The sequence below is a fragment of the Diadema setosum genome, chromosome 8 (assembly GCF_964275005.1).
Source record: "Diadema setosum chromosome 8, eeDiaSeto1, whole genome shotgun sequence".
Taxonomy (NCBI): Eukaryota; Metazoa; Echinodermata; class Echinoidea; order Diadematoida; family Diadematidae; genus Diadema; species Diadema setosum.
The window spans coordinates 28,126,747-28,244,199 of NC_092692.1; the positions used below are offsets into that span (position 1 = coordinate 28,126,747).

Consider the following 117,453-nt stretch of genomic DNA (forward strand, 5'->3'; position numbering starts at 1 on the left):
GTACTGTAACATCTACACCCGCATGGTGATTCATTAATTAAACATGTACGCAAGTCTTTTTCATCTGAGCAAATGCATTTAATTCTTTTGCAGTGAACAAACTTGTACCATGTTTTCTTGACTTGTGAGGCTACTAAATGTCGCAATGTGTTTTTTGTTGCTCTGACAACAAAATGGGGGGGGGGGGATATTTAAATGGTGTGATCATTTGGTTTCTGGCAAGTGTGAATGCAGCAGCATGTATTTTGATGATTTCATTTTTTTTTTAAAGTGAAAGTGCAAACACACCCCAGAGTTTCATCACAATGTTAGTTCGGAGTACACTTTGTTTTGTAGATACAAGGAAATATGGACATTAACATCCTTTTCTTGAAGGTTTACTGAGAGTTTTATGCCAATGGAGGAAGATATTGAACAAATATCGAAGAAATTTGTTTCCCATTGTCGTCTTTTCTTGAAATAACTTGGATATGTAATTGTGGTGAGGATGTGTAAAAAGTTTACACCAGTGAGTATCTAAGTATCTTCGATGTGAAATAATATGCTTCATATTTGGTCATACTAAGACTGATGATTTACACAGAGCCCTAAATTACAGCCAAGTGAGGTGATTAGTATTGAGTGTGTGAAGTCTTAGTTGACTGTTATGCAATGAAATTCAGATGTGATGTGTCTGTTTACACATCGATTGAAAGTCTGGAATAAAAGACTGTTGATGGCATGAAATTGAAACGTGTGCATGAATTATTTTGTTGACATTACTAGTGGTGATGTACGGATGTGGCATGTGTTACAGGGTATTATTTCTTAAAGAGAATATCCACTTTGTGTTCACTGTAACTATGAAAGTGTGAAATTCAACAAGCCCACAGCAAAAGTCATGTTTAAACTGACACAGGCTTTAAAAGGGGGAATGAAGAATGAGAATGTTTTGAGGTATTTTTAAGTTACACAAGTTTTCACAAAATATTGTGAAAATATTGTGCACTGTAGTCATTACTACAGTGCACTCCTGTTATAACGAACATGGTCATAATGAAATTCTTGTTTCAGCAAAGTAAAAAATTAGGTCCTAAAATGATCATCTATATAATTTGTATGTATTTTACTGTTCGGCTGTAATGAAATTTTGATACTTTTATAACGAAAGAAAACTGCTGGTCCTGAGGACTTTGTTACAACGGGATTGCACTGTATTGTCAACCCCTCACAAGTCCAAAAAAAAAAAAAAATCATCACTAAGCTTCTTTTCACACACAAAAAAAACATATATATATATATATATATATATATATATATATATATATATATATATATATATATATATATATATATCATATTTGTAGTGCATATTACATTTTTATCATCCTAGATTTTTGAGGATTTAGCCACAAGTTTTTAAAGGGTTGATTTTGTCAAATTATTGTGAAACAAAACTTTTTTTAGACCTATGTGTATTTCTGTTCTGGAGTATCAAGCCAAACATGAAAGACTTGAGACAGTGATGCACCAGCACAGTTCAACATTTCAAACCCCAACAAAATTACCTTGAAACATACAACCAAGCACGCAAGTCATTAGGCCTTGAAACATACAACCAAGCACGCAAGTCATTAGGAATAGTTACGGTGATAGTATAAATAATAATGCAAGGACTGCGGCAACAGCTAGATAATACACTTTGCTTTATTTTAATGAGAAGAATGTCCAGAATGCTGATTTTGAAAGGAATGATTTCTGTTCTGCTTCCGCAGTGCTACACTATCAAAACTTGTCTGAAAGAGAAATATCTTCCAAGATTTTATGTAATGATGCCAGTTGCACAGTGAAAACCAATCTGTGACTAAAAATGTTGAATTGCTGATCAGAATAAGTTTCACATTGAAATGGATTTTAAGCAGAAATTGCCAGGAAATCTCCCTCGAGTAGAGCTATGTATATCACTTTGCAGGTGACAGAGCTGATATTTTGTGTGAAATATAATCTTCACAAATGTTAATGACATAGGGCCAATGACTTTTTTAATCGTATTTAGTTATTATGCCATGAAGCCAATCGCTACACTGCTCTTGCATTTTCAAGGTTATACATGTTATGTTGACATTTGAAAGCATACCAGTATAATCTTTTTTGTTTTTCCTTCATAAAACTTTATTACCTGTCAATATACCACAATATCGTAAATCATGTTGAAATTGCGCTCTTGATATCTTATGAGTGTGTGTGTGTGTGTGTGTGTGTGTCTGTCTCACTAGGAAGGTGAAACTCTCCCTGTTGTTGCGGCGTGAACTGCGCAAATTTAATGACAAGAGAGGTAGACGTGTTTCCACCTTTATGGTAAAACATGGCGAAGTTCACCCAAGAACTGTTCCATCTACGAGGTGTCAACCTTGGTCTCATGCGCATTTCTGTGAAATTTATATCTGAGTAAACAAAGAGATTTGCTTTGTTATCACGATGGCTTCCAACAAAAATAAACTGTCCGCTCTCTAACTGTCAGGGATTCTGACTCAAAGCTCACTTGAATTGGCAAAAAAAAAAGAAAAACAATGTGAAGAAAAAGAGCAAATCTGGTTGTTTATATGCGGTGTTTACACTGGCAGAGAACAGGTAAACAAAATGGGGAAAATACTCTTGGTTCGTTTTCACACCCCCCCCCCTCCCTCTCTCTCTCCCCCTCCCGTCCCGCCCCTCCCCCTCTCCCTCTATGCCGTTTCACTCGCTTTTCGTTGTTTCTGTGTGTCTTTCTCTCGTCAAGTCATGCACATCAGTGGTTCATGAAGCGCAGACTGCCATGTGCAGCCCGATTAAAAAGCGAATTCCGGACCAGTTATAAGTTAGTCTGATGAGAACAGTCAACATTTTGCGAGCACAACAGTGAAATTTGATCAAAGTCGGTTTAAGTTGGGTCAGCTATGAAATTATGAAGTTTCGCTCATATTCACCAAACAGTTTTTAAACAAGCAACATGAATACGCAAAAAGTATAGTGAATTGATTGTCATCGCCGATAACTTGCCATATAGGCTACTTTGTACATCAAAGTTTAAAACTTCGGTAGTTTTGTTCAAACGCGGTCAAGTCCCTGCCTCAAATCATTTACATGAATGATCTTCGTGATCAATATTTTGAAGTTATTCAGTCAGGAAAAACATTAGGGCCGAATTCACAAAGGTGGTAAAAATGAAACCATGATTTAAACCATGGACAAAAACCATGGAGCGCCAAGTGTCGCACGGAATATTGCGTTACGAAATTGGTCATTTCGTCGGCAAAATGACCATTTCGTTAACAAAATTATCATTTCGTGGACGAAATGTTCATTTAGTTACAAAATGTTGTCATTTCGTTACAAAATAATCATTTCATCGACGAAATGACTGATTTCGTAACGAAATATTCAGTGCGGCACTTGGCGCTCCATGGTTTTTGTCCATGGTTTAAAACATGGTTTCATTTGTACCACCTTCGTGAATTCGGGCCTAAGTCTTTACACTTTTATGGCGGAAGAATTAAATTTTCGTAACCCTTTTGTATGTGTGTGCGCGCGCCCAATAAAAGAAAAATCATGAGGTGATGACATCATCAGATCACTCATTTGCATATTCATATCCACTGTTCGCGAGCTGATACTTAAAATTTAGCGAATCCAGATAATTTCATGACTTCCTTACTTTTAATCTGATTTTGATCAATTAATTTACACTTAATAGGGCTTGTAAAACCATACTCTTTCTTTTCAGTCTCACTCTTAGCTGATCCAGAATTTCCCTCTAATGGACAAAACAAACTGATAGTGATGGTGTGTCATGACATAAGAACAATATGGCATCATTTTCATCGCGAGGTAAGATAACTTCTTCAGCGTAGGACCCCTTAGTGTTCTAAATAAAGGTTGTGCCAATAGCATCACCTTTGTATTGCCACGGAAAGCCATCCACACACGAGGTCATCCCACGAGACCGACACCCTCGAGTCATACGGCCCACGAGTTCAATATCCAAAAAAAAAAAAAAAAAAAAGGTTATTAAGTCATACAGGCCACGAGTCAATACAACCCATGAGTTCGACATTAAGCAAACACAAGGTCCACAAGTTCGACACATAGCAAAAAAGGTCCACGAGTTTGACATTTATTTTAGTGAAAAACGGTCCACGAGACCGACCCTACAGTGGGTCTTTTTGCTTAGTGTCGAACATGGGCCATGTTTGCCTATTGTCAAACTCGTGGGCTTTGCCTAGTGTCAGACTCATGGGCCTTACTTGCATAGTGTCGAACTCGTGGGCTGTATGACTCGTGGACTGTGTAATTCGTGGGATGTATGACTCACGGGCTGTGTGGCTCGTGGACTGTGTGATTCGTGGGCGTCGAACTCGTGACGTGAACCCCCACACACTTTAGCCAAGACGGACGTGATGGGTAAAACGTCTCGTCCAGGGATGTACAGTATGGTGACCAGGATTCGAACCCTAGATCTTATTACAGTCCAGGAAGAGCCTTGTCTTCTATGTCTTAAGTACTCGCGATGATGGTGATGAGAGTGATGATGATGACGATAATGGTAGTAATAGTAATAACAGCATGATCATAAAAATAGCGTAATATTCAAACGGTGTTTAATGCTGATAACTGATAATATAATAACAGTTCCTTTTAATTTGATAATTATTCAGAAAGTGCAGTCTTGATTCCACTACCTTTGAAATGAGTTTTTAATAAAGTCATGACTAAGGAGACAAAAACACCCTTTGATAGGCCTAATGCATGTTTTGAAAATATCATTGCAATCGGTAACGCTTGAAATAGATTCGTTAATCTGAAAGTGAAAAAAGGGTTCGTTATTCCAAAGACTCGTTAATACGAATACGAAATGACGTGTTTTTTTTTCTTTGTGTGTGCGTGTGCTGTTTGTTTGTTTGTATGTTTGTTTGTCGTTTATATTTGGATTAATGACTCTTAGGCCCCTATTTCATTTTCGGGATGGCAAACCTTCGGAGTAACAAACCTTATTAAATTTTCGGATCAACTATCGAACCTTCGGAACAGCGAACCTTATTCAATTTTCGGATCAACGAACCTTCGGAATAACGAACATACCGGAAATGCAATGGGAGGATCGAGGGGACAGAGAGGAGGATAATTTTGTAACGTACAGCTACCGAAAGAGGGGTAGAAAATGAAAGAACATTAATTGGTGACACTGTAAACTTGGACGAGGAAACGTGGAAAGTTTAAGCCTACATTGCAGGAAATGGAGGTCTATTGACAATCGTTCGCGAACGTTTATGTATCTTCAAATTTCTAAAAGGCCGGAAGGAACTATACGCGGTAAAAGCAGAATTAATGTGTTTGTAAAGAGCTTTTCTTTTTTTTTTATTACAGGCGATGAGCCACAAAAGTTATTGTCAGATACCACTTAATAAGGAAGTGATTTATGATGTAAACAAATCTGTCGCACGTATCGGCTTTCAGGTGGCTTTAAGAAAAAAGAAAGAAAGGAAAGTCGCAAATGAAGGCAATTCTCACATTTCTCAGCTACTCTCGCTTTCTCTCTCTCTCTCTCTTTCCCACTCTCAGAGTGAACGATAGTATTGCTGAATTTACATAAAAGATGTTCAGGGGAAGATTAATCCAATTGTAATTCTGGGATTAAAAATCATTGATTCTACAAGACATTATAGCATCAGCATGGACATGTTTTTACTGTATAGTATACAATGAATGTTTGTGAGTGCAATGGACAATATTTCATGAAGATATTTCATGGAAGATGAAATGATCCATTCAACTCGGCTGCGCCTCGTTGAATGGATCAAACATTTCATCTTTCACCGAATGAAATATTCTGTCCATTGCACTCATAAACATTCATTATTTGTATACCATTTGTATTATACGGTTGAATTTGTAGCCATCATGGCACATACCGGTACGTACAAAATTCGATTTATTTTCAGTATTCACAGAGAATAATATTAGATTTTGTTTTCTTCCTGTAATTTTCTAATCTCGTTTTCCAAATCATGAATCCATATGACACATACAAGGTGTTAAATGGAACGTGTCACATTGAACGCCAACAGCAGATTCGTGCACAAAAACTCTTGTCGCCATTATTGGCAAATATGCAAGGAGTTTAAATGTAAAAACAGGTAAACGCCATTTTCAAGGTTTATTGTCATTATAAAAAAAAAAGGACAGAAATCAAACCTGTCAATGACATTGCATACGTTACATACAAGGAAATATTATTTTTGAAGAGTTTATCAAAATAATCACACATATCCTGATCACTTTCTTTGTTATTGCGCAGCTTCAATCTCATATCTTGAAGCTGAAAAATAAACGATATATCGGATTTTGCATTTGAAACTATTCAATTTATTACTCTTTCATTACTAGTGCATTTTGGCCTCTAACTGTTACTACTATACGGTTGGAAGGAAAGGTGAATGGAAAAACGCCATCATGCGTCGAATGTGACACAATCCCACGAGTTTCCCTGCCCAGTATACACACAGTAACGTGAACGGAGAAGCCACACATGTTCTCAACGGTCACTTTTATCGCTTCACCCAACTCAACCGTGCAAGCTCGGCGCGCCGTCTTACCAACCGAGGGGATCGGGAGGCGATCTCCAAGGGGAGGGACCGCACGTTCACCTCTAAAGCGATTTCAGTGTACTGTACTGTTGTTGTTCTGGAAGACGGTGTTACACACGGTAATGGATTGCGGATACGCGAAAATTGTTGAACGAGTTTGATCATGGCTGTTGTCGTCGGAACCAGCCTTCAGTTATTATAGCAAGATGCGATGTCGGCTCAGGAAAACGTTTCAATATCTGTTCCTCGCCTCTGTCACGTTGCTAGTCTGGCGCGAGCTGAAATGGATCGACGGAAACCGCGATTCGAACTCGAAGCGCGGAGCCGGCGCCGCCGCCGGCGAGCACCCACTTGTTGCTGGAGTGAATCCCCTTGAGCAGCGGGTGGAGAAGCGTTCGGCTGCCGGTGCCGCCGATGGGGCAGGTGGTGGTGGTGGTGGTGGCGGCGGCATGCGCGGAGGACGGGAACCGCTGTGGCAGAGCAAGCAGGTAGACGGTGCCCTGATCCAGAAGAAACAGCGTGAAGCTGTCCCCGAACTCGACGTTAAACCTGACCCAGTACTGGACGATACACCCGCGAAAAATGCATCACTGATTATCAGGACAAAGTTTGTGGTTTCGCAACGTGGTGAAGGACCCAACAACCCTGTTCTGCATCCTATTCAATCCAACGAAAGTATCAGAGCAGGAAAGCCTCAACATTTACCACCAAATACAGACCACTCAAAAGGGGCCAACCCCATACCTTTGGATCTGCGTTTAAACGATTTATCTAACATCGCAGCAAACAGACCGCAACAAAATGTGGCAAACTTTACAATCGTTGTCCATAACCCTGGCGATGTGCAGTCGAATCCGCAGATCCACAAACAGATGGAACTCTCAGATATATTCATCGGTGTGAAAACGACAGGAAAATACCACAAGGAACGCCTGCAGATCATCCTGGATACATGGTACTCCCTTGCTCCAGAGCAGGTGGGTGACAGTATACAAAAGTCACTACTCAATCACAGAATGCACATATATCTTATGCTGCCATGCTGTGGGTGTTGAAATGGTAGAGAGAAGTGAATGAAAACTTTTTCTTCACTTTGAACACTTTTGAACAGTAAAGGATGTTCATCAAAATCAGACCTAAAATAAAGATCATGGAAGTGTAAAATCTCCCATATATTTGCAAATCAGGGTTGGTAAGTTTATACCAACAGCCGCATAGTCAGAATGGCAGAGGTGGTGACATCGTTATCACAAGTTTTCCACTGAGCTTCATGCAAACCTTCACTAAATTTCCTTTGTTTAATGTCACATTCTAAAATTGCCTGTCATCAAAGTATAAATATTCCCAAGAATTGTCATATTTCTTCCTGATACATCATAACAAATGAATCCACATATCTAGCATCTGACAGAAATGTATAGTTTATTTAAAATGTCTTGCATTTCCATCATTCCATGAATATTCACATGAATCTTGTACCAGTATTATGAGATAATGTTAACTCTGTACATGCCAGATAAATTGCTGCTCTGTGGGATTTGTGTGTATTAATGGTACAAAATGTGACTTTAGTTTTAGGTAAGAGTTAAGTGAGAGACCAAGGCCAGGGCTGAGTTTGAAAACAATTTACAGCATTTTCTGTCAATTGCCTTTGCTGGTCTGGAACCCCAGCTGACACCATTATTTGACATACGCCCCCTCCCCCTTTTTCCCTCAACCTTGGGTGGAGTTCAGCTCGATCATACTTCCAGGATCGTACCTCCTCGGTGTTTTTTATTGCGTGTTCTGTTATGAATAGCCCCCCATCATCTGATCCCCATTCTTCTGCTTGTTAACTGCCTGAACTTGGCTGGTTGGGGTTTATGTGAAACAATGCGTGGTGTCGAGAACGACACACTCCGACTCCTATTGTTGTCACTGGTGATGGTAACACGCTGTCGGCGTATAATGGAGCTACCCCAGAAGAGAGAGAGAGAGAGAGGGCTGGAGGCAGCTGGAATACAATTTTTTATTTTCATTTTTAGTATCTAAGAGGTGACAGAAAAGTCCATGTTGCTGCACCCGATTTGTGGGAAAATACATTCTATGGGACGAGAGTAGAATTTGAAATACGAGCGATGCAATTAGATCGAGAACGATGCCGACACTTTTGACAAATTGATGCAAATTGCATCCCACGTGAAAGGAGTGAAAGGAACCAGGCATTTGCATTCATCATTGCCAGGGATTGAATGCAAACAGGGATTGCTGAGAAAGGATGGAATAATTGATGGTTTTTTGTTTGTAGCAAATTTGCTGATTGCAAATTTCCCCATGAGAGAAAGAGAGTCAATCAGTGTAGGCCTACATATCTGAAATTTTGTGGTTTATGGAATATGATATAGCAAGAAGAAAACCAAGTGCTTTATGTGTGATTTCTTCATTCTGTGATTATCACCTCTGTGGATTATCAAAATTTTACCCATTTAGTTGATGCTGTTTTAGTCAGGAGAGAAAAATGGAAGTTTAGTATCCAGTGTACATGAGGGTACAGGAATGTACATATACATCTGTTGTATTATGTTGACTTGTTATGTTCACATGATACTGGTGATGTATTTGGCATTCTCTGTACCATAGAGTATATGATGTTTATGTGGAGAAAATGACAGTCTGAAATGAAAAGAACAAAGAAAAAAATCTATATGTATGCGTATCTGAAGATAGCAAACATTTTTTTAACGTACATTTTGAGGTTTACTAAACATTTGATGAATTATGATTAACAGTTCTGAGGAAATGGTCATGTATACCAAAAAAGGGAGAAAAATAAGAGATAATTATACTTGTATATGTCATATATCATTCAGCAAGTCTAATTATTCATGAGTGGTTAAATTTGTGATCTTTAGTGCAGTAATGAGTGTTGGCATATCGATGCATGCCCATCACTTTTGTGTCAGATCAGAGTTAATATGTTTTGTGCATTTTTAAATTCACAAATATCACCTGGACTTGCAAAATTTGCAAACTATATAGTGTGTATATACAGTAGGTTCTGCCATGGATAAGTATGGATTGTTATGAAATGAATCAAATGCTTTCTACCAGTGCAGAGAGGTTTCGTATGGCAACCAAAAAAGCCTGTCCTAGTTTTCCCCAGTGAAACCTGGCTCATCTATTGATAGCTGAGTGCTACTGGATTCTATTCAAATGCAGATCTATAATTGTTTGTATTACTGGTTCATATGTGATTGCTTTTTGCAATTCAAAGAAGAAAATGAAATCAAGCAGCATTATAAGCAAGGGCTACTGTATTATTACTCCATCTAGGATTAATGAAGATGAACATAAGATGGGAAGTTAATGTTCAGATATTAAAATATACCAGTTTACATCAGTGAAATGCTCAGTATTTCTCATCACTGTTATCATATTATGAACATTATTCTACTATAAGCACTATCATATGAGGGTTGTCTGCTCATCCATATATACACTTGTAGTTGTATGGCCTCACGGTATTGAATACATCATTACTTGTTGCCATTAGCAACTGCCTGGCAATTGATTTTCAATCAGGCAGTACACAAGTGGGGAATGTACTGTGAGTGTGCGTACATTTGTTCGGAAGACACATGTTTTTCAGTCGTGTTCTTTGCCAGGGCATTTGACACATTATGTACAGTATTTACTGTATGTTGTCCGACTGATGAAGTTGTTCTTTCAAGCTTCGAAAATTGGATTAATAGACTGAAAAAATTATGTGTGCAGTAGAATAACAAAGACCTAATGTGATCGATGCACTCATAGCTCACGCCTATCACTGGTTAATTATATAAGTCACTTGCAGAATTGCCTCTGTAATTCCAGGTGCACTCACAGGGATGTTGTTTGGCTTGAGAGCGTTAGGCAACAGAGCTTGTTATCAGTACTCATACTGTATGATTCCAATGGAGATATAATTGTGAACGTGATTGTATGTTACGCACACTGAGAAACACGCTGACCTGCCCTCATACAAACCCACCACCTACACAGTTCCAGGGGGCTGTCATATCGAATGATCTTGGAGCGTTTTTGAAGAGATAAAACAGGCTTTGGACATAAGGGTGATTGATAGGTTGATTAGTGGCAGCGATATTAGCCAGCCATCTTTTTTATGTGTGTGAACAGTGCCTGGGTCATACTCATACAGGCTAGTGTTTTGATTTCAGTTCATCAGAGCAGTGTTCACACCCACAAATTGTTTATAGCCACAGATTTTGGTGTTGATGGCAGTTCTGTGACGCATCATCATATAATTGTGAATGTGTAAAGACCATGACCTTTGGGAGTGAACTTTGCTGTTTGTTCATTATGACTGTGGCCTTCTGGCTGGCCTTGATGTGTTGCTGGTAGTCCTATGGCACACATCACTAGCTGCATTCCTACATAAATAAATGATAGCTAACTGACTATTTTACTTAAGAGTAAAAAAAAAAAAAAAAAAAAAAAAAGGAAGAAACATTTGTTGTGTGTACAGATACCCAAAGCTCACTCTGTCTCTTTTGTGTAGTTTGACTTTCTTTCATAGATATGATTATGAGTCAGTGTCGTCTGTACAAGAGTGTGAACACACACCACCCTTTCCGATGCCCCCACCCCCATCCCACCCCCCCCCCCCTTGATTCTCTCCGCGACTGATAACCCATCACCCGATACAAGCAATCAGCCAGCAGTAAATTGGGAGGCCGGCATCCATTCCCTGGCCCCACTCCCACAGGGAGTGATAGCGACGAAGTTGTCGTCTGCTGGTGTGAGTGTGAATAAAACATGGTGCTCCGGTGTCACACATTTTTTTTTTGTTTAATGTTTCGCTCCTTTACTGGCTTAGCTCTAGTCGAATTCACACTGTAGTCGGAAATAGTACTTCAGCACGAGACCATCCATGGCTAATGTGAGTGCAGTAGGATTGTGAAATGTGACCAATTAACAGCTCTTGAAAACCAGTACACACTATTAAACACAGAAACCTACCCAACTATTACGGTGTTGAAATGTAAAAGAATGCTGGTACCATGAAGTTGCGTCCATGCTGAGCACTTTTCTTCATATTTATGTAGTGTATGTAATAATTAAGGACTTTGTCAAATGCTGCATCTTATTTCTGTATGTGCATCACAATAGTTGATCTCTGCCGAAATTTGTTATGAATGTATTCTACTTCAAATCCGGTGCTTACAAAATTGGTGTCATTAATTTTTTACGAGTACTCTACGTAGTTTGATTGGTCAGTGTAGTTGATATTTTTTTTATGCCACTCAACAGGGGAACTTAATGAGCTTCATTAAAGGTGGGGGGGGGGGAAATAAATGATAATACATGCTGACAGGAAAGTGTGCTCCGATCTATGTTTTAAATGCATTTTGCTCCTTTGCTTGAAAGACGCTGCAAAAGGTCATAGTTATGATCCTAGAGGCAAATTCAAGAACTGCTTTGTATTATAAGCCAAGCAAAGGTCAATATACTTTTATGGCAGAGTACTTCAATAAGGAAGCGTGGATTCATTGTTTGAAGTATGTGCTGGTTTCAGTGCATCAAATAGATACAATCCGGAAATTTTGATAGGCAAATGAATCAGCGCTGTTTTGGAAACACTCAAAAGCTATTGTAAAACTTACTTTCTTTCAAAATTATTAAATGATAGAAGATAATTAAATGACATGTGAGAAAGGGAAATCATAACAGACAATGCTATTTTGGTGAAAATTTGTCATACTGCTCAAATATAATTTTCATTCTTTATTATAATGTTCTAGTTCTACTGCTGCATATCTATGGTAGTATCTCAAAACCATGAAAGCATTCAGTCTATAGATCATGAAACACAATGATGGCAATTATACGTATTAACCGAGATTAGTCCAGTTTACCTTTGGGAGCTGTGATTTCAAATTTTTTCAAGATATCACATTTGATGCATATGTGTACGTCTGTTGTATCACATAACATCCTACCATGTAAAATTTTTGCAACAAAGACTAAAATATAAGGAGATATCAGTATTTTTCTTAATAAGCCATAACTGTAGATGGTCTAGCCTGGAAACATTTTCATTATAACTATTGTTCACATTTTGTGTATTTAACAATATTTGACATCGATAATACGGATTCAATTTTTTTTACAGTGGTTGTTTCTATCCCTAACTTCTTTAGCATATTTGAATCTGTGTCGAGGGCAAACTAACTATACCCTCAGTTTGCAAATATCGCACCAGTTGAAGCAAGATTTTGTTGTTGTTGTTGGAGCAAGAGTTATGTCAGTTTGTAGTCTCTTCTTAGACTGGTGCCTTCAATTTTCAAGTTTCTGAAATCCTCATATAGGCTCTGTCTGCCTTGGACCAGCTGCGTTACTGTACGGCCAAATTGTATGTCAGTATTGTCACACAGGTGAGAGAAAAATGGGCCCAGTGCCTTGAATCAAGGCTACATAAGATATATGACTGGTGGTAACATACAGGTGCGATGCTCTCAAAGTTAACATGGGTCATCCCCTGTCAAGATGACAAGCAGCCGTTGGTGATAAAAAAGAACCGCTCGAAATCCTTCCCTGACAGTCTGTATACATTTGGTGCAAACAGCGTTCACGGATGGTTGTGAAAACCATCCATAAAAAGCGGGAATGCTTATTTTTCTGTTGGGCTAATGCACATATACAGAAAGAGACAGAGACATACTGGATATGAGAACACGCAAATGGATATAAATTTTTTTCCTACAAGATGTATCACCTGGCATTATTGATAAAGATGGTTACCGTGGTTACTGGAGACAGGGGGATTTAACGGTTGGGTCTGATGGATTTTGAGGAGCACAGTTGCACAGAGATATTAATATGAGCATACAGTATGCTCCTTTCGATAAACATATTAAATGTTCTTGTGTGTTTGCAGTTATGGAAATGGAGCAATGGTATACACAACATAGGCCAATGCCTACATCAATGATTAAGTGTCAGTATGCTAGACTGGTAGTTAGCGACATTTCATATACTGATGATTTCTCATTAATAGTTAGGCAAACTGGCCTATCATTTATCAAGTTAGAGCATCAGATTTGCCAGTTTGTGAAGTCATTTGTGTCAAGGGCAGTGAATGAGGGGATAATAGATCAGACTCCATCATCATCACCACCAAAAAAGAAAAAAGAAAGAGAAAAGTGTTGGACAGGGAAGATAAGGGGAAAAAAAATAAAAAAAGCCTGACAGAGACTTACAACGATCTAACAATTCAGATATCCTGAGTACCACAAACAAACCATGATATAAACTTGACCATATTCAAGGGGGGGGGGGGGGGAGGGGAACTCTTGATGTTTTGTTAAATCACCTCTTTGATATCCAAGGTAAATATGCTGGATGTGGTGAGGAATTTGTCCAAATCTCTACAAACCCGCTTGGCAAGATAGTCCTGCTTGGTTTGTCTAGGGGAAAAAAAAAAGTGTAGATTCGAATGAGGGCAGATCCAAGAGGAAAAACATGCCACTGGTCGTTAGAAGGCATCTTCCCAGGATGACGGGATATCGTGTTTGTTGCTGGAAGCTAGTTTTGTTGGGCCGTAACATAAATTTTACGATTTGCTGTTTTTTTGGTGAGATGAACCACACGTGCCATTTCACATTTGTCAAGATTTGCAGGACTTTGTGAGAAATTCTTATTTAAATGGTAGTTTAGTTTAGATCTGTTTAGCAGACTCATATATATTATACATGTACATAGAATACAAATAAGTAGTAAAAAGTTAATAAAACAGAATGTAAATAATTAGTGCACAGATGACAAGTAGAAAATGGTTGAAAGTGATATTACCATGATCTAGCTGTTTTACTGCACTAAAGATAAGTAGTGTACAGACTGTCCATCTGCCAGGATGTAGAAAAAGTATGAAATCAGACCACTCTTTCTATAGTATACTATAAGAGGCAGTCTTGGAATAAAAGCAAAAGGCAAGAATAGGCTTGATTAAGTAAGTATTACATGCATGACTACTAAACCAAATTGTACACCTTTTTTTATTATTACATTATCTGAAACACATGTATTCAATGTCCATTAGGTTTGGCATCTTTTGCAAGCTTTATCATACATCACTTGTGCTATGTCTTTCGTCTGATCTGACAAGTTTTGTTGAAAAGACACTGTTATGTATAATCAGTATGATGGCACACGTGAATCTCTTATGTAAGAACTTCTTTCACTGTAGCCAGCAAAACAAGTCCATCCGTAATTTAGATAAGATAAATTGCAAGTTGTGAAAGTGGTTTCGAAAGTAGCAAGTGGATATGAAGGGGGAGAAGGTTGTTGACTTTTCCTGTAGATAGAGGGCAAATCTTTGAATTCACTTTTCTCTAGTTATATTTTTATCCCCGGCTCTACTCCCCCACCCCCCTCCCAGCCCCGCCCACTGTCCCCGGCCAGACATATGGACCTCAAACCCACAGACTTTACACAGGCTTATTTTCTCTGCACGCTGTGGTGTCACGCGAGATGCCTATTACATCATGTGTCAGTGGTGGACCGAATGAATGTTGGCATTTCTCCCCGCTGGTCGTCTACGAGGGGGTCCCCCCTTCGACGTCTGGGACAGGGGATGAACTTGTCTCTCCCCGCCTCTCTCCCCTCTTCGCAGCCAGCCTACAGGTTGGCATGCCGCTCATTCAGTGTCTTAGTCTCTGAGTTCATGCTCAGTTCCAGCACTTATTTTCAGCAGGGTGTAGGGCTACATTGCTTTGCATCATGCCTAAATGATAGGCCTACAGTATAGACCAGTAAATGTGTGACATATTTGAGATGTTCTTTTTCAACTTTTTCCCCGTGAGTTCATGTCCCTCGGGGCAGGCGGCAAAATGTGAGACAAAATCATCCTTTAAAGGGCTTGTACTTGTACCTTGTTTTCAGACCAAATCCAGCCACAAACCACAAACAAATCACACATTATTCATCATCTGTTCAACTCGCACCCGCTCAACCATGAAAAATGTGGTAAACACCGATTCATGACCCGCAAGCGCCATTCAGATGGGGGTTTGTGAGAAGGCCCTACTGAACAAAAGCCATTCAAGTGTACTTAAATTCCATGCTCTCTTGATCATTTAAAGCAGGAATATCAACACTACAGAGATACCTAACCCGGAAGTTCGTCATAACAACTATAATCAAAGTATCATAACAGGTCGGCCAGCAATTGCAATGCACATACTTGAGAGCATGAGTAGGAATAGTACTTAGTTGCCATGCCTGGTGTGGAATAAATGTCGACTGAGAAACTGAAGTTTGGTAAATGCTGCTGATACAAATGAAAAACACAGATTTTTGGAAGAATTAGAAGTTATGAAAATCAATTCATTTTACTATACTTACTGGCTACCTACAATACATGTACATCGTAGGCCCTACCTATCACAGCTGTTGATACTCTTACTAAAGGTTTTACTTTGACCTTTGTGTGATAATTACCTGTAGTCATTCCATATATGGCAGTCTACCAAACTAGTGTATCATTGTAACTCAGGCGAACTATTCAACTTGCCTTGAGATATTAGGCCCTATGTGTAGAAGACCATACCCATACATTTATACACACTGACATGTACATATTCATGCATCACATACTTTTCCAAAAGTCTAACATTGCTCTCCTTTGTAAGGCCTACTTGTTTCTAGATTGCCCAAAGGAATCCAACTCAGTCTAAAGAACAATTTAGTTTTATCCTGAGGATACAAAATGCAGCCTTCAGTTCTTGCTATGTCAGGCAAATAGACAACTGTCTTCTGCAGCAGAATGTTACATGCTCTGAAAAAAAAATGCTCGAATGGAATTTTCTTGTCCCTTCAGGACAGACTCAACAAGTAAAAGGGTCTGAGTGATCAGACTACCGAGACAAGTGTTATTTGGTTGCTTTCAGACATGAACTTGTAATAAGATCCCCCCATTTGCAGTATGCATTACAAAAAGTAGTGGTAATCTCAGTCTGTAATCAATTTATAAACCAATTTCCTCCAAGGAACACGTTCTAAAGAAAAGAAAAAAGAAATCTGGCGATCATTTGCCTTAGCAATGATGTCTGTCGGATGCCACATTTTGCATTTCTGAAAAATACACCATCATGTACTAGTACGTCGATGGATGCAGCATAAGATAATGATGAGCAGAATATCCCAGGATGTTTCAGGGCAAGTCGGGACAAGATTTGCAGATACATGACGTCGCGGTTGCTATGATACAGATCAATGTAGTGTTTTATGTGTTCTTTTTTTTTTTGCCAGTCGTGTTGTGGTCAAAAAAAATCCTCTCAAATAGGCCTCCTCATTTGAAATTCAAGCTCCTGTCTGCTGTATGCGTAAAAGGGAATATGTGGAAATGTCTGTGTATCTCCCGCTAGATACAACTGCATGCAGATATTTGTCTTAAAATGTCAAATGTTCATGCAGAGAGAGAAATGAGAAAAGAAAATCTTATGGAGGAATCATCGTAGTAACCAAACTTTGTAGAGAGAACCAAAAAATCTCTCCTTACCATGTGTGTTCAGTTTGTCAGTTTCACACATGGTAAGGAGAGATGTTTGTAGGTTTGATGTTTTTAATATGTCTTTGTGATCAGACGTGCATGCATGTATATCACCCACTTGGAGATTCACAGCTGTTTCACTGCTTTACAGTAACAATGAATATTAAACTGATTGCATAGTAATACATCTTTGTCCCTGTAATTCACTTTGATAATTGGTGTCATCACCATTTGTCTCCATGGTACATATTTCAATTTCACATTAATTGCTGTAGGTGCAAGGTATGATGTGTTGAATAACAATTATGGAAAAAAATGTAGGTAGTCATATGGTGTACAATGTATGTTCCTTTACCCTTACCATTTTAACTGCTGTATATAGGATATGGCAATATATGTAATCTATACTTGCAGCTAAAGAGACATATAAAGGGTTGATAATGAAATATAGCTTAGGAAAGGGAATTAATCTAGAAACCAGTCTGCTAAGAGCACGTCGTCCACCCAACACTTTATCTTGAGGTTCTGAGCACTTTTAGAGTTCACTGCGGTCTTTAATTCATTTGCTCATATTATGGGAAGCATCTCACAACCTCACTTAATTTTTTGGCAAATACAACCCATTAGCTACCAATTTAGCCATGGGTAGTCGACGTGACTAGAGAAAGCTTGGCAATATTCTTTGCAATGACTCGTGCCAATATGCAAGAGAAAAGGAACAAGAACAACAGAGATGAAAGGATTTACATGATAAGTCATCAGCTGCATTGTGAGTTTTATTGTGTCATGCTGACCCAGCCCTGCCCACCTAAAACACCAACAGTTATGTCAGCTGATTGTGTAAATTAAACACATACACACACACAAAAACAAACAAACAAACAATTACAAAGCCGTAAATGTTCTTTCCTCAAGCAAAGCTCCGTTATTTTAATCAAATTCAGAGAAAATTTATTGTGTCTATACAGGTAGGAGATATTATAGTATTGTCCTGACTGCTAGGTTGGGGGGGGGGGGGGTCCTGTACAAGTGGGATGAGATCATTGATTATTTATAAAGACATGATTCGAACTGAGTCAGGTCAAGTCTAGAATTGATGATACTGGTACCTCCCCTTGCTCCGTGGCTTCCTCCGACCCCAGTAAATGGTAACCCGTTTGACTGTCCTTTAGGGCTTTGGTGACTGAAGGAGAAAAAAAAAAGCAGAGAACTTGCAGCAAGGGATGAAAAGGTCAAGCTCATCCTATTTTGGAATCTGTGTCATTAACCGACAATGCTGTAGTCTGCACCGTCAGGCTTCGCTGTGTGTGCCAAGCCATACAAATCCGTGTCCAAAAATGGATGATGTGTTTAGACAGTATCAATGCTCAAATTCTGTGCATCCCTTTATGGCTGAGGCCATTCCCAATGACCAGAAATCTTGCCCCAGTTTTTGCGTGGCATACCAGCCGCTAATGAATGCGAACTGGATTCCAAGAATTGATAAATTTGTTTAACCCCAGACAAATTAATATGAAATATTGTTCTTCCTTGAGTGAGTAGAGATTAACATTGCCACAGAAACCTGTAAGTCCTGAAGGGTTAAAGAGTTGATAAGTTCAAATCATTACCAAAATCAAATTTTCGCATAACCACAGCACCATATAGAGCCCACTGTCTGCCGCAGTGCTCGAGACATAGGCTTATTGGGTGTCGAAGCAGTCAAAGCAGGAAATGAGGGAGTCGAACGAGCGAAATTGAGTGAGTAACTGTGTATGGCAATAGCAGTGGCAGTAGGGCTTTGAGCGATATTTGAGCAGCGCAGCATTTCAAGGAAATCCCTTCCCTTGGCCAGCTCTTCGGACCCTTGCAAATATGCTGCTGCCCTTTATGCCTAAGCTAATTAATTCAAACTTGCGACGTGAGGATTAGTTCCCGCATGAAATGAAAAGGATATACACTTGTAAGGCCGAACGTTAGTTGCCGCGGAGAGGATGTAGAAACAGGAACACGCATATCCGGATGCCTAGAGCTATTGTTTGCTTGTACTTCATGTGAAGGTCTCGGTATTTAAATGATTTGACACTGAGGTGATTTGTGTAGAGATGATGTTTGTACTGTCTTGTCAAGATGGCTGCTATTTCTTTCAAGGAATGCTGTTAATTAGAATACTCACTAGAAAAGAAATTATTCCAGAGTGTAAAGGAGTTTGAATAAAGGCAGTGATATCAAAGCAATAGAAAAGGGCAATGTAGATTGAAATTTGACAAAACGATTGGACAGCTATAACTACTGGTATTTTATACCTGCCAATAGACACGATATCAGACTATCTACTGACCTACCCTTAATGTTTATGATTTTGTATGATGTATGATTTTGCTTGATTATTGACTGATCTGATTCTTTGATAAAAAGGATTCCAGTTCAAGGAATGACCAAATAATCAGCTGAAAATGTTGTTCTTTTCTGAAAAGTAGTTCAAGTTTACTTCCTTTTGTAGCAGTTATTAAAATTACTATCACATAATTTGAGATTTGGTCACTTAAGGAGCAACTATATGTAATGCAATGAAAAAAATGACGAAACAAAAACTAAATGAACATGCCATAGACTTTAATTGTATATTTAGAATCAAATTATGATTCATGTTTCATTGCATGCTGCTTCTTCATTTTCAACTGATTTTGACTCAATACGGATTAACTACCGGTTACGCTCAACTGACAATCACATTCAGGGCTAATTCTTGGCAAAACTTGTATCATTTTCATACAAAAAAGTGTTGTGTGCCAATTCAAAATGCGTTGCAATGATGCATAATAAAACCAAATCACCACCCCCCCCCCCAAAAAAAAGGGAATAAAAGCATTAAGCAAGGCAATACTTTAAAACCAGAGTTTAGATATTACGTTAGAGTGACAATGATGGGCATGTCATCTGGAATCGATGAAAACCAGCTGTCAACCAAAGTTTTCTTGGCTCGAGGCTCCGGGATTTTAATTAAGAATTGATGACCTGTATTGAGTGCATATTTACACAATTGTGGAGTAGCATCCTATCCATTTGATCACTATGGGTCTTTTTATGCCTCCACCACTAAGTGTAACTGGAGGCATTATTCTAATAATATTTCAGTGACACTTCCACAGATATTAAACAATGGAATTAACTTCTTGACCAATGCCCCGTAGAACCTGTACATTGAAACAAAATCTGTACTTGTAATGTGGTAAAGATGATATTCAAAAAGTGTTCTGTTTTATCTGTTTTGCATTACTCATTATGTATCAAAATGAAGAAATCAAGAGTTTGATTAGTGCTGTCATGAAGTGCATTTCTATGATTATGCAGTCAGAGATTAAATGAGAATATCTTAATATCCAAAGAATATATATATATATATATATATATATATATATATATATATATATATATATATATAATATATTAAGTTATATATATACAAATAATGATTACACTTGCAAGTACAAGACATACTTCAGTATTCTAAATCAGTCCCACAAATGCTGTGGGTGCTGCATTAAAATCTGATAAGAAAGAGCATGCAGCCTCCTGCATGATTTGTCAACATTTCTCTCTCATTATGAAAAGAATTGAGACAAATATCAAAGTACAATATTCTAAACTCATATCCTATGATCTGATATGATTTTTTTTTTATGTGCTTAAATGTACACACATAGGCCTATACGCACATGTGTGATCATATGTAGATTGTAGATAAGTCAACTGATGGATGGGAAAAGAGGGAAAGGGCAGAAAGAAACATAATTGGTATATGTGCCACCTTTTTAAGAAGGCAGATGGAGCACTGACCTTATATAAAATGAATAAACCAATGTATCAATAATTACATATCAATATTTGATAGTATTTTAGGATATGTACTTATGCTAGTAGGCCTACATTTTGTGCAGACATGTGCATGATCTGATACATTTTAAGACAAGAGCCCCCCCCCCAAAAAAAAAAAAAAAAAAGTAACATGGAAGAGTACCTACACTGAATTTTGCCAGAGAAGCAGGTACAACTTGTAGACACTCAGTGACTGGCAATTACCAAGAAAAAAATAAAAATGGGTTCAAAATGAGGGTAAAGATCCAAAAAAGACAAAACCCTCCAGAAATTTCACTGATGATAATGATGATGATGATGGAGAATGACATCTCTCAGTCCAACTTATTTGTGAGTAATAGGCTGGCAATGTAAGCCAGATGTCGATATTGACTTAGCCTGGCCTCCAGGCTGTGAGATTTATCTGTTACCATGTTGATACACTCATAATCATATCATTGGTAGAAGGATCTAAGTAGGAAACATAATTGTTCGGGCCTTATTAGAATATGGTACCAACATCATAGAGGTGGGAAATAAAAACACACGTTGAAGTAGTCCCTCATAAAAATGAACAGATAAAATTGCAATCCATACTATCGTGGCATGGAGTAGGTCTGCTACAGACTTGACAGCAGGCTATGCTAAGGCATCTGGAGGTTGTTGCTCCTTTGAACCACTTTCTGGAGGTACATTTTGAGGGGTTTCACACAAGAAAAAGATTTGGTTTGTAGTCACATTTCATAAACACATAAGTATTCATGAGTGTGTACTGTTCAGAGTTTATGGGTCATTCACAACCTAAAACAAGTCTTCTTGTAAACCATGTCACTCTGCAAATGGCATTTGGAACAACATCAGTGTCACAAAGTCGTGTCACAAACTTTGTGTCGCCTCACTCAAACTTGCAAATTTGCTTATACTCATGCATGCGTGCAAGAACCATGTAGTTGCAGCACCTCCGTGGAGTGATTAAAATGTAGAGCTAAGCTGTTCTTCCTTGTGTTACAGAAGTCCAGCCATTCAGATTCCATACAGAATTGTGTAAACTTGTTAGAGAAATTCCTTCGATGACGATCAAAAAATCTTTACTTGGGAAACACATTTCGGAAAAACATGATTTTGACCTGCTTTCAAGACTTTGAACAATGGGGGAAAGAAATAAGTTGATCATAAAACAAGTTTGTTTAGAAAGTCTGAAACCGTTATTTAACAACCTGTGGGCATGCCCTCAGCTGCCTCCGGCCACCCCTCCCCCCCCCCCCACACACACACACACACACATGTGGAAGTAGTGGAAGTTGCATGCGGACCAGACGATGGGACAGGACGCGTCGTATGTGGAAGGAAATGTGCGGGCTGGGCTCGGCAACAGATGTTGTACAGCGTGGCATTTAAAAATGGCGATCGTTAATGAGAGGATCAGCTGACGAGACAGCCTTGAAATGTGCCTTGTGGAAGATAGTTTACGCTCAAATGTCATCGTTGTTGTCTGATGTACCGGGTGGCACTTTGATGTGACAGATATATCTTGATGTTGCCCTCGCACAGGCCGCCATTAATTTTAAAAGCTCCTTGTTGATTAAATGATGGGGTTGAGGGAAGGGTGAAGCCAAGACATGAACATTCAACAAGCAGCTTGTGTGGCTTTGATGACATCGAAATCAATATGAAAACATCCTTGTCAATCAAACAGAAAATGATTATGTAAACAAGAGGTGCATTGAATGATACTGTTGTCCTTGTTGTAGATTATGATTTCTGAAAGGCATGGGTTTTGAACCCATGACCTGACAGATCAAGGCTGACTGTTAAATTCTGTGAACACTGACCTAAAAAATGATTAGAAAAATATCAATTACGTTGTGATCTACTTTCATCTGCCATCTTCTTTGCACCCTTTATTTTGCCTCCCAAAACATACATTGAATTTTAACAAGCTTTCTAACATGGAGTTGATACTGCATGGAAAAGTGTGGAATAAAATATGTAGGCCTATACCACAATGACAGCTAGAAGATAGAGTCCAAAGTATGCCAGCATGTCTGCACCAGTAGGAGGAAGTTGTTTTGGTTGGACAGTTGATGCGATTGGCACGACGAACTGCTCATGCCCAATTGTGTTTTGGGCAGCTTGATATTTTCCTCGCAAGTTCACACAATCAATATCTTTACAGTCAATTACCAACCAGTATGCTGATTTCACCAGATACACTGTCTTGTCAAAGAGAGCTTCAAACGGTATACTTCAGGCTCTGTCATGTATTATGACCTATGGAATCACCATACCTTTACGGTCAATTACACACAGGTGTGCTGGTCCACCAAGATATGGTATGAATGATTAAAATGCTTCAAATCATATGATGCCTGTGTATACCATACCTCCATCATGTCCACATATTCACGCTGACTGTTGCCACATTTCTGCTCAAGGCGAATTATTCATAAAATTTAATTGTGTCCTTGGTATCTACAGTATATACTCTTCATGTGATGGAGGCTATGTCATGTGGATGATAAATGATTCCCATATTTATCGACATTCAAAATGGGAGCGCCCTCACAGCAAGTGCTGAGGTGGAGATTACATCAAGGGTTATTGCAATGTCCTTCGTCCCACTGCAAACTGCCCCACTCAACACAGTTAACAAAGCTCCATAGTCGATGCCTCTAAAATGATTCACCATCTTACTGAGATGACGGGGTTGGAGTAGAAGGAGAAGCAGAGGATAAGAACTGGAGGAGAGAGAGAGAGCCGACATAGAATAGACGCCTTGGATGATTTCAAGGAGGCTGTTATCAAAATAGAGGGTTTTTTGTTTGCTTGTTTGTTTGTTTGTCTGTTTGTTTGTATGTTTGTTTGTCTGTTTGTTTGTTTGTATGTTTGTTTGTTTGTTTTGAGAACACAGTCCAAATAAAACAAGCAAACTGGCAACAATTTTAGCATGGTTGAACATGTACATCAGAAAAGATGTGATTCTTGGGATGTTGATCAAGAAGGCTGGTTCAAGGTTTCCAAAAGATGCAATTTTAAATGATGTATTGATGTGGTGACTCGACTGTTTTGCCTTTTCTACTACTTGTATGATTTTGCTTTTAAGCATGATTGATCCCAAGTTGCTTTCAATACATTTTTCAGTTCACAAAATTTTTGACTCGGAGATACAATCATCAATGCTGTCTGCTTGGCTAGTGGCAAGCCAGACAGAAAAAAAAAAATGGACCAACAGTATGATAATCTCTGTCTTTTGAATCATGACTGCATGCTTATTGCATTGCAACTGTGGCCTTCCATGAATTCACATCATCCTTGCCTTGACCTGGTTGTAGGTTGCATAAACTGTTTAGGGCCATTGTCTCAAAATTATGTTGCAGTTGTACATAATGGCCTTGCCTCTGGCTATGACAGGGTTAATTTAGCAGACTGCCTGATGGGATGGGGGGGGGGGGGTAGGGTTGAGGGAATGGATGAGACAGGTATCTGCGTGACACAATTGTTTTAATGAGCCTGAACTTTTGACTCCCGTGCGCATGATGATGTCGTCGTATAGCGAGCCCTGATCGTCCGTCCGTTGACTGCCTCGGGGGAAATGTGCCAATATCTTCTCATTTATACTGGGGCAATTTCCTGGCCATGGGGGTGTGAATTCCTTTTGGGAAACTGGGAGTTATATTTGCTGTTGGGAGCGCTATTTGGGCAGATGGAATCTGGATTTGATGCTGCTTTATTCGTAGTCTCCTTGCCCAGTCTTTCCTTGTGTGATATGAAGCTAGGATAGAAGTCATACAAATGCGATAACATCTCTCTGTGTGTGTATGTTATATGTGTTTGTGTGTGAGAGAAAAATATATCTGACATTTAGTAATAGTAGGTATGATGCAGAGTGCCGTATCTCCAGGAATTGTTGAATGTTACAGCAGACTAGTTTCCTTTTGTGCTGTAAATTTGTCATTTCATTCACTTGTTCCTCTTAAAATAGCATAATGCGTTTTCTCTTGTATAAAGGAGGTCAATGTCTTCCTACTACTCACCACTGTCATCTACTGTAGATGCTTTTAGTTATGCTAGAAAAATACACATGTGATCTCACTGCATGCTTGAATTCACTATGCATTTGATACAGAATCTGTCCCAAACTTCGTGAAGAGGAAGATTTTTCAGCATCGGATTATAGTTCTTATCTCACATTCAGATCATCTGTCATTTTGACATTGAAGAGCTAGAGCTTCTGTTGAATATGAAACATACCAGTGTATATCTCCGTTTTCATGTGATTAATTGTACCAATCTGCTTGTTAAATCTGGTTGGACTAGCATGATAGATGGGGTATTATGTCCACTGTAGTGTAATTGTCAAGTAATTTGCAGTAAATCCCCCGTGATCCAGGTACGAGCACACAGACTCGGGTTATAATTGATGCACAATGGAGAACGCATCCATTCCGAAGCATACACCTAATTAACTGCAATGGCATTGCACTCACTGCTGTACCAATATCATGTAATGCTATGGGATGAAGATATGAGACATGTATATTAAAAATATCAACATACAGATTGTACATGTTGTTGCTCATATGATGTAAACAGGAATTGGTTCTGAACAGTATTTTTTATTTATTTTTCAATGAATTTTAAGGTCATGATGACTGCTTACTGTAAAATACAATATTTTTGCAGCATAAAATGTTCGCAACTTGGAGCCGACAGCCTTTTTCGCAGTATGAAATTTTGCAAGTTGCTGCAAACATTAAATTCATGCAGTGTAGACAAGAACTTTTGCATGCATTTTAATTTCACGAATGTTGACTCTCGCGAAATTCGTGAAATTGAGATGCACGCAAAAATTCCTAATTTTACAGTACCCGTATCTTTATACATAGTTGTGTATTGCCTTTATTTGCATTTGTAAGAAATATTACACACACACACACGCACACATACACACACATGTATACATACAACAGTTGAGATCATTGCTATTGCTGTATCAATAGAGAATCTATCTCAGATGTCATATTTTTAGAGAATATGGATGAAGTGTTTGGAGATTTTTGCAAGAAGAAGATTGCAATCTTGATTAAAAATGGAAGACTGACTGTGATGTTATCAAGCTGGCTGAAATCTGTGAGTACACATTTAATGCCATAAAGTATAGGTTGACCTGTGAAATATTAAGTTATCTGTGCTCATGTAGACAGGTCTGTTGATACTTCTGAATTATCTAACAAATGTGGACGGATTTTCATTGGTGGTGTGGAGTAATGAAATTAATGCCTGACTGTTTATGTCTTGTAATTTTATGAAAACAGACACAGATTATATTTGTCTGTCTGTGTGTATCTGTCTTTCTACCTGTGTGTCTCTGTTTCAATTTGCCTGTCTATCTATCATGTTTCAATTGCGAAGAATTTGACGAATTCACAATTGAGGTCTGGAATGTAAAGGTTGAGCATTTTGACATTTGCCTGAATTGTGAAGTTTTCTTAAGGGGTCTGGTTTTTAGGGAAGGAAAGTGTATTATTAGGTGCTCCTCTATTGATGTTGCCCGCTGCAATGTTTACTCAGTGCATGTTTTATTTGCCTTTAAGAAAGGAATTTTGGGCCAGGGGCATGATTTTGCTTACGTCTCCTGGCCTCATTGCGGAATTGGTTTGCCTGAAAAATGGCTGCAAGAATGGAAAAAAAAATATGAGCCAACTGACGTTTACCTATACATGTAGATTGGATGGCAGAGACACTATTCAATTCCTACTACACCTTTGGAAGAATATACTTGTATTGACAACTTCCTTCGTATTGATTAAAGGTAAATGGTTCCTTTAAAGTTAGGCCTACATGTTTTGAACTGGAACTAAGATACATTTGGAAAATAAAAGAATATTGAAATGCATTCTATTTCTGTTCCTTCTTAACTCGGTTTTGAAAAAGTAAATGTGAAAAGGAAGTGATGATGTGATGATGTGATGATGTGATGACCTTTGAACTTTGACCCGGCTTCCAATGTGCAAACCATGTATGGAAATCTCAAAGTACAAGGTATTGATGGAGAATTTCATGATTCTGTCTTATTATTCTTTTTTTTTTTTGAGTGGTAATGAAGACATGCTCATATTAAAAAAAAAAGAAACATCATTGACAACAAATATGATGAAGGAGTGGGTCACAAGAAAGTGTTGAATTTTGAAGATACAGGTTGGCAAATTAGGCACAATACCATGGAAATCAAGTGAATTTGGATTCAGCCTAGTGCGCTACTTTGATGCGGTTTTTGTTCGTCTTCACCACTCTGCATTCCTTTCTACACGCTGCCTCGAGGAAGCTTAGGGCCAGGGCACTGCCATTGTCTGCTTAATTGTTTCATGTCATCAATCAATGGTTTTATTACTGCCCCATATTTCTCCTCCATGCACTGCTAGTATATGATACCACCCCCTTCTCCCCCCCCCCCCCCATATTAACTGGGACAGATGGCTGGTAAGTTGACCTACGCTCCCTAAAGTCTTGATATCACTCCTGAGCTCAGCCAAAGTACTTCTGAATGGACAGAAAGTAATGACATGATCCTTCTCATATCAGGGAAACGAGGTTAATTGTGACCTTGTTTAAAAAAGAAAAGAAAAAAAGAAGAAGTATGGCTGGGGTGATGAAAAAATTGTATCGAGGTGCTTTATCATTGACCTCAAGGAGGTTCCTACATGTACATGCCTGGACTGTAAACTGCTGCCAGCCTTTAGCCCTATCCCCCTATTCAGACACAAGCCACTTTATACCAAAACTCGAAGAAACAACGTATAAAGAATCATCGTATAGCCGACAGACCATTCAAACGCTATTCTCAACTGTTCTGGAAAACATTGTATACATGTACAGTTTCTCAATGCACATGCTGTTATGGTCATGAGTGACAGGTACAGGGTCACCATATGTTCAGATGCACGCGGAATGCTGATTTGTTATCGAGTTCTAGTTCGAAACGATGGTCTGACTGGTATTGCGCTATATGCCATATCGTTATGCGTCATTTCGTTAGTCAGTGTTCAGACATATAAATTCATCATATAGCTATACCATTTTGGTATAGCTATACCATTCTGGTATACTTTTTTTTTGAACACCCTGTATATGTGGTTATGAGTAAATATCTTTGATTTTTGAAAACATATAGGGCCTAAGCATGCTAAACTGCCACAACTTTTTTTATTTTATGCCTGATTAAATGGAACCTCTCCCATTCTGTTTTGTAAATGCTCTGATTATGAAAGCCAACAAGAACATTGTGTAGAATTGCACATTATTAAAGAGTTCTGATTTGGTAAAAGCCATCAGAAATGGCTGAATAAAGAGTGAGGAAGGAGGCAGATTGATTTGCAAAGTTAAAACCCTAAATAATAACTTACAACAACTACTCTTCCCCTCATTTTCGGCCAAAATCTACAGAACTTCATGGAATAACTCCCTTCTGCTGGGAATAGCCCTTCCATTGTGTATAAAAAAATCTTACACACTTGTTTTTTGGACTGTGAAGTATATCATTGATAGTTACAGGGTTGGAGGAACGGACGTGGGAACAGGGTCAAGTTGAAGCTAAATCTTACTTCTTACAAATCCAGTGATAGTCTGTATATTCTCGCAGGAGGTGCCCCTTTAATAGAGAAAGCAAGTATAGTAGCATTTTATTCAGAGTCTTACAAGAATGCCATGTTTCTGTGCTGATCACATCTTTGGGATTCATTTATTTATTTATTTATTTGCATTGTTGAATGGGTAAGAGTTGATAGAAAATAATATTTTGGCATAAATTCAAGGTATTGTTGTGTATTCAGTGCTTGGCCATGTTTATTCTTTGGCATTTCAAGGTTGTTGCTTTTTCCACAATCCAAAGGGGAATGTTTAATTAAAATTTGTTGTATTGCAGTATGCAATCAAGCCATGCGATAATTACAACACAGCTTACACCTGAGTTTGCTGTAAATAATGAAATAGAAAAACCATAGTTCATGATCTGTCAACCAGCGTAAGAGGTGTGGAAACGTCAGACTACGTTCTGGATGTGAAGGTAAACATGGAAAAATGAGGGCTTCCCCTTATTTCTGGGTTGAGGTGAGGGGGTGAAGGGGTGGGGGGGGGGGAGGGATTTTTTTTACCCCTCTAGCTGGAGTCAATTTACGTTCATGGGAAATCCCGGAATGAAAGGAGGTTCGCGATAATGCGGGCTAGCTCTCGAAGAAAGACCCTTGCATGACTGGAACCAGGAAGACTCAAATTAAAACGTGGTCCGGTGAGGAGTAACTCAAACTCTGTATTTCCGTCTCCCGTTAATGTCACACTCTGTGTTTCATTACAGTCTGAATATTTTTCAGAGACTTGAAATTAGGTCTTTCATCCACATGCAGATAGAACCAAGTGTCTGCTGATAACAAGACTATTCCAGAATCATTTCTCTCAGAAGATTTTTACTTTTGTGAAATTTCATCTCTGGTTTCGTGCTTACATTTATTTGTAAGGGTTCCCTATTCTGACAAGTATCTAGTGTTTTGGATGAATACAGAATTGATAGTAAATTACAACAAAAGGAATAAATTCAACAAATGTATAGAAATGAAATGCATGTTACAACCTACAAGAAGTCATACGACATCCACAAAGCTTCGTCAGGGTTCTGTTTTAGGTCCATAGATAATTCATATTTTTGTTTTATTTCATGACCTGTATATCATTTTATATATAAATGCAATACAATTGAAGCAATATTTAGATATTAAAAAAAGAGGATTTTTGTTTGAAAAAACCTTCATCCTGGAAAGGGAGAGGGGAACAATAGAATGGAAATCAATATGAATATCTGACTGACATAAACTTGTGTGTTATATAAGACATCAGTAAAATGATATACCATCTTGCTGTATCTATGGTAGCTGTAAATCTGCAGTGGTGAGGCAAATATTTTTCAAGTGGGAATGATCAAATGATGTGAACCTTATTTCAGCCAGGGGACAAATAATACAGGGGAACTCTTTGCTCAAGGATCTGACACAGATTTGATGGTGGCGAGGGTGGTGGTGGGGGCGGGAGTTGGAAGAGACCCTCTCGGTCACGCATCTTAAAGGAACAATGGAGTGCGCTGGCTCTTCAAAAGAAAATCGCCCAAGAAATTAGTGACTGAAAAGGCCCATGTAGCCATAGCTTCCTTGCATTTGTGTATCTCCGCTATCCGGTTTGGGATGTTGGTCTCGGCTTACATTGGCCGGGCACAGAGGCATGAATGGGGGTGGAGTGCGAGGGGTGCATGGGGGGGGGGGGCTTGCTCAGAGGGGCATTTAAAGATGGCCAGAATACTTTGGGTAGAGAGAGAGACAGAGAGTAGGGGCATTTAAATAGTCAAAGGGGCACATACGAGAGAAGTCCTTTCCCACGTGTTGGGTGTGTGCTTGTGCGTGTAATTGAATGGTGAGAAAATTGAGGGGGGAATCTGGAGTACGGGATAAATGGGTAATCCTAATCTGCACCCCTCTCTCTCCCTCTACTCCTCACTGTAAAGACTCCAGCTTCAGAATACACCCTTAGAACACCTTAACCCTTTCAGCACCTTCTAGCCTAAAATCCTATTGAGTTTCGATATGTGCGTAATCCTGGCGGGACTGGAAGAGTTAACCAGCCACACCTATGGCAAGCCTTGGGAAGTTTTTTAGGCAAAGAAAAACTACCAGTCCTTTGGATGGTATTCATTTCTCTCCTTGGAATATCCACGATGAAGGTTCCATATGTAGCATTTACAGTAGGACTATGCAAAACAATGTTGGCTTCACCCACTATGCCAGAATGGAAATCTGCACAATGACCCCTTACTTAAAATATGGAGGCAAGTGCTCATTCACTAACACCTGCCCACCACTACGTTTTAGTTGGCGTGGGCTATTGAGCAACCCGTTTAGACAGGGAACTTTTTTTTTTTTTTTTTTTAAGAGGACCATTAAAGCTTTGTCTTGTTTATTGCACATTGGGAGGTTTTGTCTTGGTTTATTGTACACTTGGGAGGAGTCAGTTATTCTGACATGAGATAAAGATTACAATTTCTCAAGAAAATTGTAGAAATAAGCTTGTGATTTGAAAAAAAAAAATTAAGCATATGGCTGGCTGCCATGATTACAAGCTATCAGTATGTTCCTTCCAGTGATATTCAAATCCTATTGCCCTGTGGGAGAAAAAAGATGTTTTTTTTAATAAAATGCAACTACATGAATAATACCTACCCATTCTGTTCGTATACAATGTTTGAAATACAGCTCTGAGATGTGCTCTAGAAATCTGCAAATAAACATCCAAAGAGAGCATGGACATGTTTTGCTTGCATAGAAGAGGCTTGGGTGCAGGGTCTTTGCTGCCGAGATTCCCACGATGATTACCCCAGTACTGCAGAACCCCGGCATGCATGCTCACGCTCCACGCTCACACTTTGTGAAAAAAACAAAACAAAAAAAATCCCTGGTCATTGTTCAGAGCAACCCTCGGTGGAGTGATAGCACGTGAGCGGACTAATTTGCAGGGTAATTGGGACATAATGAGAAAGAGACCCTACGCTGGGTCGCCCATTATGTCTTGCCCGAGTGCTCAGAAGATTTACTCACGCTTCATTTCATATTTTTCATCAATGGACCTTTCGTTAAGCCCTTAGATGCTGTTTTACGGTGTACGATTAAAATTGTAAAACCTTCCTACCTCTATTTTTATGCCTCCGCCACGAAGTGGTGCCGGAGGCATTATGTTTTCGGGTTGTCCGTCCGTCCGTCCGTCCGTCCTTCCGTCCGTCCGTCCGTCCGTCCTTCCGTCCGTCCGTCCGTCCGTCCTTCCGTCCGTCCGTAATGAATTTTGTGGACAAGGTAACTATCGAAACCTTTTGAGGTATCCTAATGAAACTTGGCATGTATGTGTATTAGGGGGTGAAGTTGTGCCTATCAACTTTTGGGTGCACATGCTCAAGGTCAAAGGTCAAAAGGTCAAGGTCAAATACATAAAATTTCACTATTCCCACCATATCTATTGAATGCCTGAAGATATTTTCTTGAAACTTAGTGTATACATGTATTACCCAATTAAGATTCTCTGGTGAAAGTTTGGGTCATGAGGTCAAAGGTCAAAGGTCAAAAGGTCAGGGTCAAATACATAATATTTCACTATTTCCACCATATCTATTGGATGCCTGAAGATATTTTCTTCAAACTTAGTGTATACATGTATTACCCAATTAAGATGCTCTGGTGAAAGTTTGGGTCATGAGGTCAAAGGTCAAAAGGTCAGGGTCAAATACATAAAATTTCACTATTTCCATATCTATTGAATGCCTGAAGATATTTTCTTGGAACTTAGTGTATACATGTATTACCCAATTAAGATTCTCTGGTGAAAGTTTGGGTCATGAGGTCAAAGGTCAAAGGTCAAAAGGTCAAGTAGAAATATTAAAACTTCTTTTTTTTCTCTGTACCTTGGAAAATTGTTCAAGGTATCTTCATGGAACGTATAGTATATACATGTACTGACTGACTATCTAGAGAAGGTAGGGTTCATGGGGTCAAAGGTCAGGGGTCAAAGGTCAAGTGCATGACTTTAAAATTTTACTATTACCCTCATATTTATACAATGCCAGCAGGGTTATTTTTTTACACTTGGTGTATGCGTGTGTAACCTAATAGAAATTCTCTGGAAAGTTTTTTTTTTTCCTCTTTTTGCCTCAAAGGTCAAAAGGTCAAAGATCAATTGAAAGTGCTGAACTAACTTTTTCCTCCATATCTCGGAAGTGGCTCAAGTTACCTTGAAACTTAATACATATTATGCATGTTCTACCTGAAAGTAATTATCTCATGAATTTTAGGGTCAAGGGCCAGATGAAAATGGTAACAATTTACTATTCAATTCAGAAATTGCACTTTTTCTCCACACCTGTACCTTGAAAATTACTCAATGCCTAAATGTATGAATGGTTCAAAGTCAAGTTAAAGTCCTTAAATCCCTAGATACATGCTCTCCTATTCATCCAATTAAACCTACGTCAAGGAAGGTGAACATTCAACACATTTGTGACAAACTTGTCATTCCAATATTTTGCCAATTTTGTGAAAATGTAATCACACAGTGTCCACATGTACTATCTAGACCTATTGGGAAAATCATGCATTATGGCGGAGGCATACCAGTCGCCATAGCGACATTTCTAGTTTGTGGACATGATTTCTTGCCATATTTGTTGTATGTAGAAGATCATATCTTTAAAAGGTTAACATTTTTCTTTAAATTTATATCAAACAAATCGATTGCTGGAATTCATACTCTTCAAGGAATTCATCAAAATCTTCAGTCACAAAACATTGCTATTGCAGGTAATACTTGACTGTGTTTGACGTAAATACATGAACTAATCTGTTTGATCCTGATTAGCAGATTAATTTTTTTTTTTTTGGATAAATAAACTTGCTTTGCAGTTTTTAAGAGCATTAAGAAAGGCAACCAAATGATGATTTTAAAAATGTTGTGGTATATATGATGATAACAGCATTTAGAAAATCTGTACTGGTGTGGGTAGCAATATTTTTGAGTTGTGGAAGAATCGTTCAATTGATGTGACCCATGGATTGTGTGTTATTTGTGTTTTGCACAAAATACCGCATGATTTATATGTTTTCCGTTGATGACTTCTTTACAATGAGGGAAGAGCAGAGCTCGGCTAGTAAAAGGGAGCCATGGCAAATAAAAAGCTGTAGCTCCGCATACCACGGGGAAAAATTCCTTCCTTTGTGCCGAACTTGTCTTGCGATTTCTCTACCTCAAAGGTGTGTCAGAACTGAGGACACAGATGTGTGATGTTCAAAGGGCAAAGCTGACTATGAACACAAGCACAAAATATTGACATTCCTTTTGTTGCCAGCACCTCCCGATAGTGTAATTTTCGCTCCTCATTGCTTGGCAGAGCGGGTTCCACGTAGGCATGAGTCTACTCCAGTTGATTTAAGGAATGACGAGGTGCGATCGAGGTAGCACGTAATGTTCTTGTGACCTGCACGGATTGATGCAGATGCGCAGAGTCCATCAATTCTTCAAACAGTAGGGGCTGGTAGCGTAGACTATGTCTGGTCTGCTGAATGACTAGTCTCTGATTGGTCGTGAGTTGAGTGCGACGGTGTTCTTTCAAGGTGTTGGTAGTCTCTGCATCCAGACAGTGTGGAAAAGTGGAGTATGCACACAACATGTACTTCCTACCCTGTACACATTCTCCTTCGTCGATAGTCACATTCTGATTAAACCTACACCAGCATGAGGTCAAAATATCATCATTTGCATTTCTCAGAGGAGAATCAACTGATGAAAAAGAAAGTTGTCTTGAATGGAGGTAGTACACTATGGAAAAGCCACTGATGATGGAAAATTAGGCATTATTCAGAGAGCAGTGACCTTCGAGCATCACCTGACCATCGACTATTCATCATTGGCTGACCAATGACCATTAATTATCTCCCAGGCACCTGATAATATATTGGTCACAAAACTGTAATCGTATGATTGCTTTTACTTCTTGCTTGCTCTCTACTCAAGATCGCCAGCAAAATTTATGTTAATGTTTTTTTCTAAAAGAAATTTAGAGGTTTAATTTGCAGATATTTACAGTCATCAAAATAAGCTTGGCTGTGATTCTGCCATTGTGACATAGTAATTGATGTGGTAATTTAAAAAAAGGGGGGGGGGCACTACTACAATATACATGGCAAGCAGAAGAGTTTGTAGATAGGTATGATATTGATTCTCTGCTTCTGATGGACCTTTAGAATATATAAATCAGTAATTCATGTGGAGAAAAAAAAAAAAAAGTGTCTCAGAGTATGGGGATTAAAGAAAATTCAATAGTCAAGTGTAGAGGAAATGTGATGTACATTGTATCTGCAATGCACAGTAATCTATAGGCATATGAATGTATTTTCACCCATCACCCGTGTCACGGGTATGTACCATGCATAAGCCCCTGTAAAATATATAATGGGAAAATTACCATGTTTTGTAAGTGATGGAATATTTACTACGGTACTTGGCCACTGGTCCCAGTAGGTCCTACATTGTACAGGATCTTGAGTATACATGATGTTTACACACACCAGAGATGATTATGTATTCTTTATTTGCGTACAAATATATTGCTTTCTCAGATAAATGTTACAATCTATCATCAAAGAACGTATCATTTAGATATTCATCTCTCCGCTAATTATTCTTGAATACACTCTGTATATTTCTAAAGCTCTCAGGCACAGGAAAACTGAACATAACTATTAGTGACAAGAGAATAATTAAATAAATAAAGGGACTTTGCTGATGATTGATAGTTTACAAAAGTGGTATAGCATTCGGGGAAAGATACATTTTACCCATAAATATTTGATTGGGGTCAGCTGCAGCTATTGCTGATGTGAACGGACAACTGTTTCACACATATATTTAATTGACTATGATTCACGGCTAATTGGGCTGTATTGGACCGCAATGATCACCCGGCGAACCGGCCAACCTTTCCCACAGCCGCAATCTGTCATCCAATGGATTTATTTCTTTGTCCCTCGCTACTCTGCTTTCCCCGTCCGGTTGGAGGTGAGAAGGCACAAATTGCCAAATTAAATTTCTTCCCCGGTAATCATGGGTTGGACAGAGATAAGTAATTGGCTCTGATAGATTTTATTCACTTATGATTTCTTTTCTGAAGAGCCAAAGCCTGTTACTGCAGTGTTGAGTGCGGCATGCTTACAAGAGTTGCTTGTTATACGCAAGACTATGAATTATGTCTGTAAAGCTGTATCTGTACACAAATGTGTTCATTCACAAAAGGATCAATTCAGTAAATTTGTATAAAAACTGCACTACAAAGGCAGTATGTTTACATCAAATGGCAGTGGAGCCAGTTTCATGGTTAGTTTGAATGGAAGCTTTTAATAGAGTATAAGGAAGAAGGGTATAATTTTAACATGTCTTTCATTTTGAAACATAATGTCAATATCTTTTCATTTAGTAATTAGCAACACATGGTTATGATCAAATACTTTTTTTTTTTGTATTCTCCCATCTATGTGATAATATATTCTTGATTAAATTGAAGTAGGACCCTATGAGGATTAATGAATCCATTTTATCCTTTGGAGGCTGCTGAAGATATACAGAATTGATGTAGGCCTCAAGACTTGATAAGAAACTAGATAGCCCATTCAATCCAGTGCCATGGCTCAATACTCCAACCATCAATGTATCAAGTGGGAAATGAAAGAGGTTTGGCTCTTACAAGTCATGCTTGAACAAATAAAAGTATTGTGGGGTTCTTTGACAAATCTGAGCTATGAGACATCACAAAATTAGCTCATGAAAAATTCCAGCTTTCATATGGACAAAGAACGTGAAGAAGAAGGGATGCTTCTGCAAAATAAAGGGGAAAAAAATCAAGCAGAGCTTAACTAATGTTTCATGCCTTAAGTATGACTTTATGCAGTCACGTACGAATGCAGCAGGCTCGGCAACGTAAATATTTGGGTGCCAGGTTGAAAGACTAGCGCGACCTGGAGGCCGATAAATGAAATCAGAGCACTGCAAAGACTGACTTTTGAGGTCGTCGGTCGTCTCAAGCACTGAATTGAAGCATTTCCCCTCCCGTGTTGGTGATATCTTGCTTCACTGTTTGCCTTGAATGTTTGAACAGGGCATTAATGATTGGTATCAAACTGATATGATCTTTGGTTGTTATAAGCCCGTACCATACAATTGCAGTGCCACAGTAGTGTGTACTGTGTGGCAATTGCTCAGCAGTTGCTGTATAAATTAAAGTAGCGTGAGGGGTATGTTTGACACTACACAATATGGAACTCGGTCAAAATGAGTGCTTAGAAAGACATCTTGAAATGACTGCTTTCAGTTTACAGTGTGATTTGAAGCCTGAGATAATCTCAGATTTAGCTGAGGTACCAGGCAACAACTGTCTAGATATTCAAACACACATTGAAATTATTATAATCAAAGAAAAATGCAAATGCAAAATTCAGGAAAATACATTCTGTGAAGGCTATTAATCAACAAAGGGAAAGATCTTGAAGAAGGAAAAGAGGGAGATAAAGATTGAATTGAAGGCATCATTCTCTAATTCTTTACTGATCCCTCAATAATTACAAGACTTTCAATACCAGTGATGTAGGGAAGGGAAAGAAGTAGACATACTACATACAGCCAGCCAGTGGTAGGGGTTTGTTAGATCATGCAGAAATTAGTGCATCTCTACTGGATCTCTCTGGAGTCTGTTTTTAAGTTATTCTTTCTTCTCTCTTCTGGGTTTCCTTCTTTCTTTTTCCTCATCCATTGAGGTTGCACTATGATTCATATTTCTCACCTGAATCAACTTGTTGTGAAAGTCTGTGTTCTTTAATAATGCTGTACATGTAGTATTATAAAGGTCTGTTACTACACAACAGAGATGGGAGTGGTACCCGGAATCAAATGTTTTTGCACACACCCCTCTGACTTACAACTATTTCCTGTTGTTAAGTTCCCCTGTAAACACTCTCTCTTTTTACCCACCTAGTATGTGTGTGCTAGAGAGTAGTTTGATGTCCTTTTCAGAGTTCTCTGTATGTAAACTAACCCATTGTTTCCCCAGCAGTAGAAGTTCTTAGCCCCCTCTGTTTGCCAAAACTCTGGGTCTTTGGAGACTGTTCAGCTATGGCTTCCAGTCCTCCTATTCTCAAGGAATAGAAGTAAAACCTTTCAGCTCCCAAGCCCTTCAAACACTCTGCCAGGTTTTTGCATGGAGATGGCATTTTTCTGTCATCATCGCAGGCAATGAAATTAGCTCAGTAACTTGAGCTACCAGTTTACATAATTGTGGGGTTCACACTGATGTGAATGAGTGGGATTTACATCTCTTGATTTGCATCGCGATCCAAATCTCCAGATTTTCATCGCGATCCAAATCTTAAATTTCTGTGGGCAGAAAAATTTCACTACATAGTGCGATCATGCATCATGATTCTGATATCTCAAGAAGTCCTGCAATTATTTCAGAATTATGATGATAATTTGAGAAATACCATGATCATTTGAACCATTTTAGAGACCGGATACCAAGGTCTTTAATAGATATATCATGGAACACTGGGTGCTGTGTTAAGGATGACTCAAGACTTAGCTGTCAATAGGATGTTGGCCCTTGGTAGATCATGTCTTAAATGGGCAGGCTAATGAAGCAAATATTTGCGACATCAAACTCTGCATGGGGCGGAGCACATACCCATGTGTTGTAGCCAAAAGGAAGAGCACACTAGGCCTGTTCACACACAAGGGAAAAAGTGCGATTTAAAAATCGATTTTCTTATCGCGATCAAAATTTCGAAATTTTTTCCAGTGTGGACAGAAAAATTTCACTAATTACCGCGATCCTTATCGCGATCCAACTCGCACTATTAGTGCGATTTTTCAGAATAATCGCGATTATTTTGCCAAGCGTCGTGTGTGTGAGCGCGATCGAGATTCGGAAATCGGTATTTTTAATCCCATCGTTCGTAGCGCGTGCGAAACTCTATTGGGACTGCGGCGGGGTCAGTCTTCGGTCATGCAAGATTCGCGCATGCGCAGTTTGGCCACTGATCGTTCTTTCCTTGCTGCGAAGTACGATTTTTCCCTGTGTATGAACGGTCGAAAAAACAATCGAAATTTGGATCGCGATTGAAATTTCGATTTTCGTTGTTTGTGAACGGGCCTAATGTGAAGCAAGTCTTGTTGACAAATGCCAGAAGTGTGTAAATGCAGCCAGGCCCAGAGAACAAGCCTTTAGACTATCCTCAATTGATGTTTATTCTGTTTAAGCGGATAGAGGAAACCCTCATGGGCAGTGGTGGTAATATTGTTTCTCCCAGGGACGACATTCAATGTAAGTGCTCATACAACGACAGTGAGAGAGGTGTAGGAAGCCCAATACCCTCTTTGTGACATGTGATAAATAAAGATGTGTGCATCTCCATGAATCCCACTGCACAGAAATTGTATTCATAGCCAATGCGATGGTCTTAATCGAGTTTGAAGGGAGAATTTATCCCTAGAGAGACAAGTGCTTGTGCAGGACAGCGTTTGATGAGTGCAACAGATATCAGTATAATGAATAAACTTGGACTAATGCTCAGACAGAAGATTTTAATTGAATTCTGTCATATCATTCTGTCATAATTTTACCTCTCTGACATGTGTTTTGTAGCGTAAATCTATTTTCCCTCTTGGTAGGCCCTATAGTCCACTTGATTTGTAAATGTAGCTGCAAGGGAAAAGTGTGACATAGCATTGCATTACTGGTCTGAATCCTAATTTGTGTCCCCTTCCCCCCCCCCCCAGAAAAAAAAAAAACAACAACAACAACTCAGAAATGCATGTATATATACACACACACACACATGCACCAAGAGTTACTTAGCCACCTTTTAAAATAAGAGAAAAATTCCAGGATGAAGTATAAGCTAGCCATTTCTTTTTCCTTGATGCAAGGCAGGGCATGTTTGTCCAAAGTGAGGTCTTGGTGTTTGACTTGGACTTGTTACCACTGTTTTGCTTCCAAACACCCTCAGTCCAGCAAAAATAGCATCTCGTCTTGATGGTGGTGTAAGCGTCTGTGTCGGTGCTTAACAAGGTTCTTCCCCACTCCGCCTGTTGCCATGACGCCAAGAAGACGGGATTCCTATTTTCTCTGCATCTCTTGAGTGTTTTCTGTCTCCTCTGATGCTTCTCTCTATTTAACTCTTCCTCCCAGACTCTTCACCACACTTTTAGTGCCTCTTCAAAACATGAAACCACTCAAAGGTTTATGCTGTTATCCGGACAACTGTCTGGGTGTTGGTTGGTTGTCTCCTTAAAAACATCATTAGTGTTGCAGACACTTTCTTGCCCCCCCCCCCCAAAAAAAAAGAAAAAGAAAAAAAAGAAGCAATACTGTAGCGTAGGATTCAATACACTGTCTGTTTGTCCAAATTTATGGAAAACATATATTTCGAAGAAACTAGCTGAGACATCACAGTTTTGTTGTTTTGTTGCTGTATTTATTACAAAGTTTCTTCTGTATTTCCATACAAAACTATTGTTTCATTATAATAGACTAACAAAACCGTTACTCCATTTCAGCTGGCAGCCCTTTGTTAGTAATGCATATTAATTATTAATTTCAGTCATCTTAAGGATTTTCAAAAGCCATTTGATTTGCTCTACATGTATTTTCATTCAACTGTTGAATTTGCGATATATTTTAGGAGATTAAAGTTCACCGGTTCTCTCACAAAATGGCACTTTCCCCTGTAAATTTCCTTCTGAATTTGTAGAGATTTAATGAATTACAGTCCCAACCAGTTCAATGTAATCTTTGTCCAGTATAAGGTTGTAGTTAGATTCAGAGGTGCTACTGTAATAGTGACAAAGTGATGGTTTATAGAGCAAAGTTCCTTGGAGCTCCATAGGTTAAAGTCCTTCGCTCATGGCAGAGTTATACCCCTTTCAGGTAATCGTGGATGCGGATAATAGGAGCACTAAGTCGTAAAATTTCGATTACATGAACGGGAGAGGAGTAGAAAAGTGCGCATTATTTTGATGCTGCTATTATGCGCATAATTGCAGCATGAGGAGTAGATCGAGAATACATGAACGCGTTTTACGACTTATCCGCACTAACATTCCACAGTTCGGTCAAAGGTCACTCGATTTCCCGCACAACCGCTGATTGCTGAGCTTGAGCGCGCGAGAGGTGTGCATACACGTGAGGATATTCACCGGAAACATTACGTCATTATAGAGGCGTGCGCCGTAACCATGACAAATAACTCCGTCCTTCGCACCATTATATGAACGGGTGCTCGTAAAAGTAGTGCGCACTTCATGGGATATATGAACGCGATTTTGACCACTTCATCCGCATTATTTGGATGCGGATAATTGAACCGCGATTACCTGAAAGGGGTATTAGAAATTTTCCATTTTTGTGATGAGATCTAATTAGGACATCCTAAATATCACATTAAAAATGTATTTTTGTACAACAGTGATTTTTGTTGACAATAATGAATATTCTCTCTTACACCTGAAACATCAGTCTCTGATATTTCTCCCATCTGCATTATGTACTTTACTGCGGGCTGTATTTCTTTCTGAAATTGTGCATGCAATAATGTTTCTACTTTGAAGGTCGATTCTTGACCTCTGCACAACTCTCACTTTATATACTGCAGATTTCAGTCAAAGAGGGCTGCAGTATTCATATTATACCTGAGGCAGCACTTTGCAAAGAGAAAAAAAAATTGAGTGTTGTAATTTCACACTTTCTGAACTTTCTCCAGAGAAAGTTGCCTTTTCCAAAGAGTCTTTGAGGGAGTATTTATGACTCTTTTCTTTCTCATAAAGAAGTTGTTGAAGAAAGTGCAAAGGAACTTTGATTTTGTAATGTTTATGAAACCTGGGGTTGACAGATATGTCTAGTAATTTTTGTGGAAAGTCAGCTTTACAAGAGAAAGAGTGCCAAAGGGATGTGTCATTCAAATTCCCTCTTTAACAAAACTTTGTTCACTTTCCACTTATGCTGAATGTATCTTTTGTAGCCTCCAAAGTGACATATAGGATACATATTGTTGTGACCGTTAGAAAAAGTGAAATTAAAATGTTATTGTAAATGGTCAGTTCATTTAGGTAGAAGTGCATTTTTCACACACCATCTCTCCGTCAAACTTGAAATGCAAGAATGTTCTTTTTTTTTCTTTTGTATGTGATCCACATAATTCATTTTAGGGCCGACACTTTCACAAACAATGCACAACGATATTTGCAGGTTATTTTCCTTTCATACAACTTGAAGAGCCATAGGCTTGTTTCTTCAATCAAATGGTATATCTGCCAAATTATTGGCCAAAGTGAATGTGTGTATGTGTGTTTGGGGGGGGGGGGAGGGAGTTAGGGAGGGGCAGGGTGAAGTAGGCCCAATTTTCCATTGTTAAACTGCTCATCCAGCAAACTAAGATCCATTTGTGCACAATGGTTATCTGTTTATTTGTTTATAACACAAAATATTATTTCATTCACTACATGCACGGAAGAAACAAACAAACCTTGCACAGCTGCAGGCAAGGCATGGTAAACCCCTGGGTTGTAAATGCCTGATGTTCTTTGATTAATAGTTATCTAACTTTACATCATCAGTCTTTGTAATAAAAATGGCAGTGATCACCATGCCATCCAAGAACGCTCTCATACATCCCAGGTCCGAGTACCTTGTACTCGGGACTCGGTCGAATATGAAACTGTCATCTGGAGGAAAGACTAATGACAACTCTTTACAAATGGCTTCTGTCAAACTTTCTGAACATGGCAGTTCCCCCCTTTGACTTGCCATGTGGTTGTAAAAGGGGGGCGTTTACACCTGGGCATCGAGTCAGGAGGGAACAAGGCGCGGCAGGATTTCTTTCCTCGGGAGGATCCGTCTGCCATACAATCCGGCCGAGGGGGAAACCGGAGTGCCCAAGCTGCTCTGTGATTACCTTTTTGTACAAGCTGTGCGGGGCACGTACTGGGATTGATTCACTAAAGGGATTACAGATGAATACACTGATAGGTCAAATGTAAATACTTGCTGCGAACCTGGAAATTTTCTTCTGACAGTGACAGGTCAAAGTTTTATATATTTCTCTTTTTTTTTATATTGCAAGGCAGGTGAGAAAGAGAAGGAAAAGAGAGAAATGACTTAAAGAAAAGATGATTGATGGAAAGCTCCAAAAATTCTCACCTGTGGGGAGCTTTAGGGACTCCTGTGATCTTTAGATTGTTCCAAGTGGGAAAAACGCAAACTTTGACAAACTTTTGTTTGTAACGAAATTTGTTTCTTGGCATTTATCTTTTTTCTTTTTTTTTAAGTGCCAATAGGGGGCTCTTGTCAACTTATTTGATGGGCGTTGAAAAAAGAAGTGCTTGAACTTTTGTATCCAGTGAGCAATCAATCACTCGACTCCAAGAAAATCCAACTTTAAAATGCCAATGCCTGTATCTACTGAATTGTCCAGCTGAGGACACTGCACTGTGAAAAAAGAACACACTAAAATGGCAGGCATGAAAATTGGGCAAAAAGTGGAAGCAGTGACATTATTAAACGTCCTGCTTGCAGCATTTTTCCCCTGTCGGTGCACACTTACATGCACATCCAGACATAATTTCAGTGACAGTAAAACGGAACAGGATTTTATATATTACATAAATGTTATGACTGATTGATAGATTGATTATACTTAAAATAGATAGCCTGGGCTCAACACTAATTTTTTTTTCTCTGGTGGCTCAAAATGAACAAAACCATAAAAATCCATTTTGAATCTTAAGTGCTCGATCAGGCTACCAAAAGATAGTCTTTTTGGAGATTTGGTAGCCCTACATCAATTTTTAGTGGCCCCAGGCCACCGCTAATGTTGAGCCCTGATAATCATATGTGACTTGCCAAGGAAGATCAGTGGAAGCAGAATTATGATACCCGAGTCAAACAAACCAAAATCCAGACCCAAAACCACAGGGAACCTAAAAAGAAAACCTCCAAAATTGAGCTTTTGTCTGAATATGCTTGAAAGGCATGAGATTAAGGTGAATAAAGCTGAATCGCGTAGGTGGTCGTAGCGTATATTCCATTTGCCCCTGTATTCTCTCAGAGTTGAATTTCATGGTCAGAAAGCATGTAATTGATGGGAGTGATATTCAGATCAGACACTGTCCATTTTTCCCCCCTCTTCAGAAGAGCTACTGAGGCCATTGTGATGTGTAGCTAGCTGGCGACTGCTTCGGACGCACTTGCCTCTCCCCAAAATAGAAGCAGGGCCTTGCCTACCCATCTGAGTGAGAAAAGCCCTTCTTAAAGTCTTCAGGGTTCAGCAAGTAATTCATGTGTAAAAGAAAAAAAGATGGGGCTTAAGCTGTGCTGTAGAAGAAAGGTGGTAGTTACACCATCAGCGAGGCTTCCTTTTGTCATTGAGAAGGTCATCCAGCTAATTTCAGCCATTGTTATCCTGCCCCCCCTTTTTTTTTTTGAGGACTTTGAGTTGGGCTTCTAAGAGAAGAAATGTGCACACTGGTCCCCCTTTTTCAGAGACTGTAAACTTTTACCAATTTGCCAAGATACTCATTTACATACTATTATGCATAAGTCACCCAATCCCCTGAGCCATGGTGAATATCTACCAGGCGATAATGAATTTGAATTTTATAGTCTTGTTGAGATACATATAACCTTGCTCATCTTTCTCCCGGCAAATTATGCTTATAGATCAGATATACTCTAACACAAAGTTACTCCGTAAATGACAATGGATGACTGTACAATATCTTGCAGTTGTTATATCAAGTTACGAATTTGCTGGTTGACCTATATTTGCAAAAGTAACGACATACAAATATACAATGTGTGTCTTCTGAAATGTTGGAGATTGCAAAGTATTTCCTTGAAAAGAAATCATACTAACTTTTTTTTCTTATTTTGTCATTGGGGGCTTGAATGCTACTATTGATATTATAGATATCATAGATATCACTATTATTTGTATCAATTTCATTATATTACCATTGTCATTATCATAATTATCATAATCAAAATCACATCGTTAGTAATGCTGCCTCGCATATTCCTTAATGTTAATGTTAATATTTGTGACTGAAAACAGAAGTTCAATGTGAGGACAGTTGTTTCCTCCGGCAAGTCTCAAATACAAAGGATGCCTGTCAAATTGAGATGGAGGACAACTGAGGGACAATCAGCCTGTTGCCATGGCAACGGGGTAACATCATACCTCCATGGAAGATGCCTTTTCTCCATCACGTCTCGGTGGAGTTGATTGAAAGTGATGCAGATTGCCTGGGAGGATAAACAGGGTGATTCCGTCTCTGTAACCGTGGTTTTTATGTCCCTCTTTGTACCCAGGGTGTTCACACAACAGCAGTTTGAGATGAATTCATGCCCGAGATATGCCTGGTATTTTTCTGAAGGTTGGTCTTGATGGCGTCAGGGATAAGATGGGGATATAGTGCTAGTAAACCAAGAGATTCTTCTGGCAAATATTGTATAAACACGTACTCTTTCTAAAACTGCATGCAGTGATGAAAAGCACTTCTACACTTTGTATCTTTGGTACTATCAGCTCACTGTCTTTCGTTACGGTTGATGCAGTGAGATTTTAGGGAAAATATGCCAATCGTATAGCCATGAGAAAATTTTATTTCAGTGATGATCAGCTCACACACCAGAGGTTTGATAGAATTCAGGAGTTCTTCTTGAACGAACATCTTTAGCCTAATGGTGGGTGAAAAGGTACAAACATTATGTATGACATCTGAAATGGCACAGCCTTTTGATGCTTGGGTTTTCTTCCCTTTCCTAGAGGGTGTGCTGTTCTGGAGCCCATTCATTTCATGGCCATTGCATCTCTCGAAGTTATTGAATATTTATTTCATTCAATCTCTATCATTGTTATGGTTGTCCTGATGTGCCATCCCAGTTGATTTCTTTGTGGTGGATACAGGTACCTCCCAACTGTCTTGTGTTCACAAGAGTAACACTTACCGTTTTCCTTATTTTTGCCATTTGTTTACCTGCTGGAGTTTTATCCAAAACCGTTTGTGTGAATTAAATCTTAACTCCTACGTTTTAGTAAATCATTTATCTTCTACATTCACTTTTGTCTCCTGCTAAAAAGACTTGGAAAATGTGATGCCTGCATGTCCATCATCAACATTACTCAACATTCTCAGAAAGCCTTTTGTCTCTGGCACATGTTATTTTACTCATTCCTGCCTGCCTGCTGGGCACTGGTACCATGCAAACACACACACCAACTCCCACTTCTCTGAACAAAGCTGTTTGTTGCTAGGCAACCAAGGAGGAATGAAAGATTCCAGCAGACTGTCTAGGGGTCAACAGAGGTCAATCATACCCATTTTCAGAGCTAAATCTGGGGTCTCTTCCAAGACCTAGGGGGTAAACATTTCTGGAAAACAATAATAAGAACAATATGCCATTCTGCAGCTCTGCAGGAGATGATGAGGGAAGAGGAGGGAACAGGGGAGCAGGGAGGGGACATGGGAGGGGATGGAGGTAAGGGGTGAGGGGGCAACTCCTCATAATCCTTCAAGGAAAGGGATGAACTGGCATAAAATCCTGTGTTATCAAACTGAGGTTATTTTGTTTGCCTGATCACAACATCATTGTGTAGGGGATTTGCTATTGCTCATGTGAAGTGCTCTATATCAACTGCTCTGCTGTCTTCAGACTTGGTGCATTTATCTCGACAGAGTCATTCTCCTGTGCTACCCTGCAATACCCCTTTTATACTGCACACGACTTTTAGCTTGCTTCTGAAGTGAGCTAACTTTAGCTCCGGCTGAGTCGTTTTATACTGCCATTCCTGACCACCCAAGGTTACATGCAAGACCAGACCTTTCTCATTCCCTCCCCATTAGCCTGCTGTCCTTCCCTCAAGTGCGAAAATTCAGTGACAGTAGGCCCGTTCACAAACGACGAAAATCGAAATTTCAATCGCGATCCAAATTTCGATTTTTTTTTTCGACCGTCCATACACACGGAAAAATCGCACTTCGCAGCAAGGAAAGAACGATCAGTGGCCAAATTGCGCATGCGCGAAACTTGCATGACTGAAGACTGACCCCGCAGTTCCAATAGAGTTTCGCACGCACTACGAACGATGGGATTAAAAATACCGATTTCCGAATCTCGATCGCGCTCACACACACGACGCTTGGCAAAATAATTGCGATTATTCTGAAAAATCGCACTAATAGTGCGAGTTGGATCGCGATAAGGATCGCGGTAATTAGTGAGATTTTTCTGTCCACACTGGAAAAAATCTCGAAATTTTGATCGCGATAAGAAAATCGATTTTTAGATCGCACTTTTTCCCTTGTGTGTGAACGGGCCTATTGTTCATGCTTATCGATTACTTGCGAGTACGAATTCAGTTCCGTTGTTATATGTTACTCGCGAAATTCAACCAGTCATCGGCATATAAATATAGTGTACATACTGCGCCACTTTATTTATTTTTTTCTCATGATTTGATCATGTCGTTTGCTAGTTCAAAGAGTTCATTGAGAGTTTTACCGAACAGCCAACAGTTACAGTATAAACTTAGTAAACCAGTGCATACGATGCATAATACACAGCACACCGGTGGCAACAGTACAGCAGTAAACGTACATATTGGCAACCCGGAAGCACCGTACACGCTTTCCGGTCACGGGTTAGTGGATTTAGCCCAAGCTGAACTCAAGATACCTTTTATACCAGTTGACATTAGCTTAGACCTGAAGCGGACCTGATCTACCTCCCTAGAGCGGACAAACACATCCCTTTTATACTGGGGTTAACTCTCTTCAGGTGCGGACCTGCTCTCTTCAGGTGCGGACCTGAAGCGAGCTAACCTCCAGTATAAAAGGGATGTGATAGTATTTGTTTTCATAGACCTAGTGGACTGACAGATGGTTTTTACTGCTGTGAAAACATATTACTTGCCTATATCATGGAAATTAAAAATGTTTTCATATGTCATGTAAAGTTTCTGAAGCACCATCCTTGGGGAAACATTAGTCTAGCTTCCAGATATGATGTTGTCTGCTGGTTGTCTGTGATGATATGCCACAAGTAAGGCCACATTGCCTTGTCTCAGAGTAGGCCTACTAGATAGTTCATCAATTCAGTAGTCATTCTATTCCAAGTGATATACAGCTATATATCACAACAGTTTTTAATGATCAGAAGTTTTAAAGGTCCTGTTTACTATTGGGAACAGTGATTTTAAAAATGTTAAAGATATGACCTTTAATGCATATGTTTAGGTATGTTGTACCACAAAACATCCTATCATATAAAATTTTCGCGAGAAAGCCTAAAATATAAGGAGATATCTGCATTTTTCTCAATAAACCGTAACTGTAGACGGTTTAGTCTGGAAACATTTTTATTATAACTATTGTTAACATTTTGTGTATTTAACAATACTTGACATCAATTATACTGATTCAAATTTTTGCATTGGTTTTTTCTATCCCTAACTCACATGTCAAAACTATTTTGAAGCACTAATGCTGGGTTTTTGTTTCATCTGCAAATGGTAATTCATGCCTTTAATGATGGATGGGTTTGGAACCTAAGACTTCATGGCTTGAATTATGTGTGAGCTCTCTTGGGTGGGAATCGCAGTCTGGTCGAGCATTTAGGATCGCGAGCAGCCATCCATTTCATTTTCAGAGTGATTGGATTTGATGGATGCACAATGTTCCAAGCATGTAGGCCTATGTGTCAGTTAGAACTACTGTGACAGAAATATTGTGACAAGAGTAATGAATGGATGCATATCGATGGAGATTAGCTTTGAGATAAGTTATGTTATGTGTAAACAACTGTCTGGAAGACAGAGATCAGTGTGGTCACGTTTCTATGTTTTTCTAAAGATTTTTATTATGATGAGGTGATGGAATGCTGGACTATGACTAGTAAGCAAGCAAGCAAATTAATAAATATGTAAAATCCTGAAGCAGAAACAAAGCACATTTGATGAATGGAACAATTGCATTTTTTTTTACATAGCCAACCCCATGTTGTAAAAAGAAGAGTGTGCAGTAAGCATTTGGCAAATGGAAAGTTTCCAAGCTCATCTTATCTATTGTGTTATGTAATCTCTGTCTAGCTGATAGCAGACCTGAGGCCTTATTCCTGCTTTACCAGATAAACAGCGGTGTTTGCTTATCCGTGTATTTCATTATTTTTCAGACATGCCAGAGATAAATGTGACCTTTGATTACACAGAGAACATAAAAGACATGTCTTGATAAAAGGTCACATTCTTGTGCCAGCACCAAGAGTAGTGTAAAGACTTTCAAGGCATCATTCAATAGTGTTTGTAGTTTACAAAAAATACAAATCAAGAGTTCCATGTATGGTCCTTCTGTGACCTGTGACTCTAAAGTCCGTCAAACACTATACGACACACCTCTATATGACTGACAGATTTTGAGTGGTATAGTGTGCGGCGGGCTTTATGTACAAGAATAAAAAAAAACTGGGGGGGGGGGGGGGACCGGAATTGAAAATGATCATGAAAGTGCTTTCAAAAGAGCAAAAATGGGCACATGACTCAGTTAGCCACATTTACTGTTTCCTAAAGATAAAAGCATTTTAACATAAACCATTATTGAAAACAGGATACTTACATGGTGATAACGGATGTGTATTGACATGATTATATCCTTTTAAAGTTCAGGTATAGCCTCAAAGACCTTATATATGCTTGAATGTTTCTTCATCCAGTAAACAAGATCATAAAGGTCCAGAAGCAGAGTTTAAACATTTATTGATCGAGCCATCACAACAGTATCTCAATCAGGGTAGTATTATAATAGTTTGGGAAAAGGGGGAGGCAGAAGGAGGAAAGCAAAAAAAAAAGAGAGAAAGAGATACAGCAAGTTGAAGTTTTATTTTATTTTCAGATTGCCTTAGCTACCTGTTAGAGAGGGGTAGTTTATTTCTAGGGAACAGGCAATGAAGAATTCCTGATTCTTGCAGTGCCTTACAATTTCTGTATTGGTCGCACTCCCTACTTGCAGGTCAGGCCAAGAAATGACCAACAGACTTACTGACTAGAAAGCAGAATAACTTTTTCGTAGTCTTGATTTTCCTTTTCCAGCCTAATAGAAGCCAGACTGGTCGGAGGTCACATGACATTATTCGAATATCTGACCCAAGAGAGAAGGGTCAGTATTGGTGGGGGGGGGGGGGGGAGGAGGGAGTGGCAGGCAAGGTGGTAAAGGAGAAAATATAAGGAAATGGCAAGGACCTCTTTCATCAAATCAATTCTGGTATGTCCCATACCTTTCTTGATGGATAGCAACCTGATGCAGTAGAAATTTTAGGAGTCATTTTATAAGATATCAGAAATTCCATTTGCAACTACCTTGCTCTTTTTTTTTTTGAAACAGCAATAGGGCCTATTACCTGCTTCGAAGAGCAAAGGTTGTTTTTGCTGTTATTTTTTTTGTCATTTTGTATTGCAAAAAAAGAAAACATTGAGGGGAAAAGAAAAAATATATATATCAAGCTTTCTCTATACAGTACGTTACTGTTATGTGCAGGCTTTGAAATGATTACCCATTGTTTGCAACATTTTTGAGTCGTGGATTCAGGACTCTTTGTTGCTGACCAAGGAGAAAGAAAATATTGGGATAATGCAAAGGTGCGGTGTGACTGAAATGCTTTTGTGTCTGAATGAATCAGAGTATGATCTAAATGCTAAGGCAGAGAATAAATGATTGCACCCATGCATTGTTATGAAAAGGTCAAAAGAGCACACGGCTCCTCCACATCCATTTATCATCCTTCGTCTGATATTGACACAAAAATGTTGGTTTGCTGAAGAAGGCACAAACTCATCTTTTTTGAGGGGTGACGTAATGGATCTTCAAATATCGACTTGTGAAGGGGGGGGGGGGGGGGAGGAGGGGAGCAGGATGAGAGAGGTTCTATAATTATTGCCTCCTTCAACGTTCAAAGTTCGACTGATTGGCAGGAACGTGTCCGGACTTGTTTTCTTCAGCAGAAAGCTGCTGCGAAAAGCCACTGCAGAGTGAGTGGTATGGTAGGCCATACGAAGTAACAAGAGGGAGCTCTTTAGGCTAAGCTTTTATGGACCATGATCAGAATTGTTTGTCACCTATGTCAACAATTTATCCAAATCCTGTGTTGCATGAAATTTACTGTGCCTAATGATCCTTGGCATAGATTATTATGAAATGTTACAAATTTTCACATTCTTTTTTCCATGAACAAACCGATGAATAAGTCCAATAAAATGAAACTGAATTTTTAAATACTTTCAATGGATTTTTGTTATTGAATAAAACCTGCATTGCAGAAATGGTTTGAAACATATTTTTGTGACTCAGAAAATATGGGAATTTATATAACAGTGGAACATTCAAAGCTGAAAAAAAAGAGTGAAGTGATTAATCAGTATATTGACTGGGTGAGATAAAAATAGATAAAGAGATATATTAATCTAACCATCACTTTGATTGTAGATTTGACATGACTCGGCAGTATCAGAACAATCCAGAATTCATAAAGGCCCTATATTTGCACAAAAATGTGGTTAGGTTTATTCTTCATGCAACATGGTATTTAATGAGATTCAACATATGTATTCAGTTCAGTACGCCTCATTTTGAGTCAAGACTTAATCGCAATGTTAGTGCCAATTGACCAAACATTGCATGCGTTACCAAGGAGACAGATACACACAGCCTTGTAGTGGTATTATAGCCAGGCCGAGCTGGGCTCATCCATGGTGTATGTGTGGAAATATAATCTTCTATTGATAAAAATTATCATTATCTTGATGATGAAAATGATACTACTACTACTACTGCTACTACTACTACTGTGCTGCTGCTGCTAATGATGATAATGATAGTGATGATAACTATTCGTATACTAACAACTGCGCCACCACCACCACCACCATCACTGACACCGTCATTACAACAACAACACCAACAACTGCAAATTGCTATTGTCAAAAAGCTGAAATGCCAATGATGTCAGCTGCCTGGGGTTATATCAGGGTGGCTCCCTCTCTGCTCTGAGCAATGGACTTGGGGCGAATAGAGGCCGATATAAGATGGGTTTGGGTGTCAGAGTGAGGCATAGAAAGTGATCTACCAGACAGGTGCACTGGCATACCATGCTGCCTGGAAGTCAAGGTTAATGCCGCCCTTTAAACTCCCCTGATCAAAAGACGGTAATCAATCAGGGAATATACAGAACCTGATGTATCACCTGCTGTTCCCTTTTAAAATAGAAAGGGAAAAAGAAAATGTCATGTAACAGTGTGGGCATCAATAATGTAGCCTGCTCTAATGCAAGCAATTGCTTGATTAATAAGTGATAACTCAAAGAGGGGATGATATTGGAAAAAATATAGTGTAGGTCTTCTGTCTGTATTCATATGCTTATATACTGCATATATGCTTACTGTAAAACAATATTTTCATGACATGAAATTTTCACGAATTGGAGCCGACGGCCTTTTTCGCGGCATGAAATTTTTGCGAGTTGCCTCTAACATTCAGTGCATATAGTGTAGACAAGAATTTTCACATGCATTTTAATTTTGCAAATCATGGCTGTTGCGAAACTCATGAAATTAAAATACATGCAAACATTCCTTGTTTTGCAGTATCTGATGAAAATACTTTCTCAATATGAGGACACTGAGGACACATGTCTCAACCTTACATGACCCATATTATGACCCATATTATACAGAGGAAAATCTGTAGTTATTGTTTCTTAGTGTAAAGGAAGGGACACTTATTTTAAGAGCAGACAAGCTGGCAAGGTGGTGTTCGTCATAGCACAGAAATATCACAGCTCATTAGCAATTGTGTTGATGTTACATGGACGAAGAAAAAAAAAATGACAGATTTACAAGTAAAACCCCATCTTGGCAGGCTTCTAAAGTTAGATTTCTGTGTTGGAGCTACGGTGAGAAAGTCAGAACGGAAAGTTTTTTCAGTCGCTTGTTGAGAGCGAAAGGCTTCCTGCTCCGTGTTGTTGGAAGGAAACGCATCGGGATGCGCACGATTCAAATTGGTGTAAAAATTAATTGCAGGAAATACCGACGGCAGCCTAGACACGCGGCTGCGGACTGGGCGCAGGTGGGCGCAGAAATCTTGGCGTGGGTGAAGCTTGTTTGCGGGTAGCCAACTTTTGCATAAAATACTGGCCTGCTGGAAATCAAATTTAGAATATTAGTCTGAAGTATTGAGTGAAATCCTCCTGCAATGCTGATGGGTTTGGAGATTTTTCCTGTGAGGTTTCTTGAACAAACTTTGCGTAAATTTGTGTCTTTGATATATGCACTGTATTTCAGACCTGGCTATGGAAATAGTGTTGAAATGTACTTTAGTAAAATGTAGGTGAATGTAGGTTAATGGTTTATATGGGAAAGAGCTGATATATACATTTTTTTTTTTCTTTAGGGATATGTCCAATATACATTTTTTTTTCCATATAGGAGATATATGTCCAAATATTCATGTATTTATCATACCATTCATGAAATCATCTTTTAAAGTGTACCAGTGTGCCACTTTTATATAAATCCACTTTTAAAAATCAAACCAAATCATTAGAGAAGATGATGAAGTGAAAAAAAAAAACTGCAATGAACTGTGTCCTGCAATCTGGGATTCTTTAATAAAAAAAAAAACAACAACAACTCATGCAGTAGTTAGTTCAAACTGAGAGCGGATGGAAGTCCTCGATTCAGAGCTATGTATTCTGCCATTTTCTTGAAAATGGAGAAGACTTCGTAAATATGAAATTGCTGGAGATATCTTATCATCTTGACTAAAAGTCGAGACATCTAGCAGGCTCTCTTAGAACCAGTTTAATGGTATGTCTGGTCAGATGGGAAATATCCCATAAGGATGTGTAGCCTCTGCTCTCCATGACTGTCTGGACTCTGATTGTACTTAAGCATCAGGGTCTGAATGGGGGATAGTGTCATCTATGATATTAGTCCATTGATAGGATGGACCACCTTTCAGATCGGCAGAAGAACTTGTTTGTAAACCTGCTTACAAACCTTTTTTTTTTTTTCATGCGGATTACAGTGAAGCAAAGTTGATTGGTACCTCACCAGGAACATATCCCCAAAAATTGTGTTTGGCCAGTGACACGGATGTTATTTTGTGGAATGGCAGTGGCAGCGTACAGTCAAACAGGAGACTCGTGAAACATCTGAGCACTTTTTATTAACCTGTTGAGGGGTAGTGTCATCTATGATATTAGTCCATTGATAAGATGGACCCCCTTTCAGATCAGCAGAAGAACTTGTTTGTAAACCTGCTTACAAACCATTTTTTTTTTTTTCATATCGATTACAGTGAAGCAAAGTTGATTGGTACCTCACCAGGAACATATCCCCAAAATTGTGTTTGGCCAATGACACGGATGTTATTTTGTGGAATGGCAGTGGCAGCGTACAGTCAAACAGGAGACTCATGAAACATCTGAGCACTTTTTATTAACCTGTTGAGGACTGGCTGATTTTGCTACAACGCCTATTTCCCGTAGACACTTGCTGGAGTATACTCAGGACTCGTCTTCAATGGGTTATGGTCTAAAAATGATTCAGAATGCATTTTCCAAATGTGATTACAAACAGAAATTTATTACAGTTTGAAAATGGGCATACTTTTTGGCATAGGTGACAACATGTATGTTTGCCATCTCTAGTCTAGAGGCCACCCCCCCCCCATCTGATTTATATCCCTTTTAGTTTTTATCTGTCCCCTTTTCTGTATAGCTGTGCTCCAAAGTGAATGCAGCGATGTGCTTCCAACCCATCTGATTCATATCCTGTTGTGTTTTTATTTGTCCCCTTTCCTGTTTAGCTGGGTGATAAAAAAGTGAAGGCAGAGATGCGCTCCCAACGGTTATCTTCCCTTCTTGTAGGGAGGAAGGATGGAGAGCAAGACGCGTCCCTCGTGGCTGGGTTGAGGTCTGGGTGAGGGGGAGAAAAAAAAAAAGAGCCCGGGCTGGGGTCATACAGAGGTCGAAAGGAATTAGTCACTGACTGCTGCTGTCCATATTCATCTCAATTTGCCTGTGGATGGATAGGGATGCTTGGACCAAAATCATATTCCATACAAGAGGATCCATATTTCTTGATTGCAGCGATATACATTGTATATTTGAATATTGTTTCATCTGATACTGGCTGTACAGTCTTTAAATGGACCAAAGAAATTAAAGACAAGATGCTGTGGGATTTTTTTTCCACCTATGGAGATAAGACTTTAGGCTATGTATCTTCTTGTCAAGTCTCTCCCCAAGCAAAGTTAGCCATGGGGCAACTCACTTGACAGGGACAATTGCCCAGCTGGCAGCCGATAATTGTTTCACCAAATATATCGCTTATTTTGAAAAAGATATCTTTGGAACTTAGATCACTTTAACACTGTGGCAAGAGGAGTCTCATCTGTTGAGGAAGCATTGAGGGAATAAGACATGTGTTCGTATGAATTTATCTTCTGTGGGGACCAAGAGACTATTCAAAATTAGTCAGTCTACTCTACCACCCCCCCCCCCCCCTTCCCCGTCCTCACTCAACTGCATAATAGTTATTCGAGCAGATGAGTTAAATTCAGTCTTGTAGTGCCCTGGAAGTGGTTTTGTACTTGAACCTGCTGAAGATGATCCCCCGATTTCAGTTTGGCCATATTGTTCATCCATCCAAGGGGCACCTCACCCACTGGTGGTGGCTGGGATAGGCAAAACGAAAACACATGAGGTGGGATGTTGAAAGGAAATGTCTTCAGGTTTTCCCCTCTTGGGACAGCCGTGCAACATTCTGTCACCTGTTCGCAGTTATGGGCCTACACCGGTGTTAAATGCCAGTCAAAACATAATTACCAGGCTTATTGTAGAGACCAACAAGGCTACCATATGTCCCCGGCTGTGGCTGGCTGTAGTAGTCTCTTTGGAAGGTACAGGTGCAAGCTTGTCCTTCCAGATCATCCATGGATCTTGACATTTCATTAACTTCTCCGAGTCGTGGGAAAAAGAGAAGAAAAAGAAAGAGGAAGTATATTAGGTGAAATGCTGGATTAGGAAGGAGCTCCATGTACTGTGAGATGATGAATCTGATTTTGTGAACCACAAAGTTATCTAGCCTGTCCTGCCCTCATCATCCATACCTCTGCAGTCAAACAAAGAAAGGAAGAAAAAAAAAAAAAGGAATGAACACACCAAACACACAAAGACAAACAAACAAGCCAATAAACAAAACTGTGAATGCTGTAAAGTGAAATCCATGCACATGAACATTGCTTGTTGTTCTGTAGATGAAAAGTATCATAATTTAAAAAACTTTTGCTGTTTTTTCCCACGAGAGGATAATGACCTAGCAATTTAATCTATCGCTTAATTAGAGTGTTCTTTCAATTTTCAATGTAGACCGTTCCCCATCATTGCAAAAACATCAAGTAATTCTGTTAATGGTAAATTGTAAATTGCCTTCCTAATCCCATTACAACCTGTGATGCATATTGTAACAGCAATTTTAATTTCATGTATGAAATGGTGGATACATGACTGATTACTGCAACGGAACTTCACAGTTTTTACTTCAAGACCTGACTAAATTTGGCAAATTAATTTGATGTCGAAAGCTAATTAAATGTGCATTAAGGCTAAAAAGTTTCATGAGGATATTGGATGACAGTGTGACATTGCTAATGAGATTGATTTTCTCATTAACATATCCACTTAATTACGTATCAATGTGACACTTTCCTAAAGATGAAAATTATTGATTAAGGTCATGTGCATTTACTGGTGGGAAAGGCAATTTTTTTTACTCAGTCCCTTACGTTCCAAGTTGTGTTACTTTTGTTTGTGCTCATCAGCAGCAATGAATACATTGTAGCAATCCTTCTGATTACCAGTGTGATCATTATCATAACCATCACCATGAACAAGTACATGCATACATGTCCATTTTTGACAAATTAACTTGCTTGATTGAACTGCATCCTTGTATGAGAAGGAGAAAAAGGATAGAGAGTATAAATAGAGTCTGCTCATGGAAGGATGATCGGACATAATTGCATTTACGAGGAACTTCGCGCTAATTTAGCGAGCTTCTTATATTGCCCAGCTATCCCATGAGTGTCATAAGTGGGAACTCATCAATTTCCACCTTGTGAAAAAAAGTCCCTCTCTTTCTCTCTCTCTAACTCTTCTTGAGCCATTTTGTTTTAATTGCGTTATGAAGCCCCTCAGGCCAAACAAGGAAGGAAGGGGTTAGGTATGTTGATGCTGTGGCTCAGGTGTCCTACCAGAACTTAAAATATGTTTTGAGAAGATACATTTCAGAAACTTACAACTCTGTCGCTCATCAGAAATGCAAAACAATATTTTTTTACTGTTTTTTTTTTTTTTTTTTCAGGGGGAGGGGGAGAGGGAAATTGGTCTACTGAACAGAGGATACAAGTACTCAAAAGCAGGCATATCATGTGATTTTTTTTTTTTTGTAGCCACAATGAATAGTCGGGTTGCGCATACCAGGAAGAATATTCTTGCATTGTGTCAGTACGGCAGCTAATTGTATGGCAGTTTGACTGTCTGAGAGTGTATTACATTGATCCGATTGCAATATTGTTTGTGTTGTTGAAAGTAGTTTTACTAGAAATTTTGCGGAAATATGGGCGAATTGATTTGTAGCAATGCAGATCAATGTTAGCAATGTCATCTGGTATGAAAATAATAGATGCTCTCTAGCTTCTCTTCTTCTGTGTCAATGTAAACAGTATGGTATAGTAAAATAAACAACTACCCATTTTGATCATTATATACATAGATATACTGATAAAGATTAGAACAGCACAATTATCACAGTGTAGAACCTGATTACAATGTATAGTGAAGGAAAATAGGACTGTATAGAGCGGGATATGGGCCAGTGAAAAATGCTTGATGATGTTCAGTTAGATCAAGTTTGAAATCATATCAATTTGCCAGATCAAAACAGCGCCACCGTATGATGGGCAACACAGTCGAGGTTTGGTCTTTAAATCATGGATGATTAATGGATTATCATGTCTGTTTTTTGAGTGAATTGATAAATATGTTATAAATCATAGGATTAATTGTGAAATATGCAGTACACTTCCATGAGAAGAAGAAAAAGGTAGGGGAGAACGGGGAGGAATGAAAGAGGAAACATTTCACCAATGTTTTCCATCGTTGGTTTGCTGATTTCAGGCTTTTCTCTCCTCCCCCTACGCCCACAACCTTCACCCATACCACTAGCCAGTTATTCCCTAAACCATGCCTAATCCCATTTCTGGCAAGTGGTTTTCCAGAGATTTTACCCCCAAATTTTGCTACCCTGGGAGCAGAGGGAGAGGTGGAGGGAGGAGCAAGCCCCTTATTCATTAAATTATGGCCAAAATTCATTAATTGGCCATTTCATTTTAATCTTGGACAATTGCTTCCACATCATGTCTGCCAGCCATTTACTTAATGGCGGCGGGGAAGGGGGTGGGGGGGGGGGGGAGTAAGTTGGACAATTTACCAAAATTTGATTTGCCTGAATGTTGAAATTGGGGGGAAATCAACCGTAAATGGCAGAGAAATGGGTGGAAAGTTCACATCAAGGTACTTTTCTGTGACCATGAACAATTTTAGAGCAGCCTTCTTGACTTTAGGTGGTACTCTCTCCTCTGATTCTATGGCAAATCTGGTCTGAAAATTGTACTGTTTTTTGTTGTTTTTTTTCGTGAGAGTAGAATATGTCTGATTCTGGCTCAAAGTTCCATTGTGTTCACATAAAGACTAAATGTTACAAGTGAACAGATATACATGTACTTGATATCTTTTGATCCTTTGAATCAAATTTGAGAAAATTATGTTTTCTATTCCTTCCTGTTGACCAACCAGAAATGAGGATTTCCCTTGAATTGTCATCTTGTTGGGGATACGCTGGGGATAGCTCCTGTTCTACTAATGGCATTCAATCTACTGCTACTTGTCCGATTATTTCTTCCAGTGCTTGCTGGTCTGTTGCTTTCCTTCTGCCGGTTGGGACAACATTGTTTTTCTTTTTCTTTCATTAATTTCTTTATGGAATGAACAATTTTGCAAATGAATGAATATTGCCTAAATAGATGAATGAATAAATGAATAGATAAATGAATGAATGAATAAATGAATGAAAGAATGAATAAAGAGGGCTTACACTAAGGAATACATTTCGATCACGGGTTGGTATTGGAAGTTCGTAGTGTAGGATGTTTCTTTTGTTGTAAGGCCTGTACGTATATCCAGCTTGACTGACCTCCAAAGGATTACAAAATGTACCTCTTTGTAGAGAAGATCAAACCGTATCATTGTCGGAAAGTTTGTGAGGGTTCAATTGAAGGAAGAATCCGCTCAATCCTATCCTTCCTCGGGAAGGATGGACACAGAGAGAGGAAAGAGAGATAGATTGAACAAGACGAGAGGACACAGCAAATGGCTGGCATTGAACTCTGCACCATCCACAATGGCAGCAGTTTGTGGATGGAGTTCAGGTACGCCGCTGAACTTGCCATGAACTTCCATGGAATGGGTTGCTATCCAAACTAATCCTCTTCTCTTACGAAGAACAAGTGTGGTGGATTCTTCACCAAACCACTGTACCCCCTTCTGAAAAATAAAGTCACCCTCTACCCCCCCCCCCTCCCCCCAATTGATCCTATGCTGAATTGGCGGACCAGAAAAAGCTTTGCTGTTCTCTTTTTGTGACCTTTCTGTTTTCTGTTTTATAGCTTCTAGGGATCTGCTGTCTTGGCAGGGTCTTGGATGGAGGAGTGTTAGGAAAGAAAGTGGACCTGTTGGATTGAGTCTCTCTGTGATTTTTAAACACACACACACACACACACACACACACACACACACACACATAGAACAACAATGACAAAAACGACAAAAACTAAAACTGTATGCTGACACCCCACGGGTCATTGACCTGAATGCTGAACCTGGTTATGGTGCCAAGTTTGGTGTGAAGTGCGCTGAAATCAACAAGTGCGCGTTGTCCATGACTGAGATTTATAATGGATGAAAAAAGGAAGAAAAAAAGCATCACACAGATCGTTTGTTGCTTTGTGTATCTTCTTCAGAGGATGTCAACAAGCTTTGTTTGTTTGTTGTTGTTGTTGGGCTCTAAATTGTTCTTGAATTTAGTATCTGAATATAAGAACGACCCAAGTCCATGGAAGACCATTTCGAGTAAACTTGAAAAAAACTTCATATCTTTTTTATTTGTCCAATAATATTCTATTTAACTGTGATGGGAAGGCAACATTGTATATACAAATTAGAACATATATTATTATGACAATTAACATTAACATTAATTGTGGAGAGGCCATTTTGTGCGATGGACTTGGGTCGTTCTTTGAATCATATGGACTTGGGTCGTTCTTTGATTCATGTACATGATATTCTGCTATAGAGATGAGAGAAGGACGAGAGAGGGCGCTATCTGAATGTAAGAATGACCCAAGTCCTTCATTTTTACATTCATATAAGATTTAACTCATTTATTTCAGGCACTTCCGGGGGTAATTAGGATTTATCATTTATACACAAGATGAGTCCATGCATAAGCTACAATTTCCCATGTCAAACTGAATTTTGCCAAAAATTGGACTTGGGTCGTTCTTATATTCAGGTCTTCAATTGTGCAGAGAGTTCTTAAATATTTTGAAATAACATTCACAGAGCAAAGTGTAACCATCTTAACCCGTTGAGGATGAGCCCCAAGTATACCGTATGTCCCCCCCAAATTACAATGGTAACCTCCGCAACGATAACTTCAAAAACAGTGAATCAATCGAAATACAATTTCAGGGTATGAAACTATAACTCATTGCCCACATCTTACAAAAAACCACTTTCGATTTGCTTCAGTGGTCAAAGAGAAGTGAGGCTCTTCGTTGAGCATGTCACGAATCCCTTCCGTCCAAGTTCTGTCCACAGCGTTCACACATTAATGTGCAGTTCTAGTAGCATCCAAGTGCTAAACTTGGGAGAAACAGACCCATGACATGTTTTACAAAGATCCACATTTCTCTGTGACCACTTAACCAAATTGAAAGGGGTTTTCAGCAAAATATAGGCAAGATGTTATATTTTTAGACCCTGCAATAGCATTCATAAAGTTTAATCACATTAAAAGTAATCAATGCGGAAATCCGTTGAACATTTTTTTTGGGGGACATACTGTACTTGGGCAAGTGTCTATGGGAAATGCGTGTTGTAGCAAAATCAGCCCGTCTCAACGAGTTAAGAATGGAATTCAAAGTTTTCTGCTGAGAATATCTTGATAAAAACTTACAAATTGTAAGTGTGTAAAATTCATAATGCGCACTTATTTTGATGGGTTAATCATGAGACAGGAGAGATGATTTGCAGGTCTCTTACAAAGATATGGAAATCAAAACTGCTGCATTGAATTTGGGGAGAAATTAGTTTCCTCAGTTAAATGACTCTAAGGCATGTGCACTAAAGCTAGTGTTGGCAGCTTACTGTATATGCCGAATATTTCGTGAGGTTTTTATTTTCGCGAATTTCGCGAGTCAGGTGCTATTCGTGAAATTAAGGACACGCGCAAATATTGACTCTGATTCCGATGTGAGTGTGACGTACGTGTTTACACTTCTCTGTTTGGTACAGGACTCCACGATCGTGAATTTAACCATTCACTTAAAAGTTTAAACTTTGCATTGACACTGCTACCAAAGATATTTAGCACTGTAAGTTAGAATTAGCGTGGGTTTTTGCCACTGTGATGCATGCACGTTATCGGCTCGGCAGTCTGCTGTGCACAAATACGGCTGTGGTGTGCTGACAGCGCCTGGGCAGATAACTTTGTGTGCGACTTTGGACAGGAAGTCACATGACAAATATTGTGATTTTTTCATAATGAGTGCTATCATTGCAAATTGTCGCAGCAAAATTCAGGCATAAAGTCAGGAAGATTGTATTCTAGTCTGTGATTATTTTCTGGCAATGTTTCGGCTGGCTCTGTTGCACAGTTGTCAAGCAATTTTCACCCAAATGACAGGATTTTTCTAATATTGTGATATTTCACTGGCATTGTGACTTGAAAGAGGAAGTTGGCATTAAAGTTAGCAGTTATGTAATCATCCTACATCCACAGGGATTTTATGTTTTAAAGGTGAAGTCAATTGTTTGGCACCAAATTGCTTGTGACTGGACAGCAATTTTTGGGATTGTCCAGGGGGCCCTTTGTTAGATTTTGTGAGAAATTTGACAGAAATTGCAGTTCTAACAGAGGCATTTAATTCATCCTTAGTTTGTGTGTGTTTGTGTATATGTGTGTGTGTGGTTGTACAACATGTACTTGTGTAAGAGGCTCTTTCAAGAAGAAAAACTTTATAGGATTAGAAATCAAAGTCTTTTGATGTCAATGTGTGGTCTTGCTTTCCTTAACTTTCTCTTCCCTCTATCCATGTTGTACATGTATGTTCATGCACTCTCGATTCCCTGCTAAATGAAAATTTCACTTTGAGATTCTGCTGCATTTCTTGGTGTATATTTTCATTTATTTTCCAATTTGAATGGCATATTTTTTTTAATGCACGAGTATTTGTCCCGACCATTTCAACAAATACTGTAACATAGTTTGAAGCATATCTCATGCCAGTATCGAAACATTACAGTGATGAGATCAGCAAATAATACAAAAATACAGAGCAAATTTTATACACCAGCCTCAACCACTCCCCTTTCCATGTCATCCTCCTTCACCTGCTGGAGTCCTGCACCTGTTTTCTAAAGGATTTTCAGGATGGTTTATCTGATATCTGTTTTTTTTTAAATCCTGAAAAGTCTGTCATTATGATCGAGACTGACTCTCCAAAATCATCATATTTTCATCTTCAAAATGTTTACTTTTGTAGAATTGTAGAGGGGGAGAACAAATCTCCCCTGTACTCCTTCATTTTTGTCATATAAATGCTGTTTCATCATCATATATATATTTTTTCTCTTTAGGTAAATATATTTGTCGGTGCAGCCATCTTGTCTCTTGCGGTGCAGTCATTGAAAACAGCCAAGATCACATGACATGGCTTAAAAATCCTGAATACCACTTCACGTGCCTGATAATATGACAATTACAACATCACACTGTGATGCGCCTTGAACAAGGCTAATACCAATAAAGAGGTCCGCAGCAAGTTATCGCTCTCAGATCAAGACATGGCTTCCCAATCGTGGTCTTTTGCAACATTGTTGTGATGGTTTGGGTACGATCTGCCAGGAATGGAGCGGAACATTTTGATTGTCATGATGTGGTGATTGGGTTGAGTCGTGACAAATTGGGGGCTTGTCCGGGAAAATGAACAGACAAGCCGTTTTCTTTCGCATGTTCCATGCGGATTGTGGTGAGGACTCTCACGTCTGGTTGTACACGTGTGCTGTAAGTACGTAGTGTATAGCGTCGATGGTGTATAGGCTCATGTCGTATCGGGCCTATGTACCTGCTTGCATGTAGGTTCTGTTAGGCCTCATGCGTTTTGGTGAGGACTCTCACGTTTGGCTGTACACGTTTGTTTTTAGTATGTAGACAAGTGTATAGCGTCGATGACAGGCTTATGTATTGGGCCTGCATTGTTTGCATGTTGGTTTTGACAGGCCACATGCGTTTTGGTGAAGACTCTCACGTTTGGTTGTGCACGTTGTGTATAACATTTATGCTGCGTAGGCTTTGGCAGTCATTGACTGTGTTTGTAGTTTTCAGACTACATTTTGTGTGAAGGCCTAGTGCAGATTTTGGTGAGGATTCTCACGTTTTGGACGTTTGTCGTTTTTGCATGAAGGTCTTCTGTAGACCGATTTGGGTGAGGATTCTCACGTTCAGTTGTGTGCGTATATAGTGCATAGCGTGGGTATTGCGCATTGGGCTCGCACGTGTTTTGTAGTCGCAGACGGTCGGTCTAGCGCGTCGTGTGTAGGGCTAGTGCAGTTTGTGAGTGTGCGTATGCTGGATGTGTATGTGTGGGGGCTTGCGTACACATTGGCTACGGGTCACGCCGAATTTTCTGGAAGATTAGCCTCGGTTAAAGGCTTTGATATATTTTCCTTAGTTTGCACAATCGTGCTATGTGGTCGTTTGTAGTGAGTGTGTATACTCATTCTATGTCCTTAGATCACATGCTAATGTGATGCCGTGGTGTTCTGATTGTATGCCTGATTCGAAGGCTTAGGGATTTTGATGTTTTCTGCTTATCGTAGAAAATTTTTGCCTGTTCTGCGCGTGTGACTGGGTTCATGCGTACATGTGTACTCATATGCAGTGCATTTCTTTTGTTAAGGCTTTGTAGTTTTGTGAGGATTTGTGACTTCTTGCAAGTTTTGATTTTGATATTCCCACAATGGCTGATGTCGTGCAGAGCTTTGTTGATGAACCCACTCAGGAAGGTTTTAATAACCTGAGGAAGGCAGAACTGGTGGAAGTTGCTCGAATTTTAGAAATCCCGATCAAAACATCGGATCGAAAAGCAGAGATCAAGGACACAATTTCGGAGTTTTTTACCAATACTGGTATTTGGCCTGCCTCTTTGTCAGAGGATGAAGCAGGGACAGATGATGGTGAAATTATCACACCTTTGGTCACCCCTGCAGAAAGTGAATTGAAGAAAATTGAGATCCAGCTTCGGATGAAGCAGCTGGAAGTCGAGGCAAAGAAAATAGAACTCGAAATCAAGTCAATCGATGCAAAATCGAATGAACCTTCTTCCGGCAGTTCAGCAAAGTCATCAAAATTTGATGCATTAAGGCAATCTCAATTGGTGCCGAAATTTCGTGAAGACCGGGTAGAAGAGTTTTTCCAGCACTTTGAAAAAGTGGCTGTGAGTTTGGAATGGCCCAAGGAAGTGTGGCCGACATTGATACAGAGCTCGCTGGTAGGGAAGGCCCAAGAGGTCTATGCGTCTCTCACTATCCAAGAGTGTTCTGACTATGAGAATTTGAAGAGTTCCGTGTTAAGGGCATACGAGTTGGTGCCGGAAGCCCACAGGCAACTGTTTCGGAATTATAGGAGAAGGGATGATCAGACATTTGTTGATTTTGTGCAACACAAGCAGACCCATTTTGAACACTGGTTAAGGTCGTCTGGTGTTGATGATTTCCACAAACTGAAAGAGTTGGTGTTGTTAGAGGAGGTGAAGAGGTGTGTTCAGCCAGATCAGCGGCAGTACCTGGAGGAAAGGGAAGTGAATGGTGCCAGGAGAGCTGCTGTCCTCCTTGATGAGTATGTGCTTACCCACAAGGGTACTTTCAAACTTTCTTCAAGCAAGAAAGGAGGCCAGGGTGTGCCAAGAAAAGGAGCTGTTGCTCCAAGCATTCCCAAGCCCGATCTTGATCAAAAGCCGAACAAGGCTTGCTTCTATTGCAAGAAGGATGGACATGTGATGTCAGCTTGCTGGAAGTTGAAGAAGAAGCGAGAAAAAGAGGGGATTAGCAACCCCAAAGCATTGCCAGATGCTTTTGCTATCACTCGCACAGAACATCTGCCATCGTTTGAACGGGTGGCAGAGAATTACAGACCTTTCATATCTTCAGGGTATGTTAGTTTGACGCCTGATAGTGAGCAGGTTCAGGTTCACATTTTGAGGGATACAGGAGCATCACAGAGTCTCCTGTGTGCAAAGACATTGCCATTTTCGGTTGAATCTTCTGTGAATTCGGAAGTGTTTGTGAGGGGAGTTGAAGGTGGGAGTGTCCGAGTGCCTCTTCATAATATCGAATTGAAGAGCGATCTTGTCAGTGGCTCAGTTGTAGTAGGTATTTTGCCTACATTGCCAGTCGAAGGTGTCACCTTATTGCTCGGCAATGATATCGCTGGAGAGAAGGTTTTGCCTCACTTTCTCCCAAGTAAGACACCCGTGGTTGACGAAGCCACAGAGAAATTGGTTCAGGATATGCCTGATGTGTTTCCCTCATGTGCTGTTACCAGGTCAATGGCTCGTGAACTGGAGAAAGAGGAGCAAGAGGATATCTTGGCTGATACTTTCTTCTCTAGACTTGAAGAGTCTAGCAGCAGTGATGATGCACATATGGACCATGGTCAAATGTCAGAGATTTCTCGTCAGAGTCTGGTTGAATTGCAGGGCAAAGACCCTGAAATAGTGCGTCTTGCACAGTCACTTGTACTTGATAGGAGGAAGAGGAGAAGACTCTGTCATGTCAACATGCTAAAGGAGTATGTTGAAAATGTAGAAGAGGCTAATGAAAAGCCTGTTGCTACGGTTGGAATCGGTTGTGAAGTGGATGGTGAAGACAGTGAGAGTGATGATGTGGAAATTCCGCAGTTGATGTTGAAGAATTCTGAGGTGTTAGCAAATCTATCTGACACATTATCTCATCTTCCAGGAGTAGAGAGAGCTCAGGTGATGGATGTAGTCCATGAGTATGAACACCTCTTCAGTGATGTACCAGGTCGTACTAGTGTGGTGGTGCATGATGTTGATGTGGGGGACTCCTCCCCTGTCAAGCAACACCCATATCGTGTGAATCCATTGAAAATGGATGTTCTGAGGAAGGAAGTTCAATATATGCTTGAACATGACCTTATTGAGCCCAGTAAGAGTGGATGGAGTTCTCCCTGTGTGTTGGTTCCAAAGCAGGATGGTTCTTTGCGTTTCTGTACGGATTACAGGTTGCTCAATTCGAAAACAAAGTCAGACTCGTACCCTTTGCCCCGCATCGATGATTGCATTGATCGCGTAGGGAATGCCAAATACGTCAGTAAGTTTGACCTTTTGAAGGGGTACTGGCAGGTTCCCCTCAGTGAAAGAGCGAAAGAACTGTCTGCATTCGTGACTCCTGACGGATTCTTCCAATACAAAGTGATGCCGTTCGGGATGAAGAACGCGCCCGCTACATTCCAGAGACTCATCAACACCGTCACGTCTGGCTTGGTGGGATGCGAGGCGTATCTCGACGACATCATAGTGTACAGCCATACATGGGAGGACCACCTTCTGAGAGTCAGAGCACTGTTTGACCGCTTGACCAGTGCCAACCTTACGGTGAACTTGAGGAAATGTGAGTTCGCCCGAGCAAAAGTCATGTTCCTGGGTCACATTGTGGGACATGGTTCCGTCAAGCCTGTTGAAGCAAAGGTGGAGACGATCCTGAACTTTCCCCGCCCACAGAGTAAGCGAGAGCTGAGACGATTTCTGGGCATGACTGGCTATTATCGGAAGTTCTGCCATAATTTCGCTGATGCTGCAACACCGCTCACCAACATGTTGCGGAAAGATTCGCAGTTCGAGTGGTCAGATGACTGTCAAGTTGCTTTCAACCGGCTGAAGGCAATGCTAGCGAGTTCTCCGGTTCTTGCAGCGCCGAACTTCGACAAGCAGTTCATTCTTATGGTGGACGCGAGTGACACAGGAGGAGGAGGAGCCCTGATGCAGAAGGACGACAACGGAGTTGACCATCCCGTCGCGTACATGTCCAGAAAATTCAACAAACATCAGCGACGGTACTCCACTGTCGAGAAGGAGACGTTAGCGCTCGTCATGGCTCTTCGTCATTTTGACGTGTACCTGAACACTACAAAGTATCCAGTGCTGGTGTACACAGACCACAATCCGCTTGTGTTCCTGTCGCGAATGAGGAACAAAAATGGACGCCTAACCAGATGGGCGCTAGTGCTACAGGAGTACAACCTCGTGATACAGCACGTACGTGGAAAAGACAATGTCATTGCAGACGCTTTGTCCCGTGGATAAGATAGAAGTACGCATATTTCCACGGATAGGACAAAAGGACACAGATGTGCTTATTATCCATAGATAATAAGACTGGTAATGACTTGGAAACATGAACAATACGAGACAAAAGAAATGTGTTTCCATGCATTTGTAAGAAAATTATATTTCTCATGTTGAAGAAAGAGTGTTATTGATTGCTTTGAAATGATGACACAAACATTGTGTACACTGCTTTAATTTATTCTTTTTGTTCTTGTCTGCAGGGAAAAAGACAGCATGTTTTCCAAATGGTCATGATTTTTGCACCAAAACAGGGCAAAATCATTTCAAGTGATATAGCATGAGTTTTGCTATGTTTTATGCTTTATATGGTGAAGAAAGGGGTTTTCAGTAATACAGCATATTTTGATACAGGGTATAATGTAGACATTGTATTAATTGGAACTGCAAATTAAGTTGCATTGCTGTTTGCAAAAAGCACACACAAGCACACAAAAGCTGTTGTTGCATTTTTTTCAAATGCTTAATCTGCAAGAGTTGGAATTTGTGGCATCACAGAATTGACCAATTATACACATTTTCCATAGCATAGATATCGACTGAGTGAAATTATGACACTATGATATTCATAATGTTGTGAATGTGTAAGGTTCATGAGACCATACAGGTGTACAGACATAACCAGGTTATATTCATGTGATATCTTGTTTCAGAAACAGAGAGAGTATAACAGGTGTTCATAATTGCATTGTTTTGCTATACGCTAGTCACTGTACATGCATTTATTGTCTTGAGGAACAAAGCTTTACAGTATTTGAACAGAAGTGTCAAGAAATTAGAAATGTAGAGATGTTTGTCAGACCAAACAGTTGAGCTGAACGCATTGTTATGTCAGTTTTCATCAAAGGTCAGATTGCTATAAGCTCACCATGTGAAAATGGTTAATAAGTATAGTGAATGGAAGATTACTTCTATTATTGGTGACATACACAATAATCACAACAAAAATGTGTGAAGTTCATTATGCAAACTGCATGATTATTAGCTAGTGTATGCAGGTTATTCAGTGATATGTGTAGCGGGTTTTTTTTTTTCAAGCATATGCACATCAAGCTAAGATAGAAGTTTGATCTGTCCATACTTATGGCATATTGTTTCATGTTACAAGTACAATGTACATGTACAGTGTATTTTGTTCTGAACCAGCAGCATTTCTTAGACTTCGACTAGGTGTTGAAATGTTTGGCCATTTGATACTCATAAGCATTTCAGGAAAGCTAAAGAGAATACATGCTTCATGATTTATGACCAAGCAGAAAAAAAAAAAGAAAAGAAAAGAAAAGAAGGAATGTTGTGGTTGTAAAGTTTTGCGCGTATACGCACATGCTTGTTCCGAGCAGGTAGTGGGTCTATATTTAGACAGTTAGCCTACGCTCAAGAAAGGTTTTGATAAGGCTCATAAGTCTGAGCTTGTTTATGTGAAGAATCCACTTTAGTGTATGAACACACAACTGTGCATTTTGATGTATTGTGTTTCGGAACATGTTTGTAACGACTGTTTGCAGTTTGACCGGAAAGTTCTTCCATAACTTCCCGTCTTAAGGGGGGAGATGTGATGCGCCTTGAACAAGGCTAATACCAATAAAGAGGTCCGCAGCAAGTTATCGCTCTCAGATCAAGACATGGCTTCCCAATCGTGGTCTTTTGCAACATTGTTGTGATGGTTTGGGTGCGATCTGCCAGGAATGGAGCGGAACATTTTGATTGTCATGATGTGGTGATTGGGTTGAGTCGTGACAACACGACAAGTTGAAAAGCCTTCAAGTGACTGCTTAAAGAGTGCCATCAATTATTCACGTTGTAACGTATGTTATGCAGACACACTTTAAATGAAAATTGTTCCCAGATTATTTCACAGAAAGCAAAATCAGCGTGTTTGTTTGGGCCACTCCCGTGCTGGAGTTCAAGTGTTGAAACTGCTCTGAAACTGTTTTTCGTCAAGAATGATCTGAAAGAAATAAGGACTTGCAAGGAATTCTTCAGGGTCAAACTTTTAATATCTGCAATATTCTCTTTACTTCCTTGTCTGGTATGTTGTCTGTGAATCTTACTTTGTGTGTTCGTGAGAAATGGGGTAGGGGGAGGATGAATAGAAGAATGGTGTTTATGTGAAGGTATGGTGCAGGGGTATTTTTGGCTCTTCCCTTGTATCTGAATAGGTGGAAGAGTTCAAGGTTTGTCAATTATTTCATTCATTCTTTCTTTCTTTTTTTCTGGCCAGAAGTGTGATTATTTATCAAAGATATTTTCTTTCCCCCCTCCCTACATCCCCCACCCATTCTTCCCTCTTGTTCAGGTCCAACACAGTCAAGATTGTTAACAGAGGAATGTGTAATCGTGCAAATTCTAATTGTGCCAAACTGAAGAGCGCTCAACAGGAAGCAAATCAGGGGGCTACGAACAGAGCGAGTGATATGTTTAATCTTCGCACCTTGGTGAAAAAAAAAGGGAAACAAATAATGGAATGCATAATTATTTCACAGTCTGGTGATCATGAAAAGGCAGCGAAGTCCCCTTTCCTTCCAAATTGAGAAAACAATCTTGATAGTTCGTGAAAAACATATTTTGGTTGTTTTTCTTTTTTATAAAAAAGAAAGAATGCAGGCTTTGCCTTTTTAAAATCAAGTGTAATTAAGATTATTGATCTGATAGCATGTTGTTAATTTTTTGTCTTTCTGTTGATTGTTTTTTTTTATTCAAAAAAGTTTTTGTTTTGTGCTTCGAATTTTGATTGACTTTTGTAGATGTGCTTCAAGGTAACAAATTAATTTCACACTTGACTGCTATGGAGACACAATTAGATTATTGTTTTTAGAGTTTTCTGAAAGATTTGAAAACATGAATGTGTGTGGTACAAGATAGAAAATTAGATGACTTCATTCAATTTCATTTTCCCAGGGGCTTCTCACTTTTTTGGATAGAAAATTCAAAAGTACAGTCAACCTTGTCTCAGTCAAGAAGACTGAAGAAATAGCTTTGACTTAGAGAAAATTTGACTTAAAGTGAGGGATTAAAATCAAGAGAGTATAAAGAGAAGAGGACTAGAAAAGACCTTTGACTTAGACGATTATTAAACTTATGCAAGGTTAACTTCAGCAAGGTTGAATGTATAAAGCCATAAAACCTTTGATACCAAAGTTAGCCCTTGTATTAAAATGAGAAGTACAGGGCCCCATTTCATAAAAGATGTTAGGATAGTAACTCTTGCTGGAATGACAACTTCCAGTAGCAACAGCCAATCAGGAAGCTGGATTCTTGTTGTTACTATAACAATTGCCATTCCAGCAAGAGTTGCTATCATATAAACTTTTTATGAAATGGGACCCTGGAATTTCTTCTCACTTTGCGTTCAGATGCTACTGATGAGGAGAAATTGTTGGAGATGTACTTCTGTTTGCAGATTGTATGTACTTCCTTACAACCTTTTCCTTATCTTCCTAGACAATAGCAATCAAATTATGGCAGAGATATTGACATTTTACTGAAAGACACAAAAAAAAAAATGCAGCGCTGTTGTTGTATGTTTATGCAAGATTTTGTACTGATGTAATGACCCAATAGCTACATTTACACGATGTTCCTAATCTTAAAGATTAGCTTGAAGTTTTAAACTTGGACGATTAGCTTATAGTTTAACCCTATGTTGATGTACTGGAAAGATAGCAATTGGAAAGTCGATGATTAGAACCGCACAGTTTTCTTGTGGTTTATGCTCTATCCATGTGCCGTAGGGAGTCCCCGACCATAGTTTAACATTGTGTTGATGTGATAATCAACAAACTCGAAAGTTGGCATGACCTGTCCATCAACCCCAATCCCCTTGAGCTTCCGGGTCAACCTCCAGTGCATGTTGTACACTACTGTACAAATTAATTGGGTTTATCTCTTGTGCTGCATGTATGTATTTCTTCCGGTTCTGTGGTGTAATTATTGAGTGGGGCTCTCCTCGAAACTTTAATCATAAAGATTAGGTGTCATGTGAATGCACATTGTAGTTTTAATAAAGACCTACAAGCTAGTCATCAAAGATTACAAACATCATTGTGAACCTAACATTTGCGTGTTTGATTGAGGTCATGCTTTTAAGTGAGCTCCTGTAGGATTGAAGTATTTATCCGCGCAAGGAAAAATGAACCTTGCGATATCACAGCGGGGTATCTCCTCTGTTTATATCACTCTGTTTATATCATCTCTGTAGGAAGGAAAAAAAAAAAAAAAACGAAAACCAGATTATTTCTTCTTTTCCCAGACAACGTGATCTGATTGATACAGCAGAAAAGAACAGCTAGGAGTTGTTTGTGTTTACTTCTTGGAGGTAAAGAAAGTTATCAAGAGTTGGGTTTGTGGTCTGCGAGCATGGCAGGATGTAATAAGTTCATTTTTCCTCCCTCCGGTAATTTCTGCTGCCATGGGAAAATTCTGGGGAATGGATGGAAAGGTCAGAATATTTCGTAAATGGTTCAGCAGAGGATTAGGTAGCATGCAATAACTTTCAGAGCAAATCAGAAGTTTTCAGATGATGTGGAGCGATAGAGATGAAAGATATCTTCCATCTTCCTTTGGTCATGTTGCCCTGGTTTTTATTTTCTACATTACCTGTTTCTTTATTATTTCCACAGGATATGCCTAGGCTACTCACTCTTTGGTTTGTTTGATGTTAAGAATTCATTTCTAATTTATGCTATCATTTACAGTGCATGTTCGCATTTTTTCATTTAAAATTTGTCTTTCTATTTTTACTTGCAGACAAACTTTTTCACTGACGTTGATGACGTAGAGTTTCAGCAGAAAGCAAGTAAGTATCCCCCCCCCCCTTTGCCAGACAAACTTGATTAATGCTTCCTCCTTGATTTCAATGTGACCCTGAGTTGTGTTATTAATTTCCAAAAGGGTATTTTTCATCAAACTTTAATGTTTTTTGTTTCCATGGAAACCTGTTAAAGGATGCACATGCTCGACATCAAATATTTTTATCAATCATTAATCTTTAGATACTATATTGCTCAGATCTGTATTTTTCTTTTCAATATATGCATATAAAATATAAAATGATATCTAAATACATCATGATATCCTTATGCTCATTTACCTTTTCATGCATTCTAAAGTCCTTTTAGTTTCCTTGTGTGCCTGTTTGTCATTTGCTCATCAACCCCTTTGATATGTTATTACTCTTGATGAATTTATAGATGAGGCATTAAAATATGGTAGTTTTCTCCTAATCCTCTGCTTTTTGTATTGCTCGGTGTTACGAGGTACCTAATTATTATCTGTTTTAGTTTGTGTTTGTGTGTGTGTGTGTCTGTGTCTGTGTGGTTGTGTAGTGTGCATAGCAGTTTAAGAAGATATTTTTTCATGTATTACCTTACCTTTCAAAACTTTTCAACTGACTGTTGTTGTTGATTGTAGAATGTGTTCTTAACAACGGTCGTGACTTTGCCAAGGTTGCTGAAAACATTGCGTTTGCTTGCCAGAATGTTTGTTAGCTGCTGTTGTGGCATTTACTGTTTGTGTTTTCAATGCCTTGGAGCTGTTGGGTCTCTAACTTTAGGAAGAATTCAAAAGAAAGAAAGAAAAAAGACAAACAAATGCAAAATGAGTGTCTGCAATGGTTAATTTAGCATTGGCAGTGATTCAAGTTACAGATGAGTGATCAACAATCATCGTTTCGGCAAACAGATGGCTTAATTACCTTGCTGTGCTCTACTTGATCACAAACGTGACTTTGCCGTGAACAGATTTCAGCATACCTGAATTTCATCTGTTGGTAGATCTTCGCGCAGAGCATTGTCAACAAGAGTGCTTTGCCCTCATAAATTTGTGCAAGGCTTATTAAGTTTTCATAAACTTAATGTTGGCATATTGACACATTCCTTTGATGTGCAACGTATTTTATATTCATTTCCTGAAGTATCATAATTCAGGGCCTGTGGTTCCAACTAAATTGTTTTTCTCAGTAGGAGGATACAACTTACCTGGTATTAGTTTTGCTTTCAAATATTTTTCCACAAAGGAATAATAACATGATTGATAACTCCAGGTCCCTTACATAGCAGCCTCTTTGGAGTAAGATGAATGGTCGGGGAGATCAAATGATTCCATTTCACAGGGACCTTATTTCTTATTTCAATTTGAACCCAGCGTGGTTGTTGTTTTTCCTAAATGCTGATAAGATCTGTTTACAGAGGACAAGTTTTGTTTGTAGTATGTCTGTTTGTGTGTCTTCTTTCTGTTGTTGTTGATACAATGAGCGAGTGTGAAATTTAGACCCTAAACATTAAGTTTTTGTTGTTCTGTATTCTAGTAGATGGTGGCAATTCTAAGAGGAAAATCAATTATGAAGCTCATGTCCTTCCCACTTGCTCCCCCCCCCCCAAAAAAAAAAAAGAAAACAAAAAGAAGAAGAAATGAATTAGATGGGAAAAACTCTGCTTGATATTAGAGAAGTGAACACTTGCCCTTTGATGAGGTTCAGTCAGTGCACAAAGCAAAACAAAATTCTAGTCCGGAAATGATGAGTGAAAAACATTTTTTTTTTTGCACTTTTCTGACTTCTTTGTTTTATAACACAACTTTTGTGATATAATGAAACAAAATACCATTTTTTCGGTGAGTATACACACATATGTACAATATTGTGGCACATGTGAACAGTCCATATAATGAAAATTGGTACATAGCTGCTGTACTGAGTAATAACACACAAAAAAGTAACTCTTTTTGCCTCATTTCTATTCCTGAAAGGATTGAATTATTTTCTTGAGAGTCCAGGCAATAGTGATAAAATCCCAAAGGTATTTGGGATGTGACACTTTCAAAGGTGCCTAGTTACCACAGCCTTCTGTTTAGGCAAGTGGTTGTATAGCAACTTGTAGACATTTACAATGTAACATAGACATTGACTGATTGAAAGTGGCAGGTGTGAAAGGGACTTTGCTATTAAATTGGCAACACGTTTAACTCTTCATTGAGAACAATGCTTGCACTTCATATATGTTGCCAAATAGAAACTTATCTGCACCTGTTTGTCACTAATTGTGTTGTTGATGCTTTTGTTTCTTACTTTCAGATGGTCACATGATTAATACGCAGTGCCAAGGGACACACTCAAGGTGAGATTATAGTGATTTGAGTAACTAGAGATGCACTATAGCCCTTTTTACACTTGTGTTTCTTAACCCCGTACTTTCTCTGACCCAGGACTATCGTTAGTCCCGTACCAATTTTTTCAGCTTTTTACACTCGCCAATTAGTCTCGTACTAAGCTCTTATCATGTCAGATATATTGTACCCCTCAGTCTGGGCTGAATGAAATTCCCTTAGATGTTGGTGGCTTCATCTTCTGGAATACGGACCAGTGCCATCATGATTTAAATATGTAATGGTTTTGAGAATGTCCCTTTGAGTTGAGGAATTCCCACTACTCCCCCCTCTCCCCCTGCAGAAGGACCCTACAACCATATTTCTACTAAATGCATGTGATAATGAAATGACATTTCAGATTCATTTTTGCTCTGTATTAAGTTGCTTCATCTGATAATATGATATCATCTCACCAAAAAAGGGGATTTTATGTTTGGGTTTTTTTTTTCCGGCAAATATTCAAGTTCAGTGCACAGTGCAAAGTAGGTAGAGCATGTCATACTATGGTCCCTTATATTACACACTCATTGATTTCTGTTGCCTTGAATTTCAACTCGCCTTTTGCTCACACAATGTCACTTTTCCTTGGAAGTAGACTTTGTCATATTGTTTGCTATGTTACTGGTGTACCTAATGAAGTGAAACTGAGCAAAGGTCAGTAACTTAATTACGTCAACACCTGTACTCTTGTTGTTATACTTTATTCCCCTCTCTCTCTTTGTTCTCTCTACAGATTAGCGCTGTGCTGTAAGACATCATTCATGCTGGATATGTTTTACAAGACAGATAAAAGGTACGGAAGTGTGTGGCACGTGTTTGAAGCACATAACTACCCCACTCCTATGCAAATTTTTAATATTTTCATTCTGTAACTCAGTACTGAAAGACAGTTGTGGCCTGCACGCAGGACCATGCTAGTTGCTATGCAGGGTTTTTCAAACTGGAGGCATCGCTAGATAGTGCTCCCGAGGGATGTCTTTTTTTTTTCTCAAGGGGGGATCCCAAACTTGTGCACGTATGCCACCTTGTTAAACTCCCACCGAGATAGGGTGATAAGTCTCGTCAGGGAAAAGTGGATCCCGACTGATTTTCCCAAAGTACCTTGCCGGGTAATTGTCTTCCCCTAACTGGTGACCCTTGACTCCTGACCAGTTGGACTGTTGTGAGAGAGGGGTTAATGGGAAGAAGGAATCTCTGTGTGGGTCATACTCAGAGACAGCATGATGGGGAGATAGGCCCCACCTGATCTTATGTTGTGTGGACATATATTCCTGGGAAAGTTCAGTTGGCAATGACGAAGGAGCAATCTGATCTTATGTTGTGTGGACATTCCTGGGAAAGTTCAGTTGGCAGTGACGAAGGAGCAATCTTGCAAAAATCTTTGATATTATTGAGAAGGTGTGAGCATGCCAAAGCAAATGCTGATCCTTGTCATTCTGTATTAAGATACGTTGCGTATATTCATGAGCCAGTAAAAGGTTCATGTATGAGGTCGCATTTTTTTTTTTTTAAGTCAACCAGTTTGAACAAGAAAATTATGATGGGATCAGCTTTGACAATTTCTTCTCAAGCAAGTAGCAAGCTTCATATGCAGCAAGCCTCATATCATTCGTTCGTGGATGGGTGCAGCCATTTTGTAGTTTTATTCAAAAGCCACTCTCAGAACATCAGCCATATCTCAGGAAAGCCTCTGAAAACTAAAAGTTGACAAGTATCCTAGTGTGTGTTTTGAGATCTGTATTTCCTTGGTCATGAGAGACATATGGTGCTCTTGTTACCGTTATTTTCAATTTCATAAACTCTGGATCATACGAGTTGTGCAGGTAATAAAATTTATTGTCCAAGAAAGATTGGTAGTGACATAAGCTTGTCTAGAGACAGATAACAACTTTTGATTTTGCTTAACAGATGTATCAACGCTATTCATATGAAACTATGCATGCACTGTGAAATGCTATACTACTTGGACATTGCTTTAGCACATAAGGTATTGGTATAGACCATGATCTGACAGTAATACAGTCAAACCTGTCCATAATGTCCACCCAAGGGAGAAGAAAAAAAGTGGCTGTTATGGACAGGTGGCCGCTATTGACAGGTTCTTTTAAGAACATGCTCTCTCTCTCTCTCAGAGGAAATTGTTTTCAGTGGTCATATAGGGCAGGTGACCATTATAGACAGGTGGTCACTAAGACAGGTTCAACTATACCACACAAACTCATACTGTCTGTTTTTCTGTTCCCCTTCGCAGGTGGTTCTGTAACGTTGATGACGATAACTACCTTAACGTCCCGGAGCTGCTGAAGCTGCTGAGGCAGTACGATCACACCCAGGACCATTACCTGGGGCGGGCCAGCCTCAGCCATCCCATAGAGGCTATAGATAGATATTCCAATCAGGTAGGTTTTACTGTTCTCGCATGCAGTATTGGACCTACAGTTTAACTAAAGGTTGGTCCTGATACACGATTGTGCCAACCAGGAAGTTTATTTCATTGTACAGGTTTTGCAATAATTGGAAGTTGCAGTAATAACAGTTATCATATCAAGTACACGTACTAATCAGCTATGAGCATTTTAGTCATGATGGTGGTGAACTGCAATTGTTGCATAACATTGTAATAACAAACATTCATACAAAAAAAGCCTCCATCGCTTTCCCCATAAGGTACGTCAGTAAAAACCGCCATTCCTGGTTTGGAGACTTTTGTCGAGAGAGTGCCCACAAAGTTCAGAAGCATTTACTGTCTTCATGTACAACTTGATAAAACTTAAATGGTTTTCCTGAAGTGGGTAGGGCCTAAATGAATTGAAACACTCCTGCATTGTAACAACTTGCCTTTATCCATTGAGAATCATGTGTAATGTGAATCAGTGAAACATGTGGGATAAAAATCTGTGTGCATGCAGCTGTATTTGGGGCAACCTCATAATCAAGGAGGATCTCAATTCTACGGCTTTGAAGCAAAACAAAAAAGAAAGAAGAAAGAAGAAGAGCATGTGTAAAACGGATTCAGGGGAGAACGGTGGGTTTATTGAGTCTGCAGCCACCGCCTTGGTTTCCTTGGCGGGAATCTCCACTTTAAGCTGGCTCTTGAAAGATGGAATTTAGAACAGGAAACCGGTGTGCGCAGACAGAGATAGGGATCTGTGCTCTAGAGGCTGTGGAAAGTGAATGTCTTCTTAATGGTATATTTGAAGGATAGAAAGAAAGAGTTAGAAGTAGTCTATAGGTGTGAGAGATACTGTCTCTGCGATATATTGTGCAGTGGTTTATTTTTTAACAACATGCTTGTTCTGCTGCAAGTACTCAAATCTGAATGATAAGAATATCCCAATATTGATCATCAAGTGAATAAGGCAAGTCATTTATGGTATTTACAATATATATGTTCTATTTTATGCACTGCATGAAAAGCATTTAAACTAAATGAGTAAATTAGGCATAGCCCAGAAGCACTAAACAAAGAATAAATCCAGTGCATTCCAGCTTAGTTGTCTGCATTCACAGCAGGTTTACCGTAGTATTAATTACCGTGGTAATTTGTTGGTACTGTTCTCGTCGGCAAAACACCACAATAATACTGCAGATATTCATCATGTACCATTCTCATTCATAAAATACCATGGTATTTCTGGTGAGCAGTGCGCATGTGGGGATATCTCCAGTTGGAAGAGACACAAATTTTCTTTATATAGGTCATATGAGAAACACACGCGTGTATGATCGGGGCTGTTTCGCGACAAGATTCACATTCGAATCTCACTTGCGTATATTTCGTGCAAAGTTTGAATTACCTGTGACATGTTTCACTGTGTATTTGCATTCACTTGGCAAAATACTGCACAAAATGTCACAATATTTAAACGTAAATATGACTTGACGTAGTTTACTATACCAGTGGTATTTTTGAATGGTGGTGATGGGTGGACCTCGGGTCAATGAATCTCAAAAGAGTATCAAATAATGATGAGGATGATTTATCACATTGATATTGCTCCATCTGTCTAGTAAAACTATTCTGGGGCGCATTGTGAATCAGGAGAAGGAGGAGGAGAAATTCATTAATCTATATGTCCTTAAATAATCAATTAAAAATACTCCTCATTGCCCACTATTGATGTGATTGTCTGCCTAGTGTAATGTGACAGCGCAATGAGCAAAGGAAGCCGCACAGAGAGCAGTTGATATTCAATCTTTCTGAAAGCCAGGAAGTGAATTCTTCATAAATGCTCGTTTTCAGTGATATTGATGCCATGATGGAAAGCTACAAGGTATCAACTGTAGATTCTGTTTGTTGTGGATTTAATGGATAAACTACTTTCGTTTTGACTGACATATTCTAGATTAGCTTACATATTGATGCAACCAGGAAGAGAGAAAGGAAAAAAAAAACAAAAAAAAAAAACACCCTATGTTTTTCACAATAACACAGTGCCTGGGGATTTTAATTTGTTGTGTAAGTAGGTTTATTTTTGAGTGCGTTTGAGGTTTTATTTCCGTGTATGTGAAAAAAAATTTAACTCTTTCGCTGAAGGCCAATGTGATCAACAGTCTAAATTTTTTGAGGATGCGGGGACAACTTTGCACTTTGTTACCTGCCTTTTGTAAATTGCTGTCAACCATGACTTATGCAGAGCACATTATTTGCATGGGTAGAACCAATTTGAACACAGTCCTTTAAAGGCATAATTTACCATCTGCAGATGAAACAAAAATCCAGTATCAGTGCTTCAAAATAGTTCTAAAATGTGAGTTAGGGATAGAAACAACCAATGTAAAGATTTGAATCAGTGTAATCGATGTTAAGTATTGTTTGATATACAAAATGTGAACAATAGTTATGATAAAAAGGTTTCCAGACTTAACTGTCTACAGTTATGGTTTATTGAGAAAAACAGTGACATCTCCTTATGATTTAGGATTCATTGCAAAATTCTTATACGGTAGGATGTTTTGTGATGCAACTTACCTAAACATATGCATCAAATGTGATATCTGTAACATTTTTTAAATCACTGCTCCCAAAGGTAAGCAGGACCTTTAAGAGAATATCAAGTGTTTTGATTTGTAAAGTAACATCACGACATGTAAGCAGGGGTAAAGAGTCAATGCAGGTATCAATATACAGCTATTGATAAGCTTTCATACCAGAAATTCATGTGAAGTGGATTTGTAAGAAATCAATTGGTGTGTTGTTGCTGTTCAGATATCAACAGTGTGAATTCTGTAGAAGTGTAAAGCCAGAGAAATGTACGAGTGATGCATTGTGGCAAACAGCTTACGGCTGCACTCTAAAAACGCAAATGTTGAATCAACATTTAAAAGGGCCGAGGAGTGACAGCATTTTTGAAGTGTTGCATCCAACTTTTAAGATAACATTTTAAAAGTCGAATCTAGCAGGAAAACCAACACTTTGAAAATGTTGTCACTCCTCGGCCCTTTTAAATGCTAATTCAACATTTGTGTTTTTAGAGTGTGTGATTAATGAATACTGAAGACTAAATTAAAACCAACTTTCCCAAGAGTCATGTACAAGTAGATGTGATCTTTAAAAGACCTTTTTCCGTGATTTCATTCAAAATTTGTGAGGTTATGAGGCACAAATATGAAGCCTTTCACTTTGCTTAGAAATTTTTGTCCCGAAGAGTAAGTATGTGTCATTTTTCAGAATGACGCATATACCATTTTTATATCAAAATAACCACTGGCTGTTTTTGCAGAAAACCAAAACACCAAAACACTGTGTTTTCTTGCATATCGTCTTGCCTGTAGTTCAAAGTTTCTTCCTGACTTGTGTAAAAAATATAGATTAAATGTTGTGTTGTCGGTCTTCCTGACTTTTGTGAAAAATAAAACAAAACACGGAAGTTGAATCAAACGTTGTTTTATGCTTGCCTAATACATTTATGATCGTAGGAAAGCTGATTCGGTTCCATGTTGTTATTTCTTTCCTGCACCTTTATGATAATTTGCACATGAAAATATCTACCTCTAACATTGCGATGACTACCAAATCATAACTCGTAAATACTCTAACATTTCTCTCTTTTTTTTCTTTTTTATTTTATTTTCTTGTTTTGTTTTTGTTTCCCCCTCCACAGAGAGTTTCGTTTTGGTTTGCTACAGGCGGGGCCGGCTTCTGCATCAGCAAATCACTGGCGATGAAGATGGCGGTTTATGCAAGGTAAAGGAAATCCTCAGCGGCCTGAGGAAACGATTTCCGGGCTAATGCCATCTCGATATCTTATACCATCCTTCCTGTATTATGTGCGTGCCTCTCGAAACCAGCAGAGAAAAAAACTAAATCCTTCCATTAAGTCTTTCATTACCATAGACAATCTGTCTTTATACAATGTATAATGTCTGTGGCATATTGAGAAAGGGATATGCTAAGATGTTTCAAGTGTGCCTGAATGTAGAAAAACAACTTTTAGTTTTTGAACACCTAGCAAAATTATAATGTTGCTATACTGATTTGCATGCAAAGTGTTCAACGGGAATTTTCTGTCTTTGTGAAAAGCTACTAGAAAAAAAGTTTAGGTATAAGAAGCCATCAAATTCATGTAGGCCTAGGTGTCGATTGCATTCAGTTATGTAATGCAACGTCTTCATGATAGCTTTTGTTCTCTGCAATAAATTTGCTATGCTTGTGAGAGGCTGAAAGTGAGTGTACACACTGGGATATAGTGCCAGACTCGACGTGGGGGTACAAGAAAACATTTCTCTCATCAGCTAGCCATGCACAGGAAAAATATTTTGCAAATCGTCGTAAATTGAATATAATTCAGACCAATTTTAGGTGATGTTCATGGGAAGTAGAATCTCTTCTACCTATCACCTGTCTGATAAATTTCATCATAATCATTTTTATGATAGTATTTTTTTTTCTCTTAACCAGGATCTCTTTAAAGTGGTTGTGTAATACAAAGTTTGCCCTGCACTAAGATCCTGAAAAAAAAAAATTCTAAAGCATGCAAACTCCATGGCCGGAGTCTGGTTGTGTTTACACTTTAGTGAGTAGATCATTATTCCCACCTCCCTGCTGTCACCCAGGCTTACTTGAGAGCTGTAGCATTCTCAGACCATGGTCCATGCTCAGACTTTCATTAGGAAGTAGATCTCTCTGTATGTATGAAGGGTAGAAGAGCCAGCGATAAATCAGTTTACCGAGATTCAGATTTGGCAGCTTTGTCTGTCGTAATGATAGCCTTCTCCGAGCTGAACATCAGTTCATTCTGTGTGACAATAAGCTCATGTCATTACTCTACCTGATTAATTGCATGTGGATATAGATTGCTATAGATGTCTGCTTTCAGAGTGCAAAAAAAAAAGAGGTGTTTTCATTATTTATCTGACCTCGCTAACATGCGTGGAAATCATGGTTGTAAATGGCTTCCGCTGACAAATTGTCGGTTAGACCCGATAACATGGAGGCACGCTATTTTGTTTTTGTTGTCGTAAATAACAGAGCGGAGTAGGAACGCAGCGAACTTTGTAGAGTTGATGGGCTAGCAAAAGATAGAAGCAATAGAGATTTATTGTCTTTTTTTGTGTGTGTGTATTGAAGAGAGGAAGATGTTAGTGTCCTAGTGTTGTAACAATATAACTTAGAAAGAGAGAGATATGTTGGCTGTGAAACTAATCATGGTGGCACCATTTAGGTAAATTTTTGTCACCATCGTGTAGGCCTTATACTTCCTGCAGTAGGATTTCCCCACTTTAACCCTTTCTGTGCCAGGAGGCTTTTAAATAGTGTGTACAACATTATGGGGATTTTCTGTGTTAATCTTCACTCAAAGCATGCAAATGGTTATGAAAGCACCACTCTACACCATGTTCAAGTTAAATTTAACAAAACTGAATGAAACCAGATGAACAGAAATGGTTAGAGATTTCGTCAAAATCTATCCTAAAATGAGAAAGTAATGGAAATTTAAAGTTTGCCAGAAAAGGCCTGATAAATTCAATTCAATTCAATTCAATAGTTTATTTATTCTTAACTAACATAAATTCTTAACTAACATACAGCAGCAGATACGTCTGTCATTGTTTTCTGATTTTTATTGCCATGACTATCAGCATCTTTTCAGTTGTTTTAACTCTCTAAAGCCCACATACCACACACTATGCAATCTGACCGGTTGCATGATGACTCTGGAGGCAAGCCGGGTCACACGACCAGTCGTGCGACTCAACTCTGCACGCTATGCGATCAGACCACATAGCTTGGCTTGAGACTGTTCTGGCGCCAGTTCATTATGTTGTAGCATGATTGGCTGAAAAGTCCACGAGCGGTCGTGAAAATTTCGACATGTCAAATCTTCACAACTGGCATTGTGACCCAGTCGTACGACGGGTAAACTGGCAAGGCTTGTGATGCAAAACTTCCGGTCGCTAGGTCGTACGACCAGTAAAGTGTAGTAAAGTCATGTAATGAGTGGTGGCCTTTAGAATCGCAACATTACAAACTACCATTGGCAGTGCATACAATTGCGTTGCCAGAGGAAATAAAAGCCTTAATCTACTACTAACAGGGGGAGGAGAATATGTAGTGTTGTGTTGATGTGTCGAATTGTTTTTGTGTTGTGTTGCATTTGCCTCTTTTCAGTTGGGCATATTTGAGCGATTGAAGGCATTGACTGATGAAAGCGTGCTTGGTTCGGCTTGGTCGACGTCCCATGACGGGCTCTCTTTGATTTTCGTGCTCCGCCACTCCAAGCATCGCGAGCGTGATGGCGCGGTCTACATTGTCGCGTTCACGGAGCTATGCATTGGGGGGGATGCGAATGCATGATTTAAATTTGTGGTTACGGGCTTCCCCCTATTGGATGACTTTTAGTGTTTGCATTTCCTTGAGTTAAAAATACATATTGGCATTCAAATAGAGCCATTATTTATCACTTCTAATTTGCAACCACTCCAATCCCCTACACCACACACACTCACACATACACACACTCTTCGCTGAATGTATGCCTATGGTAATTCAGTCCTATCTGTTTCAAACACAACCACTGATGAATTCTATTGAGAAGTCGTATGAGTAATATTGGCAAACCTTTTGACTAGAGGCCTTGTCAGTGTCCTTGCTATGTTGGTTAAAAGGAAAAAAAGAAGAGAGTATTTTGTGGCATGAATCATCCTTCTGAAACAACCAGTGTCTAATCAGTAACACCTGCACTACAGTTCTGACCCTCTTTTTATTCCTTTAGGGAGAGCAAAGAATTGAGCTGCATTCTTTGCAGTCAATCATATGACCATGCCATTATGATAGAAGCAATAGACCAACAGCTGTTGTCATAATTCACTACAGCTCGGTGGTTTTATTTTTCAGCTTATTGTAAAAATGAAGGGTAATTGCCATACAAGTGATAAAACTTTAGAGCAGGGACATTGGAGTTCTTACAACTGTCAAGTCCAACTGAGAATAACTAGGGTATTTGGTTGAATCATGAGTTCTTTTTCCAACTATACATGAAGCCATTTATTTGTTTAATGAAAAAAAAAAAATCTGAATGCACATACCAGTGTAAAACAACAGGTATCGAAAAGAAATCTGAGCAAAATATTATGGCAATTAACATATGGATCCAGTGATGTATTTGAATATGTTAGTATACTAACTATGGGCATTTTTAGTGGTTCTGGTATAATTTCTTTCTTCAAGAGCGTCATATTTGCCGTTCGATGCCCTTATATTTTAAGCAGATTTGTGGGAGAAACTGAATGTTTTGAGAATAGATGCTACATCATGAGTTACTGTCATTTCATACAGGGAACAATAGATGAGTGCTGCATGTATCATGTTACAGTCAAGTGACTACTTCGCTATTGTCCTCAGGGCATGCAATGCCATGCCAGCGAATCTGCTGGAATGGATTTTTCTCTTGTCTTTGTGTTTTACAAAGTTATCACATGATGCCAAAGTCTTTCCCTTTCTTATTTCCCTTAAAACCATCTACAAAACTCTTTAACGCCAAGTGCTCTGAGAGCCACTTTTGATGCTCTGCATGCAAAAAAAAAAAGTGTCGGTTCCTGTGTTTAGGGAGGCGTAGTATCATGTTCGAATCCCGGCAGACACTTGATGCTCACGTGGCGATGCTCGCAGGAAGCCAGAGGTTATGAAACTTGCGTCTTCATCACCGTGTTCGGATTCATTTTATTAGAAAGAAGGAAGTCGTTGAGACAATGGCTACAAAGATACCATGAGGAGATCATTCACAAACACATGCTCATAAAATTTTCTTTCCTTTCCTTTTTTTTTTGGGGGGGGGGGGGGTGAGTGGCATGCACTGAATGCATACACCTGGCAAACATTTCGATATCACTTTGTAAAAGACAGCATGATAATGATGGAATCTGGTGCAGGCATTGCTGAAATGTTTGGCCTTGTGCTCATGCTTACGCACACCTTTATAATGGAGTGTACATTCTTCACTGTCCAGAAGAGGGGTTTCACACAATAGAAAATTTGTCATTTGAGTGATGATTCTCGTGAAAAAAATCAATCAAAATTGTGAAATTTTTTAGACACGTGCGACCAAACTAAAATCATGAAGTCAAATTACAATCACATATTTAACTTCTAATCTGGAGATGAATTCTTTAATAATAATGATTTAAAAATTACTCAAATCACAGTGTAGATTCTTGTGTACATGACTTGGAAGGCAGAGCTCCGTGGCCTTACAACCACTGCCAGCGATGAACTGTGTGCAACAAGAGTATGATAGTTTATACTGAGGGTTGATGCATAGAGGCCACTCGTAGCCATGACGCAAAGGATTTATCTGTGCCTCCTTTCAAGAATGTTTTATTCAAATCACGGTTTTGGAGGTACTGTGTGTGTGATCCGGTCATTCTGATAACAAATTACAACCATTATTACAATAACAATATTTCTCTGGCAAGTAATAGCTGTAAAGTTAGCTCTTGACTCTTGCATTATTATCGTTTTGGTTGATCGTTGATGGATACTTGGGATCACCAATTTTATTTGCAATTTCTTGCTCTTTCATTTGCTGCACATGTCTTTACTTTTACTTGTTTGTCTGTAGCAAGGATGTGGTCCTACGAGCCATAGTGAGGAGGTTTCTTGACTTTTCATAAACTACCGTGTATTCAAGTGGAAGTGAAATAAGTAGCCTATTTCCTACACGTGCGCAAAAATGGATGATTGACGAAACTAAGAATTTGTTTTTTATTGTTACCTCCCAGAGAAAATCTAACAAAAAGGATTTGCTGGTTCTTGTACATGTGATTGAAACTTGTACCTCTGATCGGGACATTTTTGTTGCGTGCATGCGTTCATCCTGAGGTTAAAATGTTGACATGTGGGACATCAAACTCTTCCTTGAGAAAGTTGCTGAAGCAGTGATTGGATTTTGCCAACGAGTTTAGCGAGCAGTACAGAGAAAAGCCTTGTTCAGCCAGCTAGCTTTCCTCAAAAAAGAAATATATGGAAAATGAGTCAGAAGTTGTGGAAAGGGACTTGATTTTTCTTATCTCTCTCAAGAAGAGCTTGCGTAGGCCAACTTATCTGGTGCCCACTTTCCCAGCAATATTCAGTTTCTGCCGAAGTGGTAGGATGGATGCAGGACTGACAAACATTTGGAGTATGTTTCATGTTGGCGTGGCAGTCTGTCAGAGGTAGGAATTTGTGGGAGAACTTCATCCAGCGGGGACCACAAGTACCAATCATTATTAAAAATTTTGTGTTCTTTGTCTGTAATTGAGAATCAGATGATGATGATTTTCTGTTTCCATGTCCATGGAATTCTGCATGACTCACGAGGACATCATGGGAAAGGGAACTCACAAGAAACAGGATTTGCACTCTACTTCTATACTGTCGACACAAGCAGTGAGAAGTGAAAGTAAAGGACAAAGAGAACTAAAGAAAGATCAGAAGACGTTATTTAGGTAGACAAGTAGGGCCTATATAGATGGATACATGATAGCTACACACACTTCTTCTTCTTCTTCTTCCGATAAAGTGCTGCCCTCAAATGGTCGAGGATGAACGCACTGCGAGAACATGCGCATACGCTGCACCGGGGCAACAGAAATTTGAAATCAGGTGAAAAATATTTACAGGTGCGAGTAAAAATCTCTGTATACATACCTACAAACATACATGCATGCATACATAGGCCCCGTGTACAAATGACATGCAGATTGACATCCAGGTAGGTAGGTAGGTAGGTAGATTGATAGATAACTAGAAAGATAGATAGGTAGATAGATATAGATAGACAGACAAAGAAATTACAGATTGGCATCCAGGTAGGCAGATAGGTAGGTAGGGACAGACAGACAGACAGATAGATCGATAGATAGATAGATAGATAGATAGATAGATAGATAGATAGATAGATAGATAGATAGATAGATAGACTAATTGATGTATAAGTCAAAGAGAAGTGCAGGATGGAACCAGGTATGGCACAGGATGAAAGATGCTATTGTGATGGTTCTCAAGCTGGCAGAATTGGATGAATTCATCTGGGGGGAAAAACTGAGGGAGCCAACAAAAGTATGTTTGTGTTTGCTTGTTGAACTTAATCCAGGCTGATGAAGCAGGATTGATCGCCAGTCGGAGAGGTGAAGGTATGAATGATAGGAACAGAAGAACAGTTTTGACCCCAGACGTTGGCATATTTTGTGGAGGGAAAAGCCATGTAGACTCTAGAGAAAACAAGGAGTGGATTTACAGGATGCAGGAGGGGTTCTTATCAGGTGGGTTGGGGGGCAACAAGTGGTTGGACAGCATCATCGCTTCCGTGAAAGGGTTACAGGGTTTTTCCCCCTCTCTCACTCACAGGGAGTTCAGACTCAAGAAATTTATACTGAAACGGTATAGCTATACGATGAATTTACACATCTGAACGCTGACTAACGAAACAACGTATAACGGCACAATGTATAATGAAACAATTGAGAGAGCATCATTTCAAACTAGAACTTGATAACAGATCAGCATTCCATCATGTCCATTACATGTCTGAATGTATGGCGACCACAGAACGATATACTACTACATTGGCAGGGCATAACAGTAACAACATGTGCAATGGGAAACTATGCATGTACATGAGGTTTTCCAGAACGGTCAAGATTAGCGGCAGAATGGTCTGTCAGCTATACAATGATTCTTTATAATACGTTATGGAGTTTTGGTATAAACTGGCTTGTGTGTGAACAGGGGGTATATCTCTCCTTATCCCTTGTCTTCTCCCCTTTCTTTCTATGTATCTTTCTCTTCTGAGTTGCTTTGACCTCCTGCTCCTCAGCGAACATCTTGGGTAGGTGCCAGCCAGGATGCAATCGCCACCTGTTGGAAGAAGGTGGCGGGATGCAGACCAGCTGATGTGGAAACCAGAAGACACCGACTCCTGAGAAACCTCCAAGCCTTTCTCCTCTGCCGAGAAACTTCCTCCACATTTCTTGTATTGATGACAAAAATGGCAAACTGGGTTGCTGCCTTCCCCCCCCCCCCCTTAAATTCGGCCATTTTGTCAACAATCGGAAGTTTGTTAAGAATCACATGGTAACGATGAATAATATCAAGATGTTGAGGTGTCATGAATTAAGGTTGTGATGAACGAATTAGAGGGATGAAAAAAAAATATCAAAGTGGACAGATAACACAGCATAGGTTTATACCTAGTTAGATAGATATATTGACAGATAGAGTGCCGAGTAGACGCAGAGAATATAGAAGACTGAGATAGTTTCAGGATCTCTTCTGTATCCATCCAGATAAATGATAAGATAAGTAAGTATGTAGACAGAGAGACAAAGATAGGTAGGAAGAATGATAGATACAAGATAGATAGATAGATAGATAGATAGATAGATAGATAGATAGATAGATAGATAGATAGATAGATAACCATAGATAGATAGATAGATAGATAGTAGAAGAGATAGATAGAGATAGTAAAATAGAGTATAGATGAATAGATAGAGAGAGTGAGATTGATAGATAGATAGAAAGGGAGGTAGTGAGGTAGATCAGAAACATTATACTAATTGACACATCATAGCTAATATTGATAGACAAATCAGACAGATAAAACATAATACGTATTTCATTCATAGTGTGATTATACTTGTCAGACTGTAGCAGTTTGTATTTTGTGCAGGAAAACGACTATTCCCCCATAAACAGCACCAGTGCACATTAAATGTAGTGTTAACAAAGAATAGAAAGGTATGTTATGCATTGCCACCAGTCAATGGCTGCGCTAATGCTTCCATGGCCTGGCATCATTTATACTTTGTAAAGCTGGTGCAACTTTATGTGGCAGTGAGCAAATAAGAGAACAATTTGACATATTTTTAGTTCTATAAATGGAAGCATGCTGATGGGCCATCAGGCATCACACACACACAAAAACGAAGAATTAGTAGACTCATGGTATTGACGTTCCTGTTTTTTGTGAAGCGCATGCCTCAGTTCCGCATAGCATCACAGTGTATCTGATGCAGGGGGAAGGGAGGGGGAGGCTGAGGGATGATGGTTGTGCCACCACTCATGAGTGGTGATGCACTCTTTGGCAGCATTCATGCATTTTTATGAGGACCAAGTTGTACCTCCTACGCCCCATTCCACTAATCCAAGACACAGATCCACATTTCTCTGGACGGCCATTCAACTGTAATCAGTGTTGCATGTCTTATATTTCAAAGCAATTTATTTCATTTTTCAGTTCTGTGGTAAGATCCAATTCCAGCTTCATGAATGTCTATACTCCTGTATCTTTGACAATTATTTCAAATGCTTTGTTTCTGAGAACCGGTTTCTATGTTTATTTAATTCTGTGAAGCTGTATTTTTCTAATATACAAAATGGTATCCAACATAAGTTGAGAACCCCCCAACCAAATGACTGTTACCTCTGCAGATCATATGGAGGTAATGCCCTGTCTACCTCATGAAATGTTTGAATGGAAGTTGACATTTCTGCCAAGGGGTTGACTATTGTAGCACTTGCCATGATATTAGCTAATAAATCAGGGAAGATCTGTCTCCCATTCTTCCTTCAGAAATTGTCAACTGGCAAGTGGTTAATTTGCAATTTGTTTTGCGTTTCTGGACAAAAATTGATGTTTGTGCACTTGTCGTTGCATACACGGAAGGCTATTTACCCTCAAACCACGGAGGAGAGCAGACATCCTCCTCCTCATCCTCTGAAGATGGACCCAGGGTAATCACTTCAGTTTTAGTGGCTGATGGGTCTGATGAGAGCCGACACCCGACGATGGTTGCTAGGCAAGAGCAGGGTGTCTGCGTGCCTCTCTGTCTCTCTCCTCCAGTAATTTGTGTGGATTTTTTTATGCTAAGCATGTTTTCCTTTCTACACTACATGCTTGCAAAATGTGTGTTGGGTCAAGAACTGTGCTTGCCTTCTGGCAATAGATAGGGTTGATCAAGATAATTCCCCACCCTTTTCTCTTGTTTTTTTTTTTTTTTTTATACTAAGTTTAGAGGGATTGTATAGTTTAGGCTGAGACCTAATTTCAGGTTTTTAACATATTTTTGTTGTTGAGATAATGAGAAACCTCTTATGAAATATGAAAGAGCATGTAATTCCAAGAGAGATCCAATATATTTATTTATTTGATGAAAATTGGTTTTGAAGTGGCTGAGATTTCCAAAACAGAGCAATCCTAATAAAAGATGGGATCCACCTTTTATTAAGATCGCTCTGATTTACTTCTTTTTTTTTTTTGATGTCTCAGCCATTCCAAAACCAATTTTCATTCAATAAACTTTGAATTTCTCTTATAATGGTATGCTCTGTACTCTTTCATGAGTGGGTTCTTGGTATCTATCTTTAAAAAAAAAAAAAAAAAAAAGCCCAGTACTCATCTCCCCCAGTACTGTACCATCCCTTTAACAAATGTATTTGGCATTTCTCCTCTGCATGTGCAAGAATTTTGTGATAATCTCTCGCAATCACTTTCATGTGATGATTAGTCACATTGATGTCAGAGCATTGGAAACCTTTTTGGCAAACTTTCGGGAAAAAAGGGGGCTGTCCAAATTGGCAAATTGTTGCCATGTTCTATACGTACTTAGAGGAAATTTTGATGATTGCTTTGCCACAGGGCATTTCTTTCTGTTGTCAATGAGTGGGAGTAAACATGATTCACATGACAGAATGGATTATCTAACCATGCCACTCTGCCAAGAACATAAATAATGACATCCTGGATCACCATTAGTGATCTCCTTTTTTTTTCCATTTTGACTGACAAAACACCTTAAAAATATGCAATTCCTGCCAAACATTTTTTGATTTAGCTCCTGTGCAGCAGGCATACTTTGCTATGATGTAGGACTTATTTTTCATTTACTGTCAGTTAGACTGATCAATGTATGGTATTGAAGTTGGTCAAATTCTCTGAAGTCCACTGCACACTACATGTCTTTGCCACGATTCAGCAGTTGTACAACGTAGCGACCGGCAGTGTGACGTCATCAGCCTTGCCAGTTTTCATTTGTGTGACTTGTTCATGATGCCCGTTGTGAAGATATGACAAGTCGAATTTTCACAACCGATCGTGGACTTTCAGCCCATCATGCTACAGATTTATGTACTGATGCCGGTACAGTCGTAAGCTGTGTAGTCTGATCGTGTAGTGTGCAATGTCGAGTTGCACGACTGGTCATGCAATCCGACTTGCCTCCGGAGTCATGTGACCAGTCGGTTCATGCAGTTTGCAATAAGCTGTCAGACAGACAGAATGAAATGACTGTAGAGACTGGTACTTCATCATCCGTACAGCTTACTGGCTTGCATATTAGGTCCCATATGCTAGTGGTGTGTAAATGTCAATGATGAGAGGGGGGGGGGGGGGTGGGGGGGTGGGGGGAGGGGGGATAGGGGTTAGACTGAAAGAGGGTTGAAAGATGTCCAGGAGGATGCCCAATCAAGGAACAAGTAGTGCTTACCATTAATCTCCCGCTCCACGGCCTGCCTCCCCTCAGTTAATTAAAGGAATTGGAGAGGATGGGGCACCCCTGTTGTAGTTGGGTGTTTCACGCAGAATACTTCTCATTAAACTAAGTCTCCGAAATGACAATTCGTGATTTGGTGCTGATCATCTTGAAATCATTTTTCCACGACACTAGTAATATTTCATAAAGTAGAGTCAATTATTTTTATTCGAGCCCTTTTTTGTTCATAAAATACAAAATGGATTGTTTTGGTTGCAGAACTTTCAAAAGCATCTTTTAAATGCTAGATTTATAATTGATTCTAGAATTGACAGCACATTTTTTTTTTTACATTCTCCCATAACCTCCCAAGCAAGTGTAAACAGAACGAAAAAATAATCCGGGGCTAAGCGACGGAGACAAAGTCCGACCCCCCACTGACCAATCAGAAACGAGGTAATCAAGTGCTGCTGGTGCGTGCGTGTACTTTTACAGTGCACAGCGTAACCATGAATATTCATGTGTTCTGGAAAGTATGGGACTCAGAAATACGAGTGTAAAAAGGTCAGTTTTCTCCTTCGCCCAGGACAAGAGCTTAGTACGGGATTTATTGGAGAGTGTAAAGAGCTGAAAAAATTGGTACAGGACTAACGATAGTCCTGGGTCAGAGAAAGTACGGGGTTAAGAAACACAAGTGGAAAAAGGGCTTTGATGAGTTTATGGCAGTATCCCTTTCTGTTTCATTCTTTTATTTTAAACTTTTCCATGGTACTTCATCAGATAATTGATAATTCTAGAGTCAGAAGGGCATTTAATTGTTGCACAGTATCTAGGAGTTCATTGATTATTTTACCAATCATTTGATGCATGCCATATCAGTGATTCCATGTGTCACTGTAAGATATTCTCATTTTGGTTCTCTAACAAATTTTGGAGGATGTGCAATTAATGATAAGTTTCATGCTGCAAACAGCTTACTGTACTTGCCCTGAAAAAAAAAATACAGTGTTTGGTTTAACTCATTCCTTGCTTCATTTAGTGTTCAGTCATGCCTGATTGCGATTTCTTTGCAGTAATTCCTTTGCAGAAATATGAGTCAGATTGATTTGTGTTGGGTGCATAGGGTGAGATGCATTGGGCCATGCCCTCTGCAAAAATAAAATTATATCTTGCCACTAGTGGGAGCTCTTGCAGCTTGGCAAAGTACTTATTTGTAAATGTGTACAGAAACACATTTCATGCTTTCATTTTGGAAGTCTGAACACAAACCTTGTCCTGTTCCTCCTAAAACGTGTATCTCAAAGCTTGTTCGGCCACTCATGCTGTGGCGATCAATGTTTTCCAGTCGAGTTTAGCCCAATTCTCATGCCTGTTTGTAGTCTGAACGGTTCGACCTCTTAAAACATGACGGAGGAAGAAAACCTTGGCTCGACCGTGACTTCCGCCACAATGCATGCCCACAAATACATACTCGTGCATATTGCCGTATCGAGAGTTGCACTTTTGATTGACGGGCCATATAGGGTTCGAGAGACACAACTATTGCATGGAATGTTGTTAGCTGCAGTAAGTGGTTGGTGTATAGAGACTCGCTTCTATGTCGAGTCTCTGTAACCGTAACCGCATTATTTAAAAATGCGCTACAGTAACGTGATTATGAATGAGTTTCATGCCAAAGTGTCAAACTCCTCTGAGACAAACATCACATCGTATTATAACTGGCACAACTTGCCTCTCGGAGGCCTCCCTGAGATCAAGGTGTCTGGCATGGGGCTGTGTAGTGGAAGCAATAGCCGGGGGATTAAAATTGAATCAGACTGCAGGGCATTTGCCTGGATTAACCACCAATCTGGATTAGGTATAATCCCCATGTCCCTATTCACCAGAGCTCCCTGAAAGGGTCAAGTTTACTCTAATTGGGTTGACTGAGGGCAGTCTACAATGATGCCAGGCCAGACCCCGAGACTTGTATAATTTATGGGGGATCGAAGCCACTTTGTGATAGAGACATGGGATGAGGATACTTTGGAGTGCCAGGTCTGTGTTAGTGAGAAAGTCAATCATCACAGAGTATGTGCAAGTGACTTGATTCATGATTGACAGTGCTGTTAAAGGACAAGTTCACCTTCATAAACATAAAGATTGAGAAAATGCAGCAATATTAGTAGAACACATCAGTGAAAGTTTGAGGAAAATTGGACAATCGATGCAAAAGTTATGAATTTTTAAAATTTTTGTGTTGGAACTGCTGGACGAGGAGACTATTACAGCTTGTGATGTCATATGAGTACAACAGTATAAAGAAAATTCAACATATTTTCATTTTTTTCTCATAATAAAAGAGCATTTGACTTGCCTCTTTCTAAAGGTAGGGGGAATAATATTACCCATGACATATGTCGGTAACGAGTCAAGGGAATGTGTACTTTTTTCAAAAGATGAAATTTTGTGAAATTCTCTTTATATTTTCCTGATGTTGTTGTACGCATGTAACATCGTACACTGCAGTATTCTTCTCATCCAGCCGTTACTGCACAAAAACTTCAAAAATTCATAACTTTTGAACGGATTGTCCGATTTTCCTCAAACTTTCAATGATGTGTTCTAGTGATATTGCTACATTTTCTCATTCCTTATGTTGATGAAGGTGAACTTGTCCTTTAAAGGCAGAGGTTGTTCTCTGTTGTTATTGCTGTCATTAGTGTGCATTTATCAACTCACTTCTGGCAAAGAATTAAGGTTTTCAAACAACTTTCAGGGATTTTTTTTTTTATGCAGTTGATGAACATAAAGCTGTTTTGATTTATGTGTTTAGAAACATGTCTGAAATGCCGATAAAAGTGCGATCACAAATGCATATGAGCCAGAAACGTGTATCTGTAGAGAGGGTAAATGTAACATCATTTTGAAATGCATTTATACATGTATCTCCTACCTACGTACGGCAGGTACGATCTCTGCTAGTGAGGTCAAACTGCGTAATGGAGATACACAGTGACAAGGTCCTCTCAACTTATGATCGAGATGATAAACGCAACAATTCGAGAAATGTGATCTGAAAGATGTTTGCAAATGCAGTTTGATAGTGGGTGTTGAAACGTGTTTCAAACATGGAAAGTTGATAAACACAGTCACAGAGTATGGGCAAGTAACTTGATTGATGATTGACAGCACTGTTAAAGGCAGAGGTTGCCCTTTGTAGTTAATGCCGTCATTCACAGCAACAACTATATGGAGTACGACATCAGGTGGTATTTGAAAGTGCTTGTTCTGAAAGGTTGTACAATGTAGCTAGGGGATTTCCTGCCTGCCTGCGTACACTCAAAGACAACGGTGAATTGCGCATGGATACTATTTACCGAAAAACCTGAATATTTCATCCTTAAGTATCTTGCACATGCACACTTCTTGACGAAACATTCATTTTCATTCAAATTGAAAATCTCTGTTTTTTACCATTCTTTTTTTTTTTTGGCAATGTAAGTGTGCCTTGCAAAATTTGTTCTTGGCTGCCTGATTTGATGGTATATTTTTCTTTAATTAATCATCCAGAAGCTTTATAAAAATTGGTCACGCAGTTTAAGACAGATAGATGGTCCCTGGGAATAAAAAGCTGCAGCCCTCATTTCGTTTCCTCCGAGCGGTAAATCATCCTGTGACTCAGCATGTTTGACTGCCGCCCCTGCGATGTTCTGCGGCTAATAATCAGCCGCGGGGAATGCAGCTAAATAAAATCTGTCAGTGGTGCTAATAGATTATCAGCATGTCGCAGCTGTTGGGTGTATGTTGTTTTCCAGTATGTAGTCCCGCCCTCTCTATGTGCACATAGATCCAGATTCCTTGTTGTTCTTTTTTAATGAACGCTCCCACTGCTCAATGAGATCATGTTGCTGACAACAAAAATATCGGGTTTTAAATCATTATTGCATTTGCGGGATGCGCTTCTTCTCTATACATTAAAAGCAAACCGCTCAGAATTTGACCAAAACGCCATCTAAAATTTGACAGCATTTGACAGCTACATGTGGAAACATATGCTTTTGCGTGCAGTCGAATTTTGGCACGGGAGTTCGAACCTTGGTGCGGGTTTTTTTTAAGAGTTACAGCCTGTTCAGACTCTCCTTGCCCATTGCAAACTGCAGATGATGCTTCATACAACTACCACGTTGCAAAGTCTTGACCCTTTGAGTAAGTAAGATACTCGCGGGTGTGATTTGAAGAATATGGTTTACAGAAATGTGATTCTGCCTTGCTTTCAGATGCACAAGAATTATCGTGATTAGGATGAAATGCATTTGTGAGCATGCCTGCAAACAAGTTCTGATGTTGTATTACTGTCTGAAAGGGCTTCAGATTTTCTCCCGATCTATATTGCATGATCAATTTGATATCAGCACTATCAACAAGACTTTTCAATTTGTTGAGCATATGAAAAAACAACACTGAATCGAAAAGATGTGTTTACTATTTTTTTTTTGGGGGGGGGTTGTGTGGTTTTTTTTTTGCACAAATGACACGAACAAATGTGTGATAATTCACATAGTTGCAAGTTTTAGTGCTTGGGACACACAACTTTCAGACCATTAGGAAATGAGCTGTTCAGAATAAAACTGGGGCAGTGTTTCTTACAATGTAGGGTCCTATATGATTCCCTTTCAGTAGCCAAACGAAGCTGGGGGGGGGGGGGGCTGATAGAGCTTCTACACCACGGAGGGGCTAAGATGAGGGGAGGGGGTATGGTGTGGAATGTGTTGATTAACCTGTGCCCTGGTGTACGGGTGTAAATGGAGCACATCATTTCTCCACCTGCGAACTATGATGACACAAAGACCTATGTGCGTGCCGCAGCATAAGAAAATTCCCCCACGATTACGCCTACAGCTACCTCCTCCCAGGGCGTTCAAATGCGCCCTTGTGCTCCTTTAGTGTAACAAGTTTCTTGTGAAGCCAATTTTTGGGAACAAACAGGAGTACTTGAAGAGGGTACCCAGTGGGGCGTGAAGGGTACTTGTGGGGGACTTAAGTGGAAAGTGATGAGTGAGAATTAAGAGACTGCATTTTTCCCATTTAGACTTAATAGCGTTTGTGTCCAAAGAAAAAGCTGCTTGACTCCCCAAATGAAATAGATGTGTGTTCCATACCCAACTGGCAAATATGTAAATATTGATTTTACCATCACCAAACAATGAACATCACAAAGTTCTTGATGGTCTTTAGGACATCAACAGTTTCTGTTTTAATGTATGTATCTTCCATTGTGAATAATCACAATGCTACAATCTTACTCTTTTCGGTTACTGTTTGTTTTTGCCCATTTAAGATACCACATCATGATATTTGCTACCGTTCATGAATGTGTAAGATTTGGGCAACTTTGTCAAATGGGGTCTGAGTCTGGAAGACCACTCATCATCTTGATGAGGACATCTTTGGTAGATGCTAGCTCCTTGTCAATTGAAAAGCTGGCCCACTCTACTGGGGGCAATGTTTGCAAAGTCCATCAAATATGAGTGTCTTCTGAATAGCACTTAAGTATCTGTCAGTTCAATGCAGAATGGCATGTGGTATGTGTACACAGTTTCTCCCTCCCCTCCCCCTTCCTGCATGTATATCTTGATTAACATATCACGATTGTACATGTGACATATGTTTGTTCCTTGTCATGCGAGTGCTAGCTTAAGAGAGTTTTCAAATGTCGAAAGAAAAATAAATCATTTCTTAATTATGATCATTGTGATATGCGTCTGATAATTGTGCTGTTGCTGCTGCAAAATATTATCATTACAAACTGCATACCGTGAGATTATAACCATTGCAATGACCAAAAATATTTTGACTTATCAATTCTCTCTGCTCTTTGTCTCCCGTTCTCTTCTTTTGATCCTACAGTAGCGGAACGTTTGAGAAAATGTGCAATAGAATTCGTCTTCCAGATGATGTTACGATAGGCTTCATTATCGGTAAGTTTTTCCCAACAATCCCTGTCTCATTCCTGCCTCTCTCATTCTTTCCTATTATCTCTCCCATCAAGACATATTGCCCAGTAAGACCCCCTGCCTAACAAAGAGATGGGAAAGAAATGTGATATCTTTCCCTCTTTTATGTCATTAACACATATGAAGAGTTTCTTTGCAAAAGCCGATAAGTCCATATTTGCCAAATGGAGATATTTGCGATTAAAGGTCGAGAAAAATAAAGGGAATATTAAGAAAATTTGTGCTTCTTTTGACCATGACTTCAAAAATGTACCTTTATATGTAGTGACCAATATATCATTTAAAAGGTATTACTTTGTACTTTATGACAGAGACCGTACTTAAAAAACTTCAAAAATGGACTTATCGGTTTTTGCGAACAAACTCTTCACTGAAGACCACCTGCCTAACAAAGAGAGAGAAAAGAAGACATAATTTCTATAAACAAGTTATATGATAACCTGGTCATAGTAGGACATAAAAGCCCCTACACCTAAAAATCAAAACAAAAGAAGCCTAGAACAAAAAAAAAAAATAATCTTTTTTTAACATGTTATTTCAATAACCAAGTCAGGAGTACATACATTATCTTCTTGGAACCATAGTTTACTACCAGTAATAACAATAGAAGACTTACGGTCTCTCTAGCAGGTTTAGCTGATTTCCTGAACAGAGAAGGATTTTTATGTACTCTTTAATATTTGTATACTCCATACCATTATAGTTCTTTGTTAGATACATTTATTTATGTTTCGTTTTGACAGAAACTGAAGTTTTGACCCAATTACAAACTGCATGTGCTGTTGCTATATTCGCTGACCATGCGATGTAGTGGCGATTTAGCACTTAAGCCTATTTATGCTTAACCGACATCAGTATTGCTGAAACCAACATTATAGTAAGATAATGACTGCCTCATTGAATGAAACGCAAATGCAGCGAATCACATCGGATTGAAATTACATGGAAATTAAGGGGTACATGTAGCATTGAAATACCTTTTTTATAAAAGATTATTTTTGTAGGTGAAAAACCTTTTTTAAGTGATGTGTCTGTCATTGATAAAATGTTAGTATGTTTGTAATTATCAGAATCAACCTCTTCCTGTTTCTTTCACTCTGGATGGTTTACATGATACCTCTTGGCGGGAAATTAGAGGAAATGGAGAAACGTGTTTGCCTGGTGTCTTTCCTGATGAGATAAAGCAATGATTGCTAACACCAAAGTGAAAGAGAAAAGTCATTTGAGATGTGTTTATCATACAGCATCTATTTTCTCTCTCCCTTTCTATTTCTCTTACTCTCTTCATCCGCTTGCTTTTTTTTATCCATCTCTCTCTGTCTGGAATGCATGTCAGATGTCAGCTCTTAATCAAGCTTGATGATTGGTCGATACTCGTCAGACGCTGTTGTTTAAATCAAAATTTAGCCTCTCCGCTTCAGATCCGGAAAGTATTCATTCAGTTTATGAGGAGAAGACAAAGCAAGGCAGAAAGGCGCAAAATATGTTTTATGATGTTGTGTGTTTCAGTTTCTGTAACACCATCACAGCATTTTCCCATGGTGTGAGGACAATACAAAGAGCTGGTTTACATCTTTCTATCTTCAAATCCTCATGGCTATGCTCTAAAATTGAGTTAGTGGTGCACAGACATATATGTTGTTTTTTTTTTGTCCTTTTTTTTTTAAATGTCTAAAGAGTTTGCATGGGACTACCAGACTGAGGATTTTTTTTTTTTTAAATCTGGTATTTGCTTAAAAAAAGACATGTAAATGAAATATTTGTAGCATACTCATATGATTTCTGTGAAGAGAAAACCTAGAAGTATTATTAGTATTAGTAGTATTAGTATTATTACCTCCGCCAAGGGGGAGGTTATGTTTTCGTTACCGTTGGTTTGTTTGTTAGTTAGTTAGTTCGTTCGTTCGTTTGTTTGTCCGTGTGCAAAATAACTCAAAAAGTAGTTATCGGATTGAGATGAAACTTACAGTAAAGGTTTAGAATGACACAAGTAACAAACGATTAACTTTTGGTAGTGATCCGATAATTTTGGGGGAATTTATGAAGGATTTTTGATATTTTGGCAGATAGGGTCAATGAACTTTGGAGTTCAGGCTGCGCGTATTTGAGGTTTGCATGAGGTTTGCATGAGCATGCACTATGTGCATGCTCTAGTTTCTGCTAGGGCGAGGCGCGCTGTGCAGCTGAGGGTTTATGACGTAACAAAGGCTTCTATATTGGGAAAGCAGGCGGCTTTCAGCACACAATGCAGTGCGTATGGGTGGAAATCACTGATCTCTGTGGAAGAACAAGTTAAAAGTTAAAAGTTACAATTATGGTAACTTTGCCATCCAATGGTAACTACCATGGCAACAACACTCAACAGCCAATCAAAATCAAGAATTGAATTGGATGGCAAAGTTACCATAATAGTAACTTTTATGCAACGGGCCCCAGTGCGGGTGGAAATGGGCTGCATGCTTGGGGGAGGTCTGCGCTCTCAGAGTGCTTCTTTAGTTTTTAAATGATTAATTCACACAACTTATCAAGTATATAGATATATAGATATGTTAGACATGAAAAAGGAAGGAGAAAACGGTGTGAGCTTTGACGTCATTATTCCTCTCACTGTTCCTCCTTTTTGGAAAAGTGAATTGACAGTGATTTACCGTAGTGTATTATGTGGTAATTCGTAAATGTGAATACAAAATACATCATGAAAAATACCGGTTCTGTGGTATCTAGGGTGTAATTCAAATACACAGTATGCATGCAAGATTTGAGTGTGAACCATGTCACAAAATGCCACTGATCATACAGCGGTGTATTTCTCATGTGTCTTGACACATTTTCGGTCTTCTTCCTCTATTCCAGTATTAGATAGATATGAGCATGCAAACCAGAAACACTATGGTAGTTCACGAATGAGAATGGTACCAAGAGAATTACCACAGTATCTATTATCATGGAACCTCACCATTGAGGCTGGTGCCAACAAATTATTGTGGTACTTGATACTGAGGTAATTCAAATGTAAGTGCTTGTACCTGATGTATCTTTCTCACTCCAATCCATCTGTATCTTACCACTTTCACCCCTGTAGAAGTCCTCTTGAAGAAGCCACTTACCAAAGTGCAAACCTTCAACTCACACCTCCAGCTCCTCAGAAGCATTCCAACCGGACAACTACAGAAGCAGGTCAGTCTGCAGGAGTAATGACGACGATGGTGATGATTGCGATGATGATTGTGATGGGGATGGTGATGGTGGTTGTGATGGTGATGATTGTGATGGCGATGATTGTGATGGTGATGGTGATGGTGATTGTGATTATGATGATGATTATTATGGTGACGATGATTGTGATGGTGATGATGATTGTGATCGTGATGATGAATGTGATGGTGAGGATGATTGTGATGGTGATGATGATTGTGATGGTGATGATGATTGTGATTGTGATGGTGATGATGATTGTGATTGTGATGGTGATGATGATGATGATTGTGATGGTGATGATGATTGTGATGGTGATGGTGATGATGATTGTGATGATGATGATTATTGGGATTGTGATGGTGATGATGATTGTGATGGTGATGATGATGATTGTGATTGTGATGGTGATGATGATTGTGATTGTGATGGTGATGATGATTGTGATTGTGATGGTGATGATGATGATTGTGATGGTGATGATGATTGTGATGGTGATGGTGATGATGATTGTGATGGTGATGATGATTGTGATGGTGATGGTGATGATGATGATGATTGTGATTGTGATGGTGATGATGATTGTGATTGTGATGGTGATGATGATGATGATTGTGATGGTGATGATGATTGTGATGGTGATGGTGATGATGATTGTGATGGTGATGATGATTGTGATGGTGATGGTGATGATGATGATGATGATTGTGATGGTGATGGTGATGATGATGATGATGATTGTGATGATGATGATTATTGGGATTGTGATGGTGATGATGATTGTGATTGTGATGATGATTGTGATGGTGATGATGTTTGTGATGGGGATGATGATGATTTTGATGGTGATGATGGTAATGAAGATGATGATAGTAGTGATGATGGAGATGATAATGGTGGTAAATGGGATGGCAACAGTAGTATTGATGATTTGTACAACATAACTATGGTGATGTTGATATGGGTATTGATTATGATGATGATAGTGATGGTGATGACATTGGGGTTGGTTATAATGGTAACGATGACAGTGATGATGAAGATGGTGATGATGCGGGTGGTGGTAATGATGACGATCACAATAGTGACTATGACTGACTGTGATGACGGCGTACATGTGTATGTGGTGGTGGTGGTGACACTGACAGCGATGGTGATGATGATAATGATGATGATGATGATGATGATGATTAAGATGTATAATGACATGGGTGGTAGTGATGATGATGACAATGATGGTGATGGTGATTGAAATTGTCACCAGAGCTGTAAAATCTGAAGGAAAAAAAAAATCCCTAAAACTGAGCATTCCAAGATGTTCGGCAGCTTTTCCTACGTGTTACATGTATTCAATTTAATAACTTTCAACAATTCAAATGAGTTGAAATCATGTATTTATGTGTATAGTTTTGAAATCGTGCAATCTTGTTTTTATAAATACATAATGCTAAAGCCAACTAGTATGATTTATTTGTGCAGAATATCACTTTTTTGTGATTAAAAAGTTGTTTATTTTGTTTATTTGTTCACACAGTTGACCTTGAGTTACAGTATTACACCGAAAAGGGTGAACGTCATAAATATGCCGTCTTCCTTATACTCACTTGAAGATGATCCAACAAGGTAAGAAATAGCACCATATATTAACCAAAAAGGAATATTTTCACTGTGTGCAGTGTATTTCAGTCGGGAGAGTTCTTTGAGATGGAGAAAACCAAGCATTCTTGTATGATTTATATGTCTTAAACCTACTTTGTGCAGTTTGTATATGATATTGTTGTACTTCATTGGTTTTTCAAGTTGGAGTTTGCACTCGTCCATTGTGGTAGGCATTCCTTCAAAGCAGACATAGATATTATGTGTCTTGTGCTGCGAAGTACTTATTTGGAGGTAGAGCGTTTACAGAAGTGGCAACTTCCCTGTTTTGGCTTTGCTGAAATCTGTATTGTTTTTGGCATTTATAATAATTGTTGACATTGTCACTTTGATCCTACTAAGTATACAGGATGTGTTGAAAACAGGAGTACAATTTCCTTGGAAAACAAATTTGTGTCTGAAGGCTATATGCCCTTGGCAGAGCTCTGAGTGGTATTTCATGGCTATTGTTTGAGAAAACCACAATGTTGACATAGTTTTTGTAACCTTTTTTTGGCACATCTTTCCTTCTTTTAACAATGTAGGGCTTATATCCTCCGTGTCTCTGTGTCTTATTTGGTGTGTAAATCACACACACATCAAGTACACAGTCTGTGTGTGTTTTTACTGTTTATTGAGACAAAAAGCAAACAAACCAACAAACATCTCTTGTTTCCTTTGTAGTCTCAAGTCCAGAGAGAAAATGATTTGTAAAATCTATATATTTACTTGAAGATCTATCTCTAAAAGTGGAGAAATATAAGCAGCTTGTGTTCAATTTAGCTAAGTGGCTGTAGATAAGCCTTATACAGCATGCAGTCTCAGCTAGTCATCATATCCTGTCATCATATATTATGGTGAAACATCCACAAATTCATGGGCAAGTTTCGTATGGCCATTCTAGCTTCGCTAAGGAGAGGAAAGCCACTGGCCATGTGCTTGTGTTTAGGTTAGGGTTTTTCTTCTTCCTTTCTTGTTCTTTTAGGGTGATTGGGCACGGATCCCAGCCATGCGTTTCAGGGGTTGATTTCGTGGCTGGTGGATGGTGTGGGTTTCGGGTTGCAGGGTTGCATGCAGCCAACTAGCTATCAGGGACCTGGGGATATGGTATAAATATTTATTGCTCTGGCAGTGGCACTGGCAAGAAAAACCATCTGCCAAGCAGTTTTTGGAGGTGCGTGCTCTTAGTCAAGGGGAAAAAAAAAATTAATTGGATGAGGACAGAGCTGATTGGACCTTGGTATATGAATAGCAATTATGTATATATTGCAATTAGGCAGAAGAAGAATGGATTAACATCTCCCTCCTCCACCCATGCTAAGGCAGTCATCAGTAAACACATAGACCTACATTTTGGTCCATGATGGGAATGAGCTTGTATCAAGGTGTAATGTCAAGAAGAAAGTAATGCTGTGAATTATTATCTTCACTTAAAGGCACTATTTACCATTTGCAGATTTAAAAAACAAACAAACATTAACCCACAGCTTTAGTGCTTCAAAATAGTTCTAAAATGTATATTAGGGGTAGAAACAACCAATGTGAAAATGGTCATCAGTATAATCAGTGTTAAGAATATTGTTAAATATGCAAAATTTGAACAATAGTTTTTATAAAATTTTCTAGAATAAACCATCTACAGTAACGGTTTATTGAGAAAATTAACGATATCATGTTATATTTGTGGCTTTATTGTTAAATTCTTATATAATAGCAGGGGCAGATCCAGGAATTCAGTAATTTTGTTATAAGGTGCCCCCGCCTTAACAAATTTAAAGGGGGGACGCACTTGCCCCCCATTTTTTCTTTTGCCTCCGCCATGAAATGCCACCAGAGACATTACTTCTTTTGTTTTAACAAAAAATAAAGAGGGGCATGCCTGGTGTGCCCCCTCCTGGATCCACCACTGTAATAGCATATTTTGTGTTACAACTGACAAACACAAATGCATCAAATGTGATAACTCAAAACATTTTTTTTTAATCACTGCTCCCAATGGCAAACAGCAGCTTTAAGATTCAGTGCATCAGAGGTCACAATGCAAAAAAGAAGATCATGTTTGTAATTGAGATTCTGAGGTGTGTTTTGTAAGACCTGGTTGTAGTGTGGATAGACATGGGTGGCCCAATATTGAATCAATCTTCATTCGCTGCCCACCACAGTACATTCGAAAACTACAAATACTGCAGGTCAGCGAATATGGATGTGCATCAAAGCATGCACTCATCCTTAAGACTCTTGTTGAAATTCTTTGGCTTTGTGTGTAGGGCCTACTTACATAAAGACCAGTGATAAAACTGTACCCAATTTATTTCAGGGATCATTGAATATCTTTAAGCAGGGCCAGCCTTCCCGTGTCACAAAATTGATAGAAAATTTTTTTTTAATCTGTATAAATAAATGTGGAGAATAATCATACAATACTCTGCAGTGAAATAACATTTTCATGATTCGCACTTCTTGACCTCAGTTCTGAAGGTCGACTGGCTTGCATTGGCAATGAGAAGTCAACACTTTCTGAAAAAATTTGAGTAACCATGGCAACGAGGTCAAAGTCTTAGGTCAGCGGGGAATAATATTATGATATGAACCCCTTCCACAGCTTGTTGTACTTTCTCGCAAGATGGCATGACAATTTCACAGCGAACTGGGGCATGACTGGAGTTGGTGTTCATGTATCACACTATGCCAACGTCTGATTGGCTGAGCCTGAAACACATCATCATTAACTATGTGAAGGAAAAAAAAAAGAAGATGTCTGGGGACGTGATGGCAATCAACAAAGAAGGCAGTAATTGAATGCTTGCAAAAGTACATGCCCTCCCCCTTGAGTAGCGTGATACCTAAAGTAATTGCTGTTTCAATTTTTCATGGCGTGCGGTTCTTGAATGTATGCACACATTCACAGCACGTAAGAGAATTATTATTCCATTCAAGAAATTTGCTGGTGATACAAACAAAAGGTCCCATTGCTTAAAATAGATAACTAATGATAATATCTTCTTTAGCTTGGTATGCTCTGTGCACTCGATGTAAATGGGATGTTTCTAGTCGGCTGCACAAGCCAATCAGGTGGATCCATGATGCTAACATGATTTTTTTTTTCTTTTGTTTTTCTTTTTTTATACTTATAAAGTGGGGTAAGATAAAATCAATAAGTCTACCTCACCTAAAGTATGACTCCATTCAATAAAAAAAAAAAAAAAAATGATTCTCGTGCCACAGCTCCACCACTGACAAGCACCAAAGTTGAGATGAGATTACAGATCACTGTTTGATTGTTATCTTCAGCGTGCTTCTGCCTTCCGAAGTAATCAATTGAAGCATTTGTTTTCTTCGTCAGATAGATTGAAGCACCTCGATAATCATCTACCATGAAGTCTAGATACAAAATAGAATAGGACTGATTAAGTCACATCTCCATCTCCGTAGACTGCCAACTTTTTTTTGAATGCGTAGGGCACAAGTACGTTTGCACGGTAGACTGTGTGATAATCAGTTCTTAAATGATCAGTCAATTGATATGAATTGATATATTCTTTGAAAATAATTTGCTTCCATGTTGTGATTACATGTAATGTTGTTAAAAAATGATGATCTATTCTATTGAATTTTTGAGCCATTTTAAAACTGTAACAGCATCATGATAAAAGACATTGTAAATGTCAGAGATGCAAATATTCTCTCTCCCCTCCGGTATCCCCTGTATGTATGTATGTATGTATGTATGCATGTATGTATATATGTATATGTATGTGTTTATGTGTATCAAGACATGTTGATCAATTAAATTTTTCTGTGCAGTATATTCATATAAGGCACTGACTTCCATCTTTCCATTGGGTTGTCTGTTAACATTTCAAAATTGCATTCAAACTCTCCCTAATGCTTTGTTGAAGGCACTTTTCCAAAGAGGGGAACAATTGTGATGCTGAATTTCTTATCTTCTGTGCATACATGGAAAATCTTGTAGTAGCTAGATAGATACCTCATTTTCATTCCAGACCCGAATATCAAGCAAGGTATGAATGGCTGCTAACACTCGAAGTGTCATTAGTTTTGAAGTGTTGAATTTTGACTGTCTTGGCCACAGAAAAGGAGATAAAAGACCAAAGGATTTGTAAGAGGACTTGCCTCTCCTTTGTCATAGAGTTTTATTGAGGACGATCAATTGTGTTCAGTCTGTATTAAGTTAGATATTCAAATGTAGCATGAAAGGAGATTTGTTAAAGGACATGTCTTAAATTCTTAAGCATTCTATGCTAATAACATGAACTGCATTCTTGAGAGAGAAAGAGAGAGATAGACAGATAGAGAGAAGGATAGAGAGGATCAGAAATTGTCTCTGCATCTTCATTATTTGTTTGTTTGTGTGTGTGTGTGTGGGTGGTTGTTATTGTTTTTGGTTTTTTAAAGGGAAAGTTCCTGCATAGTTGGAACTAGTTCACTATCCATCAGGAAAATGCAAATTTTTAAGTGAAATCAGTTGAGTCTGAATTTGCTTGTGATGATGTGAAATATTAACCAAAGTAAATGGAGGGGGAGGGGTAGTTTGCGTGAGACTACTCAAAATGTTTGATGAATCTGTTACTTGTGAGATTCTTCGAGTCCTGTAGACATCACACAGAACTTGGCCGGTTCCTGTCAGAATCTTGGTTTGGAAGTTGTTTTTTTCTGTGGGCATATCCAAGTAATCTGAAGAAAAAGAATATAAATATAAAATATTTGGAACATAATTTGTATTTAGATTATCATTTGACCACATAAGTGATGATCAGGGTGTTATAAGTTGATAAAACTCAACATGGTTTGGCATCCTTTAGTTCCTTTAAGGCTACCGGTATATCGCTCTGCAAACTACAGGGAAATGTGGATAGGACTGAAAGGGAATTGCCCGAATAATTGTCGGTGTCTGTAAATAGGATTTGTAAATGTCTTCGCGAGCATTTGTCTCGGGTGTGTATACATTGTGAAGGAGGCTTGCATCACATTTCCTGTGCGGAGATGCATTCATCAGGGGCATCAATGAGATTAGAGACTTTGGTATAATAGGATTGTCCAACTAGGCCTGAAAGCAAACTTTGAAATTGGAAGACGGACAGAGCTGCTAATTCTTTCAATGATCCTTCCCTCCCTCCCTCCTTCCGCCATTGGATGAGTTTTAAACAGGACGGGCTTGGCGCGTGCAGCGCGACTTCACACCAGAGGTGATGACTTCAATGCATGTAGATGCTCAATATTCCCATGGTTGATTTTAATCTACATCGTTCACGCCTGCCAGAGAGTGTAGGCGTAGCGGGAATCACAGATGTTATTCTTTATTCGACCAGGGCCTGCGTAAATGACATTTGTCAAGCAGATTTCAAAAGTCATCACTCAGTCATTCTGATGATGAATTGAACCACTTTCACAAAATCCTACTTCATTTCCTTCTCAGTTTACCTCAATGCCTCTTATTCATTTTCCCCCTAAGAATTGTGATAATTGCTTGTGTATTGTTCGTTTTTTTTTTAAAGATTTAATCTGTCATTACTTTTGCAATTTTTCACAATTGATGCTAGTAAAGGCCTAACCAAGGTTGTCTGCAGTGCTTCGATTGTTGTCTTGGTTGGGCATCATTTTTTTTTTTTTTTTTTTTTGCTGTGTTTGGACACCAGATCATAGCAAATCAACAAATGTGAATGTGTAACTCGTACCGGTAACTCTTCAGCGGATGCTCTACATTTGTATGATTTTTGGTACTCAAACCTATAGTTGAGTATTTTGATTCAGTTGATTTTCGAAGATAAAGCAGTCCAAACTTGTTCAATTATAGACAGTCTCTCATGGGATCAGCTGATTCTCCTGGGTTTGCTGTATTAATATGGTAGTCAATATGTATACCCTGCTTAATGTCTTTTGGGTTTAGAAATGTTACATGAAGATAATCTGAAGAAATATCCAAAATGGGAGTGTCAGCATTGCATTTTTCTTGTTGTTGATATCATAAATTTTGAAGATCCAGACCTGAACATTTCCCAATCGAGACTGGTTAAAAATTAAATGTTATTTTCTGGTTTCATTTTTTTTTTCCCATACGCAGATTCAAGACATTTCATTGTACCTACTTCAGAGGCTTTGGAAATTGTCCACCAGGTAGCTAACCTGTCCACTCCCCACCGGTCATCGACTCCAGTCGGCGGTCACCCACCACAGCTGACCGTCCAAATCAAACCCCAGTCAGAAGATGCGGCACATCTGGAACAGCGTTTTCTGTGAGGGAGCGAGTCTCTCGATAGCCAACCTTGGTGCTTCTGCATGAACGTGGTCAAAAGCAGAGCAACACGCATGAAAGCAAACGTCCAGGATTCATGTTTGTTGCAGACTTTTGTCAAAAGAGATTGTCGTATCAAAATGCATAGAGTGCCAAAGTGGTGTTGTCACAATTGATTCTTGGGTTAGTTGCTAGATTAAAAGAATGACTGGATGTCACGATAAAGAAAATTTTAGCTCAGTGTCATCAATAATGAGCTGCGTTCCAGAGTTGTGGACAACTCTGTGATCATCGTGGAATACTAGACTTGGCATAATGTGAAACCACTCCATACAACAACGACTCTATGCTACAACTCTCTGCTGACAATTAACATGTTTTGTTAGTTTTTTTTTTTCTTTACTGGAATGTTAAGATTTTAACTATGTTCATGCCTTGATTTTAGATATATACTGCAAAATGGCTCAAAGTCACACTGTCAAAATCGGTTATGCAATGTCAATTGAAATATTGCGTCTGTTTTGGACAGCTTCCCACCCATTTTACATTTCGTCCATTTTTTTTTTTTTCATGAAAGAGGCTGACTACACCTGTTAGGTTGTGTTTCTGCAAGATAAAGGTCTGCATCACCCCAATGATATTTGTTGATGGTCCTGGAATAGAATCTGGTATGTGGTGGCAAAAAATTGTAACTCTCCACGGCAAACTGTGTCATAGATTTGAGCCGTTATCGTCATTCCAAACTCGCGACAAGTACTATGAAACATGTAACTTTGCATTCCGCCGAGGGGGAAAAAAATGGTGCTGTATTTATTGATGCGAAATGGGCATCTTATGACATCAGTTGGAGATTTGGAGACTAATAAGGTCCCCATTGCAAAATCTTGGGCCACGTTCTCCAGAGGTAGCATCTGAATTTTGCCATGCCTACTTCATTTCCACCAGACGTCATTTGAAGTTGCTAGGCTCCAAATTCTGAAGTCATTTCAGATAACGTGAAGCTGACCCGAGTTCTGTTCCAAACCTGCAACATTTTTTTGTCAGTGGGGATTTTGTTTGTTTGTTTGTTTGAATACCTGAACATAAAAATGACCCAAGTCCTTGAGATTTTTTTCAGAAAATTAAAGAAAGCAACAGCAAAAATTGTAATATCTTTTTCAAATGTTTGATTTATTGGATGCCATGTATACTTCAAAGCAAATGTTAAAAAGTCATTTAATGATTATCTATATTTGCATTACTTCACAGGGGGTATCCAAGGATGATAGCCATATTTGGACTTGGGTCATTCTTATATTCAGTTATTTGTTAATTTGTTTGTTTGTTTTTAGAAAAGTCAAAGCTTGGTTCGGGGAGATACACAATTCTGTTCAGGTTTGAGAAATACATGTGCACAAAGGCAGACGCTACCTCAAATTCAAGACAGTGTGACTTTGTGGAATTGAAATTGATTCAATGTGTCGATAAGAATTCAAAAACAACGGTGTGTACGTCATGTCGAGACAATGAAAGGTGCTGATGCTTATGATATATATATTTATATATACACTTATCAAAACTGAATCACTGTGTGTGAAAAATGTATGACGAAATATTCTCTGTCGTCACTGCAGCTGCGCCGCGTAAATGCCCACCTTTGACTTGATGCTGTTGTTTGCGTTGCTTCTGACGAACGTTTACCGAGCGCAATGCTGATGGCAACCTTGCCGAGCAAGCTGTCTGTCTGCCACTTCTGAGGAGCAAAGTGTAGCAGTAAATGCTGTAGACTCTTTGATGCTTCAAATTCTCTGCGCGCTTCTCATTAGAATGCTGTATCAAGCGCAAGTGCTGTAGCAAATCAAAATGCCCAGAGTCTGCTCGGTGAACGATATTGTAAATCCTGTTGTTAGCTATAATAACGGTGGGAGAGAGAAATGCAAATTTTAGAAATGGATTTACCGAGATACTTCTCAACATGCACCAAAGAATAGATGCAGAGGAATGAATTGAAAAGATTTCTGTGTGAACACATACATGACATACAAACAATTGTGAAGCAATGAGGGCTGCATTTGCTTTTTGTATGTTTTGCTTTGAGTAATCATTTGTTAATATGGATTCCCAACAATGCTATTTCTCTTCTAGTATGATATGTTTACGGTTACTTTTTCAAACAAACAAAAAAATGTCATATGTCATTATATATGTTTATATTGACTGCTCCCTAATTCTTTATTCATATTCTCCAGAAGCATTATAATTCATCCCACTGTAACTGCAAGAAAATAATGTAGGCCTATAACTTAATAGTGGGAGGGTTGGAACCCAAAGGGTATGCTCAACCCTCTGCACCCAAATTCGTACCCCTCCGATCATGAGATTGGGATGTCAGTTTTCACCTGTTTTGCTTCTGGGAGCAGTGGCGCAACTCAACCAATTTATCTCACTTTTGTTTGTGCAGTTTCTAACAACTGCCTCAGAATTTATTTTGTACCTTTTGATGGTTTTGTCACGTTTGTGTGTTCACAGAGTAAAGCTTACCTTTGTTTGTGTCTGTGTGTATGTGTGTGTCTTTGTTGTACATAAAAACTTGTTTGTGTCTTGTGTGTTTCGAGATGGAGATATTTGTGCGTCAATGATCATTTGCATTGACGTAAATTACCATGTATTATAATGTGTGTATATAAAATTATGGGAGAGTGATTTTACCAAAATATGAGAGATATGACATATTGAGACTTATTTTTGTACTTGGTAGAGAAGCTAGAGAAAAAAAGTGGTGCATTCTATGATGAGCGAGGTACTATCAAAATGTAATAGGAGAGGCATAGATTTCAGTCTACGTAAAGATTTTGTATGAGATAGAAAGTATAAGCAAGTCATTGATTCAAGATTGAATGTAAGGACAAACAACTTTAATGCTTGAACTGGTGATGGTGGTGTAAATTGGTTTAAAAAAATAGTTTATGATACATCTTATACCACATGAGGGTGATTTGCACGAGTGATTTTTGGTAGGATCTGGAAAAGTATGTTAGTGCATCGGTATGTAGGTTATATGAAAGAAAACCCCACCAAACTTATTTGTCATGTATGATGTTGAATAAAATGTTATATGTACTCTTGAACAAAGATGTAAATTTTAATGATGTAATAGTTGAAAGCTTAGGGCAAAGTCTCTTGTGTACCCCTGCATATACAGTATATCTGGTATCAGGCATTTCTGTGTCACTCTGACGACTGTCCTGCCCATGAACAAAAGATGGCGCCATTTTCATATCAGAAGTGAGTAGTATTGGGGTTTTCCCCTTTTGTAGAGTTATCAGCACAGTCACATGATACGATATGAGCAAAGCACAACTGCTTTTTTTTTGGGGGGGGGGGCAAATATAATGCCTCTGTGTGGTACACAATAAATCCATTATTTCATCATAATTATGTTATATGGTATCCAGTAAAGTAAGGTCTTCTTAAAACAAAATAAGCAATTACCCTATTGCTTCCAAACTATAGAAAATAAGGGGGAAATTTAATATTTATGTAATATCAAGCCATCACTATTTTAATGTGTGGGATGGTTAAACAAGAATTGTTGTAAAGAAGAGGAGAGTAGGGACACATAGCACAGAGAAGGGTGCCACTCTGTAAACTTTGTATAAATGTTGGAGTTTTTCATAATTGGAAGAAAGGGTAAATGAGGCTGATCTATTCAAGCAGAATTTATCGCTGGGACTGCTGACTGGTTCCAGTGTGGATTGTTCACATTAAGCATTCTACAATATTATTTTGTTCATATTCCCTGGTTGTTTTGTCATTTTCCCAACATTTCAAATTTCCCGTGTAAACTGGGTTTAGATGTGTGAGTTTTCCTAATTGGAATAAACAGGTTGACGACTGATTGATTCAGTAGAATCTGTTGCTAGAACTACGGGCTGGTAGTAGTGTGGGCAGTTCATATCAAGTGTGTTATATTTCTTTCGTACTTTTTTTTTTTGTTATCCCATCATATTGTATGAATTCTTCCCATATATTGCATATTAGCTCATCTCATATATTGTATACTAAAAGCTTTGTGGTGGTGTTGATTCTTGTTTTGCAGGCTACTTCTGCAATATCCAGCATTATGTATTCATGTAACCAAAGAGAATATAATTATATATGATCGTCTCTTTTTTCTTGTTTTCTCAATTGCAATTTATCTCATTGTAATTGATAGTTATTATCTTGATGTGATTATCAATGTAACTTAACTGTTCTTACATTGTGTATTTTCCAGAGCATCTCAGCTGGTGTCTATTTGTACACCTTGCGATTGAAGACTATGATTTTATGACTTGTTTTCCTTGAGTTAGTAGGATTTTTTGCAGGCATTGCTTTAACCAGGGTATGGTCACTGTAGGATTAACTGATCAAAATGTAGATGGTGTTGCGGGCTGTATGAATTTTTCTAGGAGTGTATTATTCAGGATTGATCAAATGCATGAAAGAAGACCTGAAGGATATCTTTTGAGTGGATATGCCTAACACAATAGCTTGCCCCATTTTATAGGGGGTAGGTACTCTCCTTTTGTTGGCTGGGGGAATTCAAACACCTTTATTTTTGTCATAATGGGATGAAGTATGCATGAAAGCGTAGATGAAACTCACCTTTATACTTTGAGGTTGAACATTCCAGCAAACCCTTGTGCAGCATCATTGAGCAGAAGACTTTTTGTTTAATTTGTTATACAAATTCTTGTCTTTTAATTTCATGTTTTTCTGTGTGCATGGATATTGCAGATACTGTCATTTGCCTGTTGTTTTTTTCTTTTCATTCATTATTCAGTGTACCACTTGGAAATGCTGTGCAAAAAGGGCTAATTTGCTCTTCATTATTTGGTACAAAATCTGTCATAAACCACCTACCTGTTAATATGTAAAATTATATTGATATGAACTCAACCCACACAAATCCATGGATTCAGTCGGTCTTGATAAAATTAAAGTTTCAATCAAAGATATCTGCTTTCATAGATTTTTTTCCATAGTTGATAATGTTCCTGCCAAACTCATACTACATGTAGATTTATAGTTGCCTGCTGTTTTTACTTTTATACAATGTCCCTTTGCTTGATTTCGGTTTTGGTACTTATCCATTTATGTATTTACTCCATCCCATGCATTTTTTTTTATCATTGTAGTTTACCTGTCTATGTTACTGGTTGGTAAGATTTTTTACTGCATAGATTTTCATTCAATTTTCACCGTTGTTGTGAGCATATGAAGCAATCCCCAAAACTGTGTGTTAAGCATAAATCTGAGATTGCCAATGGTTCTAACCGTAGAAGTACCATAAGTCTTGAAAGTACTATACTTTGATGGCATTGCTGTGTGTAACAGTTTTCTGCATACAAAGTGTGAACCATAGTAAAAGACTGACTATAAGCTTGAGATTAAATCTTTTTTTTCCTGTGATGTATAGAAAAATGTGACTCCTATCAAAGGCTAACAAAATCATGCATCTTGCATTTTTAACTGCACATTTTACAAATTTTGACTTTGAGCAGATTTTAGATATTAGCATAGTCACAATCAACCAAGAAGAGTATTAATATGAAGGATGAAAATATAAGTTTTTATCACTCAGAAGAAACTGTAACAATCCTAATATGATTGTGTTTTTTTTTTAAATAACATACACAGATTCATGCTATCATCAGAAAATCATATATTTTATAATTGCAATAAATCGAGCAGTTTTGTGATAAAGCACTTCCGATCAGTTTGTGTGGTCTGTGCTGTACGTTGAATTCTGAGATTGCGAGAATGTGTATGCCCAGAAGTTGTGGGGTAGCAGTATCTGTAACGTGAGTGATATAAGAGTTGGCTGTAATGAATCGAGTACAATTGAATGAACAGAATGTGAGGGATTTCATAAAAATTAGACTTTAAAAAAAATAAGAGAAGTTATGAAATTTTACAGCTTCAAATGTGTTCACAAAGCTGGGATATTGGTTGCAACCATATATAAAAATGTAAAACCAGAAATGTTCATGTCATTTGATTTCGGGAATTTCGCCAGAGCTAAGATTCGTAAAATTAAAATGCACATGAAAGTTCCTGTCTACACTGTATGCATTGAATGCCAGTGGCAGTGTGCGAAAATTTCATGCTTTACAGTATTCAAATTGGCCAAAGGTGATGATGTTATTGCGTCACAAATCCCTCATTGAACTCTACACATATCACCACTAAATTTCCTCTCTTTTTTTCTTTTTGTTTTTGGACATAAAATTAATTACTACAAGATTTATCCACAATAAATCAATGTTGCCTTGAAATAACGTGACAACATCGACTTCTAGGGGGAAAGAGGTTGCAGTTGCGCAAAGTCATCAATATCTGAGTGAATGGGGTAATGACAGTGTGTATGCACCTTGAGCACTCTACAGAGTGGATTTTGCCATATATAAGTCATTTGTTATTATTATTATTATTATTATTATTATTATTTTATTATTATTATTATTATTATTATTATTATTATTATTATTATTATTATCATCATTATTATTATTATTATTATCACTTATTATTATTATTATTATCATTATTATCATCATTATTGTTATTATTATTATCATTTATTATTATTATTATTATTATCATCATCATTATTATCATTATTTTTATTACTACTATTATTATCAGTATTATCATTATTATTATCATCATCATCATTATTTTGAGTAGCAACCAACAGGAGAGTTGTGAGGTCATAACAATGTTTTCTCTTCTAATTTGTGTCAAAATATGTGAGATGTTTAGATTTCATAACTTTCCTATTTCACATCTCATTTTTACAACACTTTTATTATTCCATATGCCTGATGGGACACTATACTATACTTATTAAAGTTAATGTGAATAATATTTGAAAGAAGAAAAGAGCATGACATTGTTCGTCAGCGCTACGTTTGCAGTGCCGTTTTGAACTCAATGGCCCGAAGTCAGGAAGGTGGTACAAATGAAACCATGATTTAAACTATGGGCAAAAACCATGGAGCGCCAAGTGTCGCACGGAATATTTTGTTACGAAATTGGTCATTTCATCGACAAAATGACCGTTTCGTTAACGAAATTATCATTTCGTGGACGAAATATACATTTAGTTACAAAATGTTGTCATTTCGTTACAAAATAATCATTTCATCTACAAAATGACTGATTTTGTAACAAAATATTCCATGCGACACTTGGTGCTCCATGGTTTTTGTCCATGGTTTAAACCATGGTTTCATTTGTACCACCTTCGTGAATTCGGGCCAATGTGACAGAAGAATCCAGAGAATAGGAAAAAGATGTCTATTTGAATCCTGTTTGATATTTGATAGTAAAAGTATAACTATTATGATGGACCAAATATTGAACAGTTTACCCAATTTATTATATGACCTTAGTGCAGAGTAAATATAATATCTGATGGTGGTTCTTCTTTCTTCATTTAAAGCAAAACAAGCAAATCCATAACACAGATGTGAATTAAGCTGAAGATAAGATCAATGTATGACAATGTGAGAGGAGTAAAGTTGTTAATACAATTAAAATTATAGAGAGCGTCTGATGTCACGCTGTGCTGGACTATTGATGCAAATTCTCTCTATACCGGTACAAGCCTCAATAGACATGACATGAGAGCTGTCTTTCTAAGATTTCATACACCATCTTGTTTTGTTTTGTGCAGCATTGCTATGGCATCTTCATACACAAACACACACACACACACACACACAACACACACACACACGCACACACGCACGCACACACACACACATGCACACACACACACGCACACACACAGTATTTTACACAATGAAAAACTACTTACACAAACATGCTGAGTTACAGACACCTTCCATATGTCTAACAGGCACTCCTTGTTGATCTAAATTTTTGCCCTTTTATTTGAACATTATACAGTACAGGCTGGAGACTAGAAGTGGCTTGGGGCTGCTGGCCAGAAATATATTTTGGGACACCTCTCTCTTGAGACATTTGTATGTGTTATGGGGCCCGATAGGACCACCAATATTTTGTGAGTGGGTACAGTGCTTTGTTTTGTTTTGTTTTTTCTCTCATCCAGAATATTGGAGGATAACTCTCAGCTCTGTGCTTGATAGCTATATAGGTGCAGAGACCAAAGGCCAAATTTTGCCAAACTGTTTCTTTCTCACTGCCAAATTTCACAGCCAAATTTTATCTGTCTAATGATGGAACTAGATTTTTTCATGAATTATGTGGTGTCATGGAAAAGCATGTTTATGCCTCAATTAAACATTGAATATGTTAGACTTGATAATAAACCTAGTCACAGTATGTGGTGTCTAAAGCCCTTTATCATACCTGCCAATTTTCATATAATTATCATGTTTTCAATTTTTGAATGCTTTGCTAAATTATTCAATTCTTTGATGATTTCATTCTTACTTTTTAGTCACAGTCAATGATATTTGAAACACATTATCATACCTGCCAATTTTTGCATGATTATCATGTTTTATCAACATTTTATTCAATAATTTTAAAATCTGCACTATGTTTTTCTTTATCTCTTCAGGCCACCAAATCTTATTGTCATGCCACTGAAAAAAAAGAAGAAATTTAATTATTTGGGTGACCTGAATTGGCATATATCTCTCTATCTCTCTCTCTCTCTCTCTCTCTCTCTCTCTCTCTCTATATATATATATATATATATATATATAGATAACGAAGAATCAAGAAATAAACTAGTAATGCATTATTTCGCCAATAAGAATGAGTTTATTGAACAACTCAAATTTTCGGTGGCCTCCACCTTCT

At 38.8% G+C, this 117,453-nt stretch overlaps 1 protein-coding gene across 1 annotated transcript; it reads left to right on the plus strand.

Moving 5' to 3' along the window:
• Nucleotides 1–6,808: 6,808 nt before the first annotated feature.
• On the plus strand, nt 6,809–108,562 carry LOC140231462 (beta-1,3-N-acetylglucosaminyltransferase radical fringe-like). The gene is made up of 10 exons (XM_072311592.1): nt 6,809–7,579; nt 72,208–72,256; nt 74,531–74,573; nt 75,338–75,397; nt 76,856–77,003; nt 80,709–80,791; nt 97,444–97,514; nt 100,633–100,727; nt 102,280–102,368; nt 108,463–108,562. Exons 1-10 carry the CDS (start codon nt 6,809–6,811, stop codon nt 108,521–108,523), a joined length of 1,470 nt encoding a protein of 489 aa, XP_072167693.1. The 3' UTR covers nt 108,524–108,562.
• The last annotated feature ends 8,891 nt before the right edge of the window (nt 108,563–117,453 follow it).

Coding starts and splice junctions, on each gene's coding strand:
- LOC140231462 (XM_072311592.1), top strand. CDS start 6,809: ATGCGATGTCGGCTCAGGAAAACGTTTCAATATCTGTTCCTCGCCTCT. Junction 74,574..75,337: donor TGCCAAGGGACACACTCAAG/GTGAGATTATAG, acceptor TTCTCTCTACAG/ATTAGCGCTGTGCTGTAAGA. Junction 100,728..102,279: donor CCGGACAACTACAGAAGCAG/GTCAGTCTGCAG, acceptor TTGTTCACACAG/TTGACCTTGAGTTACAGTAT.